The following is a 130,903-nucleotide window of genomic DNA, read 5'->3' as shown; positions in this document are numbered from 1 at the left end:
ATAGTGGAGAAAACATAATATCCGAAGCACCCTGCGCAAATACACAAAAGTGAGCGGGAAGGGCACCGGTGTGGTATCGGCCGAACCTCCTCTGACGCTCAGGTCAGTGTCAAGAGAATATTTGAGCAGAGTGAGTGAATGAATAATAATTATTGAATCCTCTTTTCTGACAAGAAAGTACCTCTTTTATAGTACTTTTGGAAGAGTGTCAACCAATCCGGTGATGACACGTGTCCCTTGTGACGACTCGCATTGTAGGAGTGCCACGTGTCACCTGTTTCGAGGATCCGAATCAGTTGACACGGGTTGGGCCTAGGCGGCTGGAGCTTGGGAGGCCGGAGCCTAGGAGGTTAGGGCCTAGGAGGCTAGAGCCTAGGAGATCAGGGCCTAAGAGGCCAGAGCCTAGGAAGGGCTTAGTCTTTGGGGCTTGGAGGTCAGAGCCTAGGAGGCCGGGGGCTAGGAGCCCAGGAGCCTAGGAAGGGCTTAGTCTTTGGAGTCCAGGAGCCTAGGAGCCCAAGAGCCTAGGAAGGGCTTAGTCCAGGAGGCCGGGGGCTAGAAGCCTAGGAGCCCAAGAGCCTAGGAGGCCGGGGGCTAGGAGCCCAGGAGCCTAGGAGGCTGGAGCTTGAGAGGCCGGAGCCTTGGAGCCCAAGAGCCTAGGAATAGTTTAGTCTTTGAGCCTAGGAGGTCAGGGGTTAGGAGGCCGGGGGCTAGGAGCCCAGGAGCCTAGGAAGAGCTTAGTCTTTGGGCCTAGGAGGTCGGTGCCTAGCAGCCCAGGAGCCTAGGAAGGGCTTAGCCTTTGGGCCTAGGAAGACCTTTGATTCGGACTAAACGACATGATGTTAAGTCGTATGTCCAGATGATTAGTGATACGAACAGACAATCTCTCATAATTCTAAATTTTCAAGGCACCAAAATTTTACAAACAAAAAGCTTGTTAGGATTTCGAAATCTCATACCTCTAGTGCTTAGAGCAGCTTCAAGCTTCCTACCCGAGCAGCTCCAAGATTCTTACCTGAGTAGCTCCAATCTTCCTACCCGAGCCTACGGCTTATGAGCCCAAGCTCCCAAAACCCAGAGGCGCGCCAAGCAGCTCAATCCGGTCCCAATTCCGAGCCACCGCCAAGACCAGTCCGACCCTAGCCTCGAGCACCTGCCCTCCAAGCCTAAGCTCACTCTGATCTTTCGCCCCGCGCAGCGCCTCCAAGCCCGAGCAGCACCTCCGCCTCGCGCAGCGCCTCCAAGCCCGATCAGCCCCTCTAACTCGAGCCCGAGCTTTCGCCCCGCGCACCACCAACCCTGACTTCGAGCCCAGGCTTCCGCGCCACCGACACCAGCTCCCTCCGAGCTTCTGCCCCATGCACCACCAGCCCCGGCCCGAGCCTAGGCTTCCGCCCCGCGCACCACCAGCCCCAACTCCGAGCCTAAGCTTCTGCGACGCAGACACCAGCTCCCTCCGAGCTTCCGCCCCGCGCACTACCAGCCCCGGCCCGAGCCCAGGCTTCCGAGCCGCCGACACCAGCTCCCTCCGAGCTCCCTCCCCGCGCACCTCCGCTTCCCGGACCCGAGCCCCCTCAAATCTGAGCCTCCCACCCAAGTTCTTCTGTGCCGCCGCCAAGCCAGCCCAAGCCGAGTAGCTCTTCTGCCCTGCGCAGAGCCTACAGCTCTGAGCTAGACCTTCACCTCCGACCCGAGCAGATCCGGGTTGACCTCCACCTCCTACCCGAGCACGGTTCAAGCGAGCTTGCCCACCTCTGCTCAGAATACAGAGTGCTCAAAAAAAAAAAATTATTATTATGATCTTTCGTGTCTCACCCCCCAAGCTTTCCTACAGTACAGCTTTTCTTGCTAAGGAACTTGGGGGACTTCTGGACAGTATCTTAAGCAGGAAAATATTTGGTCACTTGTCGTTCTGCTCGGACTTCTTTGTGTACAAAGTTCCCAACCAAGAAGTACCTTTTGCTCGGAAACTTGGGAGACTTCTGTTCGTATCACTAATCATCTGGACATAACGACAAGTCACATACGACTTAGCATCATGTTGTTTGGGCCGAATCAAAAGTCTTCCTAGGCCCAAAGGCTAAGCCCTTCCTAGGCTCCTGGGCTGCTAGGCACCAACCTCCTAGGCCCAAAGACTAAACCCTTCCTAGGCTCCTGGGCTCCTAGCCCCCGGCCTCCTAACCCCTGACCTCCTAGACTCCGGCCTCCCAAGTTCCAGCCTCCTAGGCCCCGACCCGTGTCAACTCATTCGGATCTTCAAAACAGGTGACACGTGGCACTCCTACAATGCGAGTCGTCACAAGGGACACGTGTCATCACCGGATTGGTTGACACTCTTCCAAAAGTACTATAAAAGAGGTACTTTCTTGTCAGAAAAAGGGATTCAATCATTATTATTCATTCACTCACTCTGCTCAAATATTCTCTTGACACTGACTTGAGCGTCAGCGGAGGTTCGGCCGATACCACACCGGTGTCCTTCCCGCTCACTTTTGTGTATTTGCGCAGGGTGCTTCGGATATTATGTTTTCTCCACTATTCACTAGTCAGACCCGGCTACCCGTTCTTACCCCACTTCAACGTAGCATCCTCTTAGTGGGAGGTCAACGGGTCCATGTGGTTTGACTCGATGTTGAGTGCTTTACCATTTTTGAGCATCAACAGCCACAAATAAAAATATGTTATTAGAACTTCAAATATTCTACACCCACCATGGGCAATTGTCAAAGATTACCTATGGAAAATTGGCAAGTTTTGCAAGGTTTGGTCTTCCCGGCCATAACTAGAGTATAGACTTTTTTTCCAGCTCCTGCAATCAGTTCTTTCATCTGATGAATCATATTCAGGTAACCAGCTGCACTATAGCAGTGAAATTCATCAATTTCTAGGCTCTCAGTGATGCATAATTAAGAGAAAGATCTCAACATAATTAAGATTTAAAATACAGTAATATATATATGCCATTATAGTATAAGTTAAAATGTATGCAGACAGAAAAATGTCTGCATAAAGATATACACAAAAGTTTTAGCTAATAACGTTTGGTACGTGTTTCTTTTGAAACAAGCTTTTGACTTTAAAAAAAAAAATGTATGCAGACAGAAATACAATGTTTAAGCCAAAGGGATGATGCTATTAGGATCATCTTTGTGCAGAATAGAAAAAGAAAAAGAACGGAGGTTTTCATGTTCAGCTTATCATGATTGATTAGAGAATCAATTACAACATTTCGAATTGAATTTTTTTGTTTTGATAATACATTTAGAAATGAAATGGAAAAGAAAGAAGAGTAAAAAAATACTAATACAAATAGGCACACTACCAGTATAATCTGAAATCAAGCCATGATTGTTCACCAAATAGCAAACATATATTTTCCCCACCAATTCAAGTTTTCCACAATTATTCATAAAATAGCAAACATATGGAATCAATATTGAAAAAATAGTGAAGAACAACATTGCAATCAACACAATGTCTACTTCAGAGATTCAAGCTTCTAGAGATGGAATGTACATAACATTTCAAGAAAAATTAAATTTCTTTTAGCAAGCCGTGCATTATAAGATCCATGCAAACTGATTGCTCAATTCCAACACAGTGGATTATTTCAGAATAAAGACTAGAGGAACTACTTGGATTGAGATCATTAGACACAGTGAATTATTTCAGAATAACGATATAAAGGATCCCACAGAATAACGCACCTACACCAAGGGTTCCTACTAAGATCCCAGCAATGTTAGCATCCTTTGCTTTCTCCATTAGGTAATATCTGCACAAGACATTGCTCACACAATAAATTGTATGAAATATCATGTAATGAATAGAGCACATAGTGTAAAGAACAAACAGTATATCATGTCACAAGGAAATTATTAGGTTGGTTATGAGCGAAAATTAGCGGAAACAGGGATGGTCAAATGACCCAAAATGAAAACCACTATACAACAATGACCTTTTTTTTTTTTTTTTTTTTTTTCAAAATTTAAGAAACTAAACCCTTTCTGCATGGAGAAAGATTAGTATATACTCCCCTCAACCTACATATGAACCCATGCCAAAAGGGTATAGTGGCCTTCTCCAAACAAAGAGTTTATCATGTCACAAGTAAATTATTGTATTGTTTAAGAGCAGAGAGTGGAAACAAGAGGGGTTTGATGGTCAAATGACCCAACAAAGGTATAGTGGTCTTTCTCCCTGCAAAAAGAATTAGTTTTCTAAATTTTGAAAAAAATAAAAAGTAATTTTTGCATAGCAGTTTACTCCAAACAGGAAAGAGAAGAAAATAATACCTACGCTTAAGAATCCTCCTTTGTTGAGTTAAGTCAGTCACCATTTTGCATTCTGATGCATCATATCTGACTAAAACCAAAACCACCACAATTAAAAACAAGAGTAATTAAGAGAATCTAAAGAAAATCAATCCTACTGTAACAATTTCCATATACTGGAAGCTTTAGAGAAATTTATGGGATGTTCGGTGCTCTATTTAAAAACAGTTTTAAAATTTTGATTCCATATTTCATCCATAAATATCAAGGACAAAAACAAAAAACAGTTTTCTGAAAGGATACCAAATGCACCCTTACATTTTATTCTTGGTAATTTTACTTAGGCTCTTATCTTCTCTCCTGTAATAAACAGAGTTTCCATTAACAACTTAAAAAAAAAAAAGTAAAGGAAGAATTATCATGCATAATAACTTATGTTCCTAGTGCCAAAAAGTGAAAAAAGGAAGAGAGAACCATAAGTGCAATTGCATAGCCTGAGTTCAGTTACCAAGTAATAGTTGACAAACAGGACTTGAAGGTAATTTGGTTGCTTTGGAGTTTGGAGAAATGGCATATGAATAGCTAGATAGTTTGGTTGCCTTAGTCAAAGTAGAAGAAAGGGGAAAAGGGAGCACAAACAGCTAATTGCCTAGATGGAAAGGAAGAAATGTGTAAGCAAATGCCGTTTTTGTTCTCTACATGAATGTCTGTGTGAACAAACAGAATTTAATGAAAGAAATAATGTATTTAGGCAAACAATCAACTAGTGACCATCAAACAAATTAAACAAAATCTAGGTTTATTGTACTAATTAAAGCATGCCAACAGTAAATCAAGATGCTTGGAGGAGATGAAAAGCTTACTAGTATGTCCATACTTCTTATGCATATCCTGTCAAACATAGAAAAATAAAATAAAAATAAAAAACACGAAAGAACCAGCAAATTTCAACATGTTGAAAGTAGCTAAATAAATCAGTGAAACAAACGAAAAATATAATAAAAAAACCAAGAATTAATTAAAACAAACCATGGCAATATTGAAATCAATGAGGTAACCCTTGTTGATCGACCTTACGAGAGAATAGGAAATTGTCAGGTTTAACATCTCTATGTACTATTTCGTATGAATGCAGAAAAAAGTATTTTAGAACCTTTTACAAAAAGCTCTTGAATCCAAAGAGAATATATATATATATACTTACTTGCTTAAGAATATCAAGCAATGAACTTAATTGCATCTAGATGATTAAACAATCAGAATATTGCAAGTAAAACATGGGAACAACCAACTTATTAATCCTTTGGAGAAAACTTTAAATATAATGCAATGGAATGAATTAACATGAAACTACTGGTTTTCAAATATTATCCAGCTATTAATCCCAGAAGAATCAAATGAATTGTGTGCACTGAACACTTTATAATAAGAGAAGAAAACTATAGAATCAATTATGAATCAATTTCAAACCTCTCTTTGTGGGGTCTCCCCATTGAACAAGGACATGGCATCCCCTGTCGATGCGATGGCACCTATGGCACCAACAAGATCAATCCCTGCACACATAAGCCAATACCAAAATAAAGAGAATTCAAAGAAGAAACCAATACCCCTATAATCAAAAGTAAATCTAAATAAATAAAGATAGATCTTAGAAAAATGAAATAAACAACAAATCAACCATAGACCCATTAATCAAATCAATTCACCAAAACCTAGACCCATTCAAAAAATCAAACCCCATACCTATTCGTAAATCAACCATAAACCCCAAAACGAACTTAGATCTGTAGAGAATAACCTCAAATCAAACTTAGTTAGGTAAAGAAAACCCTAAATTGAACTGAAATTGTGAAAAAACTTCAAACCCTAAACCTAAATAAGTTTACCTAAGTTATTGAGATAGGAAATGTAGTGGACTCCCATATTGGTGGTGATTGGTGAGATTAGGGCTAAGAATCCATTATGGTGACGAAGGTGGTGATGATTGGACAAAGTGACAAAGATGAATGCTAGAGAAGGGAAAAGATGACAATCACAGAGGACATGAAGAAGCAGAAGAGTGAGTTAGGGCTACTGTGAAGTTGGAGATCGAACTATTTTGGGAAGAACAAGGAGGATTGTCTGAGTTTGAGGGTTGTGAAGATGGAGAGTGAGCTATTTTGGGAAGAAGCAGGAGGTTTGTGTGAAGTTAGAGAGCTTTAACCAATTTGGAGTTAGTGGCGCGAGGGTTTTTTTCATCAACATGGGCTTGCGCTTTCTCAAATACAAAGAACTGCAAAAATTTTATTTTTGTGTAACTTGCCCAAGACAACAGTTTTTCCTAATACTATTGTCTTTAATAATTTAGGAAAACCAATCGGACTAAATATCTTGGCTATTATACCTTTATATAATGGTTTTCTAAAAATCGTTGTGTGGTAAAAAGAGATAACGGACAAAATAAGAACCATTGTCTCTTAATTTATATAATTGTTGTGGTGCTTATTGGAGTTGAACTAGAAGTTGAAACCCTAGCAGCCGCCTCCCTCTATTCCTCTCTTTCTTTTGTTTTGCTGAAACCCTAGAAGAGGAAGAAGAAGCCTTGCCATAAGCTGAAGCCTCCTTGTGCCACCAAGCTGCCGCTTCTTTCTTCTCATTCTTCCTTTAGTTTTCTAATTTTAATTATGTTTTGCTTTGTTTTTACTTTGGTTATGTGTAGCTAAACTTCTAGCTAGGGTTAGGATGAAGCCCTTGTTATGCTGCTTACTTTTACTATGGATGATTGAATTTTTAATTACATAGCATGTTGGTAAATCTTGGATCTCTATTGGAATTGATTCAATTTGTATTGCATCTTTGATTGATCACCTTAAGTTGCATGCATCTAGATTATGTTGTGAAATTAAATAAGCTCGTAAGGATAATAATTTCAATTAGCAACAAGTGAGTATCCTAAGAAAATATTCATGAGAAAAGGGATCATAGATGCTCAGAGGTTACATTAAGGTGGGTCTATGCTCTATGTGTTTGTTATTCTTACAGAACTTAATGACTCTTGCATGGCTAACAGCCGTAGGAATAGTCAAGCCTTAGGAAACATGTATAGTTAACTAATTAGGGTACGCCGAAAGCTCCTAAGTTATGCATAATAAGAATTGCTGGAAGGGAAATAGACAAAACCTTTTGGTAGACAAACTTTATTGATGTGTTTTGTTAATTAATTGCTTGGATCCATAGTATTGTGGTATGCTAGTGGTGAATTCTGAACCCCTAGTGCTTTTTTATTATTGATTTCACTTCAATCAATTTAGTTAGCTATTTTAGAATCATTGTTTACTTTATTTTTTAGCTTAGTTTCAAAAACCAATCCAAACCCGCCTGATCGTGTGCGTGAGTTTGTGTTAAGATTTAATTAGATTTAGTTGAATTGGTAAAAATAACATCAATCCAATTCCTTGAGGGATCAACATCGTATTTGCAAGCTTTGCTACTCAGCGATTCGTGTACTTGCGAGTTAACTTAGAGCTGGAAAAAGGTTTATTAAATTTCGCTTTAGGAAAACAATAAGAAGTTTTTGGCACCATTGCAGGGGAATTGTTATTGGTGTTGATTACTAGTTTAATTATTCTTAGTTAAGTCATTTTAGTTAGGTTTTATTTTCTAGTTTTTATTTGCTTTTTGGTTCTTGCTAATTTCGCTTGTTTTGAAGGTACAATGAAGGAATCAAGTTATATGATCACTCCTTTCACTCATGAAGAAATTTCAAAGATGTTGAACAAACAAAGGGGTATATCTAAGGTTACCCGAAAGCCATTGAGAATGATGTATGCCCCTGTTTCGCTGCATGGTAGTGATTCTGAAATGGAACTTGAAAAAGAGAAACAGGAGAAGAGAGTCGAGAAGGAGGTGCAGTCGAAAAGACCATTGAGTGATTATTCATCTCCAACACTCCATTCTCAACCCACATGTATAGCCTATCCTTAGGTGGAATTCGAACAGTTTGAAATACCAAGTAGGATAATTCGACTCCTTCCTATTTATTGTGGTCAAGAGGATGAAGATCCTTATATGCATATGAAAGAATTTTATGCTATTTGTGAGATTTACAAGAAGAGGTTGAGCTATGAGCAATTGAGATTGAGGTTGTTTCCATTTTCTCTCAAGGAAAAAGCTAAAATTTGGTTGTATTCTTTACAAGTTGATTCTATAGACTCATGGGAGAAGTTGGCATCCAAGTTTCTCAAGAAATTCTATCCTGCTAGCAAGACTATTATTGTAAGGAAGCAAATTTTAAGGTTTACACAAGAGGAAGATGAAGTGTTTTATGAGAGTTGAGAATGATATCAAGAGCTTTTGAATTCATGTCCACACCACAATTTTGCTCCATGAATGCAAATTGAGTACTTTTATGAAGGTTTATTGAAGCAAGATCGCACTATGGTGGATTTGACTTGTGGAGGTGCATTAAAAGACAAGACGTTTAAAGATGTATGGGCATTATTTGAGTCATTAGCACAGAATTTGCAGCAATAGACTGGAAGAAAGAAAACTACAAAAAAAATCGGCCATGGAAGTAGAAGTGGATGAACTTAAGCAAATGATGTAAGTCATGATGGAAAATCAAGTTTCTAGGACATCACAGGAGGAGCCGATTTATGAACAAGAAAGAATTGTTAGTCCACATAGGAAACGTCAGAGTAGGCAGAGTTCACCACCTCCTGTTGAGCTAAGAAATTCATATTTGAAGGAAATAATTGCCTCACTAGCTAAGAGTGTGTCTACAATGTCTAATGATACAAAATCTTTCATGAATAAGACCGAGGAGCAGTTGAGTGTTACATCAAATGCGATTTCTAGTTTGAAAGCCCAATTAGAACAAGTGAGTTCAACCTTGGATAAAGTGGAAAAAGGCTCACAAGTTCCTAATGAAGCTGAAGCAATCACTACTTTGAGAAGTGGAAGGGTTGTTGATAATAGAGTGGGCACTATTCCAGCTACTAGTGTGAGGCCCTGGAAAATTTTGGTGTTTGATTTCCAAAGGTTTGGAGATCAAAAGTTGTTTGCGAGCCAATAGAAAGTTTGTATTCATTTTTACTAGTACATAATATTTTTCAGGTTATTTTTCTGAGTCCCAGAGTATTTTTGGTTAATTTTTGAAGTTAAAAGAATTTTGGCTGTTGATCTATTTTGATCAAAAGACCAAGATATTGACAAATGCCAGTAGCTGGTGGCAAAGGAGGAAGCCACGAGAAGATTGGAGAGCTTTGGAGAACTCGGTGGAACTTTGTGGAAAGCACCACAGAGGGCTTGGTGAAGCCACCGAGTGATCGGAGTGCCTTGCCGAGCGCTTGGCAGGCTGGCGAGGGCTCAGCATGGTTTTCTATATATAGCCCCCCAGCTTTCTCTCTTTTGTCTCATTTCTTCATCCGCATCTCTCTCTCTCTCTCTTTCTCTCTCTCTCTCTCTCACTTTCTCTCTGTTCTCTCTCTTCGCTAAGAGTTTTTCTTTTAGTTTTCCTTCGCCCGCGAAGGTGGTGAGGCGGTGAAGTACACATGGTGTTTTAGGATGCACAGAACTTAGGTGGGTAAACTGTGTATTTGTTTTGTGGATGATTTGTGATCCTAGTCTTGTGGTTTTGTCATTAGTCATTTATTGTTTAATTTGTGAAATTGTGAGAATGATTTACTTATTTAATTGTATAAGGTAAGGTTACCTTTTGACCTATTAGTTTAGTGATGGTGTGTAAAACCTTAATTTTGTAGGTAACACCTTATTGTTTATGATAGTGAGTTGTTGTTGTTCAACTAATTGATACCATAATTAAAACGGTACGCAAGTTGATTGTGATGGCGCATCTAGATGCCGGTGATGGTCGTTTGAGCTATTTATTTGATTGAGTTATTGATAGCCATTGATTTGGCATTTTACTTATTATTTTACAAGTAGAGTAAATGTTATTAATTGAAATGAATTAGGGTACACTTTAGAGATTTCACATAATCTCTTGATTGATTGTGGTGTGACCTTACTTTCATAATTTGGAAACCATAATTTGATTAAGTAATGGTTTGGGTAATGACATTAATAATTACCGGTTCATTACAAAATGTGAGTTATTGACTAATGAAAATGAATTGGGACATCCTCTAGTGAATTCATATAATCTATTTGATTATTGTGTGGCCCTACTTTTCATAATCGGACATCAAAATCTGATTAAATAATTATTCGGTTATTATGATGATAAAGATTGGTTTGAAGATTATATGCTTTGATTGTATGCATTCCTGAGATGCTAGGTTGTGCATCATGTTTATAGATTGTTATATGAGTACAATTTAGTACCAAAGATGATTTATTTACTAAGTTAAGTAGTAAATGTATAATTGACCGTTCTGGTCGAAATTTGACTTATTAAACAAGTCACATGATAAATTGTAATATTTTTATTGAAAGGTGAATCATATGTATTCAATTAATTAGAATGATACCCAAAATAGGTGTGATGACACATTAGTTGCCAATTTGCTTTGCTAATAGAGCAGATTTGTGATGAAATGACTAGTTTCCAGTAATGCTCATTTTGAGCTATTTTCTATATGAATTAATATTGGCCATTGTCTTGGAATTTGACTTGTTGGTTTACAAGTCGTATATTTGTTAGTGAATTAAAATGAGTTAGAGCACACTCTAGAGACTTCACTTAAGCTTTTGTTGTTGGGTGTGTGAGACCCTACTATATATCTCATAATTGGATATCATAATTTGACTAAATAGTTACTCGGTAAAGACGATTAATGTCTATTAGAGAACTATTGTTTGTTTGTGTCTTTGTTGAGCTGTTTGAGCCATGACACAAAGATTGGGCCAGGTTGGGCAGAGATATAAATTGATATATGATTTATTAAAGAATAGTTTATGTTGATGATTGATTGATTTGTTGCCTATATTGCTTGATGAATTGGCATGGCAACTGAGCATGATAATCAATAATTAGATTTGTTGCCTATATTGCATTATGAATTGGCATGGCAACTGAGCATGATAATCAATAATTAATAAATTTATTATGTGGATGATCATTGGATATGCTACTTAGAATGCATTAAAAGTTGGCATGGCATTGAGCATATTAAACATTATTGATATATTGATTATACTAATGATGTCGAAGTGTTTGGACCACTAACTTGAGACGAAAGGTCACATAGCGATGACCTTGGGTTCGATTCCCTAAATCCACCGGTGGGGTTACCTAGTGAGCTGCGGCTCCCCAGGGACGGTTGTTGTAATATATACAACCGTGTGGTTACTATTTTTAAGAGTAAGCTATGTTGTTTTAATCTGAGGATCAAATGGTTTGGACGTATCGTTACCCGTACAGTTTTTACTGACAGGGAGGTAGTTGATACATTTGATAATCGGTTAGTGTGGGTCCACTGTCATTTGTACGGGTATACAGGTGTTGCCTCTTATGCAGGCCAGGTACGCATGCAGTGTACATGACATATAATTCATATGACATCATAATCATTAAAATGTGATTTTGATTATGAGATATTGATTAATAGTTAAATTATTGATTAACTATTAAATGGTATGGTGTATGCGTGATTTGTAATGAGCTTGAGATGCCATTACGTGTTTATTGTTGATAATGATGGTGATGTTTTACCACTATTTAAATGTGGTTGTTTATTCAGCTTTAATATTACTTCATGCTGATTTATGATGGTTGTTGTAACTGTTTATGTGTGTGATAACCTGAATGTTGATTCCATGATTGGTGTTGCAGGGTATTTTTATATACTATACTGCTAAGTGTTAAGATGTTTGCTTATGGGCTGGTTCACCCATATGAGTTTTCGAAAGCTTGCCGGATTTTTGTTCTTTAACCCGGTGCACCATTCAACGGTGCAACGGTTAGTTTTAAAGGTTCAGTAAGACTGAGGAAGCAGCTAGAGGAGATGTGGCAATTGGTAATCCAGAAGTGGTTTTCTCTTTTATTTTGTAAAGAGTAGTTTGTATTTACTTTAGCTCATTAATATTCGAAACAGTTGTACAAGGTTACTATTTATTTATGTAATCTTGGAGGTTGGTTTTTAATCAGAGTATTTGATTTATTTTTAAACTTAGCCTTACATTGATTATTCGGTTCTACATGTGGGTTACTAGAGATTGGTAATTCCATTAAGGGCTGAATGGTCAGTGTGGCACTGTAACGCACCCGAATCTTCCAGCTCGAGGGTTTGGGGCATCACAATAAGAGATGATAAACAAGTTAATGATGATGATGAGATTGAGATTTTAGATCCCAAGCAAGTTCATATGGATAAAGAGGATGAGAAGAGGAGAAAGGAAGATGAGGAAGAAAGAAAGAGGCAAGAGAAGCTCACAGCCACTCAAGCAATCAAGCAGGTCGCGACTTCTCCAGTTATACCTAGAGCTCCATTACCTTTCCTTCAATGTCAAAGAAGGCAATTCAAAGATGAACAAGCTAAGGAAATCTTGGAGATGTTTAAGAAAGTGGAGATCAATATTCTTTTGCTTGATGCAATTCAGTAAATTCCTAAGTATGCCAAGTTCTTAAAAGAGCTGTGCACTCACAAAAGAAAGTTCAAGGAGCACAAGCAAGTTTCTTTGAGTGAGGAGGTGAGTGCTATTTTGCTAAGGCAATTGCCACTTAAATTGAAGGATCCTGGTAGTTTCACAATTTCATATGTAGTTGGAGACCATAAGTTTGAGAAGGCATAATTAGATCTTAGAGCAAACATTAATTTGATGTCATATTCAATTTTTGAAAAGATGAGTTTAGGAGAGCTCAAACCCATTGGTGTCACACTCCAATTGGCTAATCGTTTTATTAAGGTTCCTAAAGGTGTAGTTGAAGATGTGCTAGTCAAAGTGGCTGATGTGATCATGCCAGCCGACTTTATTATCTTCGAAATGGAAGACACTCCAACTAAAGGGAAAAAGTTACCAATTATTCTTGGGAGACCAATCATGGCCACAGCCGATACCAAGATTGATGTGAGTAATGGAAGGTTGACTATGGCAGTTCTTGGTGAAACGGTGGAGTTTTATGTGTTTGGAGCTATGAAGTATCCAAGTGAGGAGGACTATTTCTTGAGAATCGATTCCTTGGGCCCATTAGTGCAAGATGTGACCAAGGCAAGCTTTGTAGAAGACCATTAGAAGCTATTGTAGTGATGACTAAAGCAAGTTGTCCAATTGAAGAAGTGGAAGAAGTTCAAATTATGCTTGATGAAAATCCCATGCGGAAAGGTAAGTGGTTTAACCATTTTGGAACTTTGGTCTCTACTAATCTCAAATCACTACCTTCTATTGAGCAGGCACCGAAATTGGAGCTGAAACCACCACTAGAGCATCTGAAATATGCATTCTTGGGAGAAAATGAGACTTTACCTGTGATTATTGCTTCCAATCTGAATACACACGTGAAGAAGAAAGGCTTTTGAGCGTGCTTAAAGAGAATCGGTTAGCTTTGGGATGAACTATAGCTGATATTAAATGAATCTCACTGACGGTTTGTATGCATAGGATTTTGCTTAAGGAGGAGTCTAAGCCAACCCGCGATGCCCAAAAGAGATTGAATCCAACTCTAAAAGAAGTTGTGTGTAATAAGGTAATTAAGTTGTTGGATGTCGGAATCATTTACCCTATTAGTAATTCAAAGTGGTTTAGCCCTGTTCAAGTTATGCGGAAAAAAAGTGGTATCACTGTGCTGAGAAATGAAGAAAATGAGTTGGTTCCTCAAAGGACACAAATTGGTTGGCATGTATGTATTGACTATTAGAAGCTCAACACCGCAACAAGGAAGGAACACTTTCTATTTTCGTTCATTGATCAAATGTTGGAGAGGTTGGCTGGTCATAGTCACTATTGTTTCTTGGATGGTTATAGTGGGTATAATCAAATTCCTATTTCACCTGAAGATCAAGAGAAGACGACTTTTACATGCCATTTTGGTACGTTTGCTTATAGGAGAATGTCGTTTGGATTGTGCAATGCACCAGCCACATTTCAAAGATGCATGCACAACAAGAAAAACCTTAATAAACATCACTTGTTTAATATTAGTTTTATTAAAAACTGATATTGTAAAGTTTTAAATATCAGTTGATTTTTTAGACGATGTCTTTATTCATTAACATATCACTGGATTTTTTTTTTCCGATATCTTAGTTTTATGCTTATGATAAACTTCTTTTGAAAACTGATATGTAAAGTTAATATCTGATAACTATATTTCACATAAAAAACACGGAGCTCTAACTTAAAAATTTTAACAAAGTTTCCCAACCCCCTCAGTCACGACACATTCCCTCTCAGACTCGTTTTTCCCCAGTCATTCACCCAGCTCGATCCTTCTCTCTCACTCAGGCCAGCTCGCGCGATCCTTCTCTCTCACCCAGCTCGATCCTTCTCTCTCACTCAGGCCAGCTCGCGCGATCCTTCTCTCTCACCCAGCTCGATCCTTCTTCCTTAGACTTCCAGCGTCGCCATTGCTAGAAGTCCTTGGCGTCGGTGCGTGGCTCTCATTCTCCCTCCTCTCTGTCGTGTCAGTGGCGTCCTTGGGTTACTGCGTCAAGTGTGGAAATTGTAAGCTCAATCCCTCCTCGATCTCTTGCACCCTTTCCCCTTCTATGTACCTCCTCTTCCTGGGTTTCTTATTTCTGAAAATAGGGTTTCAAATTAGGGGTTTTTTTTGTGGTTTTTGTTTTTCTTCAAACTTGGGGGTTTCTTGGGTTCGTTTTCTTCTTGAAATTAGGGGTTTTCAAATTCTCTCTTTCTCCTGTGGGTTTTAAGTTTTATTGCTGAATAATTTTGACAGGACCGCCCCCAGATTCCACCCTGAAACCCGGAGAGGTCCTGCAGGAATCCAAAATCAAGGAAAATCCTACCGAAAATTCGGCAAAACCTCCCCAGAAAATGGATAACCCAGAAATTTCAAAACCTGTTAAAAAGCACTTCTAAACAGCAACCACCTCTACCACAACCAAAAAGGGTCTCAGACCCAACAAATTCACAGAGAAACCAACTAAATATTTAAAGTGGTTATCAGAGCCTCTATTCTATTACAAAGAATTTTTACACCAAAAAATAAATGACGCCTACTGGTCCGAGTAGGAATATGGATGTGACTGCCTCGACGTGATTGGCTCGACCTCCACCAAAGCTACTACCTGGGCGGACAACTTAAAACAAAACAAGATAAACTGTGAGACAAACTCAGTGAGTGGACAGTTAATAAAAACGAAAACAAAAGTAAATTTCATGTTTCAGAAAATCCTTCAAAACCACATTTATCTCTAAGACCTCACGTCACTCTTTGAAATCCCCTAGTTTAAAACCATAAAATTTATTTAAACTTAAGAAATCCCATAAAACAATGTATATTTCTCAAATAACAATTTCTTAAAACAAACGAACTGTAAAACATCGTAACAACAACCTTGATAGAATTCAAAAGAAATCCCTCACTTAAAAACATATTTAATAATTTTTGAAAATAACCAAATTCATTTTCCACCATGCTATATACCCTGAATAACCTGGCCATACACCTGTGCGGAATTCCTGCATCGCACAGGCAGGCAATATCCTGGCCATACACACGCGTGGAGTGAAATCCAACACGTGCAGGCAATATCCTGGCCATACACACGTACGAATAAAATCAGTACGTGCAGGCAATCCTGGTCATACGTGCATGCAGAGCAGCCCCCAAAGGGCAAAGCATCCCGACACACGGCTTAAAGCCTATATGTGTGTCGTGATGGGTCCCAAAGACCTATGTATCTGATAACCTGGAGGGTACTGCAAAGGGTGGTTTGAAAACCATTTTTCCATAACCCCATCGTAAATATATTAAAATAAAACTCAGTCCTTTCTTATCCTTTTAAACTTTCTTTAACAAAACCAAATACATAAATCCATGAAACTTTGAATACGCAAAACCACAAAATCCTTAGTTTCCACCACAATTTTCAAATAGAAATATTAATTTATTCAAAGCTTAAAACAAGATTTTTCAAATATAAATGAAATTCCTCAAACTTGTTTTAAAACATGCTCTCCAATGGCAATAAATCAACATGATGAAGGTATTAGTCCAAATCAATTTCTTCAAGAAAATATATAAAACTTATTAGATCGTCATGCATAAACCATAAACATCGATTTAAACTTAGGAAAAAGATTTTAAAAACCGAATTCTATCTCAAAATCCTTTAACTTAGGTTCAAATGCAATATAGTCAAGAAATCGAATTTCATTAACAAACGTATAAAACATTTCAGGAAAATAAAAATCAGTCCACTCACTGTGATAGCCCTAGCTTCGATTCTCCGCCGGATCGTCACGAACCACGGTCGTCTCACCTATAAAATAAACAATAAAAATAAAATCAGCCTCGACTCGACCACATTAAAGGTGTGTGTACGATACACCCGTCTCTCATCCAATACAACGATTTACAACGCTAAAATTAAACTCACAAACACCTCCTCAAACATCCAAAGCTTCTCGGAACTAACCAACGTCACCCAACCATTCAAACAAATCCTAAACTTAAAAGAAAATCTGCACAAGACTTATTTTGGTCAAAAAGCTCGTTTTAGAGAAATTTGTTATCGACCAAGTCTCACATTTCCGCTCCAAAACAGTATCGGCTTCTCCAACCACACTCTACATACCCAAAACCAATCACCCACTCAAAATATTACCAGAAATAAATCCCAAAATCACAAAAAGGCAGTGGGGGTTCAAAATTTCGATGATTGCCGCTCAAGAGGCTGGTTCAAGACCAAAATTTGCCAAAATTATCAAAATTTCTCCAACCCACTCAATTTCTGCATCCTAAACATTAATTGAACTTCCTAATATTGCAATTATACCCAGATAAACAACAATAATCGCCCCCAATCCGAAAACCCCAAAGAAATCCTGAAATGACATAAATTTCCCAAATTCAATCTTCAACAATTTCTCAATTTCAAACAATCAAGCCACAAGAGAATGAGAGCCTACTAAGAAGGGAAGAAAACCCACCTAAATTCGAGTTGATTGGTGCAGGGGATTGATCGAAATTGATGGAGGAAGGTGCAGCAATTTCTGGGTGTTTCTCCGAACCGGAATTGCGTGCAGAGGCTAGGCTGGGCTGGCTGGAGGAATGGTCAGGGCAGGTGGTCGGTGTCGGCGAGATGGGTGGTGCAGTGGCTCGGGTTGGTGGACGGCGGTCGGCGCTGCTGGTGCTAGGTGGCTGCGCACAGGGAAAAGGCAGAGAGAGAAAGTGAGCTCGGGGGAGGGGGTGGTGGTCGGCGGCTGGGGGTGTTCGCCGGAGGTCGAGGCCGGCAAGGGTGGCCGGCGATGGGAAGTGGGGGTGGCTGGGTGGTGCCGGTGTGCAGGGGTGAGGAGACACCGAGAGAAAGGGGGGTGCGGGGAGAGAGAAATAAAGGGAGAGAGAGAGAGAGCAACCCCTTAAAAATCAGATTTTGAATTTTTTTTAAAACCCAATTTGTCAATTTTACAAAATTGCCCTTCGCTTCAAATGCCCATATCTCTCAAACCGTAACTCGAAACGAAACGTGCTACATGTCTATGAAATCGTGGGTTCGAAACCTATCTAACAGACCCAAAGTCAAAATCGAAAGCCCATTTATTTTAAAAGTCAACTTTGGGTCAATCCCAAATTAAAACAAAAATAAATATTTAAATCAAAACCCTTTTTATTTTCCAAATAAATCTCAAAATCTGTAAAATATAATTCCACATCCTCCTAGAATGTACAGCAGTGGGACACTTTGTCTGACTCCGAGAGACACTTTATAAGCCATGCCCTGGCATATTTTGCAGCATCTGATGAGATTGTTTTGGAGAATTTGGTTGCAAGATTTCTAAAACTGATGTTCAGATTCCAGAGGTGATTTATGCTCTATTCTTTTTTTGAATTTCCCAAGACCTAAAATTCCACTATTTGTCTTCCCTCTTTCACCCCATAATTTTTGAATTGTTGATGATTTATCACTTACTAGACTAATATTTGATTTTGTTTTCTCCTAGTTGACCAACTAACATCAAGCTTCTTGTTCTTCACAGGCTCGGGCATTCTATGGATTTCAACTTGCAATGGAGAATATTCCCTTTGGTGGAGCTTCAAACATGGTTTCTGTGGTTTCCTCTCTTTATGATATAAGGGGTCATCTGACTAATGGGTTTTTTTTTTTTTTTTTTTTTTTTTTTTTTTTTTTTTTAAATATTGCAACCATCAGAGATGTACAACTTGCTTTTATAAACATACATCAAGGATCCAACGGAGAAGCATAGATTGTTTAATGCAATTGAAAACATTGCTTGTGTTTCTAGGAAGGCTAACTGGGATTTGGATTGGATACACAGGTATTCATACATTTTCTTCTGTAAATCATGCTTTAAGAAAAGTTGGCACGTCTTTGGGTTTTGAGTGTTTCGCAATTGGTTAAAAAATGGAGACAATACATTTTTTTTGTATGGTTGTATTTGTTTGTGCATGATATATCCAATCTTGTGCATTTTACAGTAGTAAATGAGCATTAATTTGTAAAAATCATGTACTTGATGTGTTAACCTAGAAGTCCTCTGGTACTTTAAAAATCCATGTTAAAAATTGGACTGAGTAGTGAACTGATTGTTTTCCTTGAGTTGTGTAGGAGGCCCATGGCATGGCATTTATATCAAACTCTGAATATGATATATGCAATACTAGGGGTCGGCAATGGGCCGGGCCGGGCTAGCCCGGCCCAAATTTTTCGAGTTCGGGCCGGGCTCGGGCTTGAATTATAGAAGCCAAATAGGATTTTCGGGCCGGGCCGGGCCGGGCTTGGGCTTTAATACACAAGCCCAAGGCCCGCCCATCGGGCTTTGGCTTGCGGGCTTGGAAGGCCAGGCCGGGCTAGGCCCGAACGGGCGGCCCAAAATGGGCCCAAAGCCTGTTTAGACACATATATATCTTCAAAAAAAATATAGAATTTTGGCTATGTTGTGATTTGAACATGGGACCTCACATAACAAGGTTCAACTCTCAACCAACTGAGCTGACTAGTTTATTTGTCAAGTTTGTGAATCATAACATATTTAATAGCTCTTTCGTTTGTTTACTTCAATAAATTATTAATATGTTTATTAAGTTATTATATAATACTATTATGTTAGTAATAGTGTAATACCATAAATAATAAACTTTTAAAATTATATACAACATTACAACTATATAAAACATAAATGTACATATGTTTTATTATGTATTTTATTACATATTTTTATAAACCAATGATGCAATTGTGTTGTCAACGATCTAAACCGTTCAAATTTTAGTTCCTCACTCAAAGATAATTCGTGCAAAAAATTAGCTCAATCGGAGATGTAAAAGTGACATAATGGTGATCTAATTAATGAATGATCGTGGTTTTTCTAATGATGATCAAATGGGTAGATGAATTTCGATTTAGCCGATTTTTTGTACGAATGATCTTTGACTATGAACATAGAAAATGAACGGGTCAGATTTTTGAAATCACGTTGTGGTCTTCATAATTATGGAAACAACAAGGTTTCAACGGGACAGTTATTAGAATTATATTCTTCAAGTGTATTTATATGTACAAGCTCACATATCGATCGTGTTTTCAACAATCCGAACCGTTCAAGTTTTAGTTCCCCACTCAAATAGATTTTTTGCAAAAAATTAGCTTAATCGGAGATATAAAAGTGGCGTAACAGTGGTCGAATTAATGAACAGTCGTGGTTTTTCTAATGATAATCGAGTTGGTAGATGAATTCCGATTTAGCCGATTTTTTGTAAGGATGATCTTTGACTATGAAAATAGAAAATGAACGGTTCAGATCGTTGAATTAATGAATTGACGATCGTGGTTTAATAACTTTAATTATAGTTGTATATACACATATACATTTATGTTTTATTATAGTTGTAATGTTATATATAATTTTAAAAGTTTATTATTTTATTATTTATGGTATTACATAGTTTACACTATTACTATTTACTAACATTATAGTATTATATAATAACTTAATAAACATATTAATAATTTATTAGAGTAAACAAACGAAAAACCTATTAAATATGTTATGATTCCCAAATTGGGCTTTGGGTCGGGCTTCGGGCGGGCCTAAACGGGCCGGGCTTCGGGCGGCCCATGGGCTTCAAGGGGATGGCCCAAGCCCAACCCAAGAGACTTTCGGGCCGGGCCGGGCCGGCCCAAATTTCGGGCCAAATCGGGCTTCGGGCCTAATGGGTCGGGCGGGCTTCGGGTGAGCTTTGGGCCTTGGGCTTTTTGGTGAGGCCTATGCAATACTTTGACGTTCCTCTTATGTGATATTATATGTAGTGTCTCTGTAGGTTCAAAGTTTGCATATGGGAGTGACAAAAGTTAGTTAGCTGCCTGCATTTCTTGAAAATTTCACTTGGTGTTTCTAAAGGAGGTTTGTGCTCATATGGAGGGAGGAAAAATATGTATATCTAATTCGGAATATACACATTTTAACCATGTATTATTTAGTTTCAAACAAAACTAAGAGCTCCATTTGCTACATTCCGTAAATTTAAAAGTTGTCTTTGTTCAGCCCTTCTGATTGTGTAATCTAGCTTCTCTTTGTAGTTGGTACATACTGTCTGTTTGATTGGAAGCAAGACAACTATTGCTTAAAATAATTTCTTATTCTGCATGATGTGCAGTTCCAATTCATTTGCAGAAAGACTTGTTGCTTTTGCATGTGAATGAATCTTCTTCTCAAGAAGGTAGTCTTTATAACAAATAATGACTCACATACTTTCTGTTTTTTTTGTTGGTTTTGCTGTAATTCATAGGCTTAAGTTTATATGTTAATGGTTTTTTTATGAGGCTTGTATGACCTTTTTTTGTTTATTTTATTTACCCTTTCCCCTTTTGTCTATTGTTCATTTGTGGTTCTCAGCTTCTGTGCCATATTTTGGCTTAAAAAGAGGGGATTGTTGCCAGGTTTGACATTCTCCAATGAGCTTATTTCTAGGGATGAGGGTCTGCACTGTGATTTTGTTTGCCTTTTGTACAGGTAAGTTCTGTCTTTTAATGTTTCTTGACATTTGAGTTTCACATGTTAGAAACTTGACAATATTTTTGATAAAAAAAAATGACATATATAAACTTCATTTGCTCAGTTTGTTATGGAAGCAACTACATTGGGAAAAATTAGTTCATGGCATTGTACATGAAGTTGTCGAGATTGAGACCCAGTTTGTGTGTAAGGCCCTCCCATGTGAATTGATTGGCATGAACTCAAATCTGATGAGCTAGTATATATATAAAATTTGTGGCTGATCGACTCTTGATATTTCTCTATAATTTGTTTCTTTTTTTTTTTCTTTTAAATTCCTAAGAAATTAAGGGCAGTTGTGTTTTATTTATATCTTTATTGTTAGTGTAAGACACCAATATTAATATCATAAAATGTTCTCTCTCCCAGACTGCATTAGGGTACCAGAGGAAGTACAATGTGGAAAATCCTTTTGATTTGATAGAGTTCATTTCTTTGCAGTGAGTATTTTGAGAATGTGATTTAGTCTATTTTTGTTTCATTCTTGAACTGGTTGACTGATAATTGTACAAATGAACATCATGCATGAGTATTTTACTTGATTTGTGAGGGTTTATGAGTAATCCATATGCTTTTGCCTGTAATCTATTATGAAATAATAGCTGTAGCATCTCATTTAGTGATTTGACTATATATATGTTTGTTATCATGAAAGTGACTCGTTGTTCTTGTAGAAATGTTTTATGGGGTGTAATGAATTAGAAAGTCCGGTGTGTGTGGAAGGACCATTTTTCTTCTTTTTCAAGTTTAGATTACTGATATCTGCTAAATAATGTCCATACTTTTCCTCTCGTTTATCTTCTATCCTAGTATGACTCTTCCTTTTGTTTGGCATCAATACACTTACTTGTAGGCTACCTAGTTAGCTTATTTTATAATGGTTTGATGATCTTCTATTTAAGTATTAATCTCCGAGAACTGTGAGTCACTAATATTGGGGAGCTTTATTGAAAATTTTTTGCCATATTATATCAAACATAAGTCACATGACACATTGGGTCAAGAAGATTCTTATTCTAATTTAGTGAATACAATGAGCTAATCTGTTACATGTTTCCTCTGGTTGAGTAAAACTTACTTTACCTTTCTTTCTCTGTCTTTTTATTTTTAATTTTGTTTATGTAGTTGATTTATACAGTTGAGTGTGGCTGTTCGTTTATGTAGTTCTGTACATCTTTCTGCGTTCCAGGTAACTCCAAATCTGCAATTAGTATGAAGTTAACTTTCTGTTCTTACATTTTTTAGTGCAAGTATGGCAGTTGATTCAAAAGAAAAAAAGAGACTTTGAATTAGTCAATATTGCTACTTTAAACATGTTTGCGGGTTGCATCTCCTGTTATCATACGCAAGTTCTAATAAGAATTCATAATCCATGGCAAAGTGGAGGTGTTTTGCTCTCTAATATGCAGATTCACAAATTAAAGCCATAATTTGAATTGCAATAACCAAAGGCACTGCCTTTTCCTATGAATCAATTAATAAATGCCTTGTTATGAATTCATCACATTAGTTGGGTTTGGAACTGCCCTGCCTTGCAACTGCTTTTCTTGTCAACTTGTGTGGTTTGAGTATAGGTTTGAGCTTGCATGTGTTGACTACCAATATGTAAATATTAATGCATTGTTTTTTAATGTTTTCAGGGGAGTAACCCAAAGTACAAGCGATTGAGATGGATTAATTATTTTGTACATGTTGGCATTGTTTAGGATATAGAGATGGATTTTGTGAAGGTACTTATGGAGATAGAATAGTGATTTTGGGGTATACATGGATTGATGAAGGCTATCCATATTTTTAGATGGATTTCATCTCTTTTTGTTAACTTGATTACTCTTGAGTTTGGATGTTGGATTAATTTATATGAATGGAAGAATTGAAGTTGGATTACAGTAGAAGCTTACTAATTGTTGTGTGGATGTATGCCAATCAATTTCTATCCATATCAGAAGCTTACTTTGGATTACATATCAGATTATGAAAAAAAGCGACGATAAGGAATAGAGTTTCAACATCATTTAAAAAACAAAAAACCGATATCTAAAGCATACTTTTATATCAGATTTTGAATACAAAAACGATATGTTATATATCTTTTTATATCAAATTTTAATTATAAAAATGATATGTTATATATCTTTTTATATCAGATCTTCATTACCAAAACGATATTGAATACATTGTTTATATCAGTTTGAAAAAAAAAATAACGATATCATAAGTATCTTACATATCGGAATGTAGTTTTTAAGATATCAGAAATGGTTAATATCCGATAACGATGGTTGTATATGATATCAGATTATCAAACAAATAGGATATCTAATTTAGTATAGACATCAGTGGATAACCGATATCTAATATGGGGGAATAGATATCACTACTCAATATATCGGTAGACAACCTAAATAGATATCAGTTTTTCACTAATATGTATTAAGGTTTTTCTTGTAGTGATGATGACTATTTTCTCAAATATGGTGGAACAAATCATAGAGGTATTTATGGATGATTTTTCTACTTTTGGGTCATCTTTTGATTCATGCCTTGATCATTTATCTCTAGTGTTGAAAAGATGCCAAGAGGTCAATTTAGTGCTTAATTAGGAGAAGTGTCATTTTATGATGCAATAAGAGATAGTTCTTGGTCATGTGATTTCAAAGAATGGTATACAAGTGGATAAGGCCAAGATTGATGTAATACAAAGATTGCCGCCACCTTCGAGTGTCAAAGAGATAAGGAGTTTTTTAGGGCATGCTGGTTTCTATAAGAGGTTTATTAAGGATTTTATTTCAAGACCTCTATGCACTTTATTGCAAAAGGATGTGAGGTCCTAAAAGTTGATTACTCTCTGCTCTCCTTCGACCAAGAACTCTGCTCCCTTAACTTCTTCTTCGATCTTTTCAGGCTACCGTATCTAATTTGAAACAAGAATTTCCCCGATTAACTTTTTCTTTGGGCGTATCAATTATCGAAAGATTCATTGAAAATCTTATCACAAATCGAAGAAAAATCTTCAGCTTTGGTGTTCACTAACCTAGTTAGCCAGCCATTGTTATCATAGCCTTTAAAACGAGCAACTCCAACATCAAAGTCGTTGGCTCTGGCTTGGGAAAAATTCACAAACGCTTGGAAAGGCCTAAGATCAACTTCAATAACCTCAAGTTGTTCCACATGACCAACTTCTGAAGCAACGTAGACGGAAAACATAAGTTGGAATGAATCCAGTTTCGGCCCAAAAGGGTATTGTATAGAGATTTGGTATCTGTGACATAAATCCCCAGGGTTTTCCCTCCGACTTTACGGTCGACTGGAAGACATTCGTCCGCCTTATAAGGATGACCCATGTAATCAGTTATATTCATTTCAATCTTGATGAGATCATCATCATTTTTTCCTAATTTCTCCATGACTTTTCGAGGCAAGATGTTGATTGTTACACCCATGTCAATAAAAAATCGGTTGACCGGGATGTCGTTAAGATGGGTCGTGATATATATAACGACCGAAGGTGATCAGCTACGTGAGCTGGGGGTCTCTCAATCACCACATTTTTTGATTGGGTTATATCTATGTTTTGCTCCTCTATAATCTGTAAAACTGGGGCTCTTTCATCCCACTCATCCCCATCCAAAAAACTCGGTTAGTTTGGAGGTTCTGCGAATTCCAAAGGCAAGGTAAATACCATCCCACATTCGGCTTCAGTGAACGAGCCGAATTGAATTTTGGAGTTTTTTCCAACTGTGGGCTCTACCTTGTTCCCAGAACATAGCCAAAGTCATTTCCAATTCTTCTTGTTCATTCGGTCGAGGCCCGGCCTTGGTTAACAAATATTTGGGTGAGACTTCCCTTATGGGGGTTTCTCCAGTTGACATCTGCCTTTGGTCTTACCGGCTCTTTAGGTCTCCATAATTCTGGTGGTTGATTAATGGGCCCAATTCTTTGACGAACATGTATTCGTTCCGGCGACCGTCTCAGTCATTCGAAAACGCGACCTCGACTCAAGCCTTTTACAACTCTCCTTTCATGGTTCCGGCTTACAGGTTTGTAGTCGTTTTCACCCTTAAGTACCAATCATAAGACCCTTCTGAGTTCTTCTCTTTTTCTTTTTTCGGGTATCATGAGCCTCTTCATTTATTTCTGCTTTTCCTCGTTCTTTTCGACCTTTTCTGTTAGCCGAAGAGCTTCCAGTTTTTGCCTCTCATTGTCATCTCTACTTTTCTTTTTAGGCACAATCTTTTCGACCAGTTTTTCCTGGATAAGCTCTTATAGTCTGACCTCACATCTGCAACGGCTGCAAAGAATCACTAGTCTTGAATAAACAGTTTCGACCTACTCTTTTGCCTTTCCTTTCTTGTTTGGTTCTGGCCGTTCTTGAGGAACTCTAGAGCTACCATGTGAACATTAACGCCGAAAGGGGCTTTCTTGACCTGCATAGGTCATTTATTTTTGGCTGGAAACTCGAGTTCTTTCTTCTCGACCATCTTTTGGATAAAATTTCGGAAAGAATTGCATTGAATGGTCGTAAGAGTCCCCCATCATTCATGGAATTTACAATACATCTAATCTCCAATTTTCTACTTGGTCGGAACTTTATGTTCGACACTTAACTTGATCTTTCCGGCCTTAAACAGACAGCCAAATGTCTGATCAGCTTTACATATGTCGAAGCTAGGAATATGCTTTGTTTACCTTTACTTGTGACATCATCTTGTCTGGGCTAATGGCCATGACCGTCTCCCTTTGACCGGGTCTAAGTGGTTGAGCTAAAGCCTCGGAGGTAAAATGCTTATCGACCTTGATCTGAACCGCTGCAACTTCGACTCTGGCCTTTTTAGTGAACGTTTCGGCTGGCTTGACCAAATAAACGGTTTGTCCCCTGTAGTACTGCACTTTGGCCACTACAACTCTATGTTCTTCCTCTAGAAATACACTTTCGTATTGAGCTACCTTCTCCATCATGTCATACATATCCTCGAACTGAGATGGGTCAAAATGCTCTCGATACCTGATGTCAAGACCGGCCAAAGCCATGTCAACAAAATCTTTTTCTGGAATCTGGACATGACATTTATTCCGAGCATGTTGGAATTCACGGTTATGTCCCACAGCCGATCCTGTTTGTTTCATTTTAGCCAATTCGGTCAGGCTAACTTCTCTTACCAATCTGTAGAAAAACTCTTCTAATTCACTCCATCAACGAATGACTCCAGTCCAAAGAGAACTAAACCAGCTGAATGTGTTCCCTGTTAATGAACTCCCAAAGATTTTCATTTTTAAGATCTCATCTCCCCCATACTCTCCACATTGAGTTGTGAATCTGGCAATGTGTTCTAAAGAACTGGTGTTATCATTGCCCGAAAATAGGGAGAAGTCAAGAAGCCGAAAATTCCTTGGGAAGTCGTAGAGTGCAACCTCCGGTACAAATGGTTGGGTGTATGACGGCCTAGGTCTCCTGTCAGCATTGTTTATCATCCCTTGTATCATAAGCTTAATATCATTGCGCGTTAATATTTGCTCCCTTGTCCTAGGTCTCCATTGATCTTCCCCCCTTAAGTTAAGACCGGGTTGAGGCCGTTGTTGTTGTTGGCCTTTGAGTGGCAAATCATTCCTTCAGGCCATCGTTGGTGGCCTAAGGACCTGAGGGGATTTGGTTGGGCTATCTCATTGTACCCCATTACTAGATGATTTGGAGGAATAACTCCCTGTGGCTGCTGTTGGGCTGGAGCAATTGAAACTTGAGGAGCCAACGGTTGCAGGGGAGGATGAAGTCCTAGTGGTTGAGCATTTTGGGCCGGCAGTGTCCCTGGCCTGGGAATCAGTGGCTCGACCTAAGGGATCTGGGCATGGCCTTGTATACCCTGATAGAGAACTAAACCATTCTCGTTATTACCTTGAACCCTTGCATGTGGCAGTACGTAAATCGACACATCCTTCCATTGTGGTGCAAGTTGAGCTGGTTAGGCTGAAAAGTGATGAACGACAGGAGGTTACTAAGGCAAATGAGGCCTTCCTTTCGGAGTCTAGGCCGAAAAAAAATATGGGTTATACCCCATCGGCATATGCTGGTATGCTACGGTCGACCTGACCTGCTGCTGCTGAACCGTCATTGCATTAATAGCCTGAGCAAGGCCTTGAAGAGTTCAGTTGCTTTCCTCCATTGCGACGGTCATTTGCCACTGGAGAAGATCGTTGACATTCTTCTGTGCCTGCTGGCCGGCAACAATGGGCTCTTCCTCTCTGATTTCTTCAATCACAACTTAGCCATCCGACACAAGTCCTTCATTCGGCTGATCTACCATCTGCAAAGGCGCGACATGTCTCGACCATAAACTAACACAAACACAGTTTAGTAAGCCCCACTGGGCATGCCAATCTATTTTAGCACAAAAAATTCTCGGTCCACGTGTCAGACTGAGATTGATCGTGCGTTTTTGGATTCTTTTAATGCACGTGGGCATGCCACCAGCCGGAAGTGTTCCTAGGGCGAAAAATAGAGAAAATCGACCTTTCGGCCCGAATCTAACTTCTTTCAAATGATTGTCCGCCCAAGAGAAAACCAAACTTGGCCTGGATTCTTTTCTTTGCCTAACTCATCTTAGGACTTCACTGTGAGTGTGTAGTGAGAATTGAAATTAAAAGTATTTGGTAAACAGAAAATGAATTAAAGATAACTATGAAACTAGATCTAAAAGGATGTAAACTAGATCTGAAGAAACAGAGAAAATAAATGACTAGGAATAGTAGATCTAAGCATGACAAATGATGGAAATAGACTTAATGAAGAAAACAAAAAGGAAATAACATAAACTTGGACATCAAGACTTAAACGGAGAAAACAATCGCATAAAGAGGAAATAAATGCTCAATAATGAAAATATCTGGATTTGGACCTATAAACCATGATAAACAAAGTACTTTTTAGGAAATCAATAGTCAAAGCAGAGAAAGAATTCAAAACACATTGAATAAGGCCAGAAAATCCATATTTATGGAGAAATACAAGAAAATATAATAAATGAAGTTGAACAAATGTCAGCACAAAAAAGTGCTTGATAACTTTCTAAAAGGACAATTTATAGTCTAAAATGGAAATTGAAAATTCAGAAATAATACAAATCGATGATGAACGATGCATAAGTTGTAAGGTAAACATGAAATTGGAATAGAAATATCTGAATTTTTTGTGTGGAGGTGAAGGCCCCTTGTACTGTAGCATTGATTGCTTTATATAGTTCTCAAAGCTGAACTAGGGTTTTGATCTTTGACAACCACGTGTAAGGCCTGGATAAGTGATGCCAAGATATTTTTCTCATGCTAACACAAGCTCTGGGTTAGGTACTGAGCTGTCCTTAACTTTAGATGTTGCTTGTCCTTATCTGCTGATGTGTTGGCGAGAATAAAAATGGATTGAATTGGCATGGCACATTTCTTTCCGCCTGAAAGCATGTTCTTTGGCTGAAAGAGTCAAACAATTTTGACTCTGGTTGACTTGGCATGGCACGTGGCATATAACATACAGAATTTTAGAGGGGTACCAACAACTCCAACATGACAGCAGAAGAAAAAGATGGCTTCAACACATTAATGGGTTATAATGCCAATGGAAATCTTTTACAATAATCTCATGATATTTTTTTGTAACTGTATTTTCATGATTTTCCTTTTATGTGATTTTTCACAACCTTTAACAGAAAGAAAACCAAGTTCTTGTTGCATAATCATGTTATACAGAGAATACCTTCAGCAATTAAACTATAAAACTGAACTTCAATGGATTTACTCTAGAAACACTTGAATCCTATCACCGATTGTGTCGTTAAAATCTAACAATAGCTTCCCTCCCATTTCATCAGCTGCACCATCCAACAGTTCTTTGATGTTTACACCCCCGAGAGCTGTATGGAAACATGTGTGGACCTTCAGTTATACCATACTACTAGTCTGAAGTAATTACTCATTTTAAATAAGTTTGGAGAGCATGAGTAATACCTGGAACTATATTTGTGATTCCTTCCAAGAATCCAGCCTGTCAAAATGTTTTATCACAAAGGAAAAAAAAAAAAAACAGCATTTCATAAGACAATCTGAAGTCGCATAACTAGCATGCAGAGGATTCGTGTAGGCAATAATTCGGAACTGGTGATTTTTCAAATTTTCAGCTTTTGACCCAAAAACAGGACTTAATATTCAGCATTCTACAAGTTGTGTTCCCTGGGAATCTACATCTATGTGATGGCGTTTGAGCAGTGTTACTTTTTCTATTTTGTGATTTTTTTTTTATTGTAAAACTTTTACTCTTTCTTCCTACATACCAAGGAAAAGGTTAAGGTTATTAATGAAATTTATTACGCCGTCTAAACTTTATGTACTACAAAAATATGCCAAGATAAATTTTTTTAAAAATTTTATTAAATTGGAAATAGTTAATTAATAAAAAAGAACAAAGTTAGCGGTGTAATATAACTGTACACAGTTATATAAAATGGTTCACGTGCTTCATCATAAAGCGAGTGTGTATACTAAACATCAACATATGCCCGTCGCAGATTACATTGCCTGTTCTATTCTGATTCATCTGCCAATAACTAAGCTGAATTTTTGTCATTTTTCAGAAATCTACTAGTTTTATAGAAACGAAAAGAAATGGAGTTTATAGTACATTTCCCCAAGATGATTTTCTTTTTATAAAACAGTTAAGGCTTCACCATTAAATTACTGGGTGTTTTTTTTCCTCTTTCGCTTTTCTAAAATAGTTCAGTTCTAACAGCGGAAGCACAGGAAAGGAATCTAAGTTGTACAATATTAAAACTACTGTGATATATATGGCCAAGGATAGATGACTTACAGGAATCCTAACATCAAGTTTCTCAAATCCATCTCTTCCAGTTATTTTGATTCTCAGTGTCCGAGACCAGATCCCAGAAAATGGACCCCTGGAACCATCTGCACCATAGTTATTGTACACATCAGGTGTTATAACTTCAACAATGGGATCTTGAGGGCTCTGATCTTTCTGCTCTGCATCCCTCCTTTGAAGACTGTATACACTACTGGTCACTGGAAAATAACCTTTATGTATAAGAACTAAGAAACAGAAAATGCTTATCTACATCTATAAAATTTTGGGTGGGAGGCTAATTGGTACACATGAAAAATTGGCCGATCTTAATGGAAACATGTAGAAATTTATCTTCCAAAGAGCCATTCATCCTGTTATGTTAAATCCAGTTTTAACTCAGTTGTGATAAGTAATCAACTTTCATCAAAACAGAGAAAAGACATTGGATTTTAAGTTAATAATCTAATTTTAGACAACTTCATGTTAAAACGCCAAGTGAGAAAGAAATATCGTGATCACATCTGTGCTGAGTAAACAGTACTGAAGTGTGTAATATGCCAAGTTACTCACATCTTGTCGAAGACTGCTGACGGATGCTGGTAGAATACCGTTTTTCTTCTTCATAATAACTATTGAAACCTAGGATTTCCTTAACCTCATCAAAGGATGGCATGCTTCCAGGAGGAGGGATACGACCCCCTCTGATACCAGCTAGTGCTTCCTGCAGTTAATTCATATATGTTCCTTACCATGAAGTAATATTCTAAATTAGTGAATTCTAGACAAGTAACACTTCTGAAAAGCACACCAAAATGCATGTTTTTCCCAAAATGTGCTCGATGACAGACTTGGTTATAATACCTTAAGATTCTGGGCAAATTATGCATTTGGATCCAACTTAATTGCACTGGAAACTATCTATCTAACAAAATATGTTACTCTTATATTTAAAAATCACAATTTGTTGCAAAGGACCTTATATTTAAATGTATAACATAACAAATTGTTACTATTTCACTTCATAGATTTGTAGCAGCCATAGGCCCATACCTATATGGAAAAAAAAAAATGTGATACTTATACCTCAAATTGATGCAATGGAAAACAGCATGGAACAAAATTGTCTTTTTTCATTAATATATTGAAAACAATTCCATTTCCATGGGAGATTGACAGAAAAGCTCCAAAAGACACAGAAAATTTAAAGTTCTGGCGCAACTTAGACACTTCTAGACATCTAGTGCATAAGAAATTATTTTGTTGGCTGTTGCTATGTTTTCAATTTTGAACCAGATCATTATGTCATGTAAGAAAATCAGAGAGATCTATAGTCATAACTGTTTTAAACCTTTTTATAGTAGCATAATTATAGCGTGTCCAAGAAAGTTGACCTTTTCTTTCATTCATGAACTTAATTTGAAAAGAAAAAGGTGTAGGCATGTTACCTGCATTGCTTGAATAGATACCCCAATCAGGGAAAGCGGATATGCCACAAGTTTATATCCAATATCCTCAAGTTCAAGAGGATTGAGTATTGGTGTTTTTCCCCCTCCTTCAAGCATATTTGCCTGAAAAAACATGGAGTTTTATTACTACAAATTACTTTCATTTTTCCACAACTATTCTGAAGTTACAAATTGAGGCTGGTGATTGTTTGTTAGATTACTGCTTGACATATCTTGATAAGTATACATCACACATGTTCATATGTAGGCAGTGAAACTAGCTAATGTGAAACTAAATGTCATTGCTAGTGCCATAAATGGAATACAAAATTACAAACTTCTTTAAAGAATTCATTCCTGCTATAGACAATATCTTATACAATACCAATATGGCACTTAACCAAAATATCTCTGTTAAGAATGTCCAATTATATTCTACTATAAAAAAAAAATTAAAATAATAATTAAATCAAAAAGAGTACTGGAAAGTGCCTCCAGTTAGATATTCACTCCAAAACCAGAACGTACAACTAAAGTAATATCACAACTAGTGGACAAAATAACAATCCAAATAAATGGTGTCAATTTCAAGCCAAACACTATTTGTATCCATTATCATATATGCTGCATCAATCAAATTCTATTAGAGTAAAGCATTCAGTTTTGTTTAACATAGTGCCGCAATTTAACATTAAATAAAAAAGTTGGCTCTACTTATTAAAAATTTAGGAAAGGATTTTAAAGAGAAACAATTAAGTAAATTAAAGTAGAACTTTAAGTGTAAGTTTATTGGGAAAATTTGCGAAATAACCCAGTTAAATTTGGGTTACTCTTTTTTGACCCTCAGCTCCCAAAATAAATATTTATGACTCTTTTGACACTTTTAAGTCGATAAAGTGGTCGACATATGTCAACCATTTGTCGACTGAAAAATCGACTTTAACAAAAATGTAAAAAAGTGGGAGAAGATGAATATGATGAACGAAAAACCTAGATCTAATCTCCCACAGACCCGCTCAATGAATATGATGAACAAGATGAACTAGCTGCAGGACCATCTAAAGTGGCCCAAACAACTAGAATATCGACCACTTGTCGACCCATAACATGAAATGTCGACCATTTGTCAACCACCAAAATTTCAGATCTGCTTCTTTTTGTCGACTATTTGTCGATCCATAATATCAAATTCTCAGTCCTCATAACCATTAACCTGCTTATTTTACAAGTCATAAGGTGTGCAACAAGTTTGGCACTGTATAAAAAACTTAAAACAAAAACCAAAGACCAAATAAAGAAATATCCCAGACAGCAGAGTGATGCTGTGGTAAATGGACAACAATCTCTACATCTTTCTTGCACATGTAGCACCAGCTGACAAAAATCCTTTAGACTTCCACCACTTCGTTGGGTGCTCCATTCAGAATACAACTTTAAAGTTGCGCTACAACATCTTTTTCAACTAACATGTTACAATATATCTTAATTTTCTTTAGTAGAAAAAAACAGTTCTAGTCCAACCTACTACACAGGAGAGAACCAACACCACAAATTTTAATAAAAAGAAAATTTTCAATTATAGATATATTTGAGGTTTATTTTCGTCTTCCAACACGCGGGTCATAGTCAAACCCAATTGTTTTTGGGATAAAGGGTTAGTTGGGTTGGGTTTTAGGCTGTGTGGGCGTGCAGACACACATTTAAAGGATCTTCCATACCATCACTTGGGTCCAACTTCACCAAACAGAATAGAACCTACTGCAGTTAGGTTATCCTTAGTCATACTCAAGATCATAAACATCAATGGCTAATCAATAAGGCTTGACATAGATGTTTTAATGGAAAGTGAAATATTGTAATAACTAAGATTAATGCTAGCAATACTAATACTTTAATGGAGACAATACTAAAAGAAGAGGGGGAAGCTTCAAATTCACAAGCACTTACTATGTGGCACTAATTTAATTTATCACATGTGGGAAAATAGACATGAGACATTAAAAGTAGCACCTCGTCACCACATTTATAAGAGTAGCAAAAGGTAGTCATTTGCAACGCCCGGCTTCCTTAAAAAAGTATGAAGAAAAGAAATGTTATAAAACCCAAGTCTTCAAAAACATTATATTGCTACTTTCTATTCTACCATGGAAAATGTGATGTACCATTTTTGGAACTAGGGGAGATATTCCACAGAAAGCCTTCATCTCTTCTTTTGAAGTTAGTGCATCAATGAAAATAACATCTGCTCCAGCATCAGCAAATGCCCTTGTCCTCCAGAGTGCTTCATCCAGAGACACTGCTTGACGAGAATCAGATCGTGCTACAATGACAATGTCAGTGCCACTCTCTTTCCGAGCATCAACAGCTGCTCTTATCCGCATCACAGCCTCCTCTCTTGACACCACTTTCCTGCCTTGCGTATGACCGCAAGCTTTTGGAGAGACCTAAAGAAGAAAGGTTTATATGCAATAAGTGTCTCAAACAGTATAATAGAATGCATAATAATGAACAAAATAAGGACAAAGTTAATCAAATGAAAAAAAAAAAAAAAAAAAAAATGTAGCAAAGGAATATTAGAAAGTGCTTAAGATAAGGCCTGACTTATGAAACCTACAGCAAGGCTATACTAAGCTGTACCAAAAGTACACTCATAAATGATTTCACCTCCCATTATGATATCACACCATGTAAAGCAATGAAAACCAAAGGCGAAATACATTAAATTTTGTCAATCCGACCATCAAGTTCCCAGGCATACCCAGTCTCAATACAACCCTAGTTCCACGAGATCTCACTGGACAATCAATTATTTCAAGATTCCCAAGCTAACATTATACACATGAGTTATTATATTTGTATTGCTTCTCTAAAGTTTAAACTAAGGAAACAAAAAGGAAAGCATTAGAAAAAAAAATAATAAAAAATTATTGCAAGGAAATCTTCATAGTTAATTGGACTTGGACCAAACTTACTTTTCAACAAATAATCCAATTGTCTATTTGGCAGCAGACTTCTGATCCAATTTCCTTGGTCAGTCAAAGTTTTTCTTTTTACTAAAAAATGACATTGGAACTCTTAATGGTGGAAAAACAAATCACACCTAAAAACCCAAAAACCAAGATTACAGGACATATGTCAATTAAGAACTCACAATATTCAAGAAGTCTTTCCATTCTAAAGTATGCCAGACAACCCATTCTTCTAGTTTCTCTGATTTGAATCCGACATTACTGTAATTTGAATCTAAGTCTTTTCATTCTAAAAGGATTTATATTCATGATCTTACGAAAAAATACTTTTTGGCTAAGTATGACTAAAATTAATTTTAAAATTGTATGAATAAGAAACATTAAGAAATAATTAAAAGAAACAAACCCGATTTCTATCTAAAATACTCTCCAATTCCCCCCCCCCCCCCCTCCCTCTCTTTCCTTAGAATTTTTATTTGTATAAAAAGCAACAGCCACAGACTTGTGTGTGTGTGAGAGAGAGAGAGAGAGAGAGAGAGAGAGAGAAGAAAACAGGAAGATTAAAGGATGCAAAATTATTATTTGAATAATATAACCTGATCTTCAAGCAAAATCCCTGCAAAACCAGCTCTAATATATCCCCTGACAGTTCTCTTGACATTCATTGCATTCCCGTATCCATTATCGCCATCTCCAATAACAGGAATTGACACAGCTTGGGTTATTTGTTGCCCTTGATCCACCATTTCTCCATAGGATATAAAACCTGTATCTGGCAATCCTAATCTTGCAGCCGATATCGAAAATCCTAATGGGAGACCAAAATGCATTAATAAACTTGTTTCTCTGTTTGATACACTTAGACAAGATTTACCAGAAAAAATGACTAAGAACTCATATCTATATGCTACTCAACAGCAATTGCATTCAGATTTTATGATTTTTTTACAAGAAACAAAATAATTCAATTAATATAACAAAAAGACAAGTACACATGCAGAGGACCATTAAGATCCAGTTACTGAACAGCTAAAGATATATCTAACTAACTAACTATAGAGAACATGTAGAATAGACAAGATCTTAAGAAACAACAGCCTAGCAATGCACATAAAACAAGAAGAATATACCATAGGATTTTATGATTGATATAGTTTAGATAACATACAATTTTATACTTTGATTAAACAACTTCATTTCAATTTCCTGTTAGCTTGGCTGAGGATGTATTGCTACTTTGTTCAACAATACTGTCAGCAATAAAGGGCAGCTGCTGCAAACAAAAAGAAGAATAAAGGAAAGAAACCTAAGAGCAGGCAGCTTGCATGCAGTGAACAAATTAATTCCCCTCGAGAAGAAGAGAAAGGTGCTTCTAATAAAAAATGAACTGTACAATTTGGAAATAAGGAGTCTTGTTGAACAACAAACATTTCTAAGAGAGGAAAAAATCAGTATGCTGCCAACTCTCAGCTTGCTGCCAATAAACATTTCTGGGGAGTAGATATCTACAACTCTCAGCTTGCTGCCAATAGAATCAAAAGCATGTCTTTTAGGGGCTTTAGTGAGTATATGGGCTAGCTGATTCCAGAGGGCACAACAAATGCAGCCACAATCTCGTTTGATACCACTTTAGAACAGTAGTGATGATTCCACTTCGATGGAAAAATGGGATACCAGTGATATGAATGGCTGGCTGATTATCACAGTAGAGAGGGGTTGAATCTTTGACTGAAATTCCAAACTCGTGTACTAGCAACATTTTCACTTTACTTTCAAAGCAGTTTGCTTTTCTTGGGAGAATTCACATTTGGTTTCTCATGAGTTCGAGTTCACACACACAATCACAGACACACCAAACTCGAACTAGTAAAGTCCTTGCTAACCAAGCCATTGAAAAGAACTTCTACGGAGAGCAATTCCTTACTCGGCCTAACAATTTTTTTATTAGAAGTGCACTTACATTTATAATGACTACCCTTCTATGCAGACCCTAAGCCGTGTAGTGGCATGCTTCCATTTTAAGCTACAAGAAGGACCAGCATCCACTCATGGCAAAAGGAATTTTGTGAGAACTGTGTTTGCAGATTTGCTGCTAGTTCCACTGCTGTGTTTACAGCTTGTTTGGATTGAATAAGATTTTCAATCATTAACAAAACAAAATAAAGTAATTTAACTCATTCAACAATATTGGCATGTAGTCAAAGAAATTATCTCATATTTTTTAACAAACAAAAAATCATGAAGATGAATACATCACTGAGAATGCAAGTATCTAAGTCTCTTACTCTTAATTCCTTCAATTTAAATCAAATATAACTATTAGAATACAGAACAATTGTTGGTCCGCATCCTAATAGCTTAAGCTTTTGGGATAGTGGTGCACCAACAAAATTTACCATGGTATCAAAGCAGGAGATCCTGAGTTTTGAATCCCTGCAATTGCCTCCTCCCAATGTATTTTGTATTCCACATGTTGGGCCCCAATGGTAGAGAGAGATTCACACGTGAATTGTTGGCTCACATCCTAATAGCTTGAGCTTCTAGAAAAATGCTATCATTACAAAAAGTATATAACCAAGGTCATTCCCATATTCTCACAAGAAACAACACTGTGCCAGAATCTATATTCTATAATCAACCACATATTTATGACAAAGAAAAGCAATCAACCCCACATCAAAAAGCGCAAAACCGAAGTACATATAATCAATCCTGCCTCAAAAACCAGAGTCTGATTAAACCCCATATCAAAATCATGCAATTATGTTACTATCTACAAGCAAGACAGAAACCCCACATGTTGAAATTAGAAATACACAAAAGTCATATACCACTGGTGAAGCAGTACTGGAAGCCAGCTCTTTCCACTAGCTTGGCACTTAGAGCATCAAAACAAGCAGGGCCTTGGTGAACCCCTGGCAAGTCGAGAATTCGTCGAAGCGCTTTCGCCGGAGACTCGGGGGCTGAGTCTCTTTCTCCTGAGTACGCTGTGACGATTTGAAGGAGACCCCTTTTGGTAGGAGAGGCAGTAGCGGTGTGGTTCAACTTGTGGGGCAGTGAAAGTGGGCGTTGAAGGAGGGATGACCCAAATGGGAGATTTGAAGCCGGTGGTAGAGGTGGGCTGGTATAGAAAGAGGGGGTGTGGTGAAGAGAGACTGAGACATTGCAGTCTCTGCTAAGCACATGAGCCTGTAAATTCATTCTCTCTTCGATGGCTGTGTTCAAAATGATGAAGGCGTTATGACTTACGAGTCTATGACAATACTTGGACTGAGTTCACTCACTTCAGTAAAATAAAGCTGATAATTAACCTACCATAATGTTTTGGCTGAATGATCCAAACACTATACACTTTCTGTTTTGTTTTTTTTTGTTTTTTTGTTTTTTTGTTTTTTTGCCCAAATGATAAATAAGCAGGTATGATTAGAATTTAGATCAATCCAAGTAGGCTCCAGTAAAGCCTTCCACAATGCAGTTTGAATATGATCCCCAAACTCATTTTTTGAGTATAAAATAGGTATAGTTCAGCCACAATGAGCAGGAATGTGATCCACATAATTTTTTGAGACCCAAAAGCTATTCCCAGTTTTGGGTATAGACTATATCCAAAACCAAATTAAATGACTGGCCCACCAATAAATAAAAGTTGATAAAAAAAACTCATGATGTCAAGACTGCACGCAAGCCCTACAATTAGAATAAAGGAATGGATGGGGACATGATGGGTGATTGAAAAGCAACGACTCATGCATGAAGTTTTGGCTTTGTTTTGATTTGCAATTCACAGCCTAAATCTGCGTGCCGTTGAAAATTAATCAATGGCCCAAATCAGTTAAATGTAATTTTTGAAAATAACAATAATAATAATAATTATTATTATTATTATTATAGAAAAAATTGAAAAAAATGTCAAAATAAAAAAAAATTCAAAATTTTTTTAAAAAAATTCCCTTTAATTTTATAACGACTAGTACATAAAAAATTCTATATAAACCTCATTCTTTTTAGTTTTTTCTTCACATTCTTCTCTTTTTTACACCACATTTTCATCAAATTTAATGAATTCAATATGATTAGAGGTCTTGGTTAGTCAAAAGATGAAGATAATGCTATAGTTCAAACTTGGCTAGAAAAGTCTCCAAATTCGGAACTTTGTACACAACAAAAAAATGATGTATTATGGGCTGAAGTTTATATTTTGAAGAACTAATTAAATTATTAACAATGATATAATATTCTTAATCATAAAATATTTTAAATATTTAATTAACGGACACTTAATCAATTTTAAGATTAAGTAAATGAGTTAAATATTAATATCCTCATATTTGGGCCTCAATATCATTGTGTTGGTGATCCCCAAAATCTATATTTTTACACTTTTTGATACCCAAAATTGATTTGGGTATTGAGTATTTGGGGATCACCATTGTCGAAGGCCTAACTAACCAGCGTTCCGAGTTCTCCATCCAATGTTCGTAGTAACTGTTGGTTTTAGGCTTTTAGCCTTGGTGCAACTAAAATAATTAGTCTAAAGGACAATCAACCCATTAACTTGAACTAAATGCCAAAATTCAAATAGGTCCAATCCGTTAAGAAAAATAGACAAAAAAACCTTAACAACTTCACAAAAATTACAAACCTGCCACCGCATCCATTCCCTGCCCGCGTAAAAAAATAATTGAAATCCAACGGCTTAAAAAATTTTGAAGTTTAAAAAAAAAAAACAAAAATAAAACTCACCCAAAAATCAAAAGAAAGCCAATTCTATTGAATCACTGCATCTACACAAAAACTTAACACATAAAAAAAAAAAAACAAACAAACAAACAAACCAAGAAACCAGTCCAAAACAAGATTCGATCTCTGCATGTACACATTGCTTGCGCTTTTTGGCAGCTATTTGGCATTGGGTGTATTGGGATCTAGAAATATTTATTGATGAACGTATAAGAAAATCCTATTTGGATTTGCCTAAGATCTTTGGAATTCATTTATTTCTCTCAAGAGTGGCTTGCTTTGGTTTTGGTGCATTTCATGTAACAGGATTGTATGATCCTAGAATATGGGTGTCTGATCCTTATGGACTAACTAGAAGGGTACAATCCGTAAATCCAGTGTGGGGTGTGGAGGGTTTTGATCCTTTTGTTCCGAGAGGAATAGCATCTTATCATATTGTTGCAGGGACTTTGGACATATTGGCTGGTCTATTCCATCTTAGTGTATGTCCACCTCAACGCCTATACAAAGGATTACGTATGTAAAATATTGAAACTGTCCTTTCAAGTAAGAATTTTGAAGTCGAAGCCTAGAGGTACAAGCTACATGACAGAAAAAAAAAAAAAACAAAATCAAAGAAGAAACAAGAAAAAAAAATGCATTAGGAAAAACACACGTGCATCTCCAAAAAAAGGTAGATGCATATGGAAAAGTACAAGTGCATCTGCAAAAAACAAAAAATAAAAAGCAAAAGCATCTGAAAAAATGCAAGTGCATCTGCAAAACTTGTGTATCTACAAAACAAAATGCTTCTGGAAAAGCACAAATGCATCTACACAATTAGCTCTCAGAATCTGCATGCAAAATGAAATAGAAACCAAAGTAACTACAAATCGCCATGACAAAAAAAAAATATTGAAATCAATCAAAATTAAATAGCAAATCGCAAAATCATATCTCAAATAACTCAAATCTCACAATGGAGATCAATTGAGAGAGAGAAGGATAAAGATAATTGAGGATAAGGATAAACGGTAACATTGATTGGATGAGCCCGATGCCCCATCGCTGTCGGACCCTACAGGGTCACCTTGGGTTCCACGGTGAGACCTACAAGCTGTCCTATCATAAACAATGTTGTGAGAATAGGCTCATTATGTAATTTAGGAACAAGGGTTGTTAAACAAAAGTTAGCAGAGGCCATGAAGTTATATGAATGTGATATGAAGATTGCAAAGATAATGGAAAATTTTAACAATGTTGGTGACCAAACTCTTTGTGATGTGCCTCTTGATAAATCCCCAGTGTTGAATCCCCCGATTATGAGGACTAAGGGCAGAAAAAATGCCAGATTAAAAAGCAATCTAGATAAAATAAAAAAGAAAAATGCAAGAGTTTTTTAATACACTTGAAATATTTGATCAAATGATGGGGGTGACTCCCATATGCTTTAGCATAGTTAATGTTCTTCTAGTTTGTGCTTTGGTGTGTGCGTGGATGTGTAAGCAGAGTATTTTAGGAAGAACTTATGTTCCAAGGGAAACCATGTTGGGTCCTTAAATGTGTGCATTTTAGGCCCTCTTTCTTAATGTATTTAGTACTTAATCCCTATATTTTGTGTTATTTATTTGTGTTTCTCTCTATCGTAGGTGAAAAGCCCATAGGTAACAAGTGGATGCAAATCAGCCCATTTTGACCTTAAATGAGTATTTGATGTTTAAAGAGAAGCCCAAGCCCAAGACCAAGAAAGGGTCCTAGAGCATGAAAGAAGTAAAAGCCCAGCCCAAACCATAAGAGAAGTGGCGTGTGTGCTAAGTGAATGGCTAGCTGCACCTTGCAAAGAATTTCCTTCCTAATTTGGCTCTAAAAATCAGATTTTTAATTACCTATTTATCTCCTTTTAATTTCTGATTTATTGGAGGCTTATTAGGGGAGGAAATCAACTACATGCATGTCTATAGGGATCAGTTATACTTACCTATTTAAACCAAACTCTTGCTAAGTTATAGGGTTCCCATACTTGGAGAGAAATCATAAAAATAGAAAGGGAGGCTGCAGCTTGGAGGCGTGAGCTCTCCTAGGGTTTTGGCTTTTCTTCTTCTTTTTTCTTGTATTCTTGTAATTTTGGAGATGATTAACATGATTTCTTTGATGTTCTTGTTTTCTAGTATGAACTAATCACGTTTTCTAGGGCCTAGGGTTCAGCTCTAGGCCAAATATTCAGTGGATTGGTGATGTAGTTGCTCTTTGTTTAATTCCATGGATTTGATGATTTTGATTTCACTTTTATCATTGTTCTCTATGTGTTTATAATCCTTAATTGATCACCTAGGGTTATTACATCTAGAATTTAATCAATTTAGGGTGAGGACAACCAATCAGCCCAATACAAGTGAAAAGCAATTTAGGATTTAGTAATTAGCTGAATTCTAATCATGTGAAATCAATACTAAAGCACCTAAGGTAGACACCATGCCTTAGGGTTTTATTTGCATTCATAATCTTCTTTGTGTGTTAATGGACCTTGCTGCATTCTTAGGAAGATGTCATGCCTAGGTTGCATTTAGGGTACCAAACTAGGGTAGACACTATGCACTAGTTTGTATATTTGGGGAAACATGCATTTCGTGTTATGGCACCTATGCGAATGCATTCATCAATAGAAATTAAAGGTTTCAGAAATTGCACCATGACATTGAGTATGAGGTCTAGTGGTAAAGTCTTAGAGTCCTAGTATCATCATCCATCTATTTTCACAAGATAACTTGTTGTTTTCATCATCTTTGCTAGTTGCGCATCTTAGTCTTCAAAGTAGGTTTATTTGATGTTTTCAAGTCATACAAACCCCCCTCCAACTCGTGTGTGTGTGTGTGTGTGTTTCATTTAAGTCATACAAACCCCCTCAAACTCCTAATGCTAAACAACTTGGGTTGCCACTTGTGTTTTATTTTCTTATATCTTTAGCATTAGGATTATCATTTAAAGATCATCAATAGTCCTCGTAAGATCGACCTTGTTTGCCATCTATATTATATATAGATTCGTGCACTATGAATATTAAAATATAACGAACAAACCGGTGAATCAAAAGAGAATAAATCCCAAAAGCAATTAGGTTATATTGGAACTACATATGCATTTGCTAGGATTCACTATCTTTTAGTTGTTTCTTCTCATTTTCTACTTGAGAGTGGTAGATGTGTTTTCTAGAATCTGTGAAATTTTTAGGGCCAAGACATTTCACTTTGTTCAATAGTCTATTATAAATTAATGCAATACTTTCACAGCATTGTTTAGTCGTATATGAAGGATTTCAAGATTGGATCATTTGCATATGGTGAATTCAAAGTAATGAAGGGTTTCAAGATTTTTCTTTCATTTTGGTTGGCTTGCAGGTATTGTTGTCTAACTTTTCCACAAAATTTGAACACAAATCAACTTCTCAATTTACAAAGCCACATTTTTCCATGAATATTACAACAAGCCCCAAAATAAAAGAAATATACAATTTTCAATACAAGAAGTATCCTCAAAACTTTCTCATGCATTAAGTTCTTCAATCTCATGTTCTACCCAACATTTTATTACAAAACTTGTTCTATATGCTAAATCACTTCACCTTTGCTGCAATCTAAACTACTCTTGTTCTCAAAGAGGTTGTGCTATCCCAATTGGGTCCTTCAACCCACAACCTCTTTGGTTCATGTGCTTGCTAACCATGATCTACCTTGACATCCCAGTAATATAAGGTTCTGTAGTGGTAGTGTTTAGGTTCTTTGTGTTTCTCTTTGCTTTTGACCGTATTTTCTTTTTTGCTCCTTATGGATCTTGAGCTGAGTTGCATCCCTTTTTGGTCATCTTTGTTTGTTCTGTTTTCCTTTTGGGTTTGTGTTGAGGCCTAAAAATTACCCCGGCCATGTGGAGGGCCGAGATGGACCACAACACGCCACGTCGTTATGCGACGGTGGCGTTTCCGACCTTTGGAGCGGGTGTGGGCGTGCCATTAATTGGCTTGGTATAGCCGATTAGAAAAATATAAAATATAAATAAGAAAACTAAAATGTAATGCTCCAAATTAAATATCTAACTTCTAACAAACGATTTAGCGATAGAAAAGGAATGAGAAAAATCTATCAAGGTTCTTTTCTTGCCTAGATAGCCTAGGACTTTGAGAATGAACAACAACAAAATAAATAAAAGGGCTACATGAATCTAAAAGAGAGTTCACTGGAAAATGACATTAAAATAAATGCCAAGAACAAGAGGTATTCTTGAAATACCCAAACACGAAGAAATTGGATTAAACAAAAAGAAAGATAAACTAAAAGAAGCTTGAAAAGCCAGACAATTGAAAATAAAGACAAATTTAGGAAACAAAAGCCACTGGGCTGATTTGGTGAGCAAAGAGGTCGTAGAGAATTAATTTCACATTTCTTGATATTTTTGGGGGGCAGTGTTGGGGGTTGATTGTTCTCCTCTTAGTTGCCTGGTCTATTCCGTTTTATATTGGTCTAATTTCTTTGCTCCCAAGTTTTGGTAGCTGCGTGTGTAGCTTGAAATGAATTGTTCTTAGACATCTATTGATAGCTTTTTGGGTAGTGGGACAGATGTTGGTGAGTGGCTTTGAGTGGTGAACAGCTTCAGGTAAATGGAGAATAGGATAAGGTTGAACTGAAAATAGCTGAATCACCTTTTGGGCTTGCAAAATGTTCAGCCGAGATGCATTAACCATACCTTTCCGTGAGGCATTGGTTAAGCAAAAGTTGCAACTGGGCCGTGAGCTTTATTAATCACTTCATACTTTATCTTTTCCTTCCATTTACTAACCAAAAGTTGATGGAGTGTGGGCCCATTTAGAAAACACTTCAGGTTGTCTCTCACGCATTCTACTGCACTTCTTGGAAATGTGTGTATATAGATACATACATATATATATATGTTATAAAATAAAGAGAAATGTAGAGAGAACATAAGAGAGAATTGGAGAAGAATCAGAGTGTCTTTCTCATTCACATAAGGCCTCTATTTATAGGCTCTTGGATGACCTGTGATAGATCCTTAAGGTCTCCTATTTTACAATGAATTGGACTTCTCTTAATTATCTATACAATTGCTCTAGATAATACAGGAGGTAAATATTAAACATGAAAATGAACAGCCACATAATTAATGATATTTACAACACTCCCCCTTGGATGTCCATTGAATATGACAATTGCCTTATTAAAAACCTCACTAGCCAAAACCCTATGGGAAAAAGACTAGCTAAGGAAAATAGTACAATCTTCATGTGTTCTTGTAGCTATGATGAGCGCGCGACACTTCCTCATTAAAACCGTGCCAGGAAAACCCAATGGGACAAAAACCTTGGACGAAGGAAAAAACGAGTACAATGTTTGATGGCACGCTCCCCCTGATGTTAATATATTTCTCCAAACAGTGAAGGTTGTCTCATTAAAAACTTGCTTTGAAAAACCCAATGGGACAAAACCAAAGCGAAGGAAAAAGAGTGCAACTTTTATAATATCACTGATACAATGTTGGATGCGCTTTGCCTCATTAAAACCTTGCTAGGAAAAACCCAGTGGGACAAAAACCTAGTCGAAGGAAAAAGAGTACAACACACAAAATGGTTGAATGCTCCCCTTGATAACAACAAGATTTAATTTAACTGGCTCAATAATCCAACAAATAATGATATCGCATATGACATCTTCTAGAGAGTGTAGTTTGGCAATGTTTGTATCAACATGACTTTCATACTTTCAAGGGATATATACTTGTCATCACTTGTTGAAATCCTGTTGAGGTTAAAGCAATACTAACAAATATAAATCCACTAAATAAACTGGTTAGAAACAATTCTCTCTAAAAAGAGATGAATTATTATGAAAATACTTTGAGCATTGGAAAAAGTTACATGACAAAATCACCAATGCTATATTCGATCTACTACATTGTGCTAAGTTAAATAAGGCACATTAAGATATGGTGCTTCTAGACCAAAGATCTTTCTTCCATCTCCCTTAGGAAGCAAATAATCAATCTTAATGCCAATAGACCAAATAACCGTTGGGTATAAGAATTTCACTAGTACTGTACTCGATCTGTAGCTCGAGACACTATTTTCATTTCCAAAGGTCATTTATGTCAAATCCAATATTCAAGCATTCAATAATCTTATGAGCTCTTCAGAAGCCTCAATTAATTCATAACTTCATTCAAAAGTTTGAATATGTTGCAACAATTTTCTGAATTCAAGTTCTAATCAAAGTACTCAATAAAGCAATTTTGACCATATTCATAGTGTTAAAGTTGAGTACATACTTTGAGCTTCAGGCTCTTTCAATCCTTCAAGGATTTGCTTCAGGCACATAATATTTCATGGCACTTTCAATTTGGGATTTGACTTAGTAATTTGTCCTATATCTTATAGGAAATTGTTTCTGGCGATATGTTGCAAGCATTTCATAATCCTTAAAAGTTTTCTTTATATGCAATGAACACATTAAATTTACCAAATTTGTTAAAATGTGGTTGCATCTATAACAGGAGAATATATAACCACAATCCCATGTTTCTTTAGAGAAACCTTATGCCATTATAAATAGGGATTTCATTTACTTTATTTCAAACAATCTATAACCTTCAGGGTTAACATCTTTGGTGTTTGAACTATAAGTTCTCATTATTCCATGTTTATAATAATGTTCAATTCTACTGGAATTGCCTCTTTCTAGTTTGGCCAATCATTTAATTTTGTCGACATTTATAGAAAACGTGGTTCCACATTATTATAGCCCATGATGATTTTTAGTAGCTACTATAAACAAAATATATCATCATTATATCAACGATCTCACAATTCTCATTTGCATGAATTAGATATAAATATATATATATATATCTTTGTAATTGGTACACATGCCTCTTCAGGGACTGTCATCTCTTCTAAGATGATTTGTGTACAGAATGTGGATCTTTAAATTTAATTAATTGGGCTTGTGTGGACCATTTTATATACTCTCCACTTCTGGGGAGCTAAACTTTGGAACCTATAGATTTGTCACGCTTCAGGCGTGCAATAAACCATTTTCCACCAAATTGATGGACTACCATGTTAGGACATCAATCCATGTTGACATATATAAAACTTCCATATGTGACTTTGCAGTTTTGTTGTATATATATGCATCTAGCTTTCAAATAAATGCATTCACTAGATTTGCATTATCATTCATATCTCATTCCCATATTGAATGGTATGAAAAAGACTAGTATATGCATATTATGATATTTCACGCCGTTCTTCAGGAACGGTCATTTCTCCCCCTAACAGCAGGAAAATGTTCATAAGTGCATATATAAAAATCAATAGAGTGAGTAGTTATACAAACTCAAATGCTTATATAACTTCAGGTTATATAAAGACGAAACATAATCAGGTTTGCAATGCACATGTAGGTATATGAAACTTCTGGTTTCAAATAATTCTTCAGCATCTAACTTCAGGTTATAATAAGAATCAATAAATTAATTATGAACAACTATGAACATATACGCCATATATGTTCTAAATTGAAGCTATGAAACTTTCAAGTTCATTAAAACCCATGAAACTTTAAGTTTCTATACAAAATATAAGTAGAACTTCGGGTTCTTAAATCTTGTTAAAGTATAGAACTCCAAGCTCATATGAATAAAGGCTTTCTGCTTAATCTAAACTTAATCAAGAACTTCAAGTTCATAGGAAAAATTATGAAGTTATGAAAAATTTGAGTTCTAAATCATGGAATGATAGATCAAAGAACTTTTGGTTCAATTTGATTCTATAACATAGAGCATGAAAATCAAGGAACTTCAGGTTCCGACTTGATTAAGTAATGCATATTGAACTACAAATTTTAATCAATCATAAGAACATTAGGTTCTATCACATCTCCAATTTTCATCCACTTTTGATAAAGAAGCAAAAAAAATCAAAGAACTTCAGGTCTTATTTGACTGTTTAGCGTAGAACTACATGTTCTAATCATATTTTTTATGAACTTTAAATTTCTCAGGTTTTAAGTAAAACCAACGAATAAGGAACTTCACGTTGTATGCATTAGAATATCAATTTCTTTATAAGTTTGATCTCTCCATTCCGTGATAGGAGGCATAAATACAGTATAGATCAAAGATTTAGAACTTCAGGTTCTATTTAAAGAAAATGATATAGTCAACTAATAATATGTTCTCATGTATTCCCGAAACCTCATATTTAGAACTTTACCTCATAATAATAGGTTAGAACTTTAGCTTCTAAATATTTGCTCTTCAAAAGTCATAACATGAACATCATATCCACATTCATATATTTCTAAAACTTCAGGTTTCAATTGGATTATATGATAAGGAACTTCAGGCCCTTATAATAATTAAGGTCAAGGAACTTCAGGTCCTTGTATATGGGTCAAGGAACTTCACGTCCTTGTAAAATAAGAAATAAAGAACTTCGGGTTCTTATCTTATTCATTTAATTTGCACTCATTCAAGTGTATAAGAATTGAGTCACACTTGATTCTCATGAAGTGAGGCACCTTTTGCTTTCATCGATTATATAATGATTGAGGAACTTCACACCCTCAATTGATTTTGGCAAGATTAAGAAATTTTTAGGCCTTTAATCAATTGTATAAGAATCAAGGCATCTTTAGCCCTCAATAATATCATTAAGGATCTTCTGGCCCTTAATTGATTTTATTTTTAAGATTAAGAAACTTTTATTCTAATCTCATTTGTGAGATCAAACGATTTTGTGATATACAATATTAGAGCACTAAAATGAAATTAGTAACAATCAAATAATATAAGAATTTAATCATATCTGTGAATATGATTAAATCTAAATATTTAAATCAAATCAGATAAAAAAACATAATTTAAAATGTCATCTGATTATAATAACATAAACAAAAAATAGAATTATATTTAAGAAGAATCGGTTGCAATACTCAAACAATGGATAATAATTTATCATAATGATTTTGATCAAACCCTCTCTTTGCGTTGTTCCACCCATCAATTAGATGAATCCAAAAGGCATGTTAAAACAAAACCCTTTAAGAAAATATTAATATATATATATATATATATACCGATAAACACTACTGATCTACACAACTGTAATGCCTCAAACTTTGGGCCCATAAAACACTGAAACACCAAACATTTAAATTTGTTCTCTTTTTTTGAGCTATGCACATAAATATAACTAAATAAATAAATTTTTTGCAAATAATAAATCAGAGTGCAAGCCTAAAGATATTGATGTAAAATCACTTTCTAAAATCGGTTTAAATCACTGTATAAAATCATTTACATAAATCAAGTGGGTCCCACTGCCTCGTCTTCTCCTCACTGCCTCCTCAACCTGCTTAACCTGCAAAAGACAATTAACCACACTGCACCACATCCATGGTGCACCAGGTCATTCAAACAAATAACCCGGTAAGCTCACTAGAGCTCGTATGAGTGAAATGATGAAATAATTATCCTCAATAATATCCTCAAATTTCTTATTTAATAATAATCCACAATAAAATTCATAATTACTCAATCACATGATAATTCTATCGCCAATCATCCAAACATCAAGATAAACATAATTCCTCAAATTCACATCAAATCCCACAAATAATAATAATATTCATTTCATCATTCTGACCAATCAATTGCCTAATCGTCAACTATTAACCTCAATCTCAATCATTCACATCATAATTAATAACCTCAAACATAATTATATGCCTATACCATATCTCCAACTGATTCACGATAATCCAATCCACTCATCATATTTCATAATCTTATGACAAACCATCAACATTCTCATCCTTAAGATTCAAGCCTAGACTTAACCAAATCCTAGCAAACAAATGCAATACAGACACACAATACAAATGAACATCTAACTAGTTTCACTCACATTGCTCTTTGAAATCTTCTAGCTTTAAAACCTTTTCTCAAATCCATTTTTAAATCATCTCAAAACTGTAAATCAACCTCTGAAGAACAATTAATACTCTCAAAATACTCCACCTCTGAAACTTCACGCCATACTAGTACCCGGAGAACTGTTGGTCATATACTGAGGTAACTAAGCTCGCCACTTCTCATGCAGAGCGAATCAATGCACGGGCAGGCAGGTATGCTCGCCACTTCCCGTGCAGAGCGAATCAATGCACGGGCAGGAAGGAATGCTCGCCACTTCTCGTGCAGAGCATATCAATGCACGAGCAGGCAGGATGCTCGCCACTTATCGTGCAAAGCGAATCAATGCACGAGCAGGCAGGTAACTACGCTCGCCACTTCCCGTACAGAGCGAATCGATGCACGGGCAGGCAGGTATTCTCGCACAACCTCAATCACAACATTCCCAAATCATCTCATAACTATCCTTGTTTCGCAATATAACGCCTCTTGTATTTCTTTTTCAAACTCACATCTACATAGGCGTCATCATCAACCCTTACTGTTTTGTCCGAATTACACCGAATCTTTTCGGAAGTTGATTCCTACTCATGACCCATCACTTGTCTGTCACTCAAATCATACTAACATTTCCTCAATAATTAATTTGATCGTTTTGTATAATAACTGCCTAATCATTATTCACTAACCTCGACAATAAACATTCCTTCTCTAATTCAGCGATTATCCTCAAAGCAACTATATAATTCCCAATTAATTTCTTAGCCTCAAATCCTCGTCAATTCATTCTCATGATTCAAATCCTACACCTAGCCTTCTCTAACATAAGACATCAAATCACACAAAACAGACAATTCATCCACGGTACTCAACAATATAACCAGATAAGTTTCACTCACTGTTCAACCGTGTGAAAAGTCTACACTGCCCTTGGACCGTAACACACTCGGATAACAAATCCGGCAGCATGACGACATTAGGAATGCAATTTTCCCGAGCCCGTGTACCTGTTAAGACCAGACAACCAATAATTTAATAACCAGATATCACAACTTGGTCGTTCAACAGCCAAAATGGGCAGTAACCACCATGCACGGTGGCTGCCCGGCCCCTAACAACACACAAACACTCACCGAGACGCAAAATGACCCTGGAATTGGTCTCTGGATGCAATGAGGAGGATGATTGACGAGGAAAGCCACCCAACCCGCCGCCACAAGTGGCGGAGCTAGCGGTGGCAGCGGCGGTGAACCGGACCTGTACAAGAAAATCGACAAATTCGAGCCCAAAATCAAAGCTGAGACTTCAATTCAATTGAAATGGGTCAAAAACAACCCAACAATCCGAAAATCAAAGGGAAACCCGAAATGGGTACAAGCCCTAGAATTCAAATTTCTCAAAATTGACCAACAAAACCAAGGGGGAAAGAAAGGCCATACCAGGAGGATAAACTTTCATAACAGGGTCGATGGCCCATTATCGCCAGAAAAGCTTGAAAATCACCGAAGAAGCCACTGGACAAAATTCTTCGATCTACCGTCGTGGAGGGTCGTCGGAGCCAGGGAAGGCCAGGGCTGAACTCGCCGGGGCCTGGGGTAAAAAACCCAGGTGGTCCGGCGCCGCGATTTGGCGTGAAAACGCAGATCACCGGCGAGGAGAGGCTCGGCTGTTCCGCGTCGTTCCTCCGTCGTGGGTGATCGACCGGAAAAACGAAGGCTACCGGGAGAGAGAGGGGAGGGTGGCGAGCATGGTGGGTCAAACAGCCAGCCCAGCCGCTGCCGGACGCGCCGGCAACAGGGGCAGCGAGGGTGAGGGGCGAGAGAGACGCGGGAGAGAGAGAGAGAGAGAGAGAGAGAGAGAGAGAGAGAGAGAGAGAGAGAGAGAGAAAAATAAAAGTCTGGCTTTTTGGGTTTTAAAACCCCCTTTTGGACAAATTACAAAATTGCCCTTTACTTCAAATGCTCGTAACTTTCCAACCGAAACTCCGATTGACGCGTGCTACGTGTCTACGAACTCGTGGGCTCGAAACGTATCCAACCGACCCAAAGTCAAAATCAAAACCCCATTTATTTTAAAAGTCAACTTTCGAATCAAGCCCAATTTAAAACACAAATTTAAAATTAAATCAAAACCCTTTTTATTTTCCAAATAAATCCCAAAATCCTTAAAATAAATATTCAAAATATTTAAAATAATTTTTTGAAAAATACAGGGTCTTACAACAACTCGAAAGTATAATGGCACAGAATGATATATTAAAGAATAGATCATGTACGTGGCTATGTAACTTCATGAAAAAGGTTAACATAGCTATAAAGATCCACATGCACGCAATTAAATGTAAGATCGCTGAAACGGCGGTAGAACTTTATGAATTATGAATCAATAAAGAAATACAGATCAAATGAAATACAAGAGATATACGCGTGCACATGTTATGTATATACTCAAGAGATATGCATAGATAATATATACACAAGTTAAGAAAATTCTGGAACTTGTAGATTAACCTATACAACCCAATCAAAGGCAAATTTCTTTGAGGGTGAGAAACAGCATACGAGTCAATTGATCCTATTCAAATAGAGAACCCAACCATATAGGCAAGGAGTAAAATTTCGGTTTCGAGGAAATTTTCGATGGAAATTTCGACGGAAATTTTCGTGGAAATTTCGATTAAAATTTCGATTTCGACAAAATTAGATAAAAACGACGGAAATTGCTATCAAAATACGGAAATTTTGAATGAAACTTGACCATATGCTTATTTAACATAATATCTACTATATTGATAAAAAACATTGAAGAAACCAAATTATATAGTAAGTTTTATGTAATATAAGATGAATATAATGCGCGCTAGTAGTAAATACTGTTAAAAAAATGGGTCACTAATTAATAATTATATAAATAACACCTCAAATTTATTTATATTACAATTTTAAATCATGAATTAAATAAGTATTCAATACCACATAGAGTTTCTAGCAGGTTCAAAATTTTCGCTGTCTTCAGTATCATCATGTCCAGAGTAGGTGAATTGCGAAGAATAATCACCCCAAGATACATCTCCAGCATAACTTTGCATATAATTCCCAACATGCCAACCGTATGGATCAGGAGGTGGTATTTGTGGTGGGATTTGCCCATAGCCATACTCATTTGAAGAGCTACTGCCAGACTCACCTAAGTAAAAGGGATATGGTGGGTAGACTATTGGAGGGTTTTGCTCATAATTGTAATTATCATCTGCTACCCCCATAGAACCAAAAGTGGTGGATAACGAATCCTCTTCTTCTGGTATCATACCCACATTACCTCTTTTCCTGCGATTGTAGTCCTTTCCAATGGCACCAATTCCCCGTCCTGCACGCCTACTCCCATGATCCTCATCTTGTGTTGCATGGGTGTAGTTTTCTTCGCCAGTAAATCGAATGATATCGTATTGATCATCTCCAGTGTTATCTTCATTTCTACCACCACCACCACCCTCACCACCACCTCTACTTCCACTGTTGGTAGGTGTGTCTGATCCTGTGTTAGAGTTGCCTGATCGAGAAGGATTAGTGGGAACATTTTAAATACTCAACATAAATAATCGAAACTGCAAATTGAATTCAATACTCAACATACACGTATCCAACTAACTGAGTTTAGATTTGTATATTACAATTATTTAAAATGTTTCTCCTGTTCCTTTGTGTAGGCCAGTGTAGTTATTGTAAATTTGTAATTATGATCTGCTCATCTGCCACAATATTGCAGTAAATCCACATCCACTCTTGTGTGGCTTTGGCTTGGATATATGATCTACTTTCTTCAATTTATATTTTTAGTTGTTCAATTCATCACAAACATAAAAATACATGAAGTATTAAGTATTAACATATTGCTTCTTTATATGAATTATGAAGAAAAATTAATAATACAAAAATGTACAGAAAGATTAAATTTAATAGTACAATACTACAATGTACAAACAAAATGGTAAAGATAGAAATATAGAATATAATCCATTATCCATCTCATATTTATTGCAACTTTGCAAGCAGTAGGCTAGTAGCAGACTAGCAGTACGCCAATACTAGCTGGCATATATATATTATAATATTAATATATACTAATATAGTAATATCCATATTGCAGACTTGCAGACTAATGGAAGTTGCAGTAGCCAGTATCTTACATATATAATATATTATATATATACTGATACAAGATGTCAAGATCATTATAGATCAATAGATGTATACTACAAACCTTGCAGGGGTCTCGCGCCGAGGAAGAAAGTTACAGAGAAGGAGTTGCAACTTGCAAGCGGAGAAAAGAGAGAGAGTCACGCCGGAGATGGAGTCGCAGGCGAAGAAGAGAGAGTGAAGAGAGAGAGAGTCTCGCCAGTGATGAGGTAAGGGGAGAGAGATCTTTGGCAGGGGAGAAGACAGAGAGAAGAACTGAAGAAAGATAGATCTAAGTGTGTGGTTGAAAAAGAGAGATCCGAGTGAAAAAGGAGAATACAGCCGTACAGCAAAATTTCGCGAAATTTCGTTTAAATTTCGACGAAATTTCACAGGAATACACTTGAAGGGGGATCGAAATTTCGCCGAAATTTTCGAAATTTCACTCCTTGCATATAGGATATATATTATACAATATGTGATTATAATTATATCATAAGCCGTTTAAAACCCCCAGTACATTAAACGAAAGGAAGAGCAATATATCATTGGAATTGAAAGACTTCCATGGAGTATGTATTATATATGAATAGCATATATGTGCATATGATTTGTAATACTGAACACGAGATCAATCTTGGAGTAGAATTTAAATGTAATACCAACATCGCACAATCAAAGTTAAACATCGTTCAAGTTGTGCATATCATGGTGGGTTTGTATAATCAAATATAAGAAAGAGAATCTACATATCAAACCGCAAGCTTATGAAATAAAATAAATCACTAGATCAAGAGTATTGGACATTAGCAACTAGGTTACTCTATATGACTCTTAAATCTAGAAGTTTATAAGAAAATAAAGGCTTATTTACACCATTGCCCCCTGTAAGATACACTTTTTTTCACTTTGCCCCCTGAAACTTAAATCCTCTCAGTTTGCCACCTGAACTTCACAAAGTTATTGCAAAAGACCCTATGTCGTTAACTCTGTCAATTTTTCCGTTAAAATAGCTGACGTGACACCTATATGGCATGAGTGAGACCCTTTTTTAGTTATGTAAAATCCATGTGGACAAAAAAAATAATTTTTAAACTAAAAATAATAAGATCCATGTCAATTTTTTATAATTTTGCTTGTCTACATGGATCTTACATAACTAAAAAAGGGTCTCACTCATGTCATATAGGTGCCATGTCAGCTTTTTTAACGGAAAAATTGACAGAGTTAACGGCATAGGGTCTTTTGCAACAACTTTGCGAAGTTCAGGTGGCAAACTGAGAGGATTTAAATTTCAGGGGGTAAAGTGAAAAAAAGTGTATCTTACAGGGGGCAATGGTATGAATAAGCCGAAAATAAAATATAGGAGAGATTATCATACTGATAACGTGTTATAAAATAAAGAGAAATGTAGAGAGAACATAAGAGAGAATTGGAGAGGAATCAGAGTGTCTTTCTTATTCACATAAAGCCTCTATTTATAGGCTCTTGGATGACCTGTGATGGACCTTTAAGGTCTCCTATTTTACAATGAATTGGACTCATTTTAATTATCTATACAATTGCTCTAGATAATACAGGAGATAAATATTAAACATGATAGTGGACAGCCACATAATTAATGATATTTACAACAATATATATAGTCCATAATTTTAAACCTTCTAATCACCTAAAAAAAATTTTCTGAACCTCAACCCATCTAGAAACTCTCTGAAAACCCCCTATAACTTATAATTCTAAGGCTTATTCACACCATTGCCCTCTGTGAGATACACTTTTTTTCACTTTGCCCCCTGAAACTTAAATCCTTTCAGTTTGCCACCTAAACTTCACACAGTTGTTGCAAAAGACCCTATGCCGTCAACTCTGTCAATTTTTCCATTAAAATAGCTGACGTGACACCTTTATGGCATGAGTGAGACCCTTTTTTAGTTATGTAAGATCCATGTGAACAACAAAAATAATAAAAAACAATTTTTAAACTAAAAAATAATAAGATCCATGTCAATTTTTTATAATTTTTTTTGTCCACATGGATCTTACATAACTAGAAAAGGGTCTCACCCATGCCATATAAGTGCCACGTCAGCTATTTTAACTGAAAAATTGACAGAGTTGACGGCATAGGGTCTTTTGCAACAACTGTGTGAAGTTCAGGTTTCAAACTGAGAGGATTTAAGTTTCAGGGGGCAAAGTGAAAAAAAGTGTATCTCACAAGGGGCAATGGTGTGAATAAGCCTAATTCTAAATTACTCTTCTGACACAAACTGACGCACGCTGACGTCATTGTAACTGAATTTTGCTAAAACTGATTTTTTCTGAAACTGAATTTTTTGCTAAAACTCAACCCTTTACTAAAACTAAAATCAAACACTGAAACTAAAAATCAAACACCGCAAAAAATAATTTAATTACACTGTCACACTGCTTAAACATATTATTACACCTAAAATGAAACAATTTCAAATAAACACTAAAAAAAATAGTTACACAGTTATAGAGCTCTGAGAATTTTTTCAATTACAACTGAAACTGAACCCTTCAGAACTTCAAATTCTCAAATCTTCACATCTTCAAATTCTAACTGAAATTGAACAATAAAACAGTTTCAATAGAAAATAAATGAAACAAAACACTATAATTATATATAAAACATAGTGTTTTTTTTTTTTTTCTGCCACTATACAAAACATAATTATTACTGAAATTGAATTTTCACGAACTGAAACTAAATTTTCTTGAACTAAAACTCAATTTTCACGAACTGAAGCTCAATTTTCACAAACTAAAATTGAATTTTCACGAAAAAATGCCCATGAGATCATTATTTCGGGTGAGAAAAACACAGGTGTAGTCACAAACATTGCATCATTAAGTACATAATGTCATTTTAAAGCAATTGTATATGACCAATAGCAATCTTAAAAGCATGCAAGGAAGTAAGCACCATTCAATCAAAAGCTAACAATCAATCTAATCAGATAAATCAAAAATCAAAAATCAAAATCTTTTAGACCAATATTTTTTAGATCAACAGAATGGCAATTATCCTTGGTTCCTCCTCCTGCCTCAAACTCTCAACCTACAAATCAGAAAAATACTATATATTCCAACTTTTTCTCTCAACCTACAAACCATATCATGATTCGATCACCACTTTTTATATTAGTTATTACATGTCCAAACCTTACATGAGAAATCTAAAGAGTGCATCGATGTATCCCATATGAAGAATGTTGATGCAAATTTCCGTAAGAGAGATACAACAACTTAGAGGGGCTAATTTGGCTGATCAGAAGTCCTGCTGGATGATGAAGTGGATGTTGATTTGAGGTCTTCCTGCACAAACACAAGATCAAAGGAGATGGACCGGTGTGGTACTAGCCAAACACGCTCCGATGATGAAGTTAGTGATGTGTGTTTGGAGGTGTTTGTGTAAGAACAAGGAAGAACAGGTGATGAACTTGGGAGAATGAGGAAGAACAAGGTAAGATTTCCTGGGTTTATTCTCAGCAAGTGGGGGATATTTTGATAGGCTTTTTGTGAGTGAAGTGGTGTCTTAGATACCCCTTTTTGTGCACATAAGACAGCTTATATAGGCAAAAGAAATGGTGAGGGGTAAGTTACCTGAATGAGGGTGAATGGTTGAGAAGAGGCCACGCGTCCGGTTATGAATAGCGGCATGCACAGCTACCCACCTTCTTTACATTCAATGTGGCATTGAATGCAAGGATGGAAGATAAACTGGGATGCCTTAATAGTCATGACTGTGAGTTGGGAAGTCTCATTTGTCAGAGGATCTTGTCAGGTGCACTTGAGAATGGCGGTTCGTCCCAACGTGATCTTCCTTAGAGTGGCAGTGGGAAGCCGAGCCGAGCCTGTGAGATCCCGTATTTTTCAAAGTTTTATTTTAAATGCCTTAAGGATTTATTTTGATCATTTTAAGAATTTATTTGGAAATTAAAAGGGGTTTTGGATTTATTTTAAATATTATTTTAAATTGAGATTGACCCAAAGTTGACTTTTAAAATTAGTAGACTTTTGATTTTGACTTTGGGCCCGTTGGATAGATCTCGAGCCCACGAGTTCGTAGACACGAAGCACGTTTAAATCAGAGTTATAATTTGAGAGATACAGGCATTTGAAGGGAGGGGCAATTTCGTAATTTTGCATAAGTGGGTTATAAATACCCAAAATTCCAGAATTTTCGGGGGGCATATATTTCTCTCTCCTCTCGGGCTCTCTCTCCCCCCGCGTCTCCATTCTCTCTCCTCTCTCTCTCCTCGGCAGTTTCGCCGTCCGGCCACCCCTGGACCAACGGCCGGCACCGGCGAGTTCCTCTCGCCGTCGCCGACTCCCAGCGGCACTTCTCATCACCGGCCGACCACCGTAGACGGAGAATCGGCGCGAGACAGAAAACGCCCTCGTCGGCGATCTGGGTTTTTCCGACGGAGTTACGACACCGGACCACCTGGGTTTTCTTCCCCAGGCTCCGGCGAGTTCAGCGGTGTCATCCCCTTACTCCGGTGATTGCTCACGGCGGCGAATCGACGACACAAAGGCCGGCGGCTTCCGCCGCCGATTCCGGCGTTTCCGGCAACTTTTGGCCATCGGTCCAGTTGACAAATTCGATCCTCTAGGTACGGGTAATCTTTCCCCTAAGGTGTTGATGCTCAATTTTGAGATTTTAGAAATTCGATTTTAGGGTTTATGTTATTTTCGAATATCTTGAAATTGGACCCAAATTCGTGTTGTTTTTGTGTAATTGAAGGTTCTAATATATGATTAGAATTATTTGGAGCTGAATTTGGACATTTTTAGGTTTGTACCGCCGCTGCCACTGTCGGCTCCGCCACTTGTGGCGGCGGGTTGGATTGATTTTCGTATTGTTCCACTTCCCCAAGATCGTAGTAGCTTAATCCTAGGGTCGGTGACTTTTTGGGATTATTCTGTGTGTTATTTGTGACCGGGCAGCCACCGTGTGTGGTGGTTGGCCGCTCGTTCGGTTGTTTAACAGCTAGTTGAAGAATCTATTTTATATTGTTGGTTGTCTGGTCTTAACAGGTACGTTGGCTCGAGAGAATTCGTAACCCGATGCCATTTCGATTATTGAAACCGAAATCCGAAACCTGAAATCTTAAATTGGTATCTTTCTGATAAGGGCATTCGTATTCATTTCACTAAAACTAATCGATTTAGTTTCGAGATAACATTTGAGTAAACCCTAGACTTTTGGTTAAGTTCTAAGGGTAGTTGGGTCATTTTATGTAACCCTCGAGAAATGGAATGGAACGTGATTGGAGATTCTGAGAATACTTTGTTCTTAATTACCTAAATTCAATTGAAAAGATAATTGTGGGGAGCGAATAGGTTTTATATTGTTTGACATGTTGACATGAATGGACAAACTCCAGAATTTGTTCTGATGACGTTTTTGTGCTGTTAGTGCACTATATGGATTGCTAGGGATTGACCATTTGGTTGTTGATGTCCTAATGTTATTTAATTTATAAGGGAATGCCGATTGATTTGGTGTTGAATAATTTAATTAAATCATTGTGGAGTTGCTGAATTAAATGATGGATTTTACTGCTAATTGGAATAACAGAATATTTCGGTATATTGAATCAAATGGTAGTTATATAATTTAATGGATAACATGTTTGATATGAATTGAATACTTGGATAAGAGGATTGTTATGGAATGTACAAATGTGATGATTTGCTATTACTTGGACAATCAATAAATTTGGAATGTGCTTTAATTGAATTAAGTTGAGAATTTGACGAGGATTGGATAAGGCAATGGGACCCCAGTTGAAGAATAAATATTAATTGTTTTTATTTTGGGCTCATTAAAATTGTATTTCTTTAAATGTTAGCTTCCATGAATAAAATATATTTTGATAAAATCTGGTTTTAAATTTTAAAAAGGCTTACGTATTTTAGGGAATTTGAGAATACAATGTCAGACAGTCAGGCGTTGTACTCTTGAAATCCTTAAAGTACGTGCCGCACATGCCCGGGGTTCGGGGTGTGATAGAGCCGACCCAAACGCATGTTCTCATGTGCAGACACAAAACCCATGTGTGATCTGATCGGACATGGACAGGCCGACCGAGCCGATCCGGTAGGTAGTGATCCCCTCAAGTCGTAATTGGCTGTGACTAGAGTTTGAAAGGATGTTCGCCCAAGGCCGAGCCGAACCGAACTGGGATAACTGAGGAAAGATGAACACTCAATCCTTGGGATGATCTTCAGATTGGGTCGGACCGGGCGCGAGAGATTTGCCATGATGAGCCGATCAGAGCTGGCAAGTAGGGTGTCGAGTTGATATGGTGACGTGGAGACCCGAGTTTTGACCGTTGAAAAGTCAAACCTGAAGATGGATCTGATCGGCCACGTGTCGAGCCATGATTGGCTGTTGGATCGGTGTGGGTTTATCCACAAACAGAGAATATGGATGACAGCCCATGACAATGCTATTTTCGAACTTGTTTATCCATGAGAATTTTATATGCTATGATGCCATAAACCAAATCCAAATTAAAAATTGCTGAAAAAACAACTAGTTGCTATTAACATCAAATTCTACACATTCCAAATCACTTAACAATTCAAGAACAAGATCAGATCCAAAAAACATAAATTTGAGGAACATGGAGAGAGAAAAAATAGAGAGAGAAAGAGAGAAGGCATTGATAGGTATGGACGCATTCAAAGATGGTAGTGGCATGGCTGAAGAGCTTTTTGGAGAGAGGATGATGCCAGAACACAGAAATCGCCGGCGAGGATGACGACGGCTTCTCTCCTTTGAAATGGCGGGCCTAGGGGTTGTTTAGATCTTCTGATGACATCATTGGACTCGGGATGACGAGAGGAAGCCATCCTTGGCGGTTCGGAACCTCGTCATCGCCGAAATCAGCTGATCGCCGGCGAGGGAACTCAGGTTTGCCTAGATCCGATCCAGCGTCAACGTTAGCTTTCATGGCGAGTGGAATACAGGGGGAGGAAGAGGAGAGACGAGAGGATCTGGACCGGTATCTACGGCAACTCTCACGGGGGGAGAGAGACGCACAAAGATGAGAGAGAAAGAGAGAAAGAAAGAGAGAGAGACAGAATGAGATAAATGAATCTCATTTTCTGATTTTCAAATGGGAAGGGGCACAACTGAAATTACAACAAAAATAAAAATCAATAGTAGCTGTATATCCATTGACTAGGGGGTTTAGGCAAAAATTTAAGTAAAATAAGGGGTTATGAAGTAACTACGTACAAGAATAGTTGGAGGCTATGAATTAACTAAGGTAGAATTAGGGGTTTATAATTATTTACTAATATATATATATATAATACCTTTTTTCTTCAATCAACGACTGCAAGTCTTCTTTGAATTCAAAAGAAAATCCATCTGGGCCATATATAACCCATTTTGGGTATGGTATAAACAGTGTGACTTAATGAATCTCTTTATACAAAAAAAGAAAAAAAAGAAACCATTCTTGTTGTCATCCTTTCTCTGTAAAGTCATGGCATACACAAAACAACCCAATCAATTATGTACTTAATCAATTGTTTCCTTTAAACAAACATCGAAGCATAACAATGGATTTGTGATTAAAGTCTATTTTTTCTATTACCAAAATCTGGACAATAATAGATCTATCACTGAAATCAGGCCGGCCAATAATCGATATGTTACCGAAATCATGACCACTAGAAATAAAATAAAACCAATAAACTAACTATTAATCCTGTGAAAGCATGTTTCAGAACCATTAACATGGAAAAAAAAAATATTCTCAAATCTGGGTTCATACGAATATAGGTAATTTCTTGGTTTCTTTTTTCCTTTTTTTTGTATACCTTTTAAGAACCAAATCATTGTTTAAGAAGCAATATATTCAAAAACCCAATTAGTAAAAAGAGGAGATGTTGACAAACGAGAAAAAGAAAACCAAACACCCAACCTGAGAGAGAGAGAGAGAGAGAGAGAGAGAGAGAGAGAGAGAGAGAGAGAGAGAGAGAGAGAGCTTCGGCGTGGAGAAGGAAACGTCGGAGCCGAAGACATCAGAGTCGGAGATAGAACTGGAGACGGGAAGCAGATCAAGGTCGTCAAGAGGAACACCAGTTTGGAGAAGGGGAAGAAGCAACGAGAGAAATTTCCAAATTTTCAAATAGTTGGGAAGGGATCCAAAAGTATTTTGTTCAATTTTATAGCTATGGGACACTTTTTTTTTATTATTATAATGAATTTTAAATGTAAATCAAATGTGTTACAGGTATCTCATCTTCATTGGATTGTGACACCAGGTCAGATTGATGACCTGGCATCCCAGTGATATGGAAGTTATGCTCAACCCTTATTATGATGGAAGACGATTACAAAGGAAAATTAAAAAGCTGAAACACAAATACACAATATGGCAAATAGTGAGAGCTAGAATGAGCACCTTTTGAAATAATGGAGGTTAACACTTAAAGAGAATCTCCAATCCTTCCTCTATATATTCTTCAAATTTGCTGATAAATTTGAGTAAAAAGTTAAATATAAGGAAGAGTACTCTAATGGTAATGTTAAACTTTTTCCCAAATCTTTTTTAAAATGTGCATCTTATCCTAAATTATCATTTATTTATTCCCTCCAAAACCTACTTTCGTCCATATTTTTTTCTTGAAAAATCTCTCACAACTTGATTTGGGGGTCCCTATCCATCTAACTTATTTGGGGAAAGTTTTAGAGAAATCTCAAATTTGAAAAAAGTTAATTTGGGAAATGATTGGAGGTGAGTTTTGAGTCATTTTTCCTCAAATTTAAATTTAAGGAAAGGTTTAAGGGACAATTGTAGTTGCTCATGGTATAATATAGTTAAGTCATGTAACTCAATGGTTAAGGTAACAGCATTTGCACCTCTACACCCAGAATTTCAAGTTGGAATCTCCTCATTAGTATTTTTTGATAAAAAAGAAAATAGAGTGTAATAATATTCAGGAAAAATAAAGATAAAAAGAATAGGAATTCTCAAATTCTCTAGCTTGCTGAGTCTTTTTTATCATACATGTCGATAATATTTTTTTAGGACAATTTATTGCTCAAATTAAAAATATATTTCTTCACTAACTTAAGTAGTGAAGATCAGTTAAATAATTTTTTATTTTTTATTTTTTGTAGAATGGAGGGCTTAAGCCCAAAAAGAGAACAACACTACAAAGCCAAAGACTTGGCTCGACCAATACCAACAAGGTCACTGTTCAAAACAGAATTAACAGCAAAATGGAGGGGAAACAAAAATATGGAGACCTAAACTAAGATCATGACTAAGCCTTGCCATAAAATCAGCAACAGAGTTTACCTGTCGATAGACATGTTCAATTCTGCATAACCACTTTCTCCTCATAAGCTCTTGGCAGCAGTAAATAATGCTAAACTAAGGGTGATTAACCCCAATAAACCTCATAACAAGCTGAACAACTGAAATAAAATCACAATCCACCAAAATTTGCCTATAGCCTTTATTCCAAGCAAGAGTAAGATCATGGAGCAAACCCCATAACTCAGCTTCCAGAGTTCTGCCAATTCCCAAGTTTATGAAAAAACCCTTAAGCCAAATCTCATTGCTATCACATAATTAATCCTCCAAAACCAATATGACTTGTGGAATTAGAGCAACTCCCATCAACACTTAACTTGACCCATCCATAAGGAGGAGCATACAACTTGATAACCACAAGGACTTTAGGAAGCTTAAGAAAGTCAACCTTATTAACTTCATACCATTCACGAGAAAATTGAACAATGATAGCTTGAGGGTTACTGTGAGACCCGTATTTTTTCAAGTTTATTTTGAAAACTATTTTAAATATTCTGAGAATTTATTTCACAAATAAAATGTTTGGGGTATATTTTTAATTATTTTCCTTTTATTTATGTTCGAATCGAATTTGACTTTTTGATTTATTGGGCTTTTGATTTCAAGTTTTGACTTGTTGAAAAGGTCTCGAATCCACGAGTTCATAGACGTGAAGCGTATGTCTATCAGAGTTACGGTTTGAGAGATACGGGTATTTGAAGTAAGGGGCGACTTTGTAATTTTACACACTTGGGTTTTGAAAACCCAAAATCATTTTTATCCTCTCATTTCCCTCTCCTCCCTCACACAATCTCTCTTCTTTCTCCCTGATCTCTCTTTTCTCTCTCCTCTATGTCACCTTCGCCGCCCCTCTCTCCAACGCGTGTGGTGCTGTCCGGTGGCCAACTCCGAATGTGCTAGCCGGGTTCTACTCGACTCCTCCTCATATTCATTCTCATGCCCACTGATCACCCATCCGAGCCATCATCGCGACAAATCGATGTGAAGATCGAGAGGAAACTCTCGTCGGCGATCTCATTTTTCCAGCCAAGACGCGATGTCGGACCACCATCATTGGCTCCCTCTCAATGAACTGAGCACGATGACATCCTCCCTTTGCCTCAACAACCCTCCATGACGGCGATTCGACGGCGAAAGACATGCGGCTGCTACGGCAGGTTTTCCTACAAATCTGACTACGCTTTTTCGTTGAGTGAGGTAGCAAACTAGATCTTCTCTCTCTCCTCTTGCTATTGATCGAGTTTGATTGAGCCAGATGTGAATTCAATTCGAATCCCCTATTTTGCAGCCACGGCCGCCGTAGCTCCACCTTGTATGGCGGCGATTTGGATGGTTTTCTCCGTTGTTATGCCCATTCGGAAACCCCATAAGTTTTTCCAAGTCCCTTGGTACACGAGCTCATTAAATCTTGTTCTTGATGCCGTCATGCTGCTAGATTCGATATATGAGAAAAGACGTCGTTGAAGGGCAAATCGGTCGTTCCACTTGGTTTCACTGTGGGTGAAATTAGATAGTTGGTTTATTGTATTGTTTGCTTGTATGAAATTGTTTGCTAGGATTTGGTTAAGTCTAGGCTTGAATCCTGATGATAGAAATGAGGATGGATTTGAGCATAAGTGAATAATTGAGAATATTTATGGATGCCAGGAGTTTATTGCGATTAATGTGAATTGATTATATGGTGTGAATGGTTTGAATTGAGATTTATGATTGATGATTAGGCAATTAAAATTCTAGGATTATTATTTATGATCATTGTGGATTATTGAGATGCCATGAGGATTATAATCTTGGTTGTGAATTATTTTTGTTGAGGTTGTTGGAATATTATTCATGATTATTGTTGTATTATTGTTGACATGAGTTGATAATTATTATTCATGCTTTGATATTATTATGGATTATTATTGAGTATAGAAATTGAGGAAATATTGAGGATTATTCTTTGAGGTTTATGTTTAAGTCATTTCACTTATACGAGCTCTAGTGAGCTTACCAGATTGTTTGTTTAAATGACCCGGTGTACCATGGACATGGTGCAGTGTGGTTGTTGATATTTTGTAGGTTAAGCAAGCTAATAAGGCAGTGGGGAGAAGATGAGACAGTGGGACCATTGATTTTGTTAACTGTTTTTGATACAGTGGTTTTACATAAATATTTTATTAGTAGTCTGATTTATTAAATTTATTTTACTTATTATCTTAAGTACATGACTCATTGTTTGAAAAAGAGTTTAAAGACAAGGTTTCAGTATTTTCACGTGCCCAGGGTTCGGGGTGTCATAGTTAACATGATATACAAAGTTCTCAGTGAAAACAATACTACATCTCCATTTCAACCAGTACCAAAGACCAAAGAGAAGCAAGAAAGGTCAATGAATCCCATAAGTACTAGAATACTATCCATGAATGAAAATCCAAAGCAAAGGATTGCACAAACTCATAACGCATCCCAACACTATTCCAAACTTTTAAAGCAAACTTGCACCTTCTTAATGAATACTCCAAAGTCTCATGAAAAACACTACAACATGGACAATTAGGATTAGAAGCCAACTTCCTTCTACTCCTTTGTATATTAGTTAGAATTCTAGTATGAGCAAGCAGCCATAAAAAGGGTTTCAAATTAGGAGGGACTTTCAACTTCCACACAAAAAATCATAGGTCCAAAGAGCAGATCTATCCAAGTCAAAAAAAGAGAGATAAAACAGTTTTGACTGAAAAATCACCAGAAGAAAAAGTAGCACTCCAGATACATCTATCATCACCACTCTCACCAAAGCCAACATGAATATTAAAGATCTTATCAACAAAGTCAGCAAGAAAACAAGAGGAGAGCCGCTCTAAATTCCAGCCATTATCAGATAAAAAATCACTGACAGTCATTGCAAGAACCTCATCAGGTAAAGGAAAGAGAGCAACCTATTTAAGACCCCCACAACTAGACTAATTGTCTTTCCAAAAAAGCACTTGGGAGCCACTACCAATCCATCATTTCAAATTTGTAAGAATCTGAGCCCTATACATGACCCCCCCACTAGGTACAGCCATATAAAAACTTAGGTTAGAGACTTCCACAATGCTGTGACCCTTGGGATACTTGCCATTAAGCACCTGAGCCCACAAGCCAGTGTCATTCTGCAATAGCTTTCAACTGGTTTTGGCTAACAGAGCCTGATTCACAAGCCATTGATAGCTTAATACTTAACAGAAGTTACAGAGTGCATAATAAGCTCAAGTTAGACATCTTCCTCTCAAGCTAGTTTCCCACAAAATCTCTCTAATAAACCTCCATTGAAGCCTATCATAAGCTCTAAAGAGGTCAATTTTCTAAGAAAAAAAACCTTCTTGCCCTTTATGAATTCAAAATTTGTGAAGCAATTCCTAAGCAATTATCACGCCTCTCGGGAACAAAGCTAACTTGAGTTTGACTCACAATACTGGGCATAAAAGGTCTAAGCCTCTAAACAAGAATCTTGGAAATCACTAACCGCCTTCCACACAGCAGAAGTTGGGAGTGGAACCAAGGCAAGAAGAGTGTTGTTAAGGCCTTCAGGAATACTTGCAATTGCAAAGCAATTAACAACCCTGTCAATAATATCAACACTACATAAAGACCAAAAAACCTGAAAAAACTTAGTAGGAATGCCATCTGGACTAGGGGCTTTGAGACCCCCGATAGAAAATAAGCTATTTGATGAGTGTTCATTTTACGTTATTTTATGATACTAACTCCCTAACCTAGAGTGTTAGAACTCGATACTTTGGTGTCTGTTATCTTGTTTTTGTGTTTTTAGGTCTAATGAAGCAAAAATAGGAAATAGGAGCAAATGGAGCTGTTTTGGGACATTTCTTGGACAAACTAGGAAACGAGCAGAAATCCTAGTCAAATAAGGATTCCTAGTCACAAGATGAAACATCAAGCCCATAATCATCATTGTCAAGCCAGAAATGAGAAATCCTAATTGGAGCAGGAATTCCTGGTTGAACTAGAAAACCTAATCCTACTAGGAAAATGAGTCATGATGAGACTAGGAGTCACTAGGGGCAATATGGTCATTATGAGAAGTTGAAATGGACAAGGAATCCTAGTGGGACTAGGAAAGGTTGGTCAAAGTCAACTCTATCAAGTCAAGGTTCCAGAAGCTTCTAGAAGGTGGTGGACATCCATGGAAATGAGGGGCAAAATGGGAAGTCAAAGTCAATGGTCAAGGGTCAACTATGACATGTCATCAAGTCAAATGGGCCATGGGCCTAGGTGAAAGTCAATGGCAAGGTGGCAGCCCATGCATGCATGCGCATCCCATGCAAGCCCATGCACCTAAAAGCCCAAGTCCATCACGCCATGCAAGGTAGCAGCCCATGCACCTAAGAGCCCAAGTCCATCACCCCATGCAAGGTAGCAGCCCATGCACTGAAACCTTAGGGCCTATGTGCAACCCATTCAGCCCAAGTCATGTAGCCATGCGCAAGCTAGAAGGGAGGAAGCTCATCACGTCACTTGCAGCAGCCCATCCCATACAGCCATGCGCAAGCCATGCATCCCTAAAGCCCATCACGCCTACAAAGAGAAAGCCCAAGGAATCCTAGCTGAAAAAGAAGTCAAAACCCTGAAAAATAGAGCACCAATTTCGACAGCAATTCTGTAATTCTCCAGAGAGAACCAGGTAGCATGCCATATATGGTTTGAAAGATACGGATGTTAGCTTCGCAGGGAATTTTACAGATTTCGATTCCGAGTTCTCTAGCCCAAGATATGGTCATTTTAGTGGAGGTAGCGCAGCAGTTCCGCGAGCTGAAAATAAGTTACGCCCAAAAAGAGCCCAAATCAACCCAAGGCCCACTTTTGGCCGAAAATTAGAAGTCTTAAGGAGCAAGAAAGTCACTTAAGCCCATGTTCTTTTAATGAAACCCTAGCCACACCTTGTCTTCTCCTTGCCTCCCAAGGAATCCTCACCTCACCTCTATAAATATATCATATTCTCTCATTGTTTAGGGTTCCCATATTTTTATATTTTCAGAATTCAGAGAGAGGGGGAGGCCGAATTTCAGAGAGAGAGAGTGAGAGGGTGGCGCCACGTACTTCAGGGAGAATGAGAGACCATGTGCCGCAGACCTAGCTCACCTTTGCCGTGAGCCTCCTTGCTGCTATGTCTCTCCTCTTCTTCTCTCTTGTGCCGCTGCCACCCTCTTGTGATGTTCTTTGTTTTTCTTTTGATTTTCTTTTTTCTCTTTAGTTAATTAGTTTGTTCTTACTTTCATTGTGGATTTAATTATTATAATGAAAGTTAGATCTTGTATTTTCTTTATTAGTATGTTTTGAGTGTTTTATTGCTTTGCTAAGTTGGATGATGAAACTTTAATTGTGAGTTATGCAATGGTGAAACTTGTGATTTAATTTGATGTATGTAGTAAATCCTTGATCTCTAGTAAAATTGACTCTATTTGTTTCGCATCTTTGACTGATCACCTTAGGTTGCATGCATCTAGATTTATGTTGTGGAATTAAACAAGCTCAAAAGGATGATAGTTTCAATAGGCAACAAGTGGGTATCCTAAGATAATATTCATGAGAAAATGGATCATATATGACATACAGTACATTAATTTGGAGCTATGCGCTATGTGTTTATCGTTTTCACAAAACTTAATGACTCTTGCATGGATAACAGTTGCCCTAGGGAAGGCCTAACAAAGCTCTTAGGGAATATGCAAGTTAACTTACTAGGGGAGGCCTAAGAAGCTCTTAATATATGCATAAGGAGAACAATAGTTAGGAGTGTCCCCAAAAAGGCCTTCGGCTGGTAAACTTTATTACATTTATGCATTATCTTGAATTGCTTGGTTGTATTTCTATCAATTGGTGTGGATTTTGAATTCTTAGCATTGCAATTGTGTGTGTGTGTGTGTGTATGTGGTGTGTGTGAGTTTAACAATCTACAAACCCCCTCTGCCGTGTGTGTGTGTTTGGTGATTCTAATTGGTAAGTTGAATTGGTTTGATGTATATTTACCTATTTCTCGTGAGATCGACCTCGTACTTATACGCTATGCTTACATGAGCGATTCGTATACTTGCGAGCTACAACTTGGTATTCGTTTCTAAATTCCAAGTAAAACAAGTTATACAAAAAGGAGCAACACTATTCCAAATTTCAACTTCCAAAACAACACCATTCAGGACCGTAAGATCAGCAGCACCAAACTGAGAAAAAAATGTAGGAATCCCGTCCAAACTACCACACTCATTCTTCCTAGCAAAGAGATAATAATGCATGCCTTCCTTATCAGACACCCAAGAACCAGAAGAGTCAAATAAACCCTCTATTTTATTCTGTCTCCTCTTGATAACAGAAGAGAGGTGGAAAAATTTAGTGTTACAATTCCCCACTTTAAGCCAAGAATTCCTTAACATTTGAAGCAAAAAAAAATTCTTCATGCTCCAAGAGTTAAGTGTACTTTGCTTGTAACTCTTTCGATCTCCAAATTGGCTAAAAAAGGGGACAAGTTGTCTACACATACTCCTTTGAATCTCTCCAAGCCTAGCCATAATTCGTCTTTTCCTCTAGAAGGGACTACCAAACACTGAATGGTTCCACATTTTTAAAGCATTAGTTAGACCAACAGTTTTCTCAAGCACCTTCCCATTAAGACCAGACCAAGTGGAATCGACAAACCTAGTAAAATCTTGATGGAGCATCCACATAGCTTGAAATTTAAAAAGCTACAAATTTGCACTGGGAATTTGAGAAAAAGCCAAACTAATCCATATAGGGCAATAATCTGATTTAACTCTAAGTGCTTGACGAAGGCTTCAAGAAAAAGATACCTTAGAGATATTACAAATCCCCATGTCAAGCCTATCCCACAAAATATCACCAGTATCAAAGGTTTTACACCAAGTATATTGAGATCCAACAAATCCTAGATCAATCATGTCACGCCCCAATTCAGGATTAAAAGTTAATTTCAGATTAAGGTGTCAATCACACTCTAATTATAAAATTAACATCTATAACCAGAATGTGATCATGGAAAATAAAATAAATGGAAATAAACTTTATACTATTATTATACTACAAACTGGATTCAAGCTTAATTTACAACGTAAATCATACTTCTGTACAATACAACACTTACAATCTCAAAATCTAAATTAGCTCTGATTTGGTTTACGCTTTATCGATCACCTTAATTACTCCCGGTCAGTTTCACACTAACTTCCGCTACAATACCTGCAAAGTCTATGAGAGGATGAGCTCTAACCAACGGCTCAGTAGGGACATTCAACCTTATCATACAAAATTAAGATACTGAAACTCATTTAAACATACAACATGGAGCAAATAATATATGATATAATAATAATCTTATTAATGCATGAAAGTTATGCTACACTTCCTTGATTTAAGCCTCATAATATGGATAAAAAATTAATCCATATAATAAAACAAACAAGTCTGCACGTCCCATACAATGCATTTTACCATTGTGGCCACGAGTGTTCTATTATACAAATTAACACTCGATACATATTGAAATATAAATTGCAATACACATCTTCACTTTAACTGCAGTTAAAGTGCAAGATATCCTAACTTTCGCAACCGAAGGTCCCAATGCGCCATGGGGTTTAGATAATTTTATCAGTCACAACTGAAGGGGCTTCTCTTCCTGTGCACACTACGAAATTTTAATAACATAATTTAAATCCTCAATCCTTTCTCCACCACCGTAACATCAATTCTCAATGAATCATGATTCACATTCAAATAAATGCACGAATAATAATTTATAATAATAAACTCATTCCTATCAAGCTCAAGTAATTCAAATAATTCATATAAGTCACTATTAGCACACATATCGCATTTTTAAACAAAGATTCAATAAAATCAGGGACTAGGAAAAGGGGGAAAGACCCTATATAAAGCATAGCCCAGGTCAGATTAAAGGAAAGGACTGATTGATACTAAAAAGAAAAGACTGACCTAGGCGTGTGCGTGCATCTTTTTATTGCTGGGTTTTCTCTTCCATTCTTATGCTATTACTCTGGTTTTTAATTATGTTTATGTGTAACTAAACCTCAAGCTAGGGCAGGGCTACACCCTAGCAGGATGATATAGCAACTTTATTTTTATTTATCCATTAATATGATTCTTGGTTTGAACTTTTAATTGTTGTGGTTTGTACTGGTTATATGCCTGATGCTTGATCACCATGATGGTCTATGACTAAGTTATATGATGAAAAATTGAGTGAATGACACATTGATTTTGATGTATGCTTCTTGCAATTAAAAGGTGTAATTACTTAGGGTAAATACCATGCTATAAGAATTACATGATTATTTTGGTTACTTGAGTTCATTATCCTTTGCGTGTTTATATCTAGCCTAAATACCATAGGGAGATTGCATGTTGTAGGAATTATTCTAGCCTAAATGCCATAGGAAGAATAAATAAAGGATAACCAATCTTCAAATTGGAATTGCCCTTTTAATGGATGAATGATATATGTGTTATATTGGAAAGCTTGTGGTGGACGCCTGGCCTTAGTCCTTTATATCTTTGATTTTACCAACTTATAATCCCTTTAAATCTTCTTTTTAAATTTGTATTTTTATTTTACTGCATTCTGTAACGACCCGACCCAAAGTTGACTTTTAAAACTAAGAGACTTTCGTCTTTGACCTTGGGTCCGTTTGATAGATCTCGAGTCCACGAGTTCGTAGACACGTAGCACGCGTCGATCGGAGCTATGGTTTGAAAGTTACGGGCATTTGAAGTAAAGGGCAAACTTGTAATTTTTGCAAAAGGGGTTTTAAAACCCAAAACTCAGTTTTTTCTGGGGGACTCTCTCGGACATTCTCTCTCTCCCTCGCGTCTGTTCTCTCTCTGGCCCTCTCACCTTGCCGCGCCTGCCACCGGCGCGTGGCGGCGCGTCCGGCAGTGGGTGGCGACGGGACTGGCCCAGATCTTGTCGCCGTCCCTCCCTCTTCCTCCCCCTGGTGTCGGCGCAGTCCAGAAACATCTCAGAACCCGAGAACCCAGACTTCGCCGATTGGAGTTCCGGCGTTGACTCGCCGTTTCCGGCGTCTTCGCGGCCTAGCACCAGCCCAGAAAGCTTCCCCTCGTCGAGTCTAGCATAGTGGTGTGCTCCGATCGTCCATCCGACGCCTCTCGAAGACGAATCGACGCTGAGAAGGCCGGGAAGGCCGGCGACTTCCGCCGTCGATTCTGGCGTTTCCGACGACTGTTGGCCGTCGGTCCAGTTGTCAAAAATGACCCTCTAGGTACGAGTATTCTTTCCCCTAAGGTGTTGATTGTTAATTTTGTGAAATTTGTGAAGTTGGATTTTAGGGGTTTGAACCCATTTCGGGTTCTCTTTGATTTCGATTTTGGAAATTGATAATGGATGGTTTTTAGACAATTCTCAACCCTAATAACCTAAAATTGTTATTTGGAATTGAAAACTCTAGGAAATTATTGATTTTAGATTGTGCCGCCGCTGCCACCAACGGGTGGCGGCGGGTTGGATGGTTTTCTTCGTATTTTCCACTTCCCTAGGGTCCTAGTAGCTTAATTTTAGATTCGGTGACTATTTGGGGTTATTTTGTGTGCTGCTTATGGCCGGGCAGCCACCGTGTATGGTGGTTGGCCGATCGTTACGGTTGTTTAATAGCTAGTTGAAGAATCTATTGTATATGGTTGGTTGTCTGGTCTTAACAGGTACATAGGCTCGGAAATCTCATTCCCGATGCCGTTATGCTGCCGGATTTGGTATCTGAGCAGTGGAACTGTGAATGATGCTTATTGGATTGTAATGTAGAGTACTGTTATTGAATGGTTTGTTTTGTGTGATTGTTGCTTTATGTTAGGAAGACTAAAGGTAGGATTTGGATCATGAGAATGAATTGACGAGGATTTGAGGCGAAGGAATTAATTGGGAATTATAGCGTTGCTTAGAGGAGAGTCACCAAATTAGAGAAGGATTATTTATAGTCGAGGTTAATGATTGATGATTAGGCAGTTATTATATACAAATGATCAAACTAATTATTGAGGAAAAGTCAGTATGTTTCGAGTGACAGACAAGTGATGGTTTATACGCGGGGATCAAATTCGGAAGGATTCGGCAGAGTTCAGAGAAATTTTGGAAAAAATGTTGTGAGTTGGAAATGCGAGTACGGATTGGACGAGCCTGCTCATACGGAGAGACCCCTCCGTATGAGATTGTGGCTAGGATACGAGCCTGCTCGTACGGAGAGACCCCTCCGTATGAGATTGTGGCTAGGATACGAGCCTGCTCGTACGGAGAGACCCCTCCGTATGAGATTGTGGCTAGGATACGAGCCTGCTCGTACGGAGAGACCCCTCCGTATGAGATTGTGGCTAGGATACGAGCCTGCTCGTACGGAGTGACCCCTCCGTACGGGATTGTGGCCAGGATACGAGCCTGCTCGTGCGGAAGGGTCATCCGTACGAGATTGTGGCTAGGATTTGAGCCTGCTCGAGCGCGGGATTGTGGCCAGGACATTGTCTACAGTACAGGTACGAGGATGATGTGAGTTTTAAGAATAAGTGTTTCTGAGATATCAGTTTCCAAGGATAAATTCAGTTCAGAGCTTGACTTACGGTTAAGGGGATTTAAAATGGTTTTGAAAGGAGATTTTTGAAAGTAGTTGTAAAGCTGGAGGATTTCCAAGAAACGAAGTGTGTGAAGGTTGCTTGTATTGCATTTGTTTACTAGGACTTAGTGAAATCTAAGCTTGAATCGTGAGGACGGAAATGATGGTGTCTATGCATTGAGGATATTAATTAGGATGTGAATGATTGAGGTTGAGGTTAATGGTTTATGATTATGCAGTTGATTTGTCAGAGTACGATTATTATTATGTCACTTCACTTATACGAGCTCTAGTGAGCTTACCGGGTTGTTTGTTTAAATGACCCGGTGTACTATGTGTATTGTGCAGTGTGGTTGTTAGTGTTTTGCAGGTTAAGCAGGCTGAGGAGGCAGTGAGGAGAAGACGAGGCAGTGGGACCCACTTTAATTTGATTTATCTGATTTTATACAGTAAATTTTACATAAATGTTTTGGGCTCACACTCTTATTTACCAAATGTATTTAATTATTATGATAAGTGCATAGCTCATTCTTTGAAAAGAGGTTTAAAAGACAAAGTTTCAGTGTATTTTTGGGCCCTAGGATCGGGGTGTTATACATTCAATTCTTAAATAATCTCAAAACGTAATTCAAAATTTTCTTGTTTTACAAGTTCAGTACTTGGAGCATCTTTTCAATTGATTTCAGTCCTTGTAGGAATGACCTCGTATTTACCTTTGCTATACTAATAATAGCCTTGTTCTATTGAGAGTATATGTAGTGTTTTAACCTCTGTTTTGCAGGTGGCTAAAATTCTATCAACATGCACGAGTCTTGTCTCGAATGATAATTGTTCGTCCAATTCAAGTTCTCTCCAATCGAGAACATGTTAGATCTAACTGACATGGTCGTCCATAATTTATCCATTGTAGCTTCAAGTTGCGTTTCGTTTTCTCCAATCAGATGTGTTCGTACACTCAAGCTCTATCCATCTAGACTAGAATCAAATCATAAATCTCAATAAATTCTCGTTCGTCTATGATTCACATTTCAAACCCTTAAAAGAAATCTCGTCCTTGAGATTTTAAAAATCTTAATCATCAAGCAACGACTACTTCTATCAAGCTCACCAATGATAAGGTAATCACTTCTATCATCTTCAAATAATAAAATTCATAACCTCAAATAATACTTCAATCATCGAGATCCGATTGAGATTTCACACCTTATTGTCTCCTAGGACTGTTTAAATTGAATCCACAAATAGATCACCAATAACTTATATCCAAAATGACCTTCACATTTCAGAATTCAAATATCTCCAAAATTAGACAGCACCATAAACACTTACATCTCTTTCCTTCTAATCCCATTGGTGTTAATTAGAAACTTATCAAGAAATCGATAACACTCAATAGCTACGTACAATTTCAACTTATCAATCACAACTCATCTTAATTCTATACTAAAACCTCCAAGTGCAAAAGATTATCTCTCTCAATCATTTCCATGTTTGAAGCACATCCACATACACCATCAAACTTAAGGAATCTATAACTTTGCTTCACAAGATCCGAAAATTCTCTCAAATCAATTCTTTATAGTAACTTAGTATCACAAACTTAAAGGGAAAACCAATCCTCAAGATTCGTCACAAATTCAATCACTTAAATATCTAATCAACTCTTCACGACTAAAAGAAAATTTGTCACTCTGATGTAGGGTACACACTAGCATCAATTAAATCACTAATCTCACTTTCACTATGTTGCAAAAAGCTTAAAAGATCTATAATCTCGCAAGAGTTCTTCCAACCCAAATTTCTCAACATTTAAATCTCCCAAAAATTAAATATCTCTGGCATGATCTCCTTCTTACATTATACAATCCATCTCTAGTAGTAGTCACTATGATAACGCTTATAAATTATCAAGTACTCTATATCTAGATCCACAATTCTCCCAACCCATCAGTAACATATAAATTCATTGCCTTGGTATGTTACTCATTTCATCAACTTTCATACATCTCCAAGTCTAGAAGTTCCATCACCAGTCTTTATTGTCTAAATTCCTCAAATATAACATTCACCTTAACAACTTTCACAAATCGGTCTCCACTGATCGAGCCTAAAACAATATGAATGTCTTAATCAAGTCAATCAGATCTTCTCAATGCAATGTCACCATTTTCATTTCTCAAATGTCCTCGAGTTCAGCTTAATTCTAAATAACTCCCAAACATATTTTTCTTTCACAACTCCATACATGCATGTTTCGTATCTCCAAAGTCAGAATACTTCAAAGTCTCTAATCATCAAAACTGTTGTACTTCACTTCAACACCTAGCAGAAATCTATAAATCAAGTACTTAAACCATCAAATATCCTTGAATTCGTCCAAATCTCAAATCATAACCATGATTATTGTAGCCCGTTAACATTATACACCAGTCAGCAAAATTTCATTTACCATCCTCAAATTGCATCAAATATGAGATGCATGGTATGAGATGTGCATGCCTGTTTGTTCTATTATATGAATTAACGGGAATAGAGATGGAGTCAACATTGCATTCATGCATTATCATTTAATTTATTATATGATAACATGTTGTGTATCACTTAATTTAGTTTGGTTATTTATTTATGAAATTCTTTGTCCCTACTGAGCCATGGTTGAGCTCACCCCTAAATAGATTTTGCCGGTTATGATCCCGAAAACTAAAATGTTGGACACGTGGAAGGAAATTAGAGTTAGAGTTATACTTGGAAATTGTGTTAGTTTTTTCTTAATGTAAGAGTGTTTTATAATTATATATTGTATTAATTAGTTACGCTTTTGAAATCAAATCTTGTAGTTAGTCTGAGTGGTTTAGTATAAGAAAACTTACATTTTGTTATCTATTTTATTGGTCACAATGGCAACACATGGCCCATATCACATCCTGAATTTAAGGAAATGCTAAAACATTTACCCCCAGGTCCGGGATGTGACAATAATGCATTTTGTTTGTTGCATTTTTCGTGTCCGTACCTTTTTCTAATTTTCTTTGGCCCCCCGTCGAGTAGTGATGGACATTTTTTTTTTTTTTCTTTGTCATTAATCTTTTTATTTTTGGCGTTAATTTTTGTATCTCTATTTCACTGCACCAAGTTGGCCGGCTTGTAAGTTCTTATTTTTGGTGTACTCTTCTTCAGTTCTTCCAGAGTGGAGGCCTACAGGTTTTATGTCAAACGTCAAGACTATCTGTGTAAGACAATTTAAGAGAAGACATGATGAGATGAAAGTGACAAAGTATCTGTTAAACTACTGTGAAACTGTGAAGTTTTAGATGACATGACAATTCATACAGGTTTTAAGTGACAAAGTATTTGTTATATACTAAGTGTAATTTTAGAACGGTTGGATTTGTTATCAAAGTTGTAGAAACAGTAGCTATAACTTGTTGACCTTTTGCTGAATCTACCTATTTGCAGTCTTTTGCTTTTTTGCTTTATATATATATATATATATATATAGGAGACCAATTGGATGAAATTTAGCACCTGCTTGATTCTTAGATATTAAGTTATAGATATTGATCATGTACTTTTTATGAGTTTGAATTGGCCAATGCACATCATTAATTTTCTAAGTGTTTCTTTGTGCGACAAGCTTGTTGTGTTACCTTCACTTGAGTATAAGAATGAGGTTTTGATTGGGTGTATAAGGGGATCTTGCAACTATTAATTGGCTTTTATATGTTATGCAGTAATTAATAAGAGGTTAATTATTCTTTACTTCCCCATTTGCATAGGTATTGAGATTTATGGCTTAAAGATGCATATAGTAGGTGATCACATCCAAGTGACAGTTTAATGTAGTAGTTTGAACTTTGAATGTACAGAGCACAAAATGACAACTCTGAGCACTTTACAATTTTATTATAAACATTTTAATCTCGGGTCTCAAGTCTCGGTTCTCAAATCTCGGGTATCAAGTCTTGGGTCCAACCTCTAAGTCTAAGGCCCCGTTTGGGATTGTTGTGGAGGACCTAAAAGCTGCTGTGGATGACAATTCTCAATCACCCACAGCAGGTTTGGTGTTTGGTAAAAAAATGAAAAAGTGTTTTGCCCCACAATTCTCAACTCCCCACAGCAAAAATAGAAAGCAAGTTTGTATGTGCTTTTGAAAGCTGCAGTGAATCACAGCAACAATGAAAATTTTATTTTACCCATAATACCCTCATTTTAGTAATTATAAATAATCACAGCAGTTTTACATTACAATTTACCAAACACCTTCATACTGCTTTTTGTACTCACAGCACTTTTGAAAATATAATTTACCAAACACTCAACTGCTTTACTTCACAGCTGTTTTTTCTCATAGCAATCCCAAACTAAGCCTAAATCCTAATACAATTAGCTTATTCAAAAAATATATATATCATTTTCAAAAATATCAACCAAATAAATTTTCAAAAATTTAAAAATTTAAAAATTTAAAAACAATTTTTAAGTTTCATACCAAACAAGTTTTCATATTTTAAAAACTGGATTTAAAATCTCATATTTAAAAAATAAATCCATGTTTTTTTTTTTTTGGAATGGATACCAAATTTTCCAAATGAAGACCCAAACAAACTCTAGATCTGCCATCCTCAAATAAAGTTGGTAGAAGGTTCTTGCGCTGAATTGTAAAAAAATTCCTCCAAATGGCTTTATCTAAACCATATTTAAGAATACGAAAAAATTATTGGGTATAACTGATATACCGCTACGTGGTATAACCAATCCAACGTATAAAAGTATTATTGGACAATGTATTTATACTTGTAGGGTATAATATTAAAAACATTCGCTCATATTATAACACATAGACTGATTATATCACATGATAGTATATCGATTATCCAAAATAATTTCTCAAAGAATATTAGCAAGCAAACAGATAATTTTTTTCAGAATATCTTCAAGGAGGTCATTTCTCAACTTTTCCAGGTTTACACCAATCATCAAGTAAATAATCCGCATCTCTGTTATTCCAAGTATGGTCATCAATAGAACAGACTTTAGAAAGTAAAGGCTCATGATCCAACTAGTTATCCTTTCAAAAAGTAATACTCTGGTCATTCCCAACTCTCTAAATACCAGACTCAAAGCACCAGAACTGCAGAACAATTGACTTTTTTTGTTTTTTGTTTTTAATAAGATCAGAACAGTTGACCTAAGATGCTTGTTATGGTTACTTCTTTTAAAGTAAAAATTTTAAAAAATCTTATGGAAATGCAAGATCTTAATAACATCTAGACAGAGAGCAACAAAAAAGATCCAACAACAATGCTGCATGCAAGCAATTATTAACATAATAATATTATTAAGAAACACTTACAGTATTACACACACTGCATAAGAAAGCATTAGATACAGTCTGCAAAGACAACATTTAGAAACGTTGTTTTCCCTACCTGTGAAATACTCATGTTCTGTCCACAAATCACCTATAAACACTTGATGGAACTCCATCCAAACCAAAAGATTTCCAGTACATTAAAATCTAAAACCTAGAAAAATTAAGTCCATGACCAAAGTAGGGTTTTAAATGTTTGTCTTACAAAGTCTGAAATGAATGATTACATGTCAAGCCGGCTTAGTAGCGGTACTTGGTGGAGTAATCCTTGGGAGCAATCACCAGACCACGTCCCTTCCTTGCCCCACGGTACACTGTCTCGACGATGTCAATGAACTCTTGCTTGTCCTTGAGAGCCCAGTTGATCTTGTTGTTGTTCCCAGTGCCAAGGTCAATCATAATGTGTTTGTTTCTGAAGAAGAACATGATTGTGGATGGGTCATACAGTTCATACATTGTGTTGAAATCAGGTACCTCCGTGATGTCCACGAGGTAAATCACAGCAAAGTTTTTCAGTGTCTCGGCAACACCAGCTAGCACTTCATCCATCTAAAAAACAAACAATCCAGAAATTAACCAGCATTCAAATCAAGGTTAACAAAAAAATAAAGTCCATATAGACATGCATAACCAAAACAAAACAGCGATAAAAAGAATTAGAAAGTTAAGGACCACAACAGGGACAGGACAGTGCTTATGTCCCTCTAGGGTACATGAAATAAAGAATATTATTAAAACAAACGTTATTCCAATAATTCCATATCCAACTGACCCTGTAAAAAAGAAAAAAAAAAAAAAAAAACACACACGCACACACACAAACACAGATCCTCAGCCTCAGCCTCCGATACAATAAATTGGGTTCTGAGTTATGACTCCAAATCTCTTCCAAGATATAACAATACCAAATTACCTAATAATTTGGCTTTGTACGACCAAAATTTGAGATCAGCGAAAATCAAAGACTGCTTCTTCCTTAGTAAAATTTAGCCAAATTAGTCTTGCAACTTTTATTTTGTTTAGATGTTGGCCCCAATTCCCTTATAAGTCCCAAGTACCTCAATCTGTACTGCAAAGTTCAAGAATTTACACCATGACTTCAAAGAGTTCATATACACATACAAATATATATATATATATATGATGTAATAAAACCCTTACTACGCGACCCACATACTAGTCTCCCCTCAAAATTAGGGTTTCGCTAAATAAATAACTGAATGACTTTTTCATCAAATATAAAAAATAAAAACACAGGAAAAGAAAGGGAAAATTGGGGGTTTTCCGTTCAAACCTGCATACAGGTCTCATCCCAGTCATGGCCGAATCGGATGAGGACGAGACGCTCCTCCTCAGCGAGGATCGCCTGATCCACGGCCCATCCAGAGTGAAGGTGTGGTAGCAGATACGACATCGTTTCCTTATCCCTCTCCTGAAGAATTATTGAAACTGCAAGAGTTGTTTGATATTCTAATTGTTTGCGAAGATCATAGGCATATTTATACACGCAAGTACGCAAACCCCTGTCTTTCTGATTTCCTTTTTGCGGGTCAGCAATGGGCCGGGCTGGCCTAAATCTTTCGGTTTCACCTAAGGCCTACCTGTTGGGCTCGAGGCTTGCGGGCCTGGAGGGCCGGGCTAGGTCTGAACGGGCAGTTTAAAATGGGCCCAAAGCCTATATACACACATATATATCTTCAATAAAAAAATATAAGATTTTGGATATGTTGTGATTCGAACATAAGACATTATGTAACAAGTTTCAACTCTCAATCAACTGAACTGGCTAGTTTATTTGTCTAATTTGTGAATAATAATATATTTAATAACTTTTTCGTTTGTTTACTCTAATAAATTATTAATATATTTATTAAGTTATTATATAATACTCTTATGTTAGTAATAGTGTAATACCATAAATAATAAAATTTTAAAATTATATACAAAATTACAACAATAATAAAACATAAATGTATATGTGTATATACAACTTTTATAATACAACTATAATTAAAGTTATTAAACTACGATCGTTCATAAATTCGACCATTGTTACCTCACTTTTACATCTCCGATTGAGCTAATTTTTTTGCATAGATTATCTTTAAGTGGGGAACTAAAACATAAACGATTTGGATCGTTGAAAACACGATTGAGATGTGAGCTTCTACATATAAATACACTTGAAGAGTATAATTCTAATAACTTTCCCGTTGAAACCTTGTCGTTTCCATAATTTTGAAGACCACAACGTGATATCAACAATCTGAGTCGTTCATTTTTTATATTCATAGTCAAAAATCATCCTTACAAAAAAATCGGCCAAATTGGAATTTATCTACCTGTTCGATTATCATTAGAAAAACCACGATCGTTCATAAGTTGGACCACCTTTACCTAACTTCTACATATCTGATTGAGTTAATTTTTTGCAGGGATAATCTTTTAGTGAATAACTAAAAAATAAACGGTTTGGATTGTTAGAAACACAATTGCATCATATGTTTATAAAACATATGCAATAAAACTCTAAACCCCAAACACTCACCAAACTCCATACCAAAGCCCAAATAATTTATTTAAATATTTAATACAAAACTTGAGATTCCTTATATATTAAATTATTAATATATTATACAAATTATATAAAACCTAATTTATTGGAGTAAACAAATGAAAAACCTATTAAATATGTTATGATTCACAAACTAGACAAATAAACTAGTCAGCTTAGTTGGTTGAGAGTTGAAGTTAGTTATGTGAGGTTTTATGTTTGAATCAAAACGTAGCCAAAATCTTATATTTTTTTCATTGAAGATATATATGTGTGTAAACAGGCTTTAGGGCGGGCTTCGGGCGAGCCTAATTGGGCCGAGCTTCGGGCGGGCCGTGGGCTTGAAGAAGATGCCCTAAGCCCAGCCCAAGGGACTTTCGAGGTGGGCCGGCCCGGCCCAAATTTCGGGCCAGATTAGGCTTTGGGCCCAATGGGCCGGGTAGGTTTCGAGTGGGCTTCGGGTCTTGAGCTTTTTGGTGAGGCCTATTCCTTTTGGCCAGTTCTATTTCGACCACCCTAAATTGCTGAGTTGATCACTTTATTTCAAAATTCCAATTTTACCTTTAAAACAAAAAATTTTAATTTTATTCTTTGGGTCATTCGACAATTATCTGCCGAAATATTTATGATTTCGATAGTTATCTGCTGAACATTGGTGGATTATTTGGTGGATAACCACTAAATGGAAATGAAAAAAGCATTTTCCTTTTTTGTACTAATGGGAGTAAGCTTAAATGGGCCTCATGGCTTCTTCTAAATTGGGCTTAACGCTAATTGGGCCAAGAAATACTTGAAGTGGCTGTGTCCTCTCCGATGAGCCTACTTGCTGAAGTGGCTGACTTGTCAAAAAGAAGTGTCAAATGTTTTGAATGACTAATTGCACAAACTTGAAAAAACAAAACAAGAACCAAAAAATTAGGCTTAGGTCCAAGTCCAATTTTAGATTGCCATTCATATTAAAATCATATAAGAGTTTAAATTCTTACTCAAATCCATTTTCTTGGGTTTGAGATCCAAAAACACATGCAAATGAGCAATTATTAATTTTAACAAAAAAAAAAAAAAACTTTTTATCATAAATGGTCTTTTAACTTTCACCTAAATATTAATTTGGTCCTTAAAGTACATTTTTACTTAATATGGTCATCCATCTTTACTACCTCTTATCAATGTTGTCCTTCTGTTGTATTTCGTTTGACTTTTCGTAAAAAAATTATCATGTGCAGTGCACGTGACCTTTTCTCAGGGCCAAAATGGTCTTCACACGTCCCATAACCATTCAAAAAGACCTTACAAATTCTTTAATTCCAAGTTTACCCTTAAAAAAGATTAAAAATAAAATAATTAAAAAAAAACCTAGACATAGACCCTACAAATTCTTTAATTGTCTTTGTTGTTAGATAAATGCTCTAGGTTGTCTGGTGTGGAATCTAAGACCTTGGTTTTTGTCATTGTCTAAATTTCTACACTTTTCTCTATTGTATTTATTTTTGCACTTTAGTTTTTTACATTTATTTTTATTTTTATTTTAGTCTTCATCAAATAATCACGTACCAACCAACTCTTAGCAAGGTTAGATTTAAAAAAGTAAGAGTTGTATTTAAAAGGTCCATTAAATGAAGTTCGGTCCATCAAAAATATTTTGGTAACTTTACCCTTATGAACGGAAATCTTGGCTCTCAATCAACATAATTTGATGGTATAATTAATATGTGAGTGAAGGTTGTGGAGTGTGGTATTCTTTAGTCGTACAAGATGTTTTGTTGTTGAAGAGATATGAAGATGGTGATGGTTCATTGAATGTTTAGGATGACAAATAGCAACCTAGGAGTTGTAGAGATATGCAACTACCGAAATGGTGATTGTAGTTCAAAGTTCAAACAAAAATATCATGGACTTTATGGATTAAGGGTATTTTAGGTATATTGAGTTTATGAGATGGGTGGGAAGAGTATAAGGAATATTTCTTTAAGATTTGGTGGGGGTAAAAAAATAAAATGGTTGAGAAAATAGAGATGAATAATGAGAATAGTAGTATTCATTAAAAATAAAGAAGGTAAAAATTTACAAACATGACACATATTTTGATGGTTGTTTCATTTCAGGACATTAATTTTGCTTTATGTTAATGAATGACACATACTTTCATTTTGTGTCAATTAAGAACCATGTTTTTTTTTTTCTTTCAGTTTTTATCTCAACTTTGGCCCGATGTTGGACTCATCAAAACTCCACCAAACTCAGAAAAATTATATTGGGTTTAAAGATATGCATTTTCTCTTTACAATCATATAAAAATCACCCAAATCCAATCTCTACAACTCCAGATAATAGGCCCCAAAGTAGGGCACCTGAAACTATCCGATTTTCCAAATTTTTTCCCAGAGGTCCGATTGGACAGTTTCAGATACCCTACTTTTGAGCCAATTATCTGGAATTGTAAATGTCCGATTTTAGTGATCTTTATATGGTTGTAAAGAGGAGATGTATAGGTTTAAACCAAATATAATTTTGATGGGTCCAATGTCGGGCTAAAGTTGAGATAAAACAGGGTCCTTAATTGACACAAAATAAAAGTATGTGTCATTCATTAACACGAATAAAAATTAATGTCCTGAAATGAAACAACTATCAAAGTATGTGTCATGTTTGTAAATTTTTCCCAATAAAGAATTGTCATCCCTACCAACTCATCGTGGGCAGACAACTCTTCTTTAGAGCATGTACAATGGCTTTTTGCTATATGCTATGCAATATGCTATATTTAGCATGACTTTTAGCATTTAGCAATAGCTTTTATGCTTTTTGCTCCGATGGCACAAAAACTATAGTTATATGTTGGTATGTTTATATTTTTAATATATTCATATATATCCTTATAAATTAAATTTAATATATTAAATTATTTTAATAATTATATTATTGTAAATATTTTAATGAGATTTTTTATATGAGCCCAATATTAAATATATTTAAATATTATTATTTTAATACCCAAATTAATATTTTTATATTTTTATATCAAAAGTCAAATTTAGGAATTGTAAAATTTGAATATATGGCTAATCAACCCATGATAGCTGCCTATCCTCATGCCTTTTGCTGCAACCTTTTCCATCCATGTGAATATTCTTTCCTCTCTCTCTACTCGTGGAACCCAACACTTTTTCAACCAATCACTTTGTTTCACTTGGTTTTTTATTCTTTCTTTACCCATATTTTTCAAATGGTAGGTCAACTTTTTTCTTGAGTTCTTCAATAGCAATTGCTAAACTTTTTTTTATGTATAGTGAAAAATTTAATAATAGTATAGCAAATGCTAAATTTAGTTATGTCATTATAGTAAGTTTTTTTTATCAATTCTACTATATGTAGCATATAGCATACCATTTAATCATGTCACAACCAACTCCATAGCATAAAAAGGGGGTTTGTGTCTTTTCTTATCCCTTACGTTTTCAAAATTGGAAAGCCAACTTTTGCTTTATGCCCCACTATCGAACACAATCAGAGACCCACCGCATCTTCTGGGTCAAAAGATTCATGCAGCTTTTGCTCCAATCCTCACCGATCGTCTAGTTTATTGGGACCCCACAGCTTACATAATGCATACTATTATATAAATATTGATCACTATTATTGATGTCAAGCAAAGTATTATAATGCACATTTACATGCGACGAAACAATTATAATGCATCAGACTTACAACCAGAAATTATGAGAAAGGTATATTTGACTTTTAGAAGTGGTAAATATGCTTTTAGAAATAGTATTGCTTTATTTGTACCAAAAAAAGAAATAGTATGCTTTATCAAGCGGCTTTTGAGTTTTATTAATTTTTTTTTTTTAAAGTCAACAAACAGTTTTTGAGTCACTTTGAATATTTTTTATTATATAATATCCATAATGTAGCTATGGGTTCGTTTAACAGTACTTTTAGAATTATCAAAAACGCTTTTGGGTTAAGGAGTTTTTTTAGAAACACTTATTTAGGAATTACTTTCAAATACTTTTGCATAAACCACTTAAAATTTTTATAAAAATTTGTTTGTGCTTCTCAACAGAAGCACTTCCAGTAAAAACGTTATTAAATAAAAGTATTTTTAAGAAATAGTGTCAAACAGATCCTAAATCAGTGACTTATTGGTTAGCTAAAGAAAGAAAAAACTATTCTTTATAGACCGAAAAAAAAAAAAAAAACCATTCTTTAAGAGATTTAAGGCTTTGTTGTATACTTGTATCATATGGATGTTATAAGTCATTTTATTTATCTAAAAAAGAGCAGGTTCAGCAAAAATAAAAAATGTTTTTATTATTTTAGTAAATAAAATAAATTAGATTTGGATTCTGATTATTAATTATAGAAGTAAGAGTTAAACTCTATTTTCATTATAATTCTAGATGGTTAATAAATATTTTATGAGAACAACTCCTTCCCACTCTAATTCTTTTTCCCTACCTTTCCTTTTCTTTCACATATTATGTTAATAAATGTGGGCATAAGGAGAAGTAGCGAGACGAAAGGAAATGAGGAGAAAGAATTTACGAATCAAATATGCCAGACATTCTCCAAAATTGAACGGCTGGAAACGCACTGTGACAGTGTCATGTAGAATCTGGGAACTCAGCTGAGCCGTTGGTTCACTTTTGGGTTTCAGTCCTTTCAGATAAAACCTCGGTTTCACAGTCACTTTGTTATCATATTTCTTCAAACATCTTCTCAGGGCCTTTGAGTTCTTGAGTCATACGCAAACAGAAACTTCTGTTGGGTGTTTGATATTTAAGAAAATTCTGGCCCTTTGAACGTCACAAACACTCAGGAGTGGAGTTTCTGCAACTGGGTATTTGATTTTTTTAGCTTTTCACCGTATTGGGTTCTTACAAAACCTTTAAATTTTGGATCCTTCTCGGTCTTTTTTGGTGAGTATGACAAGGTTCAAAGAATTTTGGATAAAGAAGACATTGGTGGGTCTTGGGTTGGGCCAGTTTCTCTCGCTTTTGATCACTTCCACAGGCTTTTCATCCTCTGAGTTAGCCAAAAAAGGTTCCATTGCCCTTGTGTTTTTTTGCTTCTTTTTGTACTGTGACTGTCTATAGATGTAAGTGTGTTTGTGAATGATTGCAATATATTATTGTATATTTCAATTAATGGGAATTAAGTAGTTGGGTGTGCAATGAGGGCAAACAATGATATGATCAGTAATTGATTGCAGAGTAAACATTTATTTTATTGGATACTTGTTACATTTTATTTGATATATTCAATTGGACTGGCGATTATGTTGGCTACAAATTTGGCTTTTTGAAATTTAATATCTGGAAGCTGATTATTATAATTGAGTTTTGTTGGATTGAAGTATAAGTATATACTTGTCAGCTCAGTTCAAAAGAAGCATATATATGTGAGCTCCACTTTTAGAGTCCAACGCTATATTGTTTGGCGATTATTAACTATTTATATGTTCGCCAAATAGCTCTTGTTTTGTTGACCACAATATGAGAAGGCTAAGTCTATGGTCCTCTTTTCAAATTCTGATGAAACTCTTCTTATTGTGATATCAAATGTATCATGTGGTCTTCTTCTCACTAAATTGTTTCTTGTATTCCTTTTTTCTGTTTTTCTTTCTTTTTATGGGAGTTTCTTGTATTCCTTGTTCATAAATTTAAGGTGTTTTGAAAAGGATTCTGATTTAATCATTTATTTGATGGTTTTTGTAGGAATAAATGCACCTACTTCGCAGTCTTTTCTGAACTATGTGCTCTTAGCAATTGTCTATGGAAGTATCATGCTTTACCGGAGGAAACCCCTTAAGGTTGTTCTTTATGCCTCTATATTACTGCGTTTTCTCTCTATGTAGTTGAATGGATACAAATAGAACTTTATTTGAGACACCTATATCTAACTAAGTTTTCATATTCTGAAGTTTATTATATAGTAGCATTGTTGTTGAGCAACAGAATTACAGGATACCTGTCAGGATGACATGCAGAGTTGGTTTAGTATATAGGCAAGGTGTTTTAGAATAGTATAAGAGTCCAAAACACCTCCAAAGGGAAGAAGGTTTTACAAAGCTGAAACTATATTACTGCCCAGAAGACCCTGTAAGTGTGACCCCTTTAACGGGTATTTGTTAGAATTAGTGATTGTGGAATTTTGCATTTGTAATTAAGCAAACCATGGTTTTTGGTAGTATTAACTAATTTATTTTGCTCAAAAGACTTGATAGATGAACCATAAACATTAATTCAGTTGCAAAATTATGAATTTCACCGGCCACCTGTTCTTATAATAAATGTCAAAAGACGTGTTGTTTATCGCCTTTTTGAATTTCTGCAGGCTAAATGGTATTACTATGTACTTCTTGGAATGGTAGATGTGGAGGCCAATTTTTTAGGTCTGTGTCTACCTTTGTAATTTTTAAAATGTCTTTTTATTCTCCTGACTGAATTTATGTTTTTGTTTTATTACATTTTATTTGGACTGGTATTTTTCTATTTGTGGAATCTTGATAACTTGTTCGTACATTGGAAAATGTACTTTTTAAATGTAAATCATTAAAGTTAATTTGTTTCCTATCTTTGAGGCTTACCTTCCTTTTGGTTGGTTTTTAATACAATGGATGCCTATAAAAAACTCTGCTTTGTGATTATGTAATCTTAAAGTTGGTTAATTTCTACATATTCTTAATTGTTTGAAGTGTCAATCTGGGGAAAATGTGCAGTGCAATGTGCTTTTACTTCTATAGAATTCCAGGTTTTCTGTAACATGCTTCATTGTTGTACTGGTCTTTAATTAATATTGTGGCAGTAAGTGCTCCAGACACTCGTGTATGGCTGCAACTGGACAGAGGATAATGTACTAGAAAATGAAGAAATGAGTAGTGAAATATCTGAAAAACAAAGCATTTAACTACAACAGTATTTCATGACCAAAAAAGAAAAACTACAACAGTATTTAAGCAGCAAGTAACAATGCAACCATAGAATTAGAAGTACATTATTGGATCGAGAAACTGTGGATAGTTGCCATTTTTTATAGTTGTCAATTTGAAGATTAATTTTTTTTGCTACAATAATTTCATATCTGATAACTGATATCATTTGTTATGTAGTGGTGAAGGCTTATCAATACACATCTTTAACAAGTGTAATGCTGCTGGATTGTTGGACTATCCCATCCGTCATGCTTCTTACTTGGGTTTTCTTGAAAACAAAATATAGATTCAGAAAGATAACCGGTGTTGTGGTCTGTGTTGCTGGCCTTGTCATGGTTGTTTTCTCAGATGCCCATGCGGGTGACCGAGCAGGTGAAGAACATATATCTGGTCAAGTGTAGCTTTTTCCTGCATTCTTATCTTGGTTTGCTTGATTTAAAGCTTTTTAATGGTTACAATTTAGTTTTTGGTAAAATATCCTACATAGTCTTTGTTGAGTGGTTTTCTAATGTTATATGCACCATGTGGCTTATAGGAGGGAGCAACCCCCGTAAAGGTGATGCACTAGTAATTGCTGGTGCTACACTGTATGCTGTTACTAATGTCAGTGAGGTAAATAAACGTACAATTTTTCTAGGTTGCAGGAATTGCTAAAAATGTCTTGTTATGAACTTGGGTGCAGCTTCTGCCCATTTCCATTATCATAGATCCCATTATCATAGATCATAATGCGATATCTTGTAAACAAAGGATTAACATGGGGAAAGTCTTCATGTAGATGGTACTTTGATTTAAGATTTGCATAATTAATCCTTGGTTCTCATTCCCTATGCAGGAGTTTCTAGTGAAGAATGCTGACAGAGTTGAACTCATGTCCATGCTGGGTCTTTTTGGTGCTATTGTCAGCGCCATCCAAATGTATCCTTTGGGTTTGGATCTAGGCTGCTAATATCTTACAGGAATTATGACTTCTTGGTGTAGTGGTGATCTTTTCTGTTTTTTTTTTACTTGATTATGTTATTTGTTTTTAAAGTGATCCTATTGCTGGAAAAAAAAAAATGGATATGAAGTTTTATTCCATCATCTATATTTGCAGCTCTAAATGAATTGTTTTACGTCATTTATTGAACTTGTGCTTTCAATGTCATAATACAAAGAAGTTATCAATCGCAAAGTACTGTTCAGTGTTTTATATGTGTAATTTTATTTTCAAGTTGTATCCCTTAATGATTGTCTGTAGAAGCATAATGGAGCGCAATGAGCTCAAATCCATTCATTGGTCAGCTGGGGCTGTATGTTCTCTCTCTCTCTCTCTCTCTCTCTCTCTCCTCCCCCCCCCATGCCTGTCTTGAGTTACAAAATTGTGAATAAGGTGTCTAGAAATTTCAATTGAACAATTTAAACTGATATGTTCTTATAGAGTAAAGATTAACTAGTTGAGATTGAATGAGGAATGGTTTATATGAAGTAGAAGTGTGCATTTCCTCACTGATCAAAATAAATAAATAAATGTGGGGGCTCATAGCTCTAGTGATAGAGCATTACCCTCAAAAGCACAGTGAGCTCTCGCCCTACTCCATTGCTCAGGCCTTAGGCCTCCTTTGAAACCAAAACACATATGATAGTTTCTGAAATCATATTTTAAAAAATCCAGCCAAAAAGTACTCATTGAATCACATATGACAGAATTTATTCAAGAGGAAAATACTAATAGTTGATAAATTTTTCTTGCACCTTATTGGATTACATAAAGCAGTGGTTTTGTTATGTTGCATGAATAAGTAGAAGTTTGAACATTAATATTGACTAAAATGCAATTATTCTTCCATTTTGACATGATTTTGTCCATGTTAATTTCAGGTGCTTCCTTTTGTTGGATTTTCATTGGCTATGTTCCTGTTTTACTCATTAGTCCCAATCATACTTAAGGTATGGATATGAGGTTTCTAACCATTGATGTTTGATGGTGTGCCCCCTATTTGTTTAAGGAACCCCTGGGATGATTAGTAACAAGTTGGTGTTATGATAGTATTTATGTGTTTTCTTTCTTCCATGTACTATTTGTTCAGTAAAACTTGTACCTCTCAAGTTACTCTCACTCTCTCCTACTCCTGGGCTCCTTGCACTGTGTCTTTCGGACACATTTTTTTTTCTCTCGTTCTTTTCTTCTTTTGTACAAATTAATTAGCACCATAACTTTATTTCTGTATGGATCAAGTGACATTTCTTTGATGAATATTGTTTTCATCAGAATTTTGCCCCATTTTTTATTACAACAGCTGAGAACAATTTTTGAAAATACGTGTTTTTTAACACCGAAGGACAAAGACATTTCTAGAAACTTTATGCTTGCTTATAAATGGCGTGCTTCTGATTGTTGGCCCTGCACCTTTGTTCAGCAGTTGAAGAAATGTGTTTTGTTAGGTTAAATCTTGGCATGTATTATATGGTATAGAACATTGTGTGGTGAATTTTGTTTATCCCTTGCAGGTTAACGGGTCCACAATGTTAAACCTGTCATTGCTGACCTCAGACATGTGGGCTGTCCTAATTCGCATTTTTGCTTACCATGAGAAGGTCTGTAGGCTAAATATATTGGTATCATAGTTCGATCATTTGTAAGTTACGTATATTAAAATGGGCAATTGCCTTTCTAAGCCAAGAATACTCCTCTCAGGTTGATTGGATGTACTTTGTGGCCTTTGCTGGTGTTTCTATGGGGCTCGTTATTTATTCATGGTAAGTAATTTTTTCTATGATTTTTTGCTGTGATTCATAGCTTTTGTTGCTTGCCACTTGTGTTGTGCTCTCTCTCTCTCTCTGTGTTATGCTAGCAGACTAATGTATGCATTTATATCGTTGTGAATGATTCTCTACATTTGCTGCAGGGGTGAGAAAGAAGAGGATCAACATTGTGCTGATGTTGCAGATGAAGATGCGGAGCGAAGCAAACACTTTGATGAGGAAGCCGGTTCAGTTAGTCGCGACCCAGGAACAATGGCTGGGAGCTCAAAAACAGGGGAAACCAGCAAGCATGAAATTGTTTCTGCTAGCACTACAGAAAGGGAAGTCGTTGACAACAAGAGCACAGGAAAAGATGCACGAGGGAAGAAATCATGATATAGATTTTGCTTCTTGAAATTTCAGGTGCTCATTGCTATCGTAATGACATGAGAAGATGAAGACCACTGTGGTAAATGAAGCACCGTTGGCTTCATGGCATTGTTAGTGAACAGAATTTGGATAATGGCTGTTTGAGGCATGAAAAATTGTAAATGAATAATTTCTTTCCCCGAAATTTTGTTCTTTATAGCCCTTGGATCTTACTAAGGTTCTTGGAAATGCCTTAACGATTAAATGACTTTAAATAATCCACCGGAGATAGATTGCAGAAAAATAAGCAAGACTTGGGATAAGAATGATAATTGAACTTCATAAAAATAACATTGCAAAGGAATAATATGGAAATGGGTAGGAAACAATCTTTGTTAGATGAAGGGTAAAAGACCATGAGGATAATAGAACAAGAACAAGAACAAAATCCTATGGTGCCAACCTTTTCAATACTAATTTACCAAGACACATCAGCTCGACTTCTTGAACACATACAAGGCACGTACAAACCAGTCTCAACAAGGAACACATGCTCTAGGTATGATTTAGGCACGTACAACAAACATGGATGAACGAAATCCTAATACTTTTATCCAAAGCAAAGGTGCATACACGAGAAATGAATTTTGACAGGGTTTCTACATGGAACAACACTTCACATGGAGTTTGTGAAGAGAAGTCGATCACTAGGCTTTCTCTTATGCGAATTTAATTTACAGAATAGCCATTGATAAAATTCACTACTCAGATTTTAAAGAGTTGCATAAGACCCCTTTGACCCATTTTACCTGAATAAAAGAAGAAAAAAAGTCAAATTCCATTTTTCATGCTTGATTTTTGCACTTTTCAGTAATTGGGCCGGGAATGGAAAGATATTGGGCCGTTGCAAAATTGGCCCAATAAATGGAAGAAACTGCCAAAACAGAGCAGGCCAATAAAAGAAATGGGCCAGAGACAGCGCAGAAGCCCAAAGTGTGCATGAAGCTGCGCGGGCTGAGCCCAGCCATGCAAATTAGATCAAAGAGGGCAAGTGTCACACCTTAAACCTCGGATATACAACAGTGGCACCCACCTTGAATGCCCCAAGGTATTAATACTACTAAATCAAGTATTTATCCCCCAAGATACCCAAGGCGGGTTAAGCCATTTGTTTAGATAGTACGAGTTGGATCAAAGATAATAAATAACGAAAACATGTGAAGTAAAAATAAATTTTTTTTTATAAAAATAACCCCCAAGGTTATGATAGTTCATTGCAACCTTGAATAATTAAATAAATTCGAAATATATAACAAACGCAAAATAAAGGTTTCAAAGCTACGCAAACGTAAAATTAAAGTAAATTGCTTAAAACAATTTCCAAACAATTGAGGAAAAATCAATAAAACATACTTGACACGAGAAAACAATTAAATGAAATCACCATTTGAATCCATGAAGTTCACAAGTCTCAAGATGTTGCTCTGCTCAACCTTCGTCCAAGTTTGTCTCTTTACCATATTTCGTACATATAAAACATCCAATAAACAAGGAACAACAAAACAAATGTAGGGGGTAAGTATCTCATATGATTATAGCTTCCCCTCAGGGGACTCTAGTTAGTTACATTTTTCAGTTTACATCATAGTGGAAATCATTTTCTTACGGATCCTTAAATCATCAAAATAAGTTTTTCAAACCTTTCCTTTGAAATCATTTGCAAAACATTTATGATTCGGCTATACAGCAACATGATTTTATACATGCAAATTCATAACAAATCATTCATACTTGATGGTTGATATACAATGGTACAACTACGGCCAGCTATTAAAAGAAATAGCATCCATAGTGAGAATGCCATGTTAAACAGAAATATGAACTCGCAATTGAGATACTGTATCACTGCCACCTGATTAATCATGGGTCCCCGCTTTGCACAAGCACACGTGGCTCACGTAGCCACGTGTTGGCTTGGCTAAACTCTCCATAATGTATTGATCAATTATTCTAAAAGGTTTAGGGGTTTGAACCTAAGGTCACCGACAAGGCTACCTTAACTCTCAAACCAATCATAATAATAGTATGTTATAATAATTTAAAAACACAAACACACACAAAGTCCATAGTCAGGAATGTAGGATAAATCTCCCTACCTGGAATCCAATGCTCTTCTTACCTATGCATCCTCATCCGTCTTGAATCCTTCTTATTGTCACGTTATAAAGAAATCATTCGGTAATTGGTGTTCCTAGTATCCGATAATACGATAACTTAGTTAAAAGTTAAGTTCAACAATGATCTCGTCATGACCCATCTTTTTAGGTCACACGTTCCTAAAGACTATAGCCCTAAGTGGACTAAACTCTACTATTTAGGGTTTATAAGTTTCAAGTTTTATGTTAAAGTCAAACAACTTTACTAATTGCTTTAGTTCAAATCAATTCTACAAATTAATTTAGGTTAAAATAAATCAAACCTAAGTACTATCCAAGTATTTAATTAATTAGTATTTTTCCAAAATATTCTACTAATTAATTAAGCTCGAATAATGTCTTAAGTCCAACTTAATCTCTACCATAGGGTCATGCTAAGCCTAACATGTTAATAACCTTTAATTAAATCTCCAAATTAAGGTTGCAACTAATCATGCTTAATTAACCAAATAAATTAAGTAATTAAATCTCCAAAATAAACCTATGCATGCTTAATTAATAAATAAATTTTACTTAATTAATCTAAGCATGCAACCTAATATTAAAGTCTAAGAAAAATAAATAAAGTAGAAATAATAAAATACTTACCCAGTTGTAGACCTCCAAAGTTAGACTCCACTCATAGGGACTTTTCCTTCTTGGCAAGCTCTCTAAAGAAAACTTTTTAAATTATGAGAATTTTCTTCTCTTTTCGTATGTTTCTTCTTAAAAAGACTCCAAAGAACCAAGGAGTGAGTAACTCTAACTTTACTTGATGGTGCAAGTAAAAATGAGGTGCAAAGGTCTTTATTTATAGGCATAAGGGGGTGGGAAGAAGTTGTAAATTGCTTATGTGGGACAAATTACACTAAAAATGCACTAACAAGAGAGGAAAACCGAACTGGGTTAAAAAGGATATCCATGAGTCGAAAACGGGTATTTTGGGAGACAAAATAGGTGAATTCGGTGAGTTAATGGGCGGGTCAAAGGGGATCCAGATTGGCTAAGTGGGTTGCTCCAAAATGGATGGTTAAGATTAAAACTTGATTTAATAAACTCTAATAGTCAAGATTAAAACATGAAGATTGATCCAATACAACCAAGATTACACTACCCAGGTGCTCCCACTTAAAATAGCGCCTAGTCAACTCCACCCAGCCACTCTCTGCATGCCACGTGGCTGCGTGTCAGTCCATGTCAGCGCCACGTCATTTTTTCTATTTTCTAATTTCTCCAAATCTCAGAAATTCACTAAAAATAGCATCGGACTCCAAATAATTCTCCGAAAAATCCTACAGACTCGTATTGATGAGTACTAATTTCTTATAGCCTCAAAATAGTTAAATCATTTCTAGAAAAATTATGAAAAATCCTGAACTCATAATTTGATTCCAAAAAATGAAAATAAATAAAATAATCACTAAACTCTTGAATTTCATTTTCCGAATTTCTTTTTCCAAATTTCTCTTCTACAAAACTAAACTCTTGAACCACAATCAAAGGTCTAATTTATTTAAAACATAAGTTAAGGGAAAATTCTTATTCCTTTAAACAAACCTTAAGAACAAGGTTGAAAAACTTAAGTAACAAAAATTATCATAATCCGAAAATTCAGGATGTTACAACAAACCCTATTACAAAAAGGAATCGAGGTATCTTTGGAAGATCAAGAGTCATAACTCCTCAAGATACTTTCCCGTTACAACTTCTTGAAGAATCGAAACTCTTGGGATCCAAGGTGTAACACCTCAAATTTTCATGATTTTGGGATAAGGGTGTTACTAGTTAAAATTAAATTAGTTTAGCACTAATTTCTATATTTTGAACACAAATGTGGATTTATTCCACATGGTTAACTTTAGGAAATTATATTATTCCTTTACTTAAAATTGTGCACTCATATTAATTATGCCACTTGCTTAGTGTTTTCAAAACTAAGAACATGGTCACATATGCACAATACTTTGACCTAAATGCCTATATATTAATATGTGGATTATTTACACAACTTTGTTCACTCACTTAGTAATCTCAGATTCAAAAGCATACCAGTAACTTGTATGCTTATGTCATGCCTAAATGATTTTTTTTTAACACACTTATTTTATTATTCTTATTTAAACAAGTTGTTGATTATACTTAAGTGATCATTTCAGATCACATGCATGAATATGGTTATATGGCAATGCTATTTTGAGGTGGATTTGACAATTAGGAAGACCAAAGGGTTGAGAGTTTGACTTTGAAACCCTAAGTGTTGACCGGCCTTGACCACTAGGGCTAGAACCCTAGGTTACTTGAGTAAGAGATGAGAAAGTTGGCCTTTGCATGAGATGATGATCATGACATAGGCTAGAGGTTGAGTGTGATTTCGGGTTGGAGTAGAAAGAGAAATTAAATGATGGTTTTAATTAAATGAGATAACAAGTAATGGACTTAGAGTGGTTAATGGGATGTTAAGCCTAGTCTATTAGGCTAATCACTCATTTAGCTAGGCCTTAAGGAATTTGCCAGCCCACCAAAGTCCTCTTGGGAAAACCAAAACCCTGGGATGTTAAGCCTAGTTATTAGGCTAATCACTCATTTAGCTAGGCCTTAAGGAATTTGCCAGCCCACCAAAGTCCTCTTGGGAAAACCAAAACCCTGACAACCAGCCTTGAATCCTTTCCCGTGCCAGTGAAGAGAAAACTGAAGAGGTGACTCTTCACTTTCCCTTAACAGCTATATCCTTTGCCCTTTTAAACCAATTCCCTTTCAGACAAAATTTTTCACATTAATTCTGAGTTAATGAGAGAGAGAGAGAGAGAGAGAGAGAGAGAGAGAGAGAGAGAGAGGGAAGGAGACTTGAAGAGAAGAAATCGACTTGCCAAGAAAGAAGAGGAGTGCAGCCTTCACAAAAATTTGGTAAGTAAACTTGAGAAAACTCATCTTCTGAGTTCTTTGGTATTAGTTTTAGTATTAGAATGATGATTGATTGGCTAGGGTTAGTTGCATTCCAAGAAAGATCCAAAGATTTCATGTTTTGAATCTTGTTTGACAATTTTCTATTTTCTGACCTCACTGTCTTGTTTTCGAATTCTGTATTATTCTGAAAAGAATTTGCTTAAAATATTTTAATGTGAAAAACTATACATCTTAACCTTTCTTTAGAATCAAGAATCACTCAAATCCCATTTGTTATGAATTTACAGTGAATTTTATAAGTTGCTGCAATTTTCTGCACATTTTCATAAAGAGAAGCCTTAGGTTTTTATGCACAAATTTTGATACACTTGGAATTTTGATTTGAAATTGTTACAGTAGCTTATAAATGTGATTTCAAACCCTTTTCAATTGGTCTCACTTGATTTGGTTCAGTATACAAAAAAAAAATGAGATTTTTGATCAAATGAACAGTGTTTATGAGTTTTGGCTGTTCAAAAACTCCACTTGCACAACTCCAAATGCTTTGAAAATTTTTGTGCATGAGTATCAATGTGTCTTCTAATGTCCTGTGAAAAATCTTATTCAAATGATTTTGGTACGATTTTATAAAAGTCATGGATCAGGTGTCGCTCTTTTAACATTTTTAAGATTTCAATGAAGTGTCAAACTGCCATTTTCTATTTTTGGACCTTTTGGCCTAAACTCTTGGTTTGAGCAAGTCACAAATCACCCTTGGAATTGTTCTGGGAACATGAGGGAATCCAATTACCCTTGGATTAGAATTTGGGTTGTCAAACCCCTTGTTTTTCAACTAAAGCCTTGAAATTAATTTCTGCAACATGCTTCTTTTGTACATTTGACCTTTTGTTTCAATTTTAAACTCTGAGATGGTCTTAGTATCTGAAACTTGTGTGATGTCAATGGTTAGTCATTAGAGGATTTGGAATTTGAAATGCAACATTACTTAGCCAATAAGCCATCGAAACCCTAAGAAACTCTTGTTTTTCAACTAAAGCCTTGAAATTAATTTCTGCAGCATGCCACTTTTGTGCATTTAACCTTTTATTTCTATTTTAAACTCTGAGATGGTCTTAGCATCTGATTTGAAACTTGTGTGATATCAGTGGTTAGTCATTAAAGGATTTGGAATTTGAAATGCAACATTACTTAGCCAATAAGCCATCAAAACTCTAGGAAACCCTAAGCTTGACTTTGTAAAGTCAATTATTGATAGTGTGATGCTTTGAAATAGGACTTCAATCTGCTTGGGATTTCAGCAAAGAAGGACTCATTCCAGGTAGGGGGAGCTAGTCCACTTAAAACCCTATGCCTTTTTTTTTATACCTATATGCCTTTATATATGTGTGAAGCCCGGGAATTCCCAAAAGTATTTTGAGAATTTTCCTGAGATTTATAGAAATTCTAAAATTCCTTCTAGAATTTATTTTGTGATTTCCTTCAAGACCAAGAGGTCTTTTAAGTAACATGTCTTCACGGGAAAAGTTATGTTTGTTTTTATAAGATCAACGGTGCAGATCTCATATATTTTGGAATTCGGGAATTTATCCTATGAATTTCCAAAGATTCCTTAGTATTTTAATTTTCTAGAAATTAATTTGGAGTTCCCAAATTTTTTGGAAAATATAAAAGGGAAAAATTAGTGTTTTGACCCTTTAGATAATTAGTACTCACTTAGACGAATCCGTAGGATTTTTCGGTGAATTTTTCTGAATCTCAAGCTATTTTTGGCGAATTTCTGAAGAAGGGATAAAACAGAAAACATGGTGCCACGTGGCGCACTATGATTGTATGACACACTTTGACCCTAAGCCCAGCCCATGTCTCTCTCTTTTGGGCTGCACCTTTCCACTAAATTTTAAAGCCCATTTCAAGTTTTGAAAGCCCATCCCACAAAGTCCAAAAGCCCAACTCATTTGGAATTCTCTAGAATTCCCTAGATTTTTCTTGGATGTTTGAAAAATCTGATTTTTATTATTTTATTACTTAGTTTTTATTTATTTTATTTTTAATTATGGATCTAGATCCATCCAATTGATCCTACCCATCCATTCTAAATTAATTCTAACCATTAAATCTACCATTGCCCATCTATAAATACCTCCCCAAAACCATCACTTTCATTCATACCTAAACTTTGAATTCTAAAGCTTTTCTCTCTAGAAATTCCTTCTCTCTCTCTAGTTGCTCTCTTTTTCTCTCTAGAGATCAAATATAAATTTTTCTATTTTGATCATAAGTGGAGTTTTAGAGGTCCTATTGGCCCGTTTTCGCCTAAGCGTTCATGGAGCCAAGCCCCACCTTCTAGAGTCGAAGTTTTGCAGAAATTAGAAATTCCATTTTAGGTTTCGGTAACCTCTTCAACCCCTGTCGAAACTTTGCTGAAATTTTATTAGATTTCTACAGGTAAGTTCGTAACCCAACTTCTTTAACAGTTGTTTATTTAAGTTGAGGTTTTAGACGAAACATTGCTTAACTGTTTAACTGAAAATGGATTAAATAATATATTGAGGCCATATCTGTGGTAAACCCAACAACGTATTGTCTAAGACCAGTCCATGAGTATACAGGCGTTGGGAACTGAGCCAGAGCTCCCTCAATTTCCCCATGCACTGATTTGGACACGTTATGAGTGAACACTAATCAACCTCCTCCATTTAAATTAAAATGAACCTAAGTAGAAATCAAACGATCTGACTGTCTACCTCGGGGAGCAGGGTCATACTGGATTAAGAATTCAGAGAAGTCTAGCAGTTATACTAGTGCCGAACCTCTGAATTTTACCTAGTCTTAATAGACAAGGTCGAGGGTACGCTTTGTACGTTCCTAATAGCTGTCGTCGGATTTGAAACTCCAGTTTTCCCAACAAGCACGCGTGGAGAGTTCAAACATAGAAACAGACATGACTTTCACATTGGTAACAGGTAGGGGAAAACACCACGTCTCGATTATAGGGTTTTTTCGTATTTTGATAATACTATATATTATGAAATTGTTTTCAAGTATTGCATGAGTTTTTGTATGACATACTTGTATGGATTTTATTGTGATAACCGTTGCGACCTGAGAGTAAAAGGCCCCAGTGTGGTGTCCTTGGGTTTCGATCTCCTAAACCTCATGAGGCGGTGTTTACGGACGGGCTAGTCGAATGTCCTTCTGGGAAGGCTAGTCTATGTGGTATTCACCAAGAATGGATACTCTAGCTACCGTATCGATGATTGATTGAATCGATTCCGGTATGGGTAGTTGGCCATTCGTATTCGGTCGGCAGGTAAATATTCTAAACTTGACACGAGTCGGATTTTCACAGAAGATGTTTGAAAGCATGCAAAGGTTTTGCTCACTGATTATTATTATGAATATTTTGTTGTGTTGTATCGTGTATCGTTTCACCTTATTTTATCCTCTTATTGAAATTATATATATATTATAACTTCAATATCATTCTTAAAACCTAATTTGGATTTCTCCCAAGGGAAAGCAATGATCGTATGTGATGCTTATCCCTTACTGTAGTCTTGTGAGTGCAGATATCCCAGTGAATGATGACTTGGACTGAGGCTGGTGGCGTGGCATCTGTACCTTGTCAGTTCCAGTTTCAGCTTCAGCCTTCTGTCTATCTGGTTTAGATCATTTCTTTGGATCCGTAATGGTGTCTCCCGTCCTTTTGCTAGAGGTGTTTTATCTATGAAGATTTCAAAGTTCCAGTCCCTTTTGGCACATCCAGTCGTTGAATCACTCTGGATATGAGTTGTGATATCTCTCTTGTTTATGTTATGAATATCTACTTAATGTTTTAGTAGGGTTATCTGTATTTGAAACTCATAACCTTCTCGGTTGGTTTTATATTTATGTTTGTTTGTAATATTTCGAGGTATTATTCAGAAGTACATTCTGCTGTAAATTCTATACTCTGGTCCAACCTGAACCAAATTTTAAAACAGGCTTATCTCGCTTTAGGGAGAATGTGATAGTTAGTGGAAGAAGTATTATATTCTTGGGATTTCTAGAACGGGTGATGCTGTGACGTAGCCATTTTCGGGGCGTCACAGAATAATGGTATCAAAGCGTAAAATTCCTGAAAAATATTTTTGAATGATATTTCATTTCTAACAAATTGTTTTGCAAGATATTCCAACCCAAAGTTCGATTTTTCATCTGAACATTTCTCTCTTGAGTCATTTTCTGGGAAATTCTTTTTTTGAAAAATTTGGTTTTACCCTTTGAGATTTATCCACCTATTTCTTTTCAGTTTTATTGACAAAATGCGACGTCGAGCAGTCAATCGAAACAATGCAACAAACCACAATAATGCTAACAATCAGTTCAACCCACAATAGATGGCTGATTTTATGCAGGCATTTCTCGCGCGTCAACCCGCGAATCATCTCACACCTGCAGAACGTGAGGAAAAGCGTCGAGGCAAGTACTTCGATCGACTTTTGCGAACCAAACCCATGAAGTTTCATGGAGGATCCGAGCCCGAATTAGCTGAGACTTAGGTCACGCATATAGAGAAGAAGTTAGATACCATGAACGCCCCAGCAAAGTACCGCATTTGGTTAACGTCACATTGGTTCGAGGGTGATGCTGATACTTGGTGGAGATCAGTCAAACATCGCGAGGATGTAGAAGCCATGACTTGAAAAGATTTCAAAGAGTTGTTCTATGACAGGTATTTCCCAGAGCCGCTTTAGATAACCAAGATGAAGTAGTTCATGGAGCTAGAGCAAGGAAGCATATATGATTGTTTCCGAGTATGTGTTAAAATTCACCGACCACAGACGTTTCGTTCCATCCACTATAAACGATGAGAAGGCCAAGACTGTGAGATTTCTACAAGGATTGAGGAACGAAATTCGCCAGTACCTGGCAAGTCAGAGGATCATTACATTCAAAAATGTTGTTCATGCTGCTTATGCTCAAGAGCAAGACCACTTGACAGTGCTGAAGAAAGAGAAGAAGTCTGGAGATAATAGGCCAGGAAAAAGGAGGAATTTTCAGAGAGGCAGTTCGTCACAGAGTAGCAAAAACTTTAAGAGGAACCGAAGTGGACCACTAACTTGTTTCCAGTATGGACGTGAGGGGCACTACAGGAGCGAATGCCTTACCTTGAATCAAACTATTGCTCAACGTCCTCAAACTCAAGCTCAAACCACAAACCAGCCCAACCGAACTCAACCTTTTTGACAAGCTCCACATGCCAATAACCGTGTTGGACAAGGCAGAGGTGGTGGAGGTAGGCCACAACCGGCCCAAGGAGGTCAAGCTTTTGCTGTGAGAGCCGAAGAAGAGGAAGCCTCACTTGACGGTATTATACGTCTTTCCAATACTGAAGTTAGAATTTTGTTTGATACGGGTGCTTCGTATTCTTTTGTCTCTACTAGCTTTGCTAAAAAACTAGGATTACTTGCTGGATCTTTAACTCGTATTATTTGTTTGACCACACCCATTGGACCATCAGTTAGAGTTGACCAGGTTTACCGAGATTGTCAACTAGTAGTTCAAAGACAAGCTTTGACTGCCAGTTTGTATCCATTGGAGATTGATTACTATGATGTCATCCTAGGAATGGATTTGTTACAAGAGACTCAAGTCCAAATCAACTGCAAGAAAAGGAAGATCCGAATACTCACCGATAAGAACGAGGAATTAGTGACTTTACGACTTGTCAATCCATTGCTGAAAGTCTATTTCAAAAGTAAAAGGATCATGCTGTGTTACTCTCTCATCATCTCAACTTAAGCCAAGCCAGAGCCAGATGAACTGATGCCTGTGGTAGATGACTATCCAGAAGTTTTTCCAGAAGATCTACCTGAAATCCCACCATTACGGGAAGTCGAGTTCAAGATTGAACTGGTACCTGGAACACAACCGATTACCATTCCACCGTATCGCATGGCCCCAGCTGAGATGGAAGAATTGAAGAAACAATTAGATGATCTAAAAATGAAGAAATTCATCTGAGAAAGCATATCACCATAGGGAGCCCCAGTCCTATTTGCCAAGAAACATGATGGATCACTACGACTATGCATTGATTACCGGAAGCTGAACAATGTCACCATCAAGAACAAGTATCCACTACCCAGAATTGATGAGTTGTTCGATCAACTCAACGGCACCAAGTATTTCTCGAAGATTGATCTAAGATTCGGTTACCATCAACTCAGAGTTCGAGATGAGGGAAAACTGCTTTTCGCACTCGCTACGGGCACTATGAATTTGTCGTGATGCCGTTCGGATTAACTAATGCACCTGCCGCATTCATGGACCTGATGAACCGAATTTTTTGACCTTACCTAGACGAGTTCGTCAATGTCTTCATCGACGACATCCTGATTTACTCAAAGACTGAAGAAGATCATGAAAGACATCTGAGAATTGTGTTGGAGACCTTACAGGACAAGAAGCTGTATGCGAAGAGATCAAAATGTGAATTTTGGTTGACAGAAGTACAATTCCTTGGACACATCATCTTAGAGAAAGGCATTTCTCCCGATCCAAGTAAGATTGAAGCTGTATAGAAGTGACATCAACCAAAGAACATCATCGAAGTTATAAGTTTCCTTGGATTAGTTGGATATTACAGAAGGTTTGTGGAAGGTTTTTCAAAGATTTCTACTCCCATGACCCGACTATTGAGAAAGGGAATGAAGTTCGAGTAGAATGACAAGTGTGAATCTGCATTCCAAGATCTCAAGAAAAGACTAACAACCGCACAAGTCTTAGTTCTACCGAATGAGAAAGATCCTTATGAAGTCTACACCGATGCGTCAGGACAAGGATTGAGATGTGTACTAATGCAGAATGGACGAGTAATCGCTTATGCCTCAAGACAGCTAAAGACTTATGAAGGTAACTATCCAACCCATGACTTGGAGTTAAACGCAGTTGTGCATGCGCTAAAGATTTGGAGATGCTATCTTTATGGCCATGAGTTTTTTGTTTTCTCTGATCACAAAAGTCTGAAACACATATTCACTCAACGAGACCTCAATTTACGTCAGAGAAGATGGATAGAGTACATCAAAGATTACTATTTCGAACTTCTATATCACCCCAGGAAAGCTAACAAAGTTGCAAACGCACTCACCCCAGGAAAGCTAACAAAGTTGCAAACGCACTAAGCCGTAAAGTAAGCACTTTAGCCAGTTTGATACTCGCAGACTGAGATATTTTTCAGATTCTTGATCGATACAAAATTTACCCACAGTCAGAAGGGAAGCTTGCTAATTTACAACTGGAGCCACAGTTAGAGCAGGAGTTGATCCATAAACAGATAGAAGATCCCGAAATATAGAAGTTAAAAGATGTCGTAAGTTCAGGAGAAACTCCTGAGGAATGGAAGGTACATACTGATGGTAGTCTCAGATACAAAGAAAGAGTGGTTGTGCCAAATAACCAAGAAATCAAACAACAAGTGCTGAAGGAAGCACACTCAACCAGTTTCGCCATGCATCCTGGTGGTACGAAGATGTATCAAGACCTCAAGCGAAGATTCTAGTGGAAAGTTATGAAAAGAGACGTTGCTGAATTTGTCAACTGTTGTGTGACTTGTCAGCAAGTGAAAGCAGAGCATCAGAAGCTGTGCAATATGCTCTAACCATTGCTGAGTGGGATTGTATTACGATGGATTTTGTAACAGATTTGCTGAGATCAGTAAAAGGGCACAATGGTATTTGGGTAATCGTAGACAGACTCACGAAAGCCGCACATTTCTTTAGTTGACTACTTTGCTCAACTCTATGTTGATTGGATTGTATGCTTGCACGGAATTTCAAATACAATTGTCTCAGACCGAGATACCAGGTTTACTTCTCGAATATGGCGAAAGCTACAATCCGGATTGGGCACTAAGCTAAACCTTAGTAGTACCTATCATCCTCAAACACGAACAATCTGAAAGGGTCATTCAGATACTTGAAGACTTGTTGTGAGCTTACATTCTTGATTTTGGAGGAAAGTGGAATGACTACTTACCGCTCGTAAAGTTTTTGTACAACAACATTTACCAGAGTAGTATTAAGATGGCACCTTATGAAGCTTTGTATGGACGACCTTGCCGTTCGTCGTTGTGTTGGGCTGACGTTGAAGACCGAGTTGTCTTGGGCCCTAAAGTTATCAAAGAGACCACTAAGAAGATCAAGTTGGTCAGAAAACGTTTAGATGCCGCGTAGAGTAGGCAGAAGTCCTACGCCGATCAAAGGAGGAAACCTTTGGAACGTTTCGGTTTGGTATGCGAGGAAAGTTGGCATCCAGGTACATTGGGCCGTTCAAGGTTGTGGAACATGTCGGAAAGTTGCATACAGACTGGAATTGCCGCCTCAATTAGCATACATCCACAACGTGTTCCACGTCTCCCAACTGAAGAAGAGCGCTCCTAGTTTACTGCAGATTCTGCCTTGGGTTCATCTGCAGTTGGGACTGAACGTATCCTATGTGGAAGGTCCTGTCTCCATTTTAGCTTACGAGACTAAGCAACTCAGAAGAAAGAAGGTACCTCTTTTGAATCCGACATGAGGAAGAGATACCCACAGTGGCAACATCACGGAGTTGAGAAAGCTACTTGGGAACTGGAATCCGACATGAGGAAGAGATACCCACACCTCTTTAGTTAACTCAGGTAATCTCGGGGACGAGATTTTTTTCTAAGTAGGAGAGGATGTGAAGCCTGGGAATTCCCAAAAGTATTTTAAGAATTTTCCTGAGACTTTATGGAAATTCTAGAATTTACCAAGAAGTCTTTTGAGTAACATGCCTTCACGGAAAATGTTATGTTTGTTTTTAGAAGACCAACGGTGCAGACCTCGTATTTTTCAAAATTCGGGAATTTATCCTATGAATTTCCAAAGATTCCTTAGTATTTTAATTCTCTAGAAATTAATTTGGAGTTCCCAAATTTTCTGGAAAATATAAAAGGGGAAAATTGGTGTTTTGACCCTTTAGATAATTAGTACTCACTTAGACAAATCCGTAGGATTTTTCGGTGAATTTTTTCGAGTCCTAAGCTATTTTTGGCGAATTTCTGAAGAAGGGATAAAAAGCCGGAAACATGGTGCTACGTAGCGCACCATGATTGGATGACACGTACACTTTGACTTTAAGCCCAGCTCATGTCTCTCTCTTTTGGGCTGCACCTTTCCACTAAATTTTTAAAGCCCATTTCAAGTTTTGAAAGCCCACTCCACAAAGCCCAAAGCCCATTCCACAAAGCCCAAAAGCCCAACTCATGGAATTCTCTAGAATTCCCTAGATTTTTCTTAGATGTTTGAAAAATCTGATTTTTATTATTTTATTATTTAGTTTTTATTTATTTTATTTTTAATTATGGATCTAGATCCTTTTAATTGATCCTACCCATCCATTCTAAATTAATCCTAGCCATTAAATCCACCATTGCCCATCTATAAATATCCCCCAAAACTATAACTTTTATTCACACCTAAACTTTGAATTCTAGAGCTTCTCTTTATAGAAATTCTCTCTCTCTCTCTCTCTCTCTCTCTCTCTCTCTCTCTCTCTCTCTCTCTCTCTAGTTGCTCTCTCTAGAGATCAAATACAAATTTTTCTATTTTGATCATAAGTGGAGTTTTAGAGGTCCGATTGGCGAGCCGTTTTCACCTAAGTGTTTGTGGAGCCGAGCCCCATCTTCTAGAGTCGAAATTCTGCAGAAATTAGAAATTCTATTTTTTAGTCTTCGGTAACCTTTTCAACCCCTGTCGAAACTTTGCTGAAGTTTTATTAGATTTTTACTCTTATTAATTAGATTCTTTTATTTTGTTATTTTGCTAATTTAATTGTACCGAGGTTTTGTCTATGCACCGTCTTCTACAGGTAAGTTCGTAACCCAACTTTTTTAACATTTGTTTATTTAAGTTGACGTTTTAGACGAAAAACTGCTTAACTGTTTAACTGAAAATAAATTAAATAATATATTGATGCCATATCTGTGGTAAACCCAACAACGTGTTGTCTAAGACCGGTCCATGAGCATACATGTGTTTGGGACTGAGCCAGAGCTCCCTTAGTTTTCCCATGCACTGATTTGGACACGTTATGGGTTAACACTGATCAACCTTCTCCATTTAAATTAAAATGAACCTAAGTAGAAACCAAACGATTTGACATGATTGTCTGCCTCGAGGAGCAGGGTCATGCTGTATTAAGAATTCAGAGAAGCTTTGCAGTTATGCTAGTGCTGAACCTTTGAATTTTACCTAGTCTTAACAGACAAGGTCGAGGGTACGTTTTTTACGTTCCAAATAGCTGTCGTTGGATTTGGAACTCCAGTTTTCCCAACAGGCACGCGTGGAGAGTTCAAACATGGAGACATGCAGGACTTTCACATTGGTAACAGGTAGAGGGAAAACACCATGTCCCGATTATAGGGTTTTCCCGTATTTTGATAATATTATATATTATGGAATTGTTTTCAAGTATTGCATGAGGTTTTGTATGGCATACTTGTATGGATTTTATTGTGATTACCGTTGCGACCTGAGAGTAAAAGGCCTGAGTGTGGTGTCCTTGGGTTTCGATCCCCTAAACCTCATGAGGCAGTGTTTACGGACGGGCCGGCTAGTCGAATGTCCTTATGGGGAGGCTAGCCTATGTGGTATTCACCAGGAATGGATACTCTCGCTACCGTATCGATGATTGATTGGATTTCGGAATGGATAGTTGGCCATTCGTGTTTGGTCAGCAGGTAAGTATTCTGAACTTAACACGTGTCAGATTTTCACAGAAGATGTTTGAAAGCATGCTAAGGTTTTACTCACTGATTATTATTGTGGATATTTTGTTGTGTTGCATCGTTTCACCTTATTTTATCCTCTTGTTGAAATCATATATATATATATATATTATACTTTCAATATCATTTTTAAAACCTAATTTGGGATTTCCCTCGAGGGGAAGCAATGATCGTATGTGATGCTTACTCCCTACTGTACTCTTGTGAGTGCAGATATCCCAGTAAATGATGACTTGGACTGAGGCTGGTAGTGTGACACCTGTACTTTGTCAGTTCCAATTTCAGCTTCAGCCTTTTGTCTATCTAGTTTATATCATTTTTTCGGATCCGTAGTGGTGTCTTCCGTCTTTTTGCTAGAGGTGCTCTATCTATGCAGATTTCAAAGTCTCAGTCCCTTTTGGCACATCCAGTCGTCAAATCACTCTGGATATGGGTTGTGATATCTCTGCTGTTTATGTTATGAATATCTACTTAATGTTTTAGTAGAGTTATCTGTATTTAAAACTCATGACCCTCTCAGGTTGGTTTTATATTTATATTTGTTTATAATATTTCGAGGTATTATTCAGAAGTATATTCCGCTGTAAATTCTATACTCTGGTCTAAGACGAATGAAATTTTAAAATAGACTTATCTCTTTTTAGGGAGCTTGGGAATGTGATACTTAGTGAAAGAAGTATTATATTCTTGGGATTTCTAGAACGGGTGCCGCTGTAACGTAGCCATTTTCGGGGCGTCACAATATGTATATGTGCTTGTGATTGTGCTATTGGTGTTGAATGCTTAGTATTGTATGATGTTTGAAATGCTTCAAATGAGTTTTGAATTAATCACTAAGTTGCTATACAAACAACCTGATCCGCCTTTATCATGTATCCTTTATTCACTTTGTTATAATTTGTTTACTTTGAGTGAGAAAACCAACATGACATGACATGTTGCTGACTTCAACTTGCTTCATCATGTTGGGAAAGAAATCTGAAAATTGATAATCAAATTAAACTGATTAGGTTGGTGCAGTTTGCCTTGTTGAATAACATGCTTGGTATTTTAAACTAAATCAACATGTGTAAGCATGCTGATGAATTCAACTTGCTTCAGAAAGGAAATATAACTTGAATTAGTGTTGCTCACACCTAGGATGCACTTAGGTTGAATTAAGTGTAACTTGCAGCCCTCTATATGCATGAACCCAAGACTAGCAACCTAGTTACATGCCTCTAAATGGATAATTGGTATCTTGCATAATTAAAGTTGTGGTTGAAATAAATTAGAATAATTTGGAATCTAGTTTAATTGCTTTACTTAAATCTTGCATGTCTTTAGGAATGTAACTTAAGTAACCTAAAAGCTAGAAAACTAGAATTGGAAAGAAAGTAGATAACTAACCTACTTTGCCTTGGAATGAGAATAATACAAATTGGCCACTTCTGCCTTGTTTTTGGTTTGATTTACTAGTTTTTAATTCTTTAATTAAAAGCATGCTTGTATGACTTATGTAATGAACCAATCATATATGAAACTGTCATTACTTGATTACATATTCATAATTGATAAATTGTTCATTAAGGGCATGATTACCTTTATGGAAACTGTCATTGCATTACATTGAACATTCATAGTTATTGAATTGAAAATGTATATTCTAATGTGTTTTGAGCGTTTGGACTTCCTAATTAGAGATGAAAGGGTAAAACGAAACTTTATCTTTGGGTTCAATCCCCTAAAAGTATGCATACAGGTTTTATTTAGAATTGGTTATGTGTTTTAAGAATATGCTAGATGGAAAGAGATATGATTATCTACTTTCAATGAAGGACATCTCACTATCTAGACTTACTTGATTATTTGTAGGATTTGAGGATAGGGGTAATGAAAATTACAAATTAGGGATAGGTCCATTGTTTTTAAATTCTTGACAAGTTTGCTTTGACATGGAGAAAATGTATGCATTGCATTGTACCTTATTTTTAAACATGCATTTGCATTTCATGAATTGATTCATAGTTAATTGTGATACTTATTGAAATATGCCAACTGTTATTACAACCTGAGACCAAGAGATGATCTCTTTGGTTGATTTATCTCAATATCTTGTTCTAAGAACCTCAAACAAAGTTAATGTGCATTCTTGTTATGAGTTCCACTTGTTATACTTTGGTATGAACATGTTAATATTGTTTGGATGACTTGTAAATGATGTGCTTGTGAATCTGGCCAGTTTGGAAAAACTTGTTGTCAAAGCCTTACTTTTGTATCTAAAACTACTTTGAAATGCTTGTAAATGATTTGGACTACTTGAGTGTGTGATCAGTTGTTTTGGTGAGCTTACCCTTACACAGTCTGTGAGTGCATAATCAATTTAGGACAATGGATAGCATGGTTAAGCTCTTGGACTCTGAGCAAAAAGGAGACTGGTGGGATAGGACTCCCAGCATTCACTACAAGAAAAAAGGGCTATAGTGATGAAAATTTAGTGACCAAAGTTACATTCATCACAAAATGTGTAGATTTAGTGACCAAAAATATTTTTTCATCACTAAATTTGATGACTCAAAATAAATTTATTTGAATACAATTTTCATATGAATTAGTGACTGAATATTGGATTATGAGTGACCAATATTTACTACATCACTAATGTCACCTATTTTTTTACTTACACATCATTAAACTTCCTCACTAATGTCAATCAACCATTTTTGGATGACTTTATAGTTCACTTGGGATAAAAAAGGTAAAATTACACCTAGCCTATTCTTAAGATGTTAAGGCTCCGTTTGTTACACTGGACTGTGTTGGACTGAACTATTCTTAGGGATTATGTTGGACTGTGTTGGACTGGAGTAAGCTGGATTAAATGTTATCCTATGTTTGATGCTGTGTCGGATTATGAAGCTAGATAAGCTAAATAGTACTGTCTTATGTTTGGTACATGACCGGATGGCCGGATTAAGCTATAATTATTTTAATTTTTAAATTAATAAAAATAATTTAATTATCTATTTTTTTTAAATATAGTTTCAAGACTTAAAATAATTAACTCTATATATTTGTTTGTTAAATAAATATATCTTATCTAATTACAATCCACTTTTTAATATAGTTTGAAGGGTTAATATTTAATCCTCAAATTTTTCATAATTTTAATGTCCAAAATAATTGATTAATTTGTTTTTTATTTAAAAAAATGCTATCAAATGACATTATTCATCTAACATTTTTTTTTTTCGCTAAATCAAATACTGTTGTTCTTTTTTCAAAGCCATTGACCAGCAAAAGCATCCATTAGTGGTGAGACCTGTAAGATCCAAACATTTTATATGACAGGACCGCCCCCGGGTTTCACCCTGAAACCCGGAGAGGTCCTGCGGGAATCCAAAATCAAGGAAAATCCTACCGTAAATTTGGTAGAACCTCCCCTGAAAATGGACTAACCCAAAATTTAAAAACCTGTTAAAACACTTCTAAGATATCAACCACCTCTACCTCAACCACATCATAAATATATAAACTCAAATCCTTTTGTATCCTTCTGAACTTTTTCCTCAAACAACTCTCAATATACTGAAAATCAATAAAACTGCTCAACTGAGATCGTCGTTCTTCAAAACCTTTGCTGTCATAAACCCATAACTTAAAATACTAAACAACTGAAAACACACACCAAGTCAGATACCCGGAGAGTCTGTCATACATGCGCAGAGCCGAGAATCTGTCATGCGCATGCAGAGCCATAAATAATCTGTCATACATGCGCAGAGCCGAGGATCTGTCATACGCATGCAGAGCCATAAATAATCTGTCATACATGCGCAGAGCCGAGGATCTGTCATACGCATGCAGAGCCATAAATAATCTGTCATACATGCGCAGAGCCGAGGATCTGTCATACGCATGCAGAGCAGCCCCCAAAGGGCGAAGCATCCCGACACACGGCCCAAAGCCTATATGTGTGCCGTGATGGGTCCCAAAGACCTATCCAATCTGATAACCTGGAGGGTACTGCAAAGGTGGTTTGAAAACCATTTTTCATAACCAAAATCATAGATCCTTTTTCCACCGAAAACAAATATCATTGTACTTTTCCACGAAAACTTTAAATCCATAACTTATAGCATAACTCCAATTAAAATCAAAGTGTATAAACCCAACCAATTCTTTTCGAACGAAAACCGAAAAATAAAATAAACCATATGAAGAAAATCATAAGCTAAAATCCTTTCCACGAGATATTCATTCATTCAACTACGTAAAAGACCGAAATACCCTTCACAGTGCCATTGCTCGGATACCAAATCCGGCAGCATAACGGCATCGAAAATGAGATTTCCCGAGTCTGTGTACCTGTTAAGACCAGACAACCAACAATATACAATAGATGTTTCACGTAGCTGTTAAACAACCGAAACGAGCGGCCAGCCACCACACACGGTGGCTGCCCGGCCATAAGCAGCACACAAAAATAACCCCAAATAGTCACCGAACCTAAATTAAGCTACTAGGACCCTAGGAAAGTGAAAAAAATTATGAAAAAAACCATCCAACCCGCCGCCACAAGTGGCGGAGCCGACGGTGGCAGCGGCGGCACAAATCTAGGAATACCCAAATTCATCTCCAAATAATCCTAATTACATAATAGAACCTTTATTTGCACAAAAACAATTCAAATTTAACTCCATATTCAAGAAATTCGAAATAGGCAAACCCCTAAAAATTGAATTTCTAGAATCTCAAAATTTAACATCAACACCTTAGGGGAAAGATTACTCGTACCTAGAGGATCGATTCTCGTAACTGGATCGACGGCCAATCATCGCCGGAAACGCCGGAATCGGCGGCGGAAGCCGGCGGCTGACTTGGCTTCCCGAGCTCATTGCTCCGTCGTGGAGCGTCGTCTGGATGAACGGAGCCCATGGTTGAACTCGCCGTGGTGAGAGGAAGAGGACCCAGTAGGTCCGGTGTCCCGTCGTCACCGGAAAATGTGATCGCCGGCGAGCTCATTTCTCTGTCATTGCGTCGATTCTCCGTCTACAGTGGTCGGCCGGCGAAGGGGAAGGCTGCTAGGGGTCGGCGACGGCGAGAGGAAGTCGCCGGTGCCCGTCGCTGGTCGTGGGGTGGCCGGACGGTGAATCTGCCGAGAGAGAGAAGCGGCGAAGATGGAGAGAGAGAGAGAGAGAGAGAGAGAGAGAGAGAGAAAGAGAAAGGCCAGGGAAGGTGAGTGGGGGTGGCTGGTGATGGCTGGGATGAAGGGTGTGCGCGCGGAGGGAGGTGCGAGAGAGAGAAGACCCCCCCGGGAGAGAGTGCGGGTGAGAGAAAAATAAAGGGAGAGGGAGAAGCTTTTAGAAGATTCTAGAGAGAGAAAGAGAAATCAGAAAAAATTTTCTGATTTTGGGTATTTAAATCCCACTTTTATAAATTTACAACATTGCCCCTCACTTTAAACGCCTATATCTTTCAAACCGTAACTCAGAATGATGCGTGGTACGTGTCTATGAACTCGTGGGCTCGAAACCTATTCAACAGACCCAAAGTCAAAATCGAAAGCCTATTCATTTTAAAAGTCAACTTTTGGGTCGGGTCGTTACAACCTTCCCCCCTTACAAAAATTTCGTCCTCGAAATTTAGTATAAACGTAAATGATAAGTGACCCTCAAATTCAAAGTCTTCTATCACGTTTCGAAACCGATCCCTCCAATGTATGATCCAACCGAAAGACTTGACCAAAGTTAATCGCTCCTTATATGCAGTACCTCGCTTCTCTGATCTAAATAAATTCGAGGTGGATTGTAGCTATGTCGATATCCAGAGGTGAGCCTCAAGCTCCTGTCTCAAAATTATGGTGATGACGTACCCTGAAATTCGTTAGGTGATCCATTAAAAGTTTCCTCATTGTACCGCAGAAGTATACGTCACGAATAGGTAACAAGAGAGCGTCGTCGTGTCCATAAAGAAAATCAAGATAAGACGTCAATATCGTTATCAGTGCATGATCGTGTATTATGCTGTCTGACCACAACAATATACAATCGAAGTGTTTGCTAAAATACTTGAGTTGACCCGCGAGTCCTCAACTTGCATGACTCATAGCTGTAGTCCATAATTCTGTTTCCATATCCAAAGAAAACCCGAATTCTCACCCAAATTATCTCAATTCATATCAATCTCATTAATCTCCTTGCTAACAACATGTCAGGGTGATAAGTCTAAGTCTCACCATGCTTCCATTGCGCTACTCTAATTGAATTTGTGAGCTCTAACAATAACCAATACTATTAAAGATAGAATCCGATGACAACCTCGAGCATCGTTATTACGTCTTCGTCCATCAAGTAATCATTAACCTCCAGTCGAGAAAGTTTTGTGGGTTACTAAAATTTTCGGGTTCGCCCCTGACTTAATTCACCACTTCACATGCTACTGACAAACAATGTACTTCTTCTCTCTTTTTCTTTTATCAACACCACTAGCATCTATTACCTTAGGGCAGTCACTTTTCAAATGCTTACTACCTCCTAATTTTGATTATAGTTCCTCACCTACGGTCGTGTCACCTTACTCAGTTTCCTTAATTTTCCTCCACATATACAATCCAATCCGTAGACATCTATTCTTGTTTATCTTTACTATAATCCATCAATTCTTAACCGTAAATCATAAGTTCCATTCCATAACGAGGCCTGACATCAGTCCAACATAACTTATACATTTATCAATTCTTTAGACATTTATCCTCAACACAAGACACCAAGCTTTCCTTCCATCACATGATACTTAAGCCTCCAAAATGGTAAAACTCTTCCTTACTATCCATCAAGTCATCATCAACTCAACTTTTAAAAGGTTAGAATCACAAAAGTTCAGTCCATTCTTAATTTAATCATTGCTCAGTACGCTATCGACGTGTGATGAGTTCCCTTTATGTTCATTTTCAATACTTACTTAATTTCTTCATCGTTCATACACGTGTAAGTTTCTAACGTCTCTTGTCAATCCTCTTGTAATGGCACGTCCCTCTACATAACTTCCTTACTTATCCTCAATGAACTTCAAAAAATGAAATCAAACTTATAGATCTCTTAATCATTTTTTATAGTATCCTTATTCCAACATAGTACACTTGTCATGCCGTTAGCACACTTAGCACCCTCCATCACATATCACATTACTTCAATCCTTTGAACATACTACTTAATCACAAATCATGAAGCCCTTCTTTCATTCACATCTAATTCTCTATAACTCCCTTGCTCTTACTGAAACTTTTAATTGTGTTTGTCGAAGAGTACGATCACAACCATTAAAGTATTTTCTACCGTCTCGATTCCCCCCTTTACTGATTATCTCAAGGTCCTCGAGTGTAGGAAATCAAGACTGTCGCTAATCACGTTAACGTCACGTCAATAAATAAACTATATCCCCCAAACTTGCTACACCGTCTGTGAGGTCGGCCACGTCAAGAGGCATATCGCTAAGAAAAACCTTTCCACACATCGAAGGATGCACACGAGGTGCTGAGTCTACAGGAATTTAAAACCTAATGCTCTGATACCAAGTTGACAGGACCGCCCCCGGGTTTCACCCTGAAACCCGGAGAGGTCCTGCGGGAATCCAAAATCAAGGAAAATCCTACCGTAAATTTGGCAGAACCTCCCCTGAAAATGGACTAACCCAAAATTTAAAAACCTGTTAAAACACTTCTAAGATATCAACCACCTCTACCTCAACCACATCATAAATATATAAACTCAAATCCTTTTGTATCCTTCTGAACTTTTTCCTCAAACAACTCTCAATATACTGAAAATCAATAAAACTGCTCAACTGAGATCGTCGTTCTTCAAAACCTTTGCTGTCATAAACCCATAACTTAAAATACTAAACAACTGAAAACACACACCAAGTCAGATACCCGGAGAGTCTGTCATACATGCGCAGAGCCGAGAATCTGTCATGCGCATGCAGAGCCATAAATAATCTGTCATACATGCGCAGAGCCGAGGATCTGTCATACGCATGCAGAGCCATAAATAATCTGTCATACATGCGCAGAGCCGAGGATCTGTCATACGCATGCAGAGCCATAAATAATCTGTCATACATGCGCAGAGCCGAGGATCTGTCATACGCATGCAGAGCAGCCCCCAAAGGGCGAAGCATCCCGACACACGGCCCAAAGCCTATATGTGTGCCGTGATGGGTCCCAAAGACCTATCCAATCTGATAACCTGGAGGGTACTGCAAAGGTGGTTTGAAAACCATTTTTCATAACCAAAATCATAGATCCTTTTTCCACCGAAAACAAATATCATTGTACTTTTCCACGAAAACTTTAAATCCATAACTTATAGCATAACTCCAATTAAAATCAAAGTGTATAAACCCAACCAATTCTTTTCGAACGAAAACCGAAAAATAAAATAAACCATATGAAGAAAATCATAAGCTAAAATCCTTTCCACGAGATATTCATTCATTCAACTACGTAAAAGACCGAAATACCCTTCACAGTGCCATTGCTCGGATACCAAATCCGGCAGCATAACGGCATCGAAAATGAGATTTCCCGAGTCTGTGTACCTGTTAAGACCAGACAACCAACAATATACAATAGATGTTTCACGTAGCTGTTAAACAACCGAAACGAGCGGCCAGCCACCACACACGGTGGCTGCCCGGCCATAAGCAGCACACAAAAATAACCCCAAATAGTCACCGAACCTAAATTAAGCTACTAGGACCCTAGGAAAGTGAAAAAAATTATGAAAAAAACCATCCAACCCGCCGCCACAAGTGGCGGAGCCGACGGTGGCAGCGGCGGCACAAATCTAGGAATACCCAAATTCATCTCCAAATAATCCTAATTACATAATAGAACCTTTATTTGCACAAAAACAATTCAAATTTAACTCCATATTCAAGAAATTCGAAATAGGCAAACCCCTAAAAATTGAATTTCTAGAATCTCAAAATTTAACATCAACACCTTAGGGGAAAGATTACTCGTACCTAGAGGATCGATTCTCGTAACTGGATCGACGGCCAATCATCGCCGGAAACGCCGGAATCGGCGGCGGAAGCCGGCGGCTGACTTGGCTTCCCGAGCTCATTGCTCCGTCGTGGAGCGTCGTCTGGATGAACGGAGCCCATGGTTGAACTCGCCGTGGTGAGAGGAAGAGGACCCAGTAGGTCCGGTGTCCCGTCGTCACCGGAAAATGTGATCGCCGGCGAGCTCATTTCTCTGTCATTGCGTCGATTCTCCGTCTACAGTGGTCGGCCGGCGAAGGGGAAGGCTGCTAGGGGTCGGCGACGGCGAGAGGAAGTCGCCGGTGCCCGTCGCTGGTCGTGGGGTGGCCGGACGGTGAATCTGCCGAGAGAGAGAAGCGGCGAAGATGGAGAGAGAGAGAGAGAGAGAGAGAGAGAGAGAGAAAGAGAAAGGCCAGGGAAGGTGAGTGGGGGTGGCTGGTGATGGCTGGGATGAAGGGTGTGCGCGCGGAGGGAGGTGCGAGAGAGAGAAGACCCCCCCGGGAGAGAGTGCGGGTGAGAGAAAAATAAAGGGAGAGAGAGAAGCTTTTAGAAGATTCTAGAGAGAGAAAGAGAAATCAGAAAAAATTTTCTGATTTTGGGTATTTAAATCCCACTTTTATAAATTTACAACATTGCCCCTCACTTTAAACGCCTATATCTTTCAAACCGTAACTCAGAATGATGCGTGGTACGTGTCTATGAACTCGTGGGCTCGAAACCTATTCAACAGACCCAAAGTCAAAATCGAAAGCCTATTCATTTTAAAAGTCAACTTTTGGGTCGGGTCGTTACATTATAAGGTAGATAGATCACAGCAATCACACAAGTCAAACATAAGAAAAGTTGCAGCAATCACACAAGGCAAACAGATAGATCCCAGCACCAAACCCAAGGAACACGTTTGTTTCCTTTTTCTTTTTGTTTTTCATTTGAGTTTTGGTTCCTGTATTCTGCTAAGATTCATGGTTTGGAAGAAAAGAAAGTATAAGAGGACAGAGAGAATCGAGAGAGAAAACAGAGAATTTACTATATGGATCTTGATTTACATACAAAGAAAGTAACAGCATGAGCCTTTATACTTAGGCAATGCACTAAGCTCAGAGAGCACCGACTAAGTAACTAGCTAACAGAATAACCAAAGCTAACAATCTAATGAAACTAATTCTTAACAAACTGACAGCTGTGCATCCTAGTCAGCTAGCTTATTCAGAATGAGAGAGAGTTGAGTCAGCATGAGTTTAGTCAGCGTATGACACTTATCAGCCCCCCTCAATCTGAGGCTTGGGTGGACCAAGCATCAGATTGGTTCTAAGAAAACGAAGCTAAGGTGAAGACAATCCTTTGGTCAAAATATCAGCAAGTTGTTCTTGAGTGGAAATGTAATCAAGCTGAATATCCCCTCTGGTAACTCTCTCTCGAACAAAGTGATAGTCGATTTCGATGTGCTTGGCCCGAGAATGGAAGACGGGATTAGAAGAAAGAGCCATAGCTGAGATGTTATCACAATGGATGACTGGAGCTGAGGGTAAGAACAGATGCAAGTCACAAATCAATTGCCTAAGCCAAGCCAGTTATGCAGCAGTAATGGCCATAGCACGATATTCGGCTTCTGTGGAAGACCTGGAAACAGTAGGTTGTCTGCGTGAGCACCAAGACACAGGATTATCACCTAAGAAAATAACAAAGCCTGAAGTGGATTTTCTCTCATCAGGTTCCCCTCCCCAGTCTGCATCACTATAGGCAGTAAGCTCCAAAGGACCAGATTTATAGTGAAGGCCATAATCTAAAGTGCCCTGCAAATATCGAAGAATCCGTTGCATAGCTTTATAATGTAGATCAGTAGGGCTCTGCATAAACTGACAAACGGTATTGACTGCAAAGGCGATATCTGGCCTTGTGAATGTGAGATATTGCAAACCCCCCACTAGACTGCGAAACTTAGTGGGATCTGCAAGTGGAACACCTTCAAACTTAGAGAGCTTGGTAGTAGGCAAAGTTGGGGAAGAACAGGGCTTGCAGTCAATCATAGCAGCCTTATGAAGTAAATCCTTAGCATATTTGGACTGATTCACAAATAAACCCTGTGATGTAGTAGAGACTTGAAGCCCCAAGAAATAACTAAGTTCTCCCAAGTCTTTCATATCAAACTCAGTAGAAAGCTGATTAATAATGTCTTGAACTGCAGCAGAATCATTCCCAGTTAAAATTATATCATCAACGTACAAAAGCAGCAGGATGACAGATTTGCCTTTTAGCCTAATGAACAATGAAGAGTCTGCAACTGAAGCCTGAAAGCCTAAACTTGGTAAATGACTAGTAAAACGTTCATTCCAGGCTCTTGGAGCCTGTTTGAGACCATAGAGAGACTTTTGAAGCTTGCAAACATAGCCAGGATGAGCAGGGTGAATAAAGCCTTGAGGTTGCTGCATATAAACCTCCTCATGTAAAATACCATGTAAGAAAGCATTTTTTAACATCTAATTGTTTAAGCTTCCAACCAAAATGAGCAGCAAGAGCTAGAATAACCCTCACAGTAGCATGTTTGACTACAGGACTAAAGGTTTCCTCATAATCTATACCAGCCTCCTGCCTAAAGCCCTTAGCAACAAGCCGGGCTTTGTGCCTGGCAATAGAACCATCTGGATTTCGCTTGATCCTGTACACCCATTTACAGCCAATAATATTTCTATGAGATGGTCGTGGAACAAGAGTCCAAGTACCTTATTGTTGAAGTGCATCATATTCCTCTTGCATGGCCTGCTGCCACTGAGAAATTTTGGCAGCAGAGGAAAAAGTAGCAGGCTCAACGTCAGATAAATCAACATTATGAGAAGCTTGATAAGCTTTTGGTTTAAAAATTCCACTCTTGGACCTTGTTTTCATGGAGTGACTATTAGTGGTAGTCCCAAGTGGTGGCACTGGTAGATCAATGGGAACGGCACTAACAGGAATAGCGGTAGGTGGCAGAGAGGTAGAGACTGAGATATCTGGCTGAGAGAGCAAAAGTGGAGAGATAGTTGATAGTAAATGTTCTTCTGCAGAGGCATTGGAAGGTACTGAAGCGATGGCAGAAGAGAGTGGGGTGCCGGGAGCCCCATAAGAAGCTGACTGAGTAGGAGAACCTTCAGGAGAGGATAAACTTGAAGTACCATGGCCAGGATCAAGCGACAGGGAGTCGAGAGAGGGAGGGTGAGTAGCTGAGCTATGAGAATTGACTGAACAAGGGACCTGTGGAACAACAGAAGTAGGAATAGGTACAGACAAAACAATTGGTGTAGATGGTGTATGGTGAGATTGCAAAGAGACAGAACCAAGGTGGTTAGACTTATAGGGAAAAGTATACTCATCAAATAAAACATGCCTAGAAATATAAAATTTGGCATGAGAAGGCTCAAAACAGATGTACCCTTTATAACCAAATGCATAACCAAGAAACACACACTGACGTGTCTTTGGCTGCAGTTTGTTAGCATTGTAAGGTCTGAGAAGTGGATAACAAGCACATCCAAATGTTCTCAGAAAATCAATAGAAGGTAAGTGGCCAAATAAGGATTCAAAAGGTGATTTAAAATCAAGATTGGCACAGGGCAGTCGATTGATTAGAAAAACAGAAGTGGCACAAGCATAAAACCAAAATTTCTGAGGCAAAGATGCTACAGTGAGCAAGGTGAGTGCCGTCTCAACTATATGTCTATGTTTGCGCTCTGCCAACCCATTCTGTTCAGGGGTGTAAGGACAAGAAACGTAATGAAGAATGCCATGTGTAGAGAAAAAGGACTTAAAAGAATGGTTAACAAACTCACCACCACCATCAGATTGCAAAATCTTAATTGAAGCAGAAAATTGATTTTGCACAAGAGAATGAAATTTGACAAAAGATGAGAACACATCTGATTTATTAACAAGAGGAAATAACCAAACATATCTTGTACATTCATCTATGAAGGTAACACAGTATTTAGAGCCTTCAATAGAAATGGAAGGGGAAGGACCCCAAACATCAGTATGAATGACCTCAAAAGGAAACTTAGACTTAGTACTAGACAATGAAAATGGTAACTTGGTCATTTTCCCAGCTAAACAAGACTGACAAATGGACCTCTGAGAATCAGACAACAAAGAGACATTGTGCTTGGAGAGGATCTTGGTCACCACATCATTGGATGGATGCCCCAATCTGTGATGCCACAATGAAGTCTTGACAGTATGACCAAGCAATGCTGTGGAAGAAGTAAAATGAGATGGTTGAAGTTGAAAAGAAGTAGAATGAGGAAGTGGAAATGAAGTAGAATGAGGAATGGGATACAAGCCATGGCTACTCAACCCTTTGTACAACACTCTCCATGTGTGCTTGTCCTGGATAAGAAAGGAAGAAGAATCAAAAATTAGTCTGCAATTATTCTCTTTACATAATTGATTGACTGACAACAGATTAGCAGATAATTTTGGCACATGCAAGACTTGATTTAATAGTAAAGACTGAAAAGGTGAAGGAGTAATAGAGGTAGAGCCAATATGATGAACATCTAACCCTTCACCACTACCAACAGTCACGGCCTCCTTGCTTGAAAAAGGGGTCGACGTAGTGAGCTTGTGCAAGTCAGCAGTCATATGACTTGAAGCACCTGAATCTGTAATCCAAAAATCTTCCATAGCAGTGGTAGGGCTGAAAGATGCAGTCATAGCAGACAATGAGGCTGAGGGAGCCTTGCCTTGATATGCAAAATTAGTTCGATGAAAGCAGTCAAGAGCAGTGTGGCCTTGCTTATGGCAGATTTGACATGGTTGAGACATGTCAGGAGGTGGAGAATCATTTGAGTGTGGAGTTGGTTCATCAACAAACTGGTACTGAGGTTGGACATGAGAATGTCTGTGATAGCAATCCTGAGCTGAATGACCTCTTTTGTAGCAAATCTGACACTCAGGTGGCCTAGAGTATGCACCCTGACCAGAACCAAGAACTCCAGGAGCAAATGAATAATATTGAGCATTATGAGATCTTCTACCAAAAGATCGACCACCATACCCCCCAGACTGATAGCCATTGTTATACCTGCCTCGACCGCGGCCTCTATGAAAATAACCACCATTGTTATAGCTTGTGTGATGTTGAAAATCAGAGTTATAATTTCCATGAGGATAACCACTGTTATAATTGCCATGAGGATTAAACCTTTGAACAGGAGCTCGAATCTCAATTTGAGGTGATGAATGAGCTGAAGTAGAAGACTGAACTTGATTCTGAGCTACCATGGCTGTGAGAGTAGGCAACTGCATAAGTTTAGCAGTGAGAGTCAAAGTGTCTTCCTCAGCAAGCAATTGTGATCTGAATTCCTGAAGAGACAGGGGTGTCTCTCTAGCACGAGTCACAGTTTTTATGGTATTATATTCTGGGGGAAGCCCATTAAGAGTAAGAATGATGATATCTTCATCACTGATGTTAACTCCAACAGCAGTAAGCTGATCTCGAGCTGCCTTGATTTTCTTCAGATACTGGTCTATAGAATCACCTCCTTTCTGAATGGTTTGCAGGTTGGTTTTGAGATTCATCAGATTAGATCTTGAAATAGCAGAGTACCTATCCTTGAGATTCAACCAAACATCCCGTGATGTTTTACTGCCAACTACATAGCTCAAAGCATCTGAAGATAGTGTAGCAGTAATGAGTGATATGAGTGCTTTATCATTTTTCTTCCACTCTTTGTATTCAGGATTAATTTCAGATGTAACACCTTCTTCTTCAGTGATTTTGTACGGTGGGGGACATGGAATAGAACCATCAATGTACCCAAAAAGATCATGCCCCTCAAGCATAGATTCCAGTTGAAAGTTCCAGGTAACGAAATTAGTGTCATCAAGACGCACAGTGACCAAAGTGCAAATATTTGGAAGCAAAGTAATTGGGGTTGTCATGGTAATTATGAAAATAGCAGCAATAAAGGAATCAAGAATGAAAGAAAGGCTAAGAGCACTAGGATCTCACAGAAAAAATGCAAGATCAAACAGAATCAAAGCTATGTGTTTGGAAACAAGTAATAGAAAAATTTTCTCAATACTCAGACAAATCAATGATACCGGAATAAGAGAATAGGCACAAGTAGAAGCAAGATGATCAGAATTGAATTTGAGAGAAGATAAAAGAGAGAAGATGCAAGAAATCTGAAATCAATTGCAAGAACTCTAGATTTTCACAGAAATGAGTGTAATTCGAAGATAAAAGAGAAGAGATGCAAGAAATCTGAAACCAATTGCAAGAACTCTAGATTTTCACAGAAATAGATGTAATTCGAAGAGAAAATAGAATTGATGATCAAGAAACCTGAATTGTCAAGCTTAGATTGCAGCAGCGTGATTGAACACCATGACTGGCTCTGATACCATGCTAAGATTCATGGTTTGGAAGAAAAGAAAGTATAAGAGGACAGAGAGAATCGAGAGAGAAAACAGAGAATTTACTATATGGATCTTGATTTACATACAAAGAAAGTAACAGCATGAGCCTTTATACTTAGGCAATGCACTAAGCTCAGAGAGCACCGACTAAGTAACTAGCTAACAGAATAACCAAAGCTAACAATCTAATGAAACTAATTCTTAACAAACTGACAGCTGTGCATCCTAGTCAGCTAGCTTATTCAGAATGAGAGAGAGTTGAGTCAGCATGAGTTTAGTCAGCGTATGACACTTATCATATTCATCTCCTCCGTTTACCTGCTTTAATAAGAATGTTAGAAATCTCGATTAATATTCAAGAAAAAATCCAATGAAGAAAAAACCCATAAAAAATAATAATAGATCAATCCAAACAAAAAAAAAACCCAGAAACCCAAAAGATCAATTCTAAATCAAGCTTGTCCAGAGAGAATAAGAGAGAGAGAGAGAGAAAGAGAGAGAGAGAGAAAGAGAAAAGAATTGACTACCAGAGAAAGAAAGCAAAGAGAGAGAGAGAGAGCTTACCCACAAACTGAAGATGAAGGATGGACGCGTGACCTACCTCCAAGTTTGTGTTATTTTGCGAGGCGTAATCCAGTTCTTGGATAGCGAGGTGTCTTCAAGTCTCGCTGTTTACCAACGCTTAGTCTGCTGTTTTAGAAGAAGCGGTGGTAGATAGTCCCACTTAAAATAATACTGGGACTTATCAAACATGAGTTTATTGGGTTATTTAACACAATCCGGCCTAGTCCAACAAAACAAAGGTAGCCTAAGAGATAGAAAGTAAAAGAAAGAAACTCAGATCAATTTTTGCAAAGAAAAAAATAGAAACCAGTTTATTCTTAGCTTTCTCTTTCCCTCTCTCGACCCTGAACCTTCACTCCCACGCCCACACTACCACTCCGACCACCCTCCGACGACATTATTGCCGGATACCCACACTCCGACCAAGCTGCACCAAAAACTCATACTCCGACGAACTCTCCTCTCCTCTCCACCCAAATCACCGAGCCCAGACCATATTCTCTCTTCTCCCTCAATCTTTCCCAAATCATAGAAACCCTGACCCTTTTATGTCTCTCCCTCCACCGAAGCCCCCTCCACACAAAATCAGTTATGGGGGGCGAGTGACGGTAAAAGATCGCACAGAATCACTGCCGCTCGACACTTATCAAATCGAAGACCCATTGGCATTGAGCTCGGGCTTTTCTTTCCCCTCAAACCAAAACTTAGGCTTTCTCAATCCAACATTCAACCTTCACCAAAATTGAAAACCCTAACTGTCCCCAGAATCCAAACCCTTCGAAACCCTAAATCACTGGTAATCCCTCTCTCTCTCTCTTTTTTGTTTTTTGTCTTGTTTCTCATATGGGTTCTCACAATTGTTAAGGTTTCCACTGATTTTTTCTCAAAAGCTTTTTTTTTTTTTTTTTTTTCTCTTAGAAAGCGTTAGCTTTTTTAGTGCTTAATATTCATTTGAAAGCAAAATTGTTATGGAGGAGCTTGTTCATTACCAATTTTTTTTTTTTGGGTGACTGAAGAAGCCTTTTTCTCAAAGATGCTTTAGCTTATATTTATTTATTTTATATTTTTATATTTTTTCTATTGCATATATATATGATGTTGTAGATTTATTGTTTTATTTCTGTGTGTTATGCGTTTTTTAGGTTGGTACGTTAACAGATATATATATATATATATATATGTTACATACACCAGTATGTGTTATTAGCTAGGCTGGTTAGTTCTGTTGGCTTGTTCTCCTTTATAATGTTCAATTGGGACATGTTGATGTTGTTCTGATTGCTGTTAATAACATCTTACAAAATTTTCCAACCTTGGCACATCCATCCCTATACAAACACATAAAAGGGGTTCCTTCTGATTGCTCAATATAGAGCCATGTAGGTAATTGTGTCATGAAAAGCACTCTTTTAGAGCTAAATGATCGTAGTTAACTTCATAATTTCAAGTAGACGAATTTTCCATAGCAACAATTTTGTGTTCATGTTTACTGGTTTGCTTGAAATTTTGGGTACTGTTGCTAACTATCATGCTAAGTTCTTCCACAAATAAGTTGTCTCTGACCCATGAGGAATCAAAGGACTAGGCTACTTTAGTCATGGAATTGCTTGACACTGAAAATCAGGGATACATTGAGGTACACCCTCTTTGAGAATTAATAATCTTAATTCTGCAATTGGACCTATGCTGGTATATTGAAAATTAGAGTTATTGCTCATCTTTTGATAGTTGCTAAGGCTGTTTTATTCTATGTTTATGTGCGGTAGTGAGATGGTATGTGGTCGATTTTGACAATGCTGTAGCTGATGGAAATGTAAGTGAAATTTGTGATATTATTTGAAATGAGAAGCCTTATATTATGTTGTTGAGAAGTATTTTGAGTTCTCTGTTATTTATCACTGTCGGAAAAAGAAAAATAAAGAGTTATGTGTTTCTTGGACTACTACTACTCTTTACTTCTCAGCTTCTTCTTTCTTCTTTGCCTTTTCTGTTTGAAGCTTTAAGTGCATGGAAAAATACTGCCTAAAACCTTCCATTGTTTGAGTTTTATGGTGCGAGATAAACAAGCATGCAACAAGATACTAAATGTACTGTAGAGTTTAAGGATGCAAAGAAAGGCTTTGATGCTTTAACAAAATTAATATGGAGTTTTACGACGTCTAAACTTGAAATTGTTTTCAAATTCACCTTGCAGAAGTTTAATATGTGTTCCAGCGACACAAAAAGGATACATATGTTTCTGTTTATTTCCATTCTTTCATCTCTATTGCTTTTATGCTGGATTTGTTGTTATCAAGTGATCAAATTATAAAGAACACCTTGGTATAACCTTGTTGCTAAGAAGTATTTTGGATATGACAAATGCATTCTACTATCCCCCACTCCCTTCTCTTTCCATGTGTATTTTACACTAACATTTTAACTTTGCTTATTTATGGTCACGTACCTCATTATTTGCATAACTATGTATTTTCTATCTGTTAGATAACTAAGTGTATTATCGGTGTTTTAAATTGATAAAACTAGGATTGGATACCTACTGTTTGGGTTGGATATGGATAGGAGTTGGATTCATCTACACACTAGGGGGAGGCCACAGTATATTAATGGGGTGAAAGAGACCTGCTATCAATAGTTTTTTAGACTAATCTATGGCGAAGTTGCTTCACCTGGTTCTCTACCTTCCATTTCTTTGAAGATTTTTTGTGGGACTTTGAAGGTTAGTGTGACAGTAAAAAGAAACCATCAGAATTGAGAGTAAGTTGTTTAACTCTTGGTCTTGTTTCTCTCTAGGCTTTGGTTTTCTTGTTATTGACACTTTTGGAGATAGCAAAAATTAAAATGTAGTTGGTATTGTGCAAAACTACGCTATTATAATACTCTTGGTCTTCTTTCCTTGAAGGCCATTAATCTATCAAGGGTTTCCTTGCTGGTACATCTCCATTAATTTTTTTTTACTTATTATGCATTCTCATTTATCACCATGGTTGACCATTCTCTTTCCATCATTAGAATAAATTAAATGCATTTTTGCATCTCCTAAAAACCAAAGTAGCTTGTAAGTTAATATTGATGAGGCCACATCCAACAAGTTGATATAACTATGGTTCTTTCTTGTCCTTGTCTTGTTTGGAATGAGTCGAATGACATGGGTCTTGTTATGGGCAACAACTTGATCTCTTTCAACTTCTGCAGGGAAGAGAAGAGAAGAGAGGTCTATGGAAAAACAAAGCTGCCAGCAATAATAATGGTAGTGGAGAGTGAGCAATGGACAACCTCCCAAGTATGGGTGGTAAGTTACTGGGGGGGAATTAATGAGATGCTTCACTGGGAAGTAGATTGGCTTTTGAAAACTCAGCAGGGACTTATTGTAGCATGATATTTTCTTTGTAGCTAGGAATGAATCAGTTTGATATAGCTGGCCCTCTGTGCTTTGTAGAAGTCCATAAAGTTTTTTTTAGTTCCTTTTGTTATTGGTTTTTGGCCAACAGTTCGCTTGTTTGTTGAGAGCAGGAAAATGAATTAATATATTATTGTATCAGAAACTCAAATAGTCAAATTTCTTGTATAGATCCCCAGTCCGAAACTCTCATTGAATCTCTTTCTCCCTTAATTTCCTGCTCGATCTCTTTCGCTGTTTCCTTCTCACCGATTCTCTCCTTGTAAGAGGCAATCCACATCTAATGGTATTTCAGTGGTCATCTCTTTCGCACAACAGAGAAAAGGAGAAAGAACATGCTCAAATCAGTAGTTGTCGATGGTACTCTTCTAGTTTCTTGGTTTGTTTTCGTTCTACTGTTGCGTGCTTGAGAATACCCATAGGTTTCAATGGAACAAAGAAACATAATCATGGGTTCTGCTGTGCAGATATGCTCTATGGATTCTTGTTTCCTTTCACATGCATCCCAGTAACTAACTTGCACACAAGTAAAACCTATTTTGCAATGGCCTTTTGAACTTGTTTCTAAGACACTTAACATTTAAACTTAGATGTGTTATGGGATTAATTGACTTTGAGTTTTAAGGAGACTATAGTAAGTTTCAATTTTCTTAAACATCCAACTTCAATAGAAGTTGAGTTGGTAATCACATATTTTATTTATTCTAGTTTCCAGGCGATGAAAGAAGACATTTAAACCAACTCGAAAGTTTTCACAAATTCAAGTCTGAAGAAGGCAGTAAAGATGCACCTCTGGCCTTGAAATTGCTTTGAGAAGTAATGTGAAGGACCAGTTCTTACCTTTGGCTGTTAATTGTGCCTCTGTTATATGCTGCAGGGTCTTTCTAAAACAGAAGGATTTGGTAGGTCTATTATATATATCTTCATTTTAGAAGTTAGGCAAACAGAAGGCTTCTTCTTCTTTTATATTCTGTAGTGAATTTTATCATCTTACAAACTTCTGTAATTATAATGTTCAGAAAAACAGGCCGATTCTATCTTTTCATTTCAAAATACCTACTAGTGTCCTAAAATCAATCTTATATTTTTGCAGATTACTCGTTTGGTAAAAAAAAAAAAACATACAGGAAGGACAACCTTGGCTATTGGAGATGGGGCAAATGATGTTGACATGATTCAAGAGGCTGATATTGGAGTAGGAATCAATGGCATGGAAGGAATGCAGGTAAGCTTCAGAAATAATCTTTGACTTTAGGACTTATTTTTGGTGACATGGATGATATGTGATCTGTATAATATACCCTTGTTAGTCAATTTGAAATGTGTCTTTTGTGTAGGCTGTTGAGATTTCAAGGACAGATTACAAGCCTTCGGAATGGACATCTTGTATCTAGCGATTTGCATTTTTGGGTTTTATGTTTAAATTAATTTGTGAGAGAGATGTACATGTTTTGATGGATAAACTTTGATATCCGAATACTAGTCACTTGTCATTTTGAAATGAAATGTATTAACATCTACTGTTGCTACTTATATTGAAAACAAAGCAGGATGTATTTAATGTAGTAATTTTGAAAAAATAAGTTTAAAATAGTAGTTAAAATCCAATTCATCACCAAATTCTATCACTAAATGTATCTACAATATTTTAGTGAAGAATTGGTAGGTTTTAGTGATGAAGATTTTGGTCACTATTTCTTGTAACCACCATATCTAACCATCATAACCATCATATTTTAGTGATGAATAGATTTATGTTCCTCACTAAACCTTCATCTATAGTGAAGAAACATAGGCTTTTAGTGACCAAAATTTTGGTCTTTTAGGGATGGAATAGTTCATCACTAAATCAATTTTTTTAGTGGGGAAAGACTTTGGTCTCTAAAAAGTATAGGTTTTAGTGATGAATATTTTTTGTTCTTAACTAATAGGCTTTAGTCACTTGGTTCTAGTGACGGCCCAGTGACAAACTTTTTTTTGTCACTAAATGTCTTTATTGATGAAAAAGGGACTTTTAGTGACCAAATTGCTTCATCACTAAAGCCATTTGTTGTAGTGATTGACATACCTACACCCTCAACCTCAAAGGATTCAAGTGAGGAGGAGGACCTTTTTATGGATGAGTGTGTAACACCTCTTTTATTTTGTTTACTACCTTGACTGTGAAATTTGTGGAATTGAGATTATAAAGCATTTGAGTGGCTCATTGTTTAACTAAAATTGTTTTGAACTTCAGTATTTTGGGAAACCATGGTTTATAACTTTAAATATGAATCTTGTCTTCTAAAGGTTAATGCTTAGTGTGTTTAAGCAAGGGGCTTCTTAAGATTATATTTTCTTTATTTAAACCTAAGAAGCTTATCACTTGGATGAAGTTTCCTTGCTGCAAACTCTTGTCACTTTCAAAAAAAAATTATACTACTCTTTTGCAAAGTGTTCTTTTCTTTAATTTAGCCTTACATTGATCATTGACTTTAGGATGGTGTTAATCTCAAGGTTGGTGACCAATGTGACACTGCCACATGCCCAAAGTGACAGACCCCATTTTGGGGTGTGACACAAGGCATCCATTAGGGTTTTCCCACTATAAATAGAGGCCCTAGGTCACTTCATAGGACAACTCAAGCATCAAGAGCTCTTGTATTTTCAATCTTCATACGTAGTCACTATGTTCTTCTGTGTTTAGGCTTGTTCTTGAGAAAATCTCATGGTTTCTTTCAAGAACTTGGAATCAAAACTTTTATGTTCTTCGGTTTTCATTGGTATTAATAAGAGTATGCTTCTTCAATTCACATATTGTTAATTTTTGGTTTACTTTCTTGTTATTTACTTCTTGCATAAGTAGATTTATTGCTTTCTTTATTGTTTTTTTAGATTAATATAGTTTAGGTTATGCATTTTACTGTTCATACTCGAATTATCACTATTAATACTGAATATCATCTTTGTTTTGATTTTGTTTTCACTGTTAATTACTATTTACTTGATCCCGATTTCACACCTGTCACTTGCACATACACGTTTTCACACCACATCACCATCACCCCTAATACGATCCATATACCCTAAGTCCTTGCAGCCAAGGCATTAGAACCTTAGCACACTGAGGGGTGTTCGTTCCTCTGTTCACAGTCGCCTAATGTTATTTGCTTATGATGCTTTACCTCAAGTGTAGGATTGTCAAGTTTTAGTATGAAATTAGAAGTGATGAGGTTGTCGTACCCAAGGGATTGGATCAGGACTTCAACACAAGCTAAGTTGATTTTAGGGTTATTAAAAACTAGAAAATAAGTTACTATGTACAAACTAGCTCTCGGCTAGCATGGTGATATGTGCAAGTAAGTAGTGTTTTGGTTTGTTGTGGTTTGATTGACAAAGAAATGTAAATTTCGAAAATTTAAAGACAAGGCAAGCTTAACTACAAATTAAAGTTTGATGATGATATGAGATTTGGGGTGGTTAGTGGGTTCACCCTAACCTTTCCATGTAACAACACATTAAGTGATTATACCAAATTAGATGTATTAGATTCCCTCCTAATCCCTAACCAAGGTAAATTAGGGCACATCTACATTCATGTTATCAACTATTCGAACAAAGGTGATAGCTAACTACCTAAGATTCGTGCCATAACAAACCATATGTGCATAAAGTTCTAAGGATGAGAAATCCAAGAAATTAAAACAATCAAACCAAGGTGCTTTTAAATTACCACATTCTTATGCAACATGCTTTATAAACTAAAGGTCACCAATCTCCAATTTCTACATGAAACATTTCTTATATGCACAAATGATGAGTTGTTAACATACAAGTCATGATCATTAAAATAGTATAAGAGAATATGTATCCAAAAAGGCATTTATATCACAAAACACAAAGTCATTACATGGTTAGGCTAGTGTTACATCTCTAGCCCCAAATTAAGAGACCACTCCTTAGCCATTAAAAATACAAACAAAATCACAATAGGAAACATAGATGAAAGTAAGAGGAGATGGAAAACACTAAATGGTGAAGCCAAGCCTCCAACGTGGTGTCACTCCTCCAAGGATGCTCAAGTTGGCTTCATGACTCCAATGCTCCAAGCTCCACTCTTCTATGGTGATGGAGGTGATTTCAGCTTTGGTAGATGG

At 36.9% G+C, this 130,903-nt stretch overlaps 4 protein-coding genes, 4 long non-coding RNA genes and 1 pseudogene across 13 annotated transcripts; 4 read left to right on the top strand and 5 right to left on the bottom strand.

Annotated features, from left to right (window-relative positions):
• Positions 1-13,058: 13,058 nt before the first annotated feature.
• LOC147292911 (uncharacterized) lies at positions 13,059-13,448 on the top strand. Its single transcript, XM_086230966.1, has one exon. The coding sequence runs from the start codon at positions 13,059-13,061 to the stop codon at positions 13,446-13,448; it is 390 nt and encodes a 129-aa protein (XP_086087092.1).
• Positions 13,449-15,336: 1,888 nt separating this feature from the next.
• On the bottom strand, positions 15,337-17,669 carry LOC147292910 (uncharacterized). Its single transcript, XR_015120907.1, has 3 exons — positions 17,328-17,669; positions 16,601-16,657; positions 15,337-15,472 (listed from the first exon to the last, which is right to left on the bottom strand). It is a non-coding gene; the product is annotated as an uncharacterized LOC147292910 (long non-coding RNA).
• A 201-nt stretch (positions 17,670-17,870) lies between these two features.
• Positions 17,871-21,854, top strand: LOC147292909 (ribonucleoside-diphosphate reductase small chain A-like; annotated as a pseudogene).
• Positions 21,855-28,997: 7,143 nt separating this feature from the next.
• On the bottom strand, positions 28,998-37,902 carry LOC147292908 (uncharacterized). 2 transcript variants are annotated; one of them, XM_086231673.1, is made up of 8 exons: positions 37,495-37,902; positions 35,260-35,471; positions 33,857-34,138; positions 31,695-31,817; positions 30,820-30,970; positions 30,256-30,467; positions 29,400-29,436; positions 28,998-29,305 (listed from the first exon to the last, which is right to left on the bottom strand). In XM_086231673.1, exons 1-8 carry the CDS (start codon positions 37,862-37,864, stop codon positions 29,187-29,189), a joined length of 1,506 nt encoding a protein of 501 aa, XP_086087799.1. In that variant the 5' UTR covers positions 37,865-37,902; the 3' UTR covers positions 28,998-29,186. The 2 variants fall into 2 exon arrangements, with proteins under 2 accessions (XP_086087799.1, XP_086087800.1); XM_086231674.1 differs by having other exon boundaries at positions 30,256-30,353.
• Positions 37,903-50,297: 12,395 nt separating this feature from the next.
• On the bottom strand, positions 50,298-51,171 carry LOC147292907 (uncharacterized). The gene is made up of 3 exons (XR_015120926.1): positions 50,797-51,171; positions 50,491-50,614; positions 50,298-50,364 (listed from the first exon to the last, which is right to left on the bottom strand). It is a non-coding gene; the product is annotated as an uncharacterized LOC147292907 (long non-coding RNA).
• A 1,070-nt stretch (positions 51,172-52,241) lies between these two features.
• Positions 52,242-53,839, bottom strand: LOC147292906 (uncharacterized). Its single transcript, XR_015120790.1, has 2 exons — positions 53,618-53,839; positions 52,242-52,906 (listed from the first exon to the last, which is right to left on the bottom strand). It is a non-coding gene; the product is annotated as an uncharacterized LOC147292906 (long non-coding RNA).
• Positions 53,840-78,839: 25,000 nt separating this feature from the next.
• On the bottom strand, positions 78,840-80,386 carry LOC147292905 (thioredoxin-like protein YLS8). Its single transcript, XM_086232614.1, has 2 exons — positions 80,200-80,386; positions 78,840-79,454 (listed from the first exon to the last, which is right to left on the bottom strand). Exons 1-2 carry the CDS (start codon positions 80,317-80,319, stop codon positions 79,146-79,148), a joined length of 429 nt encoding a protein of 142 aa, XP_086088740.1. The 5' UTR covers positions 80,320-80,386; the 3' UTR covers positions 78,840-79,145.
• Positions 80,387-86,006: 5,620 nt separating this feature from the next.
• LOC147292904 (uncharacterized) lies at positions 86,007-91,694 on the top strand. The gene is made up of 11 exons (XM_086231416.1): positions 86,007-86,505; positions 87,180-87,274; positions 87,799-87,856; positions 88,574-88,768; positions 88,932-89,008; positions 89,232-89,314; positions 89,637-89,688; positions 90,257-90,325; positions 90,887-90,973; positions 91,074-91,135; positions 91,285-91,694. Exons 1-11 carry the CDS (start codon positions 86,388-86,390, stop codon positions 91,514-91,516), a joined length of 1,128 nt encoding a protein of 375 aa, XP_086087542.1. The 5' UTR covers positions 86,007-86,387; the 3' UTR covers positions 91,517-91,694.
• A 31,954-nt stretch (positions 91,695-123,648) lies between these two features.
• Positions 123,649-128,308, top strand: LOC147292903 (uncharacterized). Of its 5 annotated transcripts, none has more exons than XR_015120162.1 (4): positions 123,649-124,163; positions 126,563-127,127; positions 127,476-127,992; positions 128,105-128,308. It is a non-coding gene; the product is annotated as an uncharacterized LOC147292903 (long non-coding RNA). The 5 variants fall into 5 exon arrangements; XR_015120163.1 differs by lacking the exon at positions 123,649-124,163 and adding an exon at positions 125,132-125,180 and having other exon boundaries at positions 126,563-126,659; XR_015120161.1 differs by lacking the exon at positions 123,649-124,163 and having other exon boundaries at positions 125,191-127,127; positions 127,476-127,669; positions 127,861-127,992.
• Positions 128,309-130,903: the final 2,595 nt, after the last annotated feature.

Source organism: Dryas octopetala, chromosome 2 (assembly GCF_963921425.1).
Source record: "Dryas octopetala chromosome 2, drDryOcto1.1, whole genome shotgun sequence".
NCBI classification, from domain to species: Eukaryota; Viridiplantae; Streptophyta; class Magnoliopsida; order Rosales; family Rosaceae; genus Dryas; species Dryas octopetala.
The sequence above is the reverse complement of the archived record's forward strand: the minus strand, read 5'-3'. Positions and strand labels throughout refer to the sequence as shown.

Excerpts from the sequence above, each read along its gene's own strand:
- LOC147292911 (XM_086230966.1), top strand. The coding sequence starts at position 13,059 with ATGAGTTTAGGAGAGCTCAAACCCATTGGTGTCACACTCCAATTGGCT.
- LOC147292908 (XM_086231673.1), bottom strand. The coding sequence starts at position 37,864 with ATGAATTTACAGGCTCATGTGCTTAGCAGAGACTGCAATGTCTCAGTC. Across the intron at positions 31,818-33,856 it reads CTCCCCTAGTTCCAAAAATG|GCAAATATGCTTGAAGGAGG; the intron begins GTACATCACATT and ends ATGTTTTTTCAG. Across the intron at positions 29,306-29,399 it reads AATCACAAATATAGTTCCAG|CTCTCGGGGGTGTAAACATC; the intron begins GTATTACTCATG and ends GTTTCCATACAG.
- LOC147292905 (XM_086232614.1), bottom strand. The coding sequence starts at position 80,319 with ATGTCGTATCTGCTACCACACCTTCACTCTGGATGGGCCGTGGATCAG. Across the intron at positions 79,455-80,199 it reads GGGATGAGACCTGTATGCAG|ATGGATGAAGTGCTAGCTGG; the intron begins GTTTGAACGGAA and ends TTTGTTTTTTAG.
- LOC147292904 (XM_086231416.1), top strand. The coding sequence starts at position 86,388 with ATGACAAGGTTCAAAGAATTTTGGATAAAGAAGACATTGGTGGGTCTT. Across the intron at positions 87,857-88,573 it reads TGTGGAGGCCAATTTTTTAG|TGGTGAAGGCTTATCAATAC; the intron begins GTCTGTGTCTAC and ends TTTGTTATGTAG. Across the intron at positions 90,326-90,886 it reads TAGTCCCAATCATACTTAAG|GTTAACGGGTCCACAATGTT; the intron begins GTATGGATATGA and ends TATCCCTTGCAG.